Below are 144,179 nucleotides of genomic sequence, written 5' to 3'. Positions count from 1 at the left end.
TGAAATTTAAAAAAAAAAAAACAAAATTTGGAGAATTTTTATTTCTTAGTTTATTATTTATTTTATTTATTTTATTTTAATATTATATTTTCTCTATATTTGTGTTTATGTTATGCCTCATTTTAACAACATATTATCAGCATGAGCTCCTATCATTTCTCCCGCTAAAGATGGGAACTAAAAGTATGTTGGTTTTTCACTACTCGTTATAATTAATAAATATTATTTTCATGTTTAGTATATATTTCAAATATATTTTAAAGTGCACTTATCTAATGTGTTCTCGTGGCTAAATGAAACAACGAGTTATTGATTGAAAATCATGAATATCATCTACCACGCTAAATGATGATCATAAAACAAAGAGTCCACAAGAAAAAAAATGTGGGAACAAATTTTACATATCATATTAATAATATATTTCACTCATTGCTTTTTCGTGCGTGTGTGTTAACCCACGCGTCAAAGACTTGGTTGTGTGAGGGTTTGTTATGACGCTCAAGTTAACTTAGGACTTAATGAAGCAACCAAATACACAATTAATTCTGTGCGGTAAGTCATTTGTCATAATCACGGTAGGCGAAGTACTCACTATGTACCTCTTTATCGCGTACTTCTTAAGTCCCTGCGTAGTACAAGTTTTCATATTGTTTGTCCAAGTATAAGCGAAACAATAGGTTTATCTGGGTGATCCAAAGTCGAACACAGGGAGTTGTTATCAAAGCTTGATTCTAGGGTTTACTCATCATTTAGGCGGTATAACAGAAGTAGTCAAATAATGTATAAATAGATCAAAACTATCTACGTATGTTAACCTAGAGAATCTGTAAATGGGGATAGACGGATATGAAATGGAGATGTGAACTAACTTGCATGTTGGAAGGAGATGAAGAAAGGTCTACACATTATTAGGTGATTAAACAATGTGAGAGCATCGATGCGATATAACTGGCTTAACCAATTTATGATTAAGGTGAGCTTCTCTCGAAGTCTTTAGACGCCACACTTGCTTACCTTTCGTGATGCAAATGACTAAGCTTGATTAAGCAAGGTATATCTAGAAGAACTCACTTATAATACTTATAGAACTTTATGATTAAGGACAGCAACCTCTCGGCGCCTAATGTCCATATTTGTTCTCCTTTTGGGACACAAATGACGAAAGTTATCTCGCAATGTGGGGTTTGCCTCCAAACTCCTCATTGTCCGTGTTAGCCTTATCCTTGCTACTTGCCCTCTTGGGTAGTTGGCGATTGTCGTTGGCCAAGCGATGAACATAGCTCAACTAACGCGATAAGAATGACATGTTGGTCTTCTTATCAAAAGCTTATCACACCCCTAAACTTACTCAAAACACATCGACAAATGGAAAGTTAAGATATGATGGATTGAAAATGTCATACCCCACCCCGACCACCTGCTTGCTCATCCCAAGACGTGGCGTGATGTCAGTCAAAGTCGTTCACCTCCAGAATAACTCCGACTGACACTTGACTTGAAAACTTAAAACATTCAACAACAAAAGTCTTTAAACTTGAAATTCTTAAAACCTTAGTCTGACCCCAAATGAAATCTTTTGAAACATATCATGGAAAATGAACAAAACATGAAGATATGAATGTTTGAATAATCATAATACTATTTCAAAATAAAACAATGTATTTGCGTAACAAAACTAAGTTGGTTAGGTAGTAGTATGTTCAGTACGCGGAGATCAACAATTTGTACCTAGAAAGAGGGAAAACTTTTGGTTTTATAAAACATGCTTTTTAAAACAATTTATCTTTAAACTTGATCTTTTGCATAAATAAATTAATTTACTTGCTATACCATATGAAACACTAAGTGGACCCTCTGATGACCCCCATCTTGTTCACAAAGGTGGGCCCTCTAAAGTCCCTCATCTTGTTATATGATATTTACGAGGCAGAAACCAGGCATCAGTAGTGTCTCATCTCATTATAGCTATTTTGAGGTAGAAACCTACATATCATCATCTTGAGAGATGAAAAATCATATGTAGAACTCTAGTCTCATTAATCTGTTCCAGTTATGGGAACTAAGTATCGATATACACATATATACATGAACCTAATGATTTTGTATTGTGATGGATGTTTAGTCATACTTACTGTCAAATACATCAAATGGACTCAAGAAATACATAAAAGAAGAGCTTAGAAATTATCAAATAAATGAGTACAAGAAACATGAAAACCACCATAACATATACTCAAGTTCTATTAATTTCTTTAATCATTTCCTTCTTAAGAACTAATTTCTCATAAACAAACTAAGTGAAGCATTGTCTTACTCCTTAGATGCAAACCCTCTGATAGCCAATCCCTCACCACCGTTAGTCTTTACCAGCCTGAAAAACCTAAGGAAGAGAGAAAACATAGAAATATGGGAACAAAAAATTAGATATGAGAAAGTGATGTACTGAAAGGAGAAATTGAAGAAAATCATATTGATTATTATCAATAGTGACAATAACTTTATTTCTCATTAGATTTATCCATTTACAATGATGGATAAATCTTGGATGCACAAGAGTAGATTGTCTAAAGATTATGAGTTGGGTGTGGAAAACTTCATCAAATTTGGATTTTCTAATACAAGTAGCTCCTATATTCGTTGTCCTTGTTTGAAATGTGGGAATTGTGAAAAACATAGTAGAAAGGGTGTTAGAGATCACTTGTATGTTAATGGTATTGATGAAAGTTATAAAATTTGGTTTTGGCATGGGGAAGAACTTCCTAACTCATCCTTCTATGATGAATCTTCAAAGTTTGGCATCCATACATGTGAAGATCATCAGGATGTTGGAAGTGTAAAAGAAATGATTGAAGTTGCTCATGAGGAGTATTCAAAAGACCCAACTGGATTTGAGAAGTTGCTTATTGATGCTGAAAAACCATTGTACGAAGGATGCAAAAAGTACACAAAGTTGTCTACTCTAGTCAAATTGTATAATTTAAAAGTTAGGTATGGATGGAGTGATACTAGTTTTTCAGAATTACTTAAAACTTTGAAGGAAATTCTGCCTACTACCAATGAGCTCCCAAATTCATTGTATGAAGCAAAGAAAACATTAGGTGCATTAGGAATGGAATACGAAAAGATTCATGCATGCCCGAATAATTGTTGTCTCTATAGAAAAGAATTTGTTAATGCAATTGAATGTCCTGAATGTGGTCAATCAAGGTGGAAAAACGTCAAGGATACAAATGAAAGGAGAAAGCAAATTCCCTCTAAAGTGATATGGTACTTTCCAATCATTCCACGATTTAAAAGGCTATTCAGAAGCATTGAATGTGCTGAAAACTTGACTTGGCATTCTACTGAAAGAATTAATGATGGTAAGTTACGACATCCAGCAGACTCTCCAGCATGGAAGTTAGTAGACATGAAATGGCCAGACTTCGGTTCTGAACCCAGAAATCTTCGTTTAGCATTGTCAGCCGATGGAGTAAATCCTCATGGTGACATGAGTTCTAAATACAGTTGTTGGCCGGTAGTGATGATTATTTACAATCTTCCACCATGGTTGTGTATGAAAAGAAAGTACATGATGCTATCAATGCTAATTTCAGGACCAAAACAACCAGGGGATGACATAGGCATATACTTAGCACCACTAATTGAAGATTTAAAACTTTTATGGGAAAGTGGTGTTGAATGTTATGATGCTTATCGAGAAGAACCATTCAACTTAAGGTCAGTTTTGTTGTGGACAATCAATGATTTTCCTGCATATGGTAACCTTAGTGGATGTTGTGTGAAAGGGTATAAAGCATGTCCAATTTGTGGAGATAATACAAATTCTATAAGGTTAAAGTATGGGAAGAAAATGGCATACCTTGGACATCGTAGATTTTTGGCACGAAATCATCCGTATCGACGACAAAAGAAGTCATTCAATGGTAAAAAAGAACTTGATACAATTCCAGAGCCACTTTCTGGGGAGGATGTGTATTTAAAATTGAAAGATCTTGAATTTTCTAGAGGGAAGAAGAACCATAAGAAACGATTGATGAACAGAAGTGACAAAATTTGTTGGAATAGATTATCTTCTTTTTTTGAGTTGCCATACTGGAAGGATCTTCATGTTAGACATTGTTTAGATGTGATGCACATTGAAAAAAATGTTTGCATGAATATCTTAGGTACACTTCTTGATATTCCTGGGAAAAGTAAGGATGGATTGAATGCTAGACGCGATTTAGTTGATCTAAAACTTCGACCAGAGCTTGCCCCTATCAGTAGTGAAAAGAAAATATTCATTCCGCCCGCGTGTTATACTCTTACAAAGGATGAAAAACGATGTGTTTTGAAGACTTTGTCTGAAATAAAGGTTCCTGAAGGTTACTCTTCCAATATTAGAAACCTTGTGTCAATGACAGATTTAAAACTTAATAGTTTAAAATCTCATGATTGTCATGTGCTCATACAACAGTTGTTTCCCATTGCGATAAGATCAGTGCTACCGAAACATGTTCGTTATGCTATAACTAGGTTGTGCGTCTTTTTCAATTCTGTATGCAACAAGGTATTAGACGTACAACAACTAGACAAGTTGGAAGAAGATATTGTGGTAACATTGTGTTTGTTTGAAAAGTATTTTCCCCCTTCATTCTTCACAATCATGATTCATCTCACAGTACACATAGTTAGAGAAGTCAAACTTTGTGGCCCTATATATCTTCGATGGATGTATCCCTTTGAAAGATTCATGAAGGTCATTAAAAACTCTGTGAGGAATAGATATCGTCCAGAAGGTTGTATTGCTGAAAGTTATTTAATAGAAGAAGCTGTTGAATTTTGTACTGATTTCTTATCTGGAGTAGATCCCATTGGACTTGGGACTCGCAAGTCACAAGACCATTTAGATACTTCAAACATTGGTAGACCATTGTCCATGGGAGTTCCTTTCAAACCTCAACAAGAACTTCTACATCAAGCTCATCAATATGTTTTGGAAAATACAGTCGATGTCCAACCATATACAGAGTAAGTATTTTCTTGCTTTCTTGATTGTTTTATTCACTTTTATATACTTAATCTAACTATATTACAATGTTTGAATTGATGACTACAAAGAAAACATATGAAGGCTTTGCAACTACAATATCGGAATAAGTCTAGAAATCAAAAATGGCTTCAAGAGGAACATAATCGAACTTTTATACATTGGCTACGGGAAGAGGTATAGTGCTGAACATAGTAATTTAGTTACACATGTTATGTGTCCAATTTTAAATAAGAATTATCATGTTAGGTATCAACTGAGCTTGAAGTTGGAAATGTTGAAGTTTCAGATAACTTACGATGGATTGCTCATGACCCTCATCCTTTTGTTATTAGCTAGATATAGTGGTTATGCAATCAATGGATGTCGCTATCACACACAATCTTGTGATAAAGAACGAAGTGTACAAAACAGTGGAGTTAGCTTAGTTGCAAAAACAATGCAAGTGTCTAGTTCTAAAGATAAAAAAATCCGGTCATCGGAGATATGTCATTTTATGGAGTCATACAAGAGATATGGGAACTGAATTATAATACGTTTAATGTTCCTGTGTTTAAATGTGATTGGGTTCAAAACAATGGCGGTGTTCGGATTGATGAACTTGGCTATGTTTTAGTTGATTTGAATAGAGTAGGACACAAGTCAGACTCCTTCATACTAGCAAGTCAAGCAAAACAAGTTTTTTATGTTGAGGATCCAAGCGATGTTAGATGGTCAGTTGTGCTTACTCCACCACAAAGAGACTTTGAAGATAGATATAACAACGATGAACTTGGTGATACAATACTACAGTGTGAAGGAATACCCAATGGTATGCCAGATGTTGACTTAAAATAATGACTTGGATGACAACATCTTAACATACGTACGAGCAGATTGTGAAGGCACATGGATACCTACATAATATTATAAGGTTTAGTTTTACTATTCTCAAACTAATAGTACCATTCGTTTATTATGCTCATTCATCTCAATTAATTGATCAGTTTTTAATTTTGTTTAAAACTTGTATACTATGCTAATTGTTTCTTCATTTTGATTGGCAGCCTTTGATTCATACATCACATGGATAACTTTAGTGATGAAGAAGCTGGTGTTGAAAATGAAACCCCAAAGCAGATATGTAGACCACGAGGACCAACTATTATGTTCGATGTCACTCGCATTAGAAGTTTGGGAGAGAAGAAGGTGGTGATGTACAATGAAGACGGAGTACCCATTGGTGAGAATGGAGCAAAGTTGAAGTCTTTCATAGGATCTGCGACACATTATCATGTCCCGATCACATATTCATCGTGGAAAAGTGTGCCGGTAGAGCTGAAAGATAAAATATTCAGTACGGTTGAGGTATATATATAATTTCAATGTGCTTATATTGATAATGTTCATGATGTATACTTTATTAATCACTTTTAAATATTTAGGCCGCATTCGTCATTGATCCAAGATCTAGGAAAAATATTATCCAAACTGCTGGCATTTCGTTTCGTCAGTTTAAGTGTTGGCTAACAACAAAATATATTATGCCACATAAGGATGAACCACAACTCCTACAAGTTTCACCAGAAAAGTATTCATTCATTGATCAACATCATTGGGCAGAATTTGTAAAGTAGAGTTGGACATCTTTAAGGTATGCAATCGATCCTCTAATAAACTCAAATTCTTGAATTAGGAGAATCGTATTGAAAGTGAATGTTTTTCTTGAATTAGGAGAGAGCCTTAATAAAAATGCCTAAGGAAAGAGAGGTTGTCTGTGAGTCGACGTCAGCTTTGCCAATGGGAATGAAGTTGATTCTCAGATACGCTGAGAAGATAATGGAGAAAGATTCTAGTATCACTATTCCACTACCTGTTGGGATTTTTGGTGTTAGTCGAAAGACTTCTGTTCTCCGAGAGGACATCATTGATCTTTGTAACATGAATGAGGTCAAAACATTTACATTGGTGGCCTATATGACGTAAGTCAATTTCATTTCTTTAGATCTAATTTTATGTATCTTGTTTACAAGTTTATAATATTTTGTAGGTACTTGTATTCATCTGTTCTTGGTTCGAAGGAAAATATACAGTACGTCTTTGTAGATCCATCCCTCACCTCTGCCGGACACTCGCAAGAATCTCGAGTTCGAAACTTATGCAGTAGATTGATGGTCTCAAAGATTAACGAAATAGTTCTTGCTCCTTTTAATCCTGGGTAAGTCAAGTTATTTTATTACTTGCATTGCAAAAAACTAGTACTAATATTTTTTATAATTAGGGGTCATTGGGCACTGCTGGCCATAAATGCGTATGATGATAGAGTATTTTACCTCGACTCACTAAGGACCACATCGAAGTCAACTATAAGATACGTCACTGACACGTAAGTTAATCTAGTATTTCATTTAGTGTTGATTCTTATATGCATGTACACAATATTAAAATTATTTGTTCAATCTTGTCTTGTCAAAACAGAGCAATAGCGATGTTTCAGTCACAAAAGAAGATTAAAAAAAGTAGAAAACAAACGTTATGGCGAACAGTAAAGGCAAGTATCAACTTTTAAAGTCATTATATTTTTGTAGACTACTAGCAATTAGGATTACTTTGTTATTCAAATTTGTTGCTTTTATATAGTGTCCACTACAAGTCGGGAGTACTGAGTGTGGATACTACGTCATGAGGTATTTGAGAGAAATTGTGACTAGGGGAAGCATTGTCATATCCGATGCGGTATGTTATATATCAAACTATATTAATTTTGTGAGTTAATTGGTTTATTTGTATAGTCAGTTAATTCATTTAATTTATTTTGCATGTTTATATATAGATTGATACACGAAGATCATACTCACAGGCAGAACTAGACGAGGTGCGAGTTGAGTTAGCTGACTTTTTGGGTTCTTACATATGACTATGACTAATATTTTGTGATTCTGAAGTAGGAAGTTTTTTGTTGTGCCGCTTCTTTATGACCTTAAACTTTATGTATAGAAACTTTAGCCTATAATTCTTTTGAATTGTTCATATGGAGGAGGGGGGTGGGGGTTCATTCGTATATTCTAAAACGTCATGAACATAAGTATACTTGACGTTTATAAAACGTCAACGTTCACTATTCTTGACGTTTAATCAACCGTCAAGAACTTTGCCTTTCTTGACGCTGGCTTCAACAACGGTTTTAAAACTGTCAAGAGAGCCTTCTCTTGACAGTTTAAAAACGTCAAGAGAGCCTGTTTTTGTAGTAGTGATTTGAGTGAGGAATGAATGATGGATGTACAATAGGTAGCTGAAGTTTTTGACGTCGTGGTGGTGGCAATGGGTGGGGAAAAAGAGTTTCAACTAGTTTAGGGGTTTTAAAATAGATGGGCGGGGTTTCTAAATTTCTGAATTTAGGGCAAGTTATGAAAGTTGCTTCTAAGCCGTGATTATTTTGTCAGAAATATTTGCCTAGAAAAGTACTTTATAAAATTGTATTTTATTTTTTCAGTAAACATGTTTTGTTTTAAAAGTTGTCACTGACAAGGCTATATAGCTCATCTTTTCAATGTTTAATTCCCTCATAGAGAGATCGTGGTTCCGACACCCATTAAAAGTATCTGCATATTCTACTAGAAGTTCGATTAGAGTTTTGTACGACTCATTCCATGCATACATGACAATATGTAATTAAGCTAAGAGAGGACTTATGATGTTGTCTATAATAGACTAGTATAATAATTTGATATAAGTTTTGTAATAGTGTTGTCTGGTTAGGACTCTGAACTTCATTTTGATATAAGTCTATTGAGCAGGTTGTCCATTGGTTGGGTAAACCTCAGAATGTTTTGCAAATATTTAAATTATTGTTTTCAAGTTAGATTATTCTTTATGTTTTTTATGTCTAAGTTTAATTGAAAAGAGATGGATAAGAATTACAGGTTAAGCAGAGTTCACAGACATTATTAGAAGAAGAATCATGTTGGTCGACTTCACGCCACATCTCGGGCCGAAGGAGGAAATGTTGTGGGACAGTGTGTGACAATATGAGATCATAATCATTGATTGAGACTCAAGTATTAAATTTAAATTAAGATGAATGACATTCATATTAAAATTATAAGTTATGAAAGAAATGTATAAAAGATACATGTTATTAAATAAACGATATTCAAGAGAAATTATTGTGAGTGGTAAAACTTCTAAAAATACTTACAAAATATAGCAAAATTTAGATTCTATCAATAATAGACAACGAATGATAGAAGTCTATCGTTGTCTATTATTGATAGAAACGGATTTTTTTTTCTATTTTGTAAATATTTTGGCACATTATGATATATTTTAAAATTCCGTGATATTTAATATGAAGATTAATTGATTTAATATATAAAATAAATTTATAACTTTAAATTTAATAAAACTACTCAGTTAACTAAGTGATTGTTTAAATATTATTCAACCATTGTTTAGGGGTAACTAAATAACCACTTTAATTTTATTCATCGATCGTTTTCTAAAATATAAAAGAGAGTTTAGTTACTATAAAACGACATAATATGATTAATTAAGTAATTATTTAAATTTATATCTCATATACAAAATGCATATCTCACGTATACATTGTATGGTCATCTTTATTCATTCAGTTGTTAGGTCACGTGTTCATGTTTTTTATTAAATGTATCACTGATATCATGGTTGTCAAGTTGCCAAATTCCTGTGAACTTCAAATATTTCCTCTTTGATGATTCTGTAGAACTTGGAATGTTTGTACCTTCGTTAGAACTTATAATTCTTATTTGAAGATTTGACTTGTCATCGCTTACCCTTCTAATGGTTAGTCTAATCAGACTCTATGATATGTTGCTCTATCAAAGACTAGTTTACATGGGGTTGATCTGATTGAAGGGGTTCTTGTTCATGATTGTATTACTTGAATCCATCGTACCTCTAACGTCTCCTAATCCTCAACTTCAATATCGATCGATCATTAATTAGCATAGTGTTGACACAACACCTTCAATGTCATTCCCATCAACTCTTATTCAATTAACCATTAGCAATAAATCAAGCCTAATCCTCTCAGTCGTTCCTTCACATAGTTCTGCTCACCCTAATATGAGTACAAGTCTTGACACAACAATAGTTTACATGTAAGTGATTTCAAATAAGTAAATAGAGATTCAAAACAAAATGGTCGCTCATGTTAAACTATTTGATCGCTCATGTTAAACTACTTGATCGCTTACGATAATTTAAAAAATCATGTATACATTATCTAATTAAGCAACCACATACAAGACTATGCGATCATTTAATAATATATAGATGATCATTTAATCGAGTATATTCGATCGTCTTGATAATATGTAAGGGATCATGTATTGAATTCTAAACGTTTATATAGATAATATGTATCTAATCATTTATTAAATTATATATAGAGGCACTTGCAAAAATAGCAAAATAAGTTATAATAATTAAGTTCATAGCACACACATTTTATTATTTGCGAAAATGGCAAAAACGAAGCTCAGCCCACACATCAAGAGGTAAAATGTCACAAATGCCCTTGTTACTAATATACGTTTGATACACCTTATACACGTTGATACACCTAATACACCCCTTGATACACTTGATACTTCTTGATACATCTGATACATTTGATTGATACACTTGATGCACCTGATACTCTTTGATACACTCGATATCTTTTGATACACACCTAAAACATTACTAATATAAGTTTGATACACATGATATACCACAGATACATTTAGTATTATTCACTTAGAAATATGAACAAGTAAGTTTAAACAAGTCTCATTTAGACCAAATAAACTACTCTGAGATGGATACTGGGCGTCTAAAGAGAACCTCATCTCTGCCTAGTCTCTATGATGGCAAAACTTTCTCGTAGAGTTACTATAAATCTCTAAATATCTTTTAGGTATAAGCTTAAAACATGCTTTCAAATCACAAGCTTAAAAACTTTTTCTCTCAAATTGGAATAGCATGTTTCATAACAAATTCTTGCATCTAACAAATCTCTATACTTTGTAAATCTTGCATTGCTAAAAAAAAATCTCAAACTTAAATAATTTAGAACTCGCTTGAAATATTCATTAAATCTTATACTTAAATAATAAACATACCTAAAATAAACATTGATAGCTCTATCATTTTCTATAAATGATAGACATTGATAGAGTTCTATCTGCGCCTTACACTTGAAATTGAAATAGATACTTCAAACGGAAACAACATACAAAAAAAAATGAAAATCCAATGAAATATTGACACGCATGCATGATAGTAAGTGCAATGGATAAATGCTCTAATGTACTATGCCGTCTCTATTTTTTAACACTGAACCCTAAACCCCTAGGAACAGACCACCAAACCCAATTCATTCTATTTATTCTACTTATAATAAATAAATGACAAATAAACAAACTATATTTCACATTTCAAAATAATAATATACCTCACATTTATATTTCATTTTTTTATATATAGATCCATTTTGTAGTTGATCCAAATTAGATTTTAATTTACACAAATGTGTTTCGTATTAATTTATAAATCATACAACTTGTTGGATTAATTAAGTAAATATATATGAGAATAAAATATTATTAATTCACTTATTTATGAATATTATCTAATTTATAGTACTATACCTAGCTAATACATAATAATTTTTAGAAATATGAGTTGGGTTTATTAAATGGCCCACCCTATTTTAAAACACTTTCACTCTTATCTAATAAACTTTAAAATTCAAAATATAGGTACAATAAATATGTAAAAAAATGTTAATTTTAGAATTTGTGCTTTTTACTACCAAATTTTAAAAACCAGTTTTTCAAAATTTGAATTCAAATGTTCTACTAAATATATATATATATATATATTTACAAACAATTCCCAAACAAAAAGAAAAACATAGATTATCAAATAAACATGCAATGATTATTATAAAATTTTCATCAACTTGTTTATGTTTTACCATGGATATCAATACAAGGAGAGTCCTATTTTTATTACATCCTAAAAATTATACTAAATACATAAAAAAAAATGTTATTAATATAGATATAATATAAATAATTAGACATATCTACTAATAATTGTTTTCAAGAGTTGAATATATATATGGAATCCATATGTTAGGGTTGTTGTTATTATTATTAATAATTTTGAGAGTCGTTAGAATTGGGATGCATTGAGTCCCACAGCCGCCATTTAACAACCAAAGCGGCTTCCTGTGGACTACAGAATATATGTGTGTATATCAATTTAAATATAAATGCATGCATCTCTTTTTAGGTCATTATTGAAAAAGAAGAAAAGAAAATGTAACAGTAGACTTTATTATTACAAATTCATCCACATTCCTCTTTTTCTTTCTTGGCCTTCACACATTTTGAAGCTCTCATATATTACCAATTGTCTTCTTCTATATTAAATGCTCATTCTACCCTACATCTCCCCTCTCCTCACGAACAGTACTATACTATATATATATTACACTTTTTGCATTCCATTTTTCTTCTCCCAACATTTTCACCACTATGCTTTATCTTCAACATCCACAAAATCTTAGAATCTCAGTATTAATTTATGAGAAACTTAGAAATTAGGATAGGACACATTTTGGACACTAAGCATGTTTAGATATAAAATAATGCATGCCCAATATGCACTAATACATATGAAATAAGAGGACATAAAGACACCTCTTCTCAGATACTCAGCTTTTGTACATCTATTTTGTTAAATATATAATACTTCCCTTTAATAAAAACATCACTTTGAGATCTTGCATCAACTTTTTAAAGGCTATATTAGATAGTACTGAGTTTGCAAATATGTCTACTAAGTCATCCTTCAAACAAATTTATTGTGTAATGATATTGTCGTTTTCTTCAAGATCATGAATGTAGATAAATTTTGGCTATACATATTGTGTTATCTTTGTATAATATTATAGAATTTCATTTTCTTGAAAACAAGTCATGTGTCATTCAACAAATGTGTTGAATTGAGTTAGAAAAAATATTCCTACCATTATGGAATGTTTGGAAAGGAAAAATTGTACTGAAGTTTTAAAAGTTAAAAAAAGTACCCTTACAAATGAATACAATTCATTAGTACCATCTTACTTTTCTATTTCCCTTTTCTTCTCCCTCTCTTCTTTAATACCATCTTTTTTTTCCTTTCTCTTAACTGTTTGACATTTGCTTGTTTAAAAAATAATGAATAAATAAGTTTGTCTATTTCACTAATTACGGTATGCTAGATGTTTTACCAAAGTTGTGTGCTAGCAAATATGCTAACTAGTCAAATACATTTTTTGTATTTGTCTATTTATGGTATTTATCGTTTTGTGTGTATGTTTGGAGAAAAATTATGAGATTTTCTTGGAATGTTATGTTTTAACTTAAATTTTTATTTGGATGGCTGAAAAAATGGTATAAGAATTTAAGAACTATGACAAAAATCAGAGTATGTATATATGAATAAAAGAAGTTATCTCTACATATAGATATTAAAAGTGGCTCTTTGTAAACTCTAAAAAAAACTTCAAACTTATCACTATTGGATGATAAGAGCGTTCTTGAAATCCTTTTTTAATTCTTAATTTAGAAGTATTCTTGCAACAAGGTATTAACGGTTTTGTTTATATGCTACTAAGGGTGGTAGAAGTTTAAGAATATTTTTTAAAGTTAAAAGATATATTTGAAACAAAATTTTAACCGTTTTCATATATCTAAAACGTAACTAATGATAGGAGTATTTTTATATAATTTAACAAAATAAAAATAAATAAAAAAGTTTGCAGAAAGTTTTAAAGATTAATGTTTTAGTTGAAATGTATTTTTATCCTTCGAAAATGTTTTCAATAAAAAAAAACATAAGTTAGATTATTGAAAAGCAGATAAGTTGAAGAGTAGAAATTAAAAGAAAAACTATAGGTTTGTAAAAAGTTTGATTTGAATGACCAACATTAGATAGGTTATGACATAGATCTTTTTAAAAAAATTGAAATTATTATATATGTTCTTGAAATGAGGTTGAGAGATTGAACATCAAAATCTAACAAATAAATGACGTTGAAAAATGTACGATTAATTAAGAATTTTACAAATATTCCTACAAAAATCTAAAACAAAGTTGTGATAGAGTCATGCATGCATACATGTATATATATTAATATTATCATATTGGAATCAAAATTATTCGTATATTGTTGACCATTTTACGTGGGTGCAAAACCTTCAATTATCATATTTAAATCCTTCTCAATATGGTCTCGTAGCTGCAGTGAATTAATAAACAATTGGAACTAAATACATACGTGATAACCATAAAGATCACAATTCACAAATATAATTTAACAAAATGAAATTAATTTTCTCCACCCTTTCACTCACCAACAGCATTTCTATAGACTATATATATATATAACATACCTCACGACCATAACTACCAGCAAAAATGTCAACCAAAGTTTTTGTAAAATAATAATGAGGTATATCAAAAATATATTTATTTAAAATTTACTTACTTATGGTTAATGAAGCATATATAACTATTGTATCTATCTTTCCTATTTTCTTTACATTCTTTTGTATTTTTTATTTGCCAATTTTTGCAATAGCTAGCCATCCTAAGCATCAAGTGACAAAAACAAAAAAAAAAAATCATAATATAAAACATTAAAGGCTAAGCTGAGTAAAGTGAACTATGTTCACTCCTTATTTGGAATAACCCTTAATTTTAGTTTGGATTAAAATTACAATTTAAAAGAATTATTTGCTCAAAGTGTTAGAAAGTTCACATCACGTCCATTGTTTATCGTTAGCCAATCTTTGACTACTACCTCTGATGACTCAATCGACGATTTTTCGACAACTGTTGTCAACCAAACTTTAACCGCTGCTTATTAACCTTGAAAAATTTTAGTAAGAACTTTTTTTAGTAGGTATAAAACTTATGTAAACAAATACTTTTAAAAAATATATTTTAAAACACATATGTGTTTTATTTTTAAAACTTTTTATAAAAAATGTTTAAACAAAAATGAATATTTGAAAAATCTTTCTGTAGGCCACTTTAAATAGGGTTGTAGTTTAGTTATAATAATATTTTTAAAATACACTTTCTCAATTTTTTTTTCTTTTCCGGTTTTTGTAAATTATTATTAGAGAAATCATCATGGACAATAAAAAAAAGAAAAGAGAAACTATTTACTATTTTGGAGTTTTCTTCATTTTAGGGGATAATGCCATAAGATATACATAATTAACTATATATTTGTTTATATGCATAGAAATCCTTAATTTAGTTTACTAATAATTTCCATGTTCATGTTTTTCATTGGTGAATTTAACTTATTGGTAGATTAGATCTTTTAAACTTAAAATTTAGTATGCAGATAAAAGTTAAGATAATTGAAAATGGTAACTTTCCCATAATTAAATAAAATATGTTTAAAGCTAAATGGTGAAAAGAGTACTCACAATGTCCTTCGAATTAAGAGTAGGATGAAACAGAAAAGGCACACATCATAAAATATAAAATAACTTTGTGTGTGTGTGTGTGTATATATATATGAAAGGAAAAAGGGAAAAGGAAAAAAAATAATTTGAGTAGAGAAATATTGGGAGAGTAAGAGGAAGAGTCGGAGTGAAATGATTAGGTGGCGTTTTAAAGATGACTTTAGAGATTGGATTTTGGAAATGAAAAGTAGGAAAAAGATAAATAAGTCAAATCAACCGTCAATTAATTGAAAGCCACACATCACATATGTTTCCTTTTTTTTCTTTTTAAAACAACACACAATCATCGCATTCCAATTTCTAAATCTGTTCACTTTCCCAATATATATATATATCTATATCTTTTTTATACCTTACTAAAAACTTCTTTTCCCCCTAATTTCCTTTTCCTATTCTCATTCATTTTTTAATTCTTTTTAAATATAAAAATCTAAAATCAAAATATTTATAAAACATATCAAATCTATATCTATCATTATACTCGTAAATAATAGTTTATTTTAATCTATCGTAGGTATCTTGTAATATTATTGGAAGAAAAATTTGTAAAAAAAATATATTCCTATTTTATTATCGATTACATTCCCACGTTCATTAACTTTGAGTGTGAAAAGTCTCTTCATATACCAATTATTTGATTCAAGGATTTTGGCCCTTAAGGCATCCAAGTTATGTCCATATCTACGTGTGGAGAGGAGATATAAAATAGTGTATATATTTTTTACTAAAGTTTTCTTTGTCTTATGACTTTCCAAATTAGTATATACGCCCTAAGGTTTTCTTTGTTTTTTGACCTTCCATATTAGTATAAACGTTTTTAATTCATAATTTCTAATTTAATTGTATAATATTTTTTTAAATTTAATATAGGTATGTTCGTATCTCCATGCATCATCATCTATCGAACAGATAAGGCATGGAGAGGAGATAGTGGCAGATCCATAAATTTTATATAGGGGGCACCAGACACTATATAATAAGCATACTAAAAAATGTTTAAAAAATATCTTGAATGTTTCACTGATGCTCCAATAACATTCACTAAATTTATAGCAATACAGAAAAGTTTTCACATGTTTTTTTGTAATGTAAATATGTGATTAAAAACTTGCATAAAAAAAAGAAGGAATAATACATTTTTTCATGGAATATTGTTGAGAGTGTAGACGTTTGGATCACCGACTTTGTTACATTTTTTTAAATTTTTTTATTAGATAACAAATGAGAGTTAAAAAAGAAGTTTGAGTTTTATCTTAGATGAGTTTTTTCCACTTTTTAAAAAATTATCTTTCTTTTATGAATTCAAATTATTTTCCTTTTAGGAAACCATTGAAATTTAGGGAGAAATTTGATATTTGAGGAAAGAAAATTATTGATATTTGAGAAAAGAAAATTATTGATGTTTGAGACAAAAAAATTATTGATGTTTGGAATAAAATATATTTAAGAAATTTGATATTTGAGAAAAGAAAATTATTGATATTTGAAATAAAAACTATTTCATAAACATAATGGTAGTAGACAAGATTTAAACTCACAACAATGGATCGTGCAGGGGCACAACAACTACAACAGAACTAGAATTTAGACAAAATGAAACTAAATTTAATATATATTGTAATCTAACACTTCAAAATTAATATTAAAATACAAAAGCTGATAATATAAGAGAGCACGTGCCTCTGGCCCCTTAATAAATCCGTCCTTGAGAGGAGAGGTAAAATAATATATTATTAAAGTTTTCTTTGTCTTTTGATTTTCCAAATTAGTATAAACGTTTTTAATTCATAATTTCTAAATTAATTGTATAATCAATTTTTAATTAACTGTAATCGTGGTCATTAAAAATTCGTACTGATGTAATTTTGACCGTTTGATTTCTTCCACGATATTCTCATATTAATTTCTTAACCATTGGCTACCCACACCTATCACTGTATATATTAGTCTTCATCTTCTTCCTAAAACATAGAATATAGAAAACAATTCTCTCCATCTTACATTCTTTGTGTTTTGATATCAAGCAACACAGTGTTATTATTGAGTAATTGTGAATTTCAATTAGTTTTAGTGCAAAACCAATTGACGACCAAGATTGGTTTTATTCTGGGACGATGAGGCTACCATACTGTTTGCACAACGAAAGCGGAGCCACAAAATGTCTTAAAGAGAGCGTGTTCCGTGACTCAGTCGTATGTTAACTTGTTTTCTGTTTTGCAGCTTCTATTCCAATACTGATCTATTTTGGTGTTATGACACCATATAATTTGGCGAACGAACCGAGATGTGATTTGAAGATCGAAGTGCAACAACAGATATTTTACTACATTTATCAATATTTTTAGAATTTTTGTCATTTAAAATAGTTTTATATTATTAGTTATATTTATCGTAATAATTTCATTTCAACTTATCCTATTTATTAAAAAATTAAGAAAATATATAGTTTTATTTATTATAAATTTGTAAACATTTTTGAAAAAAATAGTACAAAATAAAAATAGTTACTTTTAAGTAAAAAAAAAACCAAAATAAAATAGATTGAAAGTATAAGGAATAAAGTTAAAAAAAAAAAAAAAGATCAAAATAAACATTTTCACAGTTTAAGAATAAAAAAGAAATAAAATCAAAAGATAGTGCGACCAAAATAGCAAAAGAAATTTGTGTAAATAAAACTAAAGTATTTTTTCCCCTTCTTCTTCTTGCTTTTATTATCATTAACATTATTATAGAAAACAAATTAAGGTAAATTGTTGAAATTAGTTATATATCAAATTAGCATAAATTTTATAATTTTAATTCTGAAGTTAAACATTTAACCTTTTTGTACCTGTATTTTAGTTTAAAAGAAAAAAACAAAGACAACTATTTCTAAATAATTGTATATATATATAGTCCAAAAAAAAGAAAACCTATGTCCAATTACCCATTTCAAAGGTTTGTCCGATTTCTCAAAATTAAAAACTATATCAATGATAGTAAGTATCACTAATAGTTGTCATCAATGATGACACTAATTGTGTTAATCAGTAATAGTTATCGTCACCTATAACTTCCAACTTGAAAAATGTGCTATCAGTTGTCATTATTGATAGGAATTTTTAGTAACACTTTCTATTAGTAATAGCTATTAAAAGTTAACTTTAAAATTTAATTTTTTTATTAATTAACTAGTCAACGTTTATTAATTTTACAAATATTTTATGGCTGGACTATATTTCTAACTTATTTATAAAAATATTCTGCTATTTAAGAGTGGTGTGAAAAATCACCATGGACCAAAAAACAAACTAATTTTTATGTGGGGTTGCCCACTTCTAATATTTTTGTCCAAACTCCTATACATCAACAATTATATATATCTTGTCAATCTCTAGAACCATCTAAATAAATTATAATTATAATTTAAATATTCATTTAAAAACAGTGCCAATGCATTTGTCACATGATAATTAATATTGAAACAATGGAATATAAATGTATTATATTTTCAATTTAAATTATACATACAAACCATCCAATTATAAGGTAGTTTGTTAAAGTGAAACTTAACATTGAAATATGTAAAAATTGAAGGTTCCATTTGTTTTTCATGGTTGTAGCGTTATAAAGAGGAAAAATAAAAAACAAGTGTTGATATTATTAATTAGATACACGTCGTATGAATCCTGGGGATGGCACCATATTGTTATTGATTGACAAATGATTGGGAAAACGACTCTTTGATAGCTACAAATACAAATGGGAATATCCCATCATTAAAATGCGCATATAACCAAACCTAATTTTATATCTGATTTCTAAAAGCCCTTTCATCAATAATTTTCCTCACTATATCCCTCTTAATTTAATAATACCTAAAACCTAATCTCATATATATTTATTCTCTTCCAATCGAATTCAACGTTAATAAAAGAAGTAAACAATAGTTACCTCCTTAATAAATATGAAATCAAATGTTTTAGATAGTTTATTCAAAGCAAAGTCATGAATTAGGTAAATGCTCTGCAATCTTTATCAATTGCCATTAGGTTCATGATTGAAACTTAGTTGTTAATTTGGATGGAATATCTTCAACAATTTTGAATAAAAGTAGTAATTGTTAGGGATGAATCACAAGATCAAACAAAAAGTGCTTGAGATGCAACAAGTGATTGATAAGTAGATCAATTCATCAATTAGAGGTGGACTTGGGTAATGGAGAATAATGGAATTAAGGAGTATATCTATATTCAAGGGGAGGAGGAGGAGATAAAGGGTATGACAAGTGGTCAAAACCAAGTGTGTGTTCTACAAAAATGATATGTTGTTTGTGCTGTACCTGCATGGCCTTTGCTCGATCTAAATTAAACCTTGATAAGATCCAAGCTTTTGTAAGTGGTAGAGAGTGGAGTGATAAAGGAGCTAGTCAAGGTATTCTGTCTTCCAAAAAAATTGTTAAAATGAGACAATTATCATCACATAATATGAGATCATTTAAGTTGTTACGAGAGTTTATATCTAAAATAGACAGTGTCATATCATTGTGTAGTGATAAGTGAAAGATGATTGTTCTTACCAAATTCTCTTATTGGTTAGCTAAAGATTGAAAGGACAAAAAAGATGGTCATGGATGTATATGTAAGTGAGATGTACTTGTTCGGTGATTAAAAAAAACAAAATAATTATAAAAACTTATACCAAATGATTATGGGAAAATTTTTAGTCCAAATCTTAACTAGTATTCAAATTTAAAAGTTGTTTTAGAAAAGGTAAAGAAGAGGATGGTTCAAAATTTGATCCCTCTTAGTCATAATCAAATGTGAGAATCTTGTGAAGATCACGATCGAAAGGAAATACAAAAATAATGATCATGTTTAGTCTATATAAACCTATACCCATCATAGGATGGATGCCTAGGAGTAATGGAAAGCCACATAGAAAGAAAAATCAACAATTCTCTAATATATAACTTGGAATGTTTCAAACTAGCATGGGCAATGATAATTAATCATATGTTTCCAACCCCACAAACATATTAAAATTTGAATTCTTCTCCTTTCCAGAAAATAATGGAATAAAAGAGGGATGTTTTAAAGTCACACTCTTCCACTAATTTTGAATTCTTTTAGTACTTATTATACAATTTATTTTTCAGAATTCAAAACATTTGATCTTAACTACTTTCCACCTAAATTGACTTTATCAATATTTATTGGATAATAGAAAGTTTGGATTATAAATTGTGTTCATTCTAATCTAAATAGATACATGTTAGTGTAGGTTGGTCTATCGTAATCTATCATATACAGATTTTGATATTTTATTTCATTTTACTATATTTAAAAATAACTTTAATATAATTATAATAAAAATGCTAAATGAAACCAAAATACACATGGCCAATATTAGCTATTTTAAAAAATACAAAAGAAAAAAACGAAATAATGAAGACACTGAGTAATGAATTAAAAGGTTAAATATCGTGAATCATAATTAATGATCTAAAAAAAACCTAATATAAGAAAATTACTTTAAAAATTCTTCTACTCACGCGTGTATATCACAAACATAAATTTAATATTCATTAGGAAAATTGGAATGTTTTTTTTATTAGTGTTGAGCAATAAATTTCGACCAATTAAATTATGTCACATTATCACACTAAAATTGTGATGATTATAATTTGATTAGATTTTAGGATAGTCAAATTTTCTCATATCCAACCTAATGCAAGTCCCGGATGAAAAATCGGGCCAAACAATGGGGTCCGAGCCTATCAAGCAAATGGGTTTAAGTCCAAGCCCAATAAGCAAATGGGCTTAAGTCCAAGCCAACAAGCAAATGGGTTCAAGTCCAAGCCCACCTAAAGCCTACGAAATTTCTTTATAAATAGAGACATTTGCCACTCATTTAAGGGGGCTTTTGGTTGAAAGAAGAATTGAAGCTCGGAAGTACTGACGTTCTGAAGAATTGAAAATTAAAATTTTTACAAGCTCTCAAGACGTGCAAGTTCGTATCAACAACTTCTGAAAGATTGAAAACTTGGAATATCAAACTTTCCTTGGATTCCATAAGATCGAAGCTCAAATTGACTTGCAACTACAACATCCTGAAGATCGAAAATCAAGAAGTTCTAAGTTTTAACTTGTATTCGAGAGAAAACATTGAAAAAGTAAATACTAGAAATTGTATTCGCATTATTCATCAATATATCAAAGTTCAATTTCACGAATTACATTTCTTCAAAATCTCGTGTGAACAGTTTAACACGTCCGGTGGGACAATATCTACCTTTCAACTCTTCTCTTTTGAAGAACATCTAAAGAAATCATGACATCCCAAGGCAACACTTTCAAAGCTCCAAGTGACATCGGCAAGCAGCCAAATACTCGTAGCCGCTCAAGGGAGACTCAATCATCTGAGAAAATGTCATCCTTCGAGGTCACAAAGAACATTTGGAAACAACTATCCAAGCAACCAAAAGGTGGAATTATAATCAAAGAAAATCCTGTGATTGACGAATGAATTTCCTCCTATAAACGCTCGAATGAGGAGATGCCTCATCTAAATATCATGTCGATTATGGTGATTGACGTGGATACAAGTGAAGACAAAATGGCTGACCTTGAAAAGAAAATCAACATGCTCATGAATGTTGTTGAAGAACAGGATAATGAGATTGCATCTCTCAAGAATCACATCGAACATCGTGATGCTACTGAATCAAGTCATACGCATGCTGTCAAAAATACTGACAAAGGGAAGGCAGTTATGAAAGAAAGTCAACTACAAAATGCGACCTCAACTGCATTGTTGTCTGTTCAGCAGCTGCAGGAGACCACCTAGTAGTTAGAGGTGAATTTTTGAGACATTTGACACCGTTCTAAATTGGATCCTTTCTTCGTAGGCTATAGCATTGACCATTTTTTCAACATTTTGGGACAAAAATAAAAATCGACTCTCATGCATATTTTTTTTGGCTTTTACGAGCATGTTTTTATGTTATTGTTCATTATTTGCTATTTTCAAAGGATTTATAAACTATTGTTTATGAAAGTTATTTAGAAAAACTATCACTCACTAGGCTTGTTTAGCTCACACTCTTCAAAATATTTTCCCACTTTTTTAGGTAGAGACCGTGTCCTCAAAGCCTGAACCGTTTTTATTTTTGTCTGCTAAAGGATTTTGTTTAAATATTGTATGTGTCCTATTGTTTTCAATCTGTGCTTAGTTAGTCTTTTATGGTATCAGACTTGAGTTTAGGAAGGTTAGTTTTGGATTATGTTTTGTGTAAATAAAGTTAAGTTATGTCTATATAAACTTCTATAAAGTTTGTTTATTGAAAAACGATTTACCTAGTTGTCATTAAGAATTTATGTGTTTAGCGTGCTTCCGCTAGTGTTTAAAATTAAGGATTTTAGTTTAAAGGTCAGTTGGTGTCGTTCAAGAAGTGAGTGATATCGGTTGATTTCACGCCACATCTCAGATCCAGTAAGAAGATACTCAGGGTGGGGTGTGACATAACAACTTTGAGTTAAAGGTGGGGTGCTAAATGATATTTTAGGACTTCCTACTAAGGATTCTCGTAAGCATCCTAGATCATAATTCATTGAAATTTGTGGAATGGTAAAAATTTTAGAGTTTCTAACGATGCTATTACACAAAGATTTTTTTTCCTTTTTCTTTGTACGATAGAGCTAAACATTGACTATGATAGAATCAATACATGGGATTGGCTAGCTAGCCCCAAACCTTCCTAACAAATATTTTTCACTTGTTAAGATATCCAAATTGTGGTCAAAGTTTGTTATCTTTTCACAACAACCGAGTAAGCAATTAATTGAAATGTGCGAGAGGTAAAAGATCTCCTTAGGTGGTTACCCACAATAGGAATACCCCATGTTTTTTTTTCTCCAAAATTGCTACAAAGCCTATCTAGGAGGACATTGCCAATACCAAGTAAAAGGGCCTTTGTGACTAAAGCAATAGAGTTGTATGAATTTCATGAGGCAAACTCTGTAAAAGCTTAATGAACTTAAATTTCTAACCGTTTGACCTAATTGACTGAGTACCTTATTTTAGTCACGTTATGATAAGGTTGGATACATTATCCTTGTAATACTATGAATATAACCTACTATATGTAAATGTTACAAACAATTTGATCCAAATCGTTCATGCAGAGACATGTAAATGGGTGCATCCTATAAAAAGATTTTGTATAAGACTGAACCAGTACACAGTACTAATTTCTCAACACAATCCCTCTTTGTAACACGCCATTGACTAAAGTGGATAATATTTCAAATGATAACTATGTGTAACTCTATCTTTAATTTTGAATAAGTTATGGACTCTAACTAAATATGTCTACCATTGTAAAGACTAATCAATTAGGGAGTTGAGAACGTACCTACATAACATAAAATTCATTTTTTCCTGCCTTTAGGAAATTAGATGAAATATTATTCTCTTATTGTTGATTTTTAGATCTTGAATAATGAGGCTCATCTCTTTCACTTACCTAAGAGAGATTTCCTTTATGGTTGGACTATAAATAGATTATTCATTAGAGGATCAATGATAGTAAATGAGTAAAAAGTAATTAGTTATAGGGGTAAATGGTAATTTGATCCAGCTATAATTACAAACACTTATGAACGAACGACTTACTTGTCACGATTTATTAATGCAGAAAGATTATATAGTCCAAAGAGTACAATTGTGGGTCTTTAGGGAGTATTCGTAGTTAATGAATACAATGTTGATTAAATATATGGTTGTACCATAAATAGATTGTTCAATAGAAGATGGGTGATACTTAAGAAGTAAGAGTTAATTATAAGGGTAAAACGGTAATTTGGTCCAATTGTAATTATGGACACTTGTGAATGATTCACTGACTTGAAACTTATTAGTGGACACAAATATTTTAGTGTGCCAAAAGTGTAGTTGTGAATCTTTAGTAGATAATGATAGTTAATGAATGTAATGTTGATTAATATAATTACATTTGTTAATTAATTAATCTCAAATCACTAGAATAGGCTCATTTGGTCTCGTGCCAGCTCACTTAGAGTAAAACAATAGGATCAAATATTTTTTAATGAATTTGAATCATCAGGGAATGCACATTAATTGTACTAAATACAATTAATATTATTATTATGTATATGTTGGTAGATTATAATATAAAGTTAAAATTTGAATGGTGTCGTGGAAAAACAATACTTGGAAGTTTTTTTTTTGGTACTCGTAAAAATGTATGTTTGTACTTAAATTTAAAAGTCTACTAAGTTATGATGCATACACATTTTGATAATCAATATACTGTAAAGATCAGTGAGTATAAACTTTTGGTTAATTAGGATGGTGAAGTTATGTTGTGTAAGGAATATATAAACTCAGAAGTATAGGTGAAATAGGATGTGAAAAGCTCATTTCCCATAAGAAATTGAACACTTTGTGTGGAGACCTTTTCAAGGTTGCATATTGACTTTATCTATATCATTGCTTTGCATTCAGTATGTTTGAAGCAGTGGGAAGCCTGGTGGCCTAATGTTATGGAGATGTGGTTTGATTTGGTAGCCCTAGTTTTGTCTAATGTTGAGCTTCTACGTTTGGATTGTGTTATTGGGTAGGAACTTAAGCTATAAACTCAATAATTTTGACATTGAAGATTGAGATTGGAATGGAGAAATAGAAAATAGAAAATAGAAAAAGAAAAAAGTATATTAGAGGTGGGTTGATGAGTTGGATGAAAGAGATTAGAAAAAGGGGATGAGGAAGGGGAACATAAAAAATGTGTTCACATGTGGTATGAAAGAGAGCACGTGATTGAAGAGGTGTGGTGACGTCACTTTCGGTGGACACGGAAAGATGGTAAGGCCATATTCCTCTGCGCAGATAATCACGGACACTTCCTTTTTTACTTTCACCACTTCTAAATTAAATCTTCTTCTCTCACACACCACCACCCACCTCTCTCCACCTCCTTCCTTTCTATTATTATTCCATGGTGGTCTAACAAGTTTTTAGTTTTCCATATTCTCAACCAATTAGACCTATCTGTGGGTCATCTTTCACTATGGTAAGTAATATGGGATGGATTGAAATGTGAAATAACAACAATAGAGGGACCTAAAATAAATAAATAAAATAATTTTGAATGGACAGAGAGGAAAAAAGGAGTTGATTGAAGTCTCGTATGAACCAGGAATCATTACAAAATTGCAATCCCAATGATTAGAGATGAAGATCCAAATCCAATCAATTCTTTTTTTTTTGACTCTCGGAACCTTTTTTTTCTTTAAACAAAAAAGAAATCATTAGAAAATCCAAACAAATTCAAATCTAAGAGGGAGACAAAAAGAAAAGACATTTATTTACCATTCATTATTCCCCACAATGCCCTCCCCCCATCACCTTAACAAATTCACATTCAAACCACAAAAAGTAAAATCTGATCCCAAAAGTACTTAAGTTCTCACTTTTCAGTCAATGTTTTTTCCCACTTTCCCACTCTTCACTCCCACACACAACTGTTCTTTTACCCTACTTTTTCATCACATAATTTCACCTTATCCTTTCCATTTTTTCTAATGTACTTTTCAAATCCTGTGAATAGATGAAAAGAAAACGTATGATTAGTTAGAAATAACCCTTCAAATTGAAACATGTCTTTAGATTTTGTTATTAATAAGAAAATTTAAGAAAAGGAAGAGAGGGAATAAAGAATTTAATCATCATTGGTCCATCTTGACTTTGAAATTTTCTCCGGTAATCACTCTGTTTAATCATTTGTTACCATTTTTATAAATTTTAAAAAATAAAAAAATAAACAAATTTCAATGAAAAATTGCATCAAATAACCATCAAATTTTTTATATTACAAATATGGCACAATCATAATCATACTGTTTTAACATGTGAAATAGAAAAAGAAAATTGTTAAAAATAAATAGCAAATTTAATAAAAATTGATAAGATATGACAAAAATCTAAAATTGTATTATTGGTAGGAGGGAGGGATGAAAGTGTATGTATTACTATATTTAATAAATTATAATGATTATTTTGTTGAATGTATTTATTTGATGTTATCGAGGCGTTTTGTTTGAACATTGAAAGGAGTTATTATCTTTTGGGCGCGTGATGTGTAATAAGCATTTATGTCATTTGTTGGGCATTCATTTTTGGGGTTGCTATCTTTATCGAAATGTGCATATAGAATGAAGATGATGACAGATAAGGATCTTTGACTAATCAACAAACCCAACTTCTCTTTCCTCTTCTCTTTTACTTATTATTATATCCATTAAATTTTACTTTCACAAATCAATTCAACCATGTTACTATGTAAATTAAATATTTGTTATTTTAGACCCTTTTATCCTACAAATAATTAGGTTGTTTTTTATTTATAATAAATCAATAAAATATTTACACTATATACAATAAAATTGAAAAACTTATTAAACTGAATATCCAAATTTAAACGATCGTTTTTCAAATATAAACGATTGTGCACCAAAACATTACGAAAAAATAGATTTAGATTCCTAAATTTGAATCATAAAATCTAAGCGATCGTGTATAAAAAAATCTTTTAAAATTGGGTAGACAAATCTAAACGATAAAATCTAAATTATCATGTCGAAAAGAATAGCTAGATTTAAACGATCGTTTCTCATATATATCACGCGTTAGATGTCAAGTGGAACATTTTTTGTATTTTCCACTATGTGGACTTGTGAATTTTTCCTTTTTCGAAATTGTTTTATATCGTGTAAATTTTTTGTCGTTTTGTTATATTTTTTAAAAGATCCCAAATAATTATATACATCAAATATTATCTTTTTGCAAATATTATTAAACTATACGTTCTTGTAATCTCGATTTTAGTTTATGTTAAAAAAAAAAAAATTGTCAATTTTGGAGTTACCTTAGTTAACGTGGAATTGTTTAAAAATGTATGGTAGATGCAATTCATATCTTTCATTTATAAAGCTCCTTTTATGGAGATACAAAATTGGTCATAAAATAAAACATATAACTCATAATTTGGGTTTTTTTTTAAATATAACAAACTGGTAAAATATTTACACTGTATAGAATAATTTTGTAAATGAAAAAAACTCACAGATCTACAATGAAAAATATAAAAAATGCTTCTGCCGACACGTGATTTTTTATTCGTGATTCTTCTTCTAAACAATCATGATTCGCGATCTTGTACGAAATGATTCACGATCGTGTAGGTAGTATCAACACGATCATGTAGCTTTTTTTTAACGATGAGAAAAATGCTTCAGATCTAAACGATCGTGTTGACCACGCAAAATGATCGTGTTGATTATGGTAAACGATCGTCTAGATCCTATTCACACGATCGTGTAGTTCTTTTGAAACAATAGAAAAAAGGCTTCAAATCTAAACGATCGTATTGAACATGCTAAATGATCGTGTTGACTATGGTAAGCGATCGTTTGGATCATATTCACACGATCATGTAGTTCTTTTTAAATGATGAAAAAAAGGCATCAAATCTAAGTGATTTTGTTGATCATGCTACACGATTGTGTTGATTATGGTAAGCGATCATTTAGAGATCATATTCACATAATCATGTAGTTTTTTTTTAACGATGGAAAAAAGACTTCAAATTTAAGTGATTGTGTTTACTATCGTAAGCGCCATTTAAATCATATCCACACAATCGTGTAGTTCTTTTTAAACAATGAGAAAAGAACTTCAAATCTAAACGAACGTGTTGATCATGCTAAATGATCATATTGACTATGGTAAACGATCATTTAGATCATATCTACATACTCGTGTAGTTATTTTTAAACAATGCGAAAATGGCTTCAAATCTAAACAAATTGTGTTGACAATGTTAAACGATCGTGTTGATCATGTTGATTAGGTAAGCGATTGTTTATGTCATATCAAACGATCTTGATGTTCTGGAAGAGGAGTTGGAAGAAAGAAATAGAAGATGAAGAAAGAAAGAAAAAAAAAAGATGAATAAAAATAAAATGAAAGAAAATCTGAAAGAAAAGCTAAAGAAATCTAGAAGAGAAAATAAATAAACCACAAAGAATAAGAAGAAAAAGAAGTGATGAATTATTTGAAATATCAAGAGCAAATCTGGGATGTATGAAAATATTTCATTGGTTTCATGGGCTTTTCGTTTTTGTTACACGAGCTGTAAAAATTTTGGTATTTTGTTACATTTATGAAATTAACCTCATAACTTTTTATTAAAATATATTTGAAGAATAAAAAAACAGAAAGTTTGAACTTTTATTTTTATTTGGCTTCTAAGTTTTTTTTTTTTAAATTTACATAAATAGAAGAAAATGGGAAGTATTTACATCCTATAGCAAAAAAAAAAAAAAAATACTTTGGGCTTAGGTTAAAATTTTAGTTATCCATTTTGGGTTTGGATTAAAATTTTGCTACAACTCGTAAATAGTTTAACAATTATTATATTTTATTATATTTTTAAAAATAGCAAAATAAATTAAAATATTTACAAGCTATAACAAAATTTTGAATTCTATCATTGATAGTCTTCTATCTTTATAACATATCAATGACTATCAGTAATAAAATGTAGATTGTAAATATTTTGTAAAATCTACTATTTTTTAAAATTTCCCGTTAAAAATTCTATCTTTTTTCAACATTGTAAGTTTAAAAGATAGTTAAATTGATTGTTGAAAAAAATAAAAATGTCATTAAATTAAATTAGAAATTTCTACCCATCTAACCTAAATAAATATACTTATTTATTTACACAATTGTAATCTAATGGGCTCTATATATATATTATTTTACACTAAAACATGGCCTAATTTACTTTTTCAGCTCTTCCTGTTGATATACATTCAAATACGTACATATACGTATACATATACACATATATTGCTTGTATTTATACCAGCACTATCTTCTAAAATCAGGAAAACATTAATTTTAAACGAAAAAGGTAATTTTACAAAGATAATATAAAATAACAATAAGCTTTAAAAAAAATCTAAAAGAAAAAAATTTTAAATTTTTTTATTGTAATTAAATTAAAAGTGTATTTTAAACACTTATAAAAACTTCTTAAAATAAAAACACAACTTTCTGTTAGACTACTCTCATTTAAAGAAAGTATTTTTATTAAAACTTTTCAAGTTTGAGTGGTGGCTACTAGTGGTTGGTTGACTTCAATTGTCAGGGTTAGTTGTTGGAAGTTCGTCATTCTAATTAGTGAAAGTGGTGGATTGAAAATTGATCAACGATGGTAACCAAAAGCGGTGTACGAAAGTCGGTCAACGAATGTTTCAACCTTTGAAACAAATTAAACATTAAGTGGAAAAATAATAATTGAGGTTATTTAAAATTCTAATCTTAATCCTCAACTAAATCTAAACGTAACTCAAAACAAGAAGTGGACCATTCATATGTGAATTTTTAATTCTTTTAAAAAATATAATGATCATACATTTCAATTGAAATTCAATCTATTTGATACCAATCTGTCTTCATTGATACGATTCATTTATCATCCTCTCATCTCCATTCTTTTTCGTACTTATTTAATATTTTTTTTAAAAGAATAAAAATTTTATTTAGGTGATTTTGAGTATATTTTAAATGAAATGATTAAAAGATACTTTTGAGTTTTACCATAGCAATCATTTAGCCTATAGACCAAGATTTAGTTTATTTACTTCTAATTTCATAACAATGTGACCCTTAAACTTTACTAGCTACAATATAAACTTATTACTTTAAAATTTATAACAATTTAATTTTTAATAAAAAAAATTCATTTTAATTATATAATGTAAAAACTTTAATTAACTGAATCTCTAATTAGTTTATTAATTTATTTATGTATAAAATTTCATTAAATATTAATACTAATTTGTACGATAAAGACTAAGTTGTTACAAATTTTAACATACAATTGTAGCATTAAATTTTCATCGATATGTTCATATTTCTGTTGACATTTTCACATTTCCATGGGTTTGATATCAACATGGGGTGAATCAATATTTTTATTATACTGTAGAAAAATTTTTGAAACACAAAAAATAAGCATTAAAATGCCACTATGATAAATTTAATACAAATTAGTTCAGTTGCATAAATGACATTTAAGTCAAAAGTAACAGAATCTATAACACAAATATAAGAGAATTGCACAAGTAGCACAAAATTGCTAAAAGACTAAAATACCCACACCGAACACAAAAGCTAATAACTCCTATAAATTGCTATCGCTGGTAGTTGCTATTAATGAACTTGCTTGCAAAGCTTGCTTGTCATAAAAAAAATATTTGAATTTAATTCATGCTTTAAAGTTTACCTAGATAATAAATTCATGCTTAACTTAAACTTTTATATACATCTTATGCTTGAAATCTTAGTAACCAAATAAATCATGTTTTTTTTTTTTTTGCTGAACTCAGGCTAAGTATCAAGAATTTCAATAAAAGATGCTTAATTCTTAAATTTGGAAATCATGCTTTTAAAATTAGCTCAAAATAAACTTTGGAAACACTTTGTCACTCAAGACTCTTGGCTACCTGTCTTTAGGCTTGTCGACTTGCTCAACTTTTTCTTGTTCTAAAATTAGGAAATCAGTGCTTAATTAACCCTTGAACTTAGTTTATATACAAAAGTATCTTAGAAACTCCAAAAATATCAACTTGTGTCAAGGAACATATTAGAAACGGGCTAGGTTGGCATGGACTCCCAATATGGACTCATGGACGCATGGATCCCCCTAACTAACCTCTCATATGTTCTCTCGTGGACACAATCCTGCATGGTCAGGTGACCTAACTCATGCACACATTGCCTTAGCTACATGCCCTTATGCTGGCTACTGCTCATGCGCACACACTCAACCACAACATATAGTGCCTGAACGCCAATCTATGCGTGTACACACGCAACTCCTGCATGCCTTGTTTGTCTACGCACTCAACTTGAGTTTGAATGCATGCCCAAGCACTTGCTTGCTTGCCCTTCCCTTGCAATTGGTTGCTTATTCGAAAATTTTCATATTTCACTTATAGCTTAAATAATTTAAAATCCCTAAGTCAAAGCGAGCAACTTCCTACTACAAAATTGTTTCAAAATCTCTTAACTATCTAACCTAGACAATTCAGTTTCAAACTTCTTGTAAGTCTCAAAATACATCTAAATTTTCAAGCTTTGCTTGGATTGCTCCAAAACCTGCCTCACTTGAACTTCCTTCAACTTTTCAACCTCTTTCCCAAATTATCTCTTTACAATAGTCCACACTCTTGGAATAACTCAAATATCTTTCATTTGACACCATAAACTTGATTTTTGCACAAGACAATTAGAAGAACCTTTTCACATAAACAACCTTATTTATAATAAGGTCAATTGCGCATGTGCTAAGTCCAACCATCTCCTACATACTTAACGACCCACTAAATGCATGTTAACCTTAATCTGTCACATGTCCTTTACTAAACCAATTTAGGAGAACTTAACTCAACGCATGGCTTGCTCCAACACTAGACTCACTTGATCACATACACCACTCAACACCTAGCTTAACACATTGCTTGAAGTTGGCCGCCGACCACTCACACCAACCTCAACACATGGCTCAAAGCATTGGTGCCTAACCTTGCATTAGCTTCACTTTGGTTGCGTATCTAGTATCAATGCCTAACCTCCTTCTGGGACACATGATGGCTTTCCTTGGCTCAAGGCCAAGCTCTCGAACTCTATGGTTTAGACTTTCCTATAAAGCTTGAGTGCATACTCATAAGCACCAAGGCAATCCAATATTTAGAAAATTTTCCTTTTTTCTATCTCAACTTTATACACTACAACAAAAACTATCTACTACGATAGTTCTTTACATCACAAAATGGAAGAGAGAAAAAAATTATCACAAAAGGTAAAAATAAGCGTTTTGGCGGGAAAAGATGAAATTTTTTGGGTAACACTTTTCGCGACAATTATTTGATGTAATAGAAGATACATAAAATACTTTCTTTAATTTTAATAAATTAAAATTAAAATTAAATGAAAATTAAGGTTAATTAAGCTTTTTCCTCAAATAAAAAACCCTCACTCACGTGAAGAAGGCCATCTCCGGACGACGCCCGATCCTGTCACCGCCATTGCCCCTCGTGCTCGTCTCTTCACTCCAGCGCTGTCGCAACCTCATCTACTAGACGATAAAACCTCCTTTGTAGCAACCTGTTCAATATGTGCTCGTCCTCTTCAATCTGCTGCAATCTCTTCAACGCTCAAACCGTGGTCACCTCCTCTGTCGATAAGTCATCTGTTCCTTTTCTATTTCTCTCACTCTCTGTGAAGTTGTTCAATCTGCAAGTAAGTATAATTAAGTACTAGTAAGATAGTTAAAAAAATATGAAGTTTGTACAAGCATAAGTTCAAAATAAAGTTTAAATAGAAGACTACACAAATATAATTTTTAGAATGCTTTCAGTAAAGAAAAGTAAAACAAGATATTATGAAAAGTAAGAGATTTCAGTTATTTCCAAGTTGAAATCTAAGCAAATGGTTAACTGAAGTTTAAAATTTAATGAAAATAAGAGTAAGTATAGCAAGAGATCAGTTAAAGTATGAGTAAGTGGAGCTAAAACATTTCTTGAATGGAGTTAATGTATGTCTATTGGTAATATTGGAGAAACCTTGTTATAAGTATGATTTGAATCAATATCCTGGACATACATAGGTTAGTTTAAAACCATTTGGGGGAGTGTTAGAAACTAAAGTTAAGTTGAGCATTGCGGAATAGCTGCTATGTGAGCATATATTTACTCCGTTGCTAGTGTTGACTCTACTCTACCAACAAAGGGTCTCATGAGCCCATAGAATCATCACATTGCTAGCATTGAGTTTACTATATAGCAATAAAGAATTATTAAGTACATAAGTGTATTTCATTGCTAGCTTCAAGTGTACTCTATAGCAATGGGGTGGTCAGGAGACATACTATGTGTAACTCCTTGGTTTGAAATTCAAGGAGCTACCAAAATAGGGACAATTGCAAAAAGGGGTGGTTTAAATAAAAAATGGAAAAAATGGGTGTTTTTAAAATTATTTAGGTAAAATTGGTGTATTTTTTGGCATTTTGTGAACTGGATCCCACTATCGATAAATTATTATTATTATTATTATTATTATTTAATTATAAAAAAGTAGTGGAATGAAATATTTAAGTAGGGAGGTAAATGGTAACCAAAAAAAGTATAAAGATATAAACATATAAATCGTCGAAACATTAACAAAAGTTTCAATAAAGGACAAACTTTTTTAAACCAAGTCTGATTATATGAAATAGGGAGACAAGAAAGAAACAGAGAAATACGCATACTACAATTGTTTCAAGAATGAGGTTGTACTACAAATGAAATGACACTATGCGTTATGCAACTGCCATACGGTGAACATCGACGAAGCAAGTGCATCTCATCATTGAGTCCATTCGTTTGAGGCCTCAATGTATGTTATGTTGTCATCAATAGTAGTTGCGTGTGTCGAGTCACCCTCATCTTCGTCATCCGGTATGTCGGTGTTCGTCATCTTTCAATTTATTCAATTATGAAGGAGACAGCAAGCCATAATAGTCCGACTTTGGACTTCAACTGAATAGTATGATTTTCCATGTAGTATTACCCAACGTCCCTTCAATAGGCCTAACGCTCTTTCAATTACATTTCATGCATAAGAATGTTTCATGTTGAAGAACTCTTTCAGTGTTGTTGGAGCATTACTGATACCACGCCACTCCTATAAATGATAACGTTGCCCCCTATACAGCCCTAGAAAACCCTCCACATTTGGGTATCCCGTGTCACACAGGTAGTAAAACCCTGGAGGTATGAGGTTCTATTATGTTAAGGTGTTAACCCAAGAAAGAATGAACAAATTCCAAATTGTTTTAACGAGGGTTAGTTGGAACATATATCTCACCCTTTGGAACCTTCAGACCGTTAGGTCAGGAAATAGCATCTTGTAGGATACGCGAGTCCGCTGTAGATCCTTCCCAGCCAGCTAAGACGAAAATGAAATCATTCTTTGTATCGCATACGTCGAGGACATTCAATGCCACTTTTCCCTTTCTTGTTCGATACCTTGGTCTATCCGTTACAGACACGTTAACTTTGATGTACGTGCCATCTAATGCCCCCAGGCAATGCTGCAACAAATATCGAACGATGTTTTCTACGTTCGACCAGATCCAATATATAAATTAAGAAGAAACGATAAGTTGTTTAGCCCTAACCTCGAAAGATTGCCACCTCAAGTCTGTGTATGTGTTCGTTATAGGTTGTGGCGTATCCAATAACTCCTCATGCAAACGAAGGACAGCCATTGAGACGCGGTTGAAATGTCAGGAGACTATCTCACCGGACGTTATGAATTCCCTTTGGACCTCTCGAGTCTTCACATCGTGCCAGGACATTTCTTTTTTCTTTTTCTTTTTTGGTTAACTAGAAGAGTCCATCGATAATAGGTTCCTATCATTTATAGACTTGGAGAAAGTTGAATTTTCATAGAAAGTAAGAATAATATGTATATCATTGTTGTTATTTTAGTGTACTTGTTAATTAGTGTCTACCTATGTTTCTAACATCGATAGACTTGAAAAATGAATTGTATTTATTTTTATAATTAAGTAAAGATATATTTTCATTATTGTTTTTCTAGTATTGATGATTTAAGTCCATGGATGATAGATTTGTGAAGAAAGATAGTTCATTATTGTTTATTTTGTGTGGATTAGAGTCTATCAATGTTAAGTTTTAACACTAAATAAACTTAAAAGAAAAGTTAAGTTTATTTTTCAAGAAAATGTATAGATTTCTATTAGTTGTGTTTTTGTTTTATTTGTTTTCCATAAAAACACTCTTATTGTTGGGTAATGTTTCGTGAAATTGACTATAAATATATTTATATGAACAAGCGATGGAATTCGACGTTGATGAATTTATTTTAGCGATAATCAAAGAAAGGTGTTATTGAGAAATTATTAGTGAAATTGAATATTATAATCTTGCATCTAATAAACTAAGGTCTTAAGGCTATCTTGAGTAAACATGAATTTCATGTAGAAACATGTACATGGATCAAGTTCGAGTATATAGCCTAACTGGTCCATAGTATATGAATAAGGTTTTATGCCTTATTCTGGGGACACTATCAATGCAACTCACTTTGTAGTTAGTACAAACGATGTGATCCCCAATCGTTCATGTAGAGACATGAAAGTTGAGGCATATTATGTAAAGAGTTTACATAAGACAAAACCATGAAATAGTCACATTTATTTTATAACATCATTCTACTGTATAAATTTTTCTCAATTTATCATAGCCTTTTAGGTTGAATGTAGCCAAAATGCAGGATAATGTGTCAAAACATGTAGCTTCTATCGCAAAGTTATAAATATAAGAGAATATAACTTACATAAGTTTCATGCTTGTTTTACCCTACATTTTAGTGCTTTATCGCATGATTATAAGAAAAAGAAGACATGGTGAATCGGTGTGTAAAAGTTCTGCGATACGAAGCTTGTCTGGCGATTAAACATCCCTTGGCATATTATGTAAAGAGTTTACATAAGACAAAACCATGAAATAGTCACATTTATTTTATAACATCATTCTACTGTATAAATTTTTCTCAATTTATCATAGCCTTTTAGGTTGAATGTAGCCAAAATGCAGGATAATGTGTCAAAACATGTAGCTTCTATCACAAAGTTATAAATATAAGAGAATATAACTTACATAAGTTTCATGCTTGTTTTACCCTACATTTTAGTGCTTTATCGCATGATTATAAGAAAAAGAAGACATGGTGAATCGGTGTGTAAAAGTTCTGCGATACGAAGCTTGTCTGGCGATTAAACATCCCTTGGCAAGGAACCATATCATCATATGATGAAGAATCACTAGCAGACAAGAATGGTAGTTGAAGTTGATATGACTTGACATGAATGCAATCGGCGCTGACATATATGATCAGAAGAATAAAAGCTTCTCGCCTAAAGTAGTCTATATAAGCCTCCTTTCCTACATGTAAACTTGACTAGTTTGAATGAACCAAAACCTATAGAGCTCCATGAGAGCCGACGGAAAGGACTAGCATTTTCGCCTTTTGTAAAACTTTTTGCCACCTGCATTCTCTAAAGACCTTCGAGTTCTCCATATCTCTCATCATCCCTTTTGGCGAGTTTTAAGTAAGTTATCTTTCCCACTCTTTTACATTTCACTTAATCCATAGTTTCCTATCCCAGTGGCCAAGAAAAGTACCATTTCTCAAAATCTTAAAGAGTATCTCACCTTTAAGGCCAACAAATCTCATGATGAGACTGAACAAATCCATTTCAATGGCTCTATGTCGAAACAAGTCCAACTCAACCTCTTGACCTAAGATGATGAAGGAACAAGCAACCTGGACTACATTTTGACATACGGGGTTGGGAGAGAAGAATAAGAAAAAGATGTATTAAAGCCATTGATAATCCATGAAGTAAAGGTAAAGTTGCATGAATTTGAATTACATGATTTGTTAACAATGGTTCAAGAAATAAAGAAGAACTAGAAAGAACGTGAGAAGATGGAAAAAGAAGAAAAAGAGAAGGAATAGAAAGGGAGAAGAGAAGGAAAAGAATGAAAAATAAAGGAAGGAATAAGAGGAAGGCGAGAAGAGAGAGAGAGAAGCAAAAGAAAAAGAGGAGGAAGAGGAAAGGTAAAGGCACGAGGAAATAGAGAAGCAAGGGAGGAAAGATCAAGAAATAACCTCCTCACCTATTGCCCCAACTAAATTTAAGAGGTATCTTAATTCAATAATTCAATTTTAACTCTTAATTGAATAATTCAATTTTAACTCTTAATTGAATAATTCAATTTTAACTTCAAACCTTAAGATAATTCCCAAATAATTTAAGATGAATAAAAGCTCCATAAAAATTTGGGATGTTATATTTTTTTCAATAATTAAATTTCAATATATAATTATCAATTTTCCTTTTAAATAAGGAACACTTGAAAAAATGGCAAAACAAGTTATAATAATTAAGTCCATAGCACACATACTTTATTATTTGTGAAATTGACAAAAACAAAGCCCAATCTACACATTAAGAGATAAAATGTCATAAATGCCCTTGTTTCTTAACCTCGACTCGGTTAAAATACCGGTTTATCCCGAAACTACATCTTGTTCCTTAAGTCCCACTAATCCACTATTGAACAATTGATTTTAGGTCCAACCTACAAATTGAATCTCTTTTGTGCCAATCAAAGGTGAGGTCCCCTAGTCCTTAAGGGAACAACCTATCTACCAACCTTAAAATAAGTAGGAGTGGGCACTCTATGTCCCTAGTTATTCATCCAGTCTTACCCCTGAAATGAGAGGTTTGTTGGACTAGCGCCGTTGAGCTGCCCTCACCTATGCAGATCTAAGGATAATTTTGTGTGAACAGAAGTTCATAGTTAACTTAATTACCTAGGTGATTAATAATCAAAATAGTCAGTTTTATACCATCAAGAGTATTATAACTTAAAAGTGACTATTTCATGGTTCTAGTTTTATGTAAACTCTTTACATAGAATGTCTCCACTTCCATGTCTCTACATGAATGATTTATGATCACATCATTTGTACTAACTACAAAGCGGGTCACATCCATAGTGTCCCTAGAATAAGGTTTCCAACCTTATTCATACATTATAGACCATTTGGGCTACATACTCGAACTTGATCCACATTTATGTCTATACATAAAGTTCAAGTCTACCACTAGATAGCCTCGGGACCTTTAGTTTATTGGATTCAAGATTATAGTATTTTTATTTTCACTAATAAGTCCTCAACAACCACTTTATTAGATATAATATAATTTAAACTACAAACTACGAGTTTTAGGACAAATTTCAACATTTAAGAATGTAGGCCTTAGGCCACTGTACAATATAAACATTACACATTACAATGAAATACAAAAAATGGAAAGTAAATAGATGAAATATGTTACAAGTTAAGGGGAAGAAAATGGTGGATCTTTCTCTAGTTTTCTCTCTAATAAGCTTTCACTTACAAGATTGATAAGAGAAGAAGATGAACTTTTACAAAGAACAGAAATGCTAGTCCTTTTCACCTACTCTAATAGAGCTCTCTGGGTTTTAACCCATTTAGGTTAGACTATGTTACTTGGTGTAGAAGGAGGCTTTATATACACTACTTTCGTCGGAAAACTTTTATTTTTCTGATCATGTCAGCATCGATTGTAGCCTTATCAAGTCATATCAACTCCAACTACCATTCTTGTTTACTGGTGAATCTTCCTCGCATGTTAAATTGGCTCGCCTAGGGATTTTAACCGCCAGACATGGATCCTATCGCATAGCCTTTGCATGCATGCGCTCCTCTGTGATTCACTGCCTCTTCTTTTCTTTACAATTATGCGATAAAACACTAAAAATAGGGTAAAATGGACGTGGAGACTTATGTAAGTTGTATTATCTTATATTTATAAATTTGCAATAGAAGCTACACGTTTTGGCACATTATCGTGCGTTTTGGCTTCATTGTTCTACCTCAAATGCCACAATAACATGTATTTCTACAAGTTATCAGGTATGAGCAAAGACAAAAAAAAGTTGGACACTTTAATGCATTTCCAAGATGAAAAATTATAAGGGATTATTAGTACCACATGCCACATTCTGTAGAAGGTACTCATATTCCCAAATGAACAAACCGATATGAAGCTAATCCCAAATGAACACTCCATGAATCTGAAGCGAAATTAGGGATTCCAACCTTTTGCATCAGTTGGGTGTCTTAAAACATTATGAGTTTCAACTCGCTTATCTTTATGCCATCTTATGTCAAAAACCCCTTCTTGCAATACAAACAATCACTTTATTCTCGGTATTAATGGAAAGTAGCGCAATACCTTATGCATAATTTTTTTCCTTTGTGATCATTAACTTTGTACCGAGACTCACCATAAATTGGCAATGTTTCAAATCTCCAAATTCCTTCCAATACCATACACAATCGTACTTAAAATGCATGAATAGACTCATACCCTAAGCTTAAGTCACACAATTTTCGTTTATCTTCGTAAAATGAAGTAGGTATAGTGGTACCTACTGGAAACACTACTTTTAGCCGTTCTAGTAACTTGTCAAAGAATTTGTTACTCCAATTATTGAGAACTTTGATATGCATCAACTTACCTAAAAAGTTCAAGGAGGAAATTTTTGAACAACCAGAGTATAGTTCATTATATGCTTCATTCATTAAATCCTCAAATAAGTTTGTTGTATCTCGTTAATCACAATTAAAAGACATTTCATTCTCCAAACCTTCTTTAGTTGCTTCTTCATTTTCATATCGGAACTTATAAATCATTAAGAAGATCCAACATTTCATTTTCTTAAAAAAGGTTGCTAGTTCCTTCATCATTATGCTGCAAATGAGTTATGTTGTAACTCTTTCTAAACAATTTAGACAAGTTGACTGACCCTCCATGATACATCCAATTCATATAGGTGGGAGATATTCCAATTTTTAATAGATGTCACTTTACACCCAAATTGAATTCATACAATTCTTGGATGGACATCTTGTTCGTCTGAAATTATCAACATGAAACTTTACAACCTTTAACAATTAGAACACTCCCTCTCTATACTCAACCGACAATTTATTTCTAATTTTAACAAAATCTTTGTTCATCATTAAAGACCTAAAAGATGAATAGATTTGATTATTGAATGATAGCACAAATAGATTTGATTACTCAATTTTTTTTTTACAAAAGGCATAAACAACAACAATCACTTGGATCCCCATTATGCATAATAGTTACACCAAATCAAAAGTGGAATTAAAAAAAACATAATAATGTAAGACACGTGGCTTTTAGAACACAATCGTCATATCTATAGCTTATATATAGAATATTATCTATCAATTATCTTTCCCCATTTGATATCAATTAATTGACTAAATTAACACAAAAAGTTAGAGATTCAAGTATCTATTGAACTTTTAGAAGATAATAACTTGTTCGGTTATGTATTTGTGGTTAATTAAATTTCTAAATTCAATGAGTTATATCACCATCCAACAAAAAACATCTAACTTTAGGCCAAAGCAAAATCAATCAAAATATACTTTTTAACCTTTAAATTTTGTTGAAGGTAAGAAACACTATAAGAAGTAAGATGTATTTTTTTTTCTTAAGTTAAACCAAAATAAATAGGGAAAAATCACAAACAACAAAATCTAGTTATCGAAAGACCGCGATGGCGGCGACATAGGAGGACCAGGGCGGAGCTGACACAAACAGCAGTGGCACAGGCAACAGTACTGGAACGGGGGACGATGTCTCCGTTCTCCTTGCTTCGTCTCCTCTCCTTCCTTCTCTTCTAGATATGTATTTTACAGATGTGGAAGAAGGTTTTTAAAGAGAGTTCCCAAGAACTCTTAACAACTTACTAAACTTGTTGCAAATTTGTCGTCTCTTCCGCTGCGTACATGCACATCGTCGAGAGATACAACCTCTGAATTTAAAATTCACCATATCCGCCAATATGTTGTAAAAGTGGTACCAGGAGATTCTCGACGACTTTCGATGCCTCGCGACAACGTAAGATGACTATCGAAGGTTTCTGCAAATCACTTGATGCATACCAACAAGATGTCGGGAGATACCCCTCAAATTTCAAGTTTTCCTCTTAGATGTCGATGCATTAATTATGCATCGGAAGATAGGGTCTCCCGATGAGTCGGGAGATCCAAAATTTTTTGTAGTGAATGACCCCATTTTTTTATAGATATTAAATAACCTTTTGAATGCTAAAGTCAAATATGTGTGGAATTACCAAAACACACACGTAGAAAAGCAAGCCCAATGTCGCCCTCTCTCGTCTTGCCCATCTCACTCAGTCTCTCTTACTCTTGAACATTCGGTATCACTCTTGTTCAATTTCATTGGTGTCTCTCTCATCTCATTAGACTCCTTGGTGTCATTCAGTCTAGCCTTCTCTACTTGATGTTGCTTCGAGAAGAAGCCAAAGAAATGCGCTAGAGAAGAAGACGATGACATTGCAAAGGTTAGATGTCGAAGAAAAAGAAAACCGTGGGGAGATGAGAAAAAATATGTATCACATCGGGCGGGAAATAAAAAAAAAACAAACCTAAATCAATATTGAAGGTAATGGTATAATATAACATGGCAGATGGAGCAGTGAACATTTTTTTTTATATAAATTTAGATCCTTTTCAATTTTGGAACTTTAAACCCAACTTTTTCATTTTTTTTTTCCAGACCCTCACTCCGCACTGTGTTTACAGAATTCATGGAGGATTTGCACAGTGCTCTAAACGACCGTGGGTTAACAGTTACTATTCTGCCGGAGAAGGGCCGGAGCCTCTTTACCACCAGGAATTTCCGCCCGGGTCATTCTCTTTCTTCTTTATTCGTTGTTTCTATTGGTTATCTTATTTGTCCTTTGAAATCCTGACCACTTTAAAGCTGCCATTTTTGTTACTGCTCATGCTAACGAGCTTATACTGGGGTCAACTTCGGTTGTCTACTTGCTTAAGGCTGCAAGATAGATTTGAACTTTTTGCTGTAGGTGTATGATGGTCAACACTGGGCAGCAAAATTGAACGATAAAGATAATCGGAGGCTTCTATTTCCTAGTTAAGAAATTGGGTCTGTGAAAGGTCGCTTGGAAGGTGGTTTAGTATAAAGCATTGTAGTTATATGCCATAGCTTGGTTGTTTATTGTTTTTTATCAAGAATCAAGCTTTTCATTTGAACTACAATGTTCAAAAGATGCAAACTCCAAAAGAGGAAGTTCTTGAAGTGTACATGCATCTCAATTTATACAAATATCCTTGAAGAAATAATCAATAATGAATCTAGAGATAGATTAACGTCGAAACTCCAGTAAAATTATGCTGTATATTGCAATCTCATTCTACAAATACACTTTGAAGTATGTGAGATATTGTTAGTATCTACTGATGGAACTGTTAATGTAAACAAAAGTTCATACGAATTATCATGTTTATTGTTTCAGGAGAAGAAATAATTAGCCAAGAACCTTATGTATGCGTTCCCAACAACTCACCTGTCGAGTCCAGATGTGACAGATGTTTTGCATCAATAAACCTTAAGAAGTGCTCAGCTTGCAAAGTCGCATGGTATTGCAGTAGTGTGTGTCAGGTATATAAGACAGATGAAGTCTTTTTTGTTCCTTTTCCACAATTTTATGCACCATTGAATTTAACTAACTGTAAAACTTGAGCTAAAGATCAACCATTACTTGTGACTTGTTTGTATGTTAGGATTTTGCAAGCAACTAGACCACAATTTGAGATCTTCTGAGCAAACTTTAGGACATGTAACTTTTGTTTGATGTATTCATATTCATTCTGATCAAATCCCCAATTGTTTCAAAAAGAAGAAGAAGAAGAATATATTATGTCGATACTTTTGATACAATTAACATTATGTTCTGTCAATACTGGTGGTAGAATGTCATTTATATTTTAGAACTTCAAGATTCTTCCTTCTACTTTTTTGTAGTGACTAGCAGATGGGTTGTATTAATGTCTTGTTATCTAATAACACCCTAGCATTTTTAAACAATGGGATTTGATGACCTTGTGTTTCAATGACTTTCAGAAGTCAGAGTGGAAGTTGCATCGTCTTGAATGTGATGCTCTTGCAAGGCTTGACAAAGATAGGCATAAATCTGTTACTCCATCTATAAGGTTGATGATCAAACTCTTTATTCGAAGAAAATTGCAAAGTGAAAAGGTAAAATTTTTCCCTCCATTTTTAATCAACACCTGTTTTTACAGCATTCCCAATGTTTAGCATATGTAAATACTCTCAACTTCAGGCTTTCCATGTTAAGACTTGTTCTTGAAAAAATAATGCAGCAGGAAACTAAATGGGAAAGGTGGTTTGGCCTTGAAATTTTGCTGTTGAAGCAGAACAATCAATTATTCTCCTCTGGATTTTTTTGGCTGTAGAGTGTAGATAAGGATAGCTAATAAGAAACAAAAACTATTAATGGGCAAATGATAGTCTGTTCCTTCGATTCTCTATTAACCATAAGGATTTTGAACCATACGTTCCAACTTTTCATGTAACCATCCCATATTCCCCTGTACTGTGAGCCGATAAACATTTGGAGCCAACCAGAGCATTAAGTCTGTGGGGAGAGGAATAAAGGCTTTACTAGAACATCAATCATCCTCCTAAAATCTCACTTTTGATACACCATCTCTTAAATTTTGATTATGGGAAAATGATTGAACAGCAATAAGTTTGTTTTGATATTGGTTGGAGTAGCTATATGGGACCGCAATATGCCCTTACATTTACAAGGAATTTTGTATTACTTTTTTGTCTTTGTGAAGATTTATTTGAACACTGCTATGTCCATTTGATCAAGCTTCAAACACCATCATAAGATAGTAGTGGTGTAAAGCAGCTACCATTCCTGTTCAATTATGTCTATTTGATGTGGATACTCATGTTAATATGCCTGGTTGTAGGCAGGCAAATCATGTTGGTTATGATGTTGCAATTCTAATATTATTTGTACTTATCTTTATCTTATCATTTTTAATTTTTTCTTCATAAGTCTTTCTTTGTAAAATCATATCGACATATAAGTTTACAAATAAGAAATATTTAAGTATGATGTGGAACTTCCATGTCTTGTTCAATAAATTGTTTAAAATTTTAATTTCATACTTCTAGATATTTATATTGTTCTTAATAATTTGCAGCGTGAACATATCATTATTTTATTGTCAGGTCATACCTATGGCTGCAACAGACAATTATAAATTGGTGGAGGAACTAATAGATCGTATCCTCATTTAATGAAGTTCTCTATCTAAATTATGCGTTGTCATATTAACTATGGCATTCAGCTTGGTAATTTTGTTTTGTCCAACCATTTTTCCGATCAGACATGTCTGGCATCGATGAAAAACAGCTGGTGTTGTATGCTCAGATGGGAACTCTTGTGAATTTTATTCTGCAGTGGCCAGGAATGAACGTAAAAGAGATAGCAGTGAACTTTTCCAAGGTTCTACTTTTAACATTTATATTTCTACTTATTTGTTATATTGTAGCTTACTTTTGCTGAGGAACTCTAAAATTCTTAATTTAAAAAACCTTGTGTATCGCCATTCTGATTATGAATTGGACTGTCTAACAATAAATTTCATTTGGCAATGGCCATCTTTAGCTGGATGAAGATCACACTAGCCTTAATTTTATCTTGGCTAGTTTGCACTTTAGATGGGAAATTGTTAGTATCCAAACACCTATTTTTGCGTAAATTTATTGAGGCTATCTTTCAAACTTTGGTTTTTCCAGATAGTGTAGTTCCTCTGCTGCTATTATTTGAGAAGTTTGCCTAAAGTAGGATATTATGCTCAGTCTTATTTACTGTAATCACAAGGTTTGGTTAGATCAGTTTTGCATAAATTTTTCTGAAGTTAAACCCCATGTTTTTTTATGCAGCTTGCATGTAATGCACATACCATATGTGACAGTGAACTTAGACCATTGGGGACTGGACTATATCCTGTAATCTCTATTATAAATCATAGGTAACTCCTTACAAAACATATTCTATATTTACATTCATAACTTCATCATATATATATATATATATTTTATAAGAAACATCATCATAATGATCAACTAAGTTACTACATGGTTTTGGTGCTATAGCTGCTTGCCCAATGCTGTTTTGGTATTTGAGGGAAGAACTGCTGTGGTTCGTGCTGTGCAACATATACCAGCGGGTGCTGAGGTAACCATTATGTCTATATTCACTATTTTCTTCCTAGTTCTCTAGGTACTAGTGATGTGCTTTCTCTTTTCGTACATCATTTCTGCTGCTGTAACTCTATTATATAATTCTTTGGTCTGTGTTGTTTTATGATTTATGTTCTCCAGTTCCCTGTCTAATTATATCTATCTGTTGAAATTTTATTAGGTGTCGATAAGTTATATTGAAACTGCTGGAAGCACTATGACTCGGCAGAAGACTCTTAAAGAAAACTACTTATTCACTTGCACATGCTCTCGATGTGTTAAAGTTGTAACTGATAATTGCATCTTTCAGATGTATTTCATCCTTGATTTGAAACACAATGTTTGACCGGTATGATTAGAGTTGTTATTGATTTGATCATTTTCCCCCTTGAAAAATTTAAGGCTCAAGAAGATGAAATCAAAGAAAGTGCAATTTTGGAGGGCTACAGGTGCAGAAATGACCAATGTGATGGCTTCCTGCTCCGTAACTCAGGTATGCGATATTTCACTATTAGACCAGTAACTGAGGATGTGCTATTACTTCAATGTTTGTTTTATTTTTTCGTGCAGATGACACTGGATTCACATGCCAGCAATGTGGACTTGTTCGCAGTAAGGAGGATATAAAAAATATTGCTAGTAAAATAAAATCAATATCAGATGAAGCTTCTACTTCTCTGTCTTCCCAAAGTATCCTTTTGTGTTTGACTATAAATCATTAATGGTAGTTGGGTTTTGGTCACTCATCAAATATTTTCAAACTCACAAGTCAGGGGATTGTTATATAATATCTAATTAGTGAAAAAAGAGACATTTTAAAACTATTATTCAAAATTGATGGACTAAAATAGTCCAATTGAAACCATAGGGTCAAAGTGCACTTATTCCTTAAAATTAGGAACTAAAAAGTTACTTTTCTCTAATAACGTTTATGACACGTTATATTCTATTTGTCATCTGCTTTGATCTTTAACCAAATTCAGGTTATGCAGAAGCTTTATTTATGTATGAAAAAGTTGAGAAACTCCAAAGGATATTATGCCATCCTTATTCCATCAGTTTGATGCAAACTCGAGAAAAGCTTCTCAAGGTAGGCTAAGAATTCTTTTCACTTTCTTTTTGTTAATTACCGTTCCTTACATGTCTTCGTAATTATTTATGTATCATATGCCAAATCTATTTGTTCAGCCAACCTTCAAAATCCAAGTCCAATTTTGCTATCGTTTGGTGCATACTCAATCTGATGTAAATGCTATTACTTAGACAGCATGCGCAAGACTGAAAATAGAATTTAAGATAGGGGATTCTTGATGTTGAGTTTGTCCTTAAGCTCTATCTTTGCTATTTTGTTAATTTATGTTTTAATAATGCTCCAGAAAGCTTTTTTTCTTTAATTGTTATTATATTGAGGAAATATTGCAAAAACCACTTATAACTTTCATTTTGTTCAAGCACTCCCTAAACTTACGGGCAATCAATCCCTTGGTATCAAAAAATGTACAAATCTCCTGAACTATGAACGTTGTACCAATTGAGCTTTTGAATTATAGGATTCTTACCATCATAAATTTTAGCGTAAAAAGATTGGGTTGAACTATGACAACTTTCGGAGTGTTTTTTACAAGATAAGAGCTATAGGGTTTTAGTCTCCTTGTATTCTAGCCGTCACATCACCGTTCGTCTGCCTCTGTTGATTCGTCGACGAAGGCAGAGCCATACCCATCAGTAATCAATACACATCATGTCTCCAAGTAGTTCGCTCTGCCTCCTAGATCAAAATCCTCGTCTCTGATTCTGCCGCCGCCGCCACTACTCCTTCCGCCGCCACTACCGCCACCACTGCTCCTTCCATCCACACAGTTCGTCGCATTCTTGACCCAGATCCGCTCTCCATTCGTCCTCACTTAGATCTACTTGTGCGCACATTGCAAGCACCGATTTGTTCGTGCATCTCTGTTCGTGTCTTCGACTTCCAGATCCGTGTTTTATTTCATCTTTCGCCTTCGAACCATACTGTTTCAGATCAGACCGACCCGCCGCCGCCGCCCTTTACTCGTACCAGACAATCTCTTTCTGTTGAAGACTCCCGATCCTGAAGAGGGTGAATCTTTGTTCAGATCCATGATCCACCGCTCCGCTCCACTCACAGCTGACGACGCACAGGTTCGGCTTTGTCCGCTCTCCCATCTTCTCTTTTTGCGAAGAACGCCGCAAAGCTCCCTATCTACTCAACCTTTCAGCTCTCTTCAGTTTTCGTTCTGTTCACCCAGATTTCCTGTTCAGTTTGATTCTGACTTGCTTTAGTTTAGTTTGTTCGGTTCCATTCTGATGATGGAACGCTCCTGCCCAATTCAGACCACGTTTTCGTCCTGATTTGATTCTACTTTGCTTCAGTTTTGCTCTTTCATTTTGCCCCCGGAGTTCTTGTTTCGTTCTTCCTAGGTTCTGTTATAGATCTCTATACGAGGATCTATGTTTCTATCCCAGAAGTTCTTCGTTTCGCTCTTCGTGGGTTTGGCCTAGAAGTTCTTTGTGTGTTTGTTCTTCGGGTTTTTTATTATATTCTAGATCTATTGGTTCTTTTCTTAGTTCTTAGCACACTCAAGTTTTTGATTTCAACTTGAGTTTGAGGGAGGGTGTTAATATAATTAGATTATTCTTAGGTGATATTATTTGATATTATTTCCTTAAGTGTATTTCTCTATGGTTATATATAGGCTTGTATCTCTACTAAATAATCAATGAAATATAGTTTAATTCCATAAAATCAACAGCTCATGTAGCCAATATTTCACCATGCCTCTTAATGTTTTATGTTGAATGATATAGTATTAAAAAAATTTCCACTCATTTGCGTAAGGTTTTAGGTCTAAGGTAATTTAAGATGGTATTAGGACAAGTGATACTGAAGGTCATATATTCGAACCTCTGCAATTTAATTTCTTTTTCAATTAATATTGACTCACTTCTTGGGTCTTCTACGTAGAAACCCACAAGTGAGGGGAGTATTAAGTGATATAAAATTAAGTTTACCATCACCCATCAGCTTAAGCTTTTGGGTCAGTGATTTAAAATTTTAATATATTTCTGCTGTTATCTATCATTTATAATCATAATAAACAGTTAACTGTTTTCAGCTTCTCTGAGATATGTTACATTATTTTGCGATCAAATGTCTAATGTCTCTTGCAGATTTCGATGGAGCTAGAAAATTGGACAAAAGCTCTAACATACTGCAAATTGACAATTTCAGTCTATCAGAGTATGCCTCTTTATTATTCTTCTAGTAAATTAATTGTTATGGGATAAAAAATGGATAATCTGCTTGATACAACTGCAAGCATGGTTTTTACACCAGAAAACTGCAAATTTTACTTTTTTTGTTTTGAAGTTATGATTTCAATAGAGATGTTACATATTAAGAGCAAGGTGCAAAATCCAGACTTGTTGATAAATGCAGAAACAAGTGGAAAAATTATTACCTACGCTCAAAGTGTCAATCTACCATCTCTTTGGCCAAAGTCCAAAAGGTGGCGATCCTATATAACAAGATTTACTTGGGAAGTGGATTTGCCAGATGTTTAGGTCAAGTACTGTGATTACCTAGATTGTTAAAAGAACTTTTGAATTTCTCCAGATCTAATTTTATGGAGCTAGGCAGTTGTTAGAAGTAATTAGGGTGCAATGCGAACTTGCTTGAACACCTCTGATTGTGGAAAAGTGTAAAGCATGAAGTTAAGATTGCTTTCTATGGAACAACTATCTGTTAAAATTCTAAACCTGAAACTCAGAAAGATCTCAACAAAGGGCCAAAGAGCGATAGTACTCTGAAACAGTAAATTAATAAAATGATCTAAGGTTCACAAACAAACAAGGAATACAAAATAACAAGTAATATAGGCAACCAGATGATAGGAATAGTAAAAGAAAAATTCAGCTCCTTCGAGAATAGCCAGCAGCTTCTCCTAAAAGCCTATAACAGCTTTCACCAAAATCCAGACCTTGTTTTCCTACCCAAAACATTTCTTATTTATATCCATGCCTCCAGTGGGTCCTCAGGTGTTTCTTACCCTCTCTCCCCAACTCTCCCTTGGCATATTCTGCCAGTTTCCCTTTTTACCCCTTTTTTGTATGTGTATGAAGGATTGGGGATCTAACATTACCGCACGTCTCAAAATGTACCTTGTCCTTAAGGTGGAAGGAGGAAAATTGTTGATTCTTCAAGTACATTGATTCCCAAGTCTTTTCACTGTTCGGAACACCCTTCTGCTTGCCCCGCCCTTTGTTTACTGCTAACTCCTTACTCCATCTTACCCTCAAAACTGTTTTGGGCCTCAACCCTAATTCTAATTCTTCGGTTACTGCTGGAGGTATGTGTTAAAGTCGTTGATTCTGTCCCAATTTTAGCTTCAATTGTGACACCTGGAACACAACGTGGATGCTTGCTTTCAGTGGTAACATGAGGATAAGCTACTTCCCCTATCTTTTCTGTAAAATATGGCCCATAGAACTTTGGTGTTAGTTTTTCACTTCTCTTTCTTGCTAAGGATAGTTGCTTGTAAGGTATCAGCTTTAAATACCCTTCTTCTCCTTGGAAATTCAACTCCCTCTAGTGCAAATCTGTCTGCTTCTTCATCTTATTTTGTGCGAAGATGGTACCTAATCTGAACCTTGAAGCATCGGTTTCAATCACAAAGGGTAGTGCGACATTGGGTAAAGCCAATACTTTGGTAAGAAGGGGGGTTGCAATGTCTGCATACTTCTTGACTAACCTCCCATAATATCCTATTGTAATCTAGAATTCAGAGAAGTATCCGTCTTATTATTTTTGAGTCAAAGCGATGTTACATATTTATATAGAGAATAAACTAAACCCTAGAGACTATGTAAAATTACAATAAAGGACATATGAGATATATATAAATATATATATATATATATCATAACACCTATCAGTCCCAATAATCCTCTCAATTCTAATACGTTCTTGGGTGGCAGCCACTTTACCCTTGTTCTGATCTTCTCCCCATCGATTTCCACCCTTTTCTGCAAGATCCATTGTTCCAAGTGTTGTCTTCGAAGTGGCCAATAACACACTTCTTTAGGTTGGTGTCAGTTTATTGTCTTTTAGTATGTTAAATCCTACCCCCAAGTGTCTCTCGTGTTCTATAATATCTGGGCTGTAGATTAATATTTCATAAAAAAGGACAAGCACGAATCGATGTAGGAATGACAGGAACACTTGGTTCATCAGGGATTGGAGTGTAGCTGTTGTATTAGTGAGCCCAAACGACATCACTAAGGACTCATAGTGTCCTATAAGTTGTTTTCTCGACATCTACCATTCTCATTCTAATCTGGTGATACCCAGATGGGAGATCCAGATTGGAGAAGATTGCTGCCCCATGTAATTCGTTGAGTAACTCTTTTGTCACGGGAATGGGGAGCTTATATGACACATTGACTTGATTTCACTTGCGGTAGTCTACACAAAAGCACCACCTCCTATCCTTCTTCTTAAATCTTAACCAAAAGCACTGAACTTGAGTAAGGGTTTCTACTTGGCCTAAAAATTTCTGCTTGCCACCTTTCGGTTACCAATTTCTCACTCTCCTCTTCCTGAATGTGCCCATACTTATAGGGTCTCATGTTGGTGGGTTTTTTCCATTCCCACATGAGAATTAGCCTTCTAGGTGTGTCAAAGATATTATCATATTGCTTCAGAAAAGCTTGTATCATAGGTAGCCATACCTCGTCCCCTCCTTCTCGGCTCTTGTTTTTAGTCTTCTCTTCTTCCTCAACCTCCAAATTTTGGAACTCAATTCAGAACCCCTGTTCTTCTTCCTCCCATGATTTCGTCAACTTTTTCAACGAACACTCAACCTTGGTCAGATCCCCCCTAATCATAATGTGCCGATCCCTCTTCATAATTGCAAGGGACTTTGATGCGTGTATCCCCCATCAATCCCGTCGAGTACAACCATGGTATTCCTACTACTACATCCCTCTTTCCCAGGTTGATGGTTAAGGAATTTACCTGGATGGTTAACTTGGGGAGTTTCAGTTCGATTTTTCTGCAGATTCCTTTTCTTTCAACGGTCATAAAAACTCCAATACTACTCCAAATTCCATACCTCTGGTGATGGGTAGTTTGAGTTCCTCCACAATCTTCTGATGTATGCCATTGCGAGTCGCCCCACAATTAACCATTCCCCTCCGTTTAATCGTTTCCATTTTTTCGATTTTGTGGATGGCCCACAAAACGAGTTTCATTTCATCATCGACCTCCATCGCCTTCAGCTCTACAGTTCCGTTTGCCCCTGCATCGATCTCAAATTCCGCTTCAAAATTCTCTTCCTCATTCATGAAAAATATCATCGACTCCCTATTTTCTCACATTACACCCATGGACATGTGACCATTTTTCGTTGCACCATAAACACAACCTCCTATCTTGTCGTGATCAAAGCTTGTAATCAAATAAATGCTTGACTGTAGGTTCCTTTTTGTGTAATTCCCTTGCATGGGTATGATTATTTGCCGTGCCTTGATTTCTCTCCCTTTTACCCTGTTTCTTTCCCTGAAATTCTGATGGGTTTTGGAGGATCGGGCTTCTTTCTTACCCGGTCATGGGCACCCCATTCACTAAGGGCCAATTTTAGGTCAACCTTTCGGTCATTCATTAGCTTGGTCTCCCTCATATCATCTTCCAAAGTTCCCGGATAACGGCTCACAAATTCCACCTGCAACTCCGGTTCCCGCCCGTTTTGTGTAACCCTAACTGAATATGCCAAGGGAGAGCTGACAAGAGAGGGAAAGAAACACTTGAGGGCCCACTAGAGTCTTGGATATAAATAATGGATGTTTTGGGTATGGAAACTAGGTCTGAATTTTGGGGTGAAAGCTGTTATAGGCTTTTAGGAGAAGTTGCCGGCTATTCTCAGAAGAGCTGGAATCTTTCTTTCTTTTACTACCATTTTTGTCATCTGGTTATTTAGGTTACTTGTTATTTTGATATTCTTATCTTGTCTGGAACCTTGGATCATTTTATTAATATATTATAGCAAAGTATTGTCTCTATTTGGTCTTTTGTTGAGATCTTACTAAGTTTCAGGTTTAAAATCTTAACACTAACACTACCATTTTCTTTGTATGCATGAATGAAAAATTCTAGGATAAGGATTCATAAGAGAAGATATAGCAAACTTTGATGAACTAGCATATTTGATTTGGTTGTTGTCAAGGATTATTTTATTGTTTGTATTACCTTATTTTTCTTCTTTAAAATTGCCTTCGCTTCAAACAAGTTCTGGCTTCAAAGATGATATGATATATAGAAAAAGTTTCAGGGGTTACGGTAGTTCTACTAAGATGGACATTATTAAGAAAAGGGGAAACAATTTCAACTTCTGAAGGATTTTCATTAATCTTTGTAAACCTGCTGGATCATTAGGTTCATGCTGCTTTTCAAGATTCATTTTCCCTATTGATCCCTGGCAAATTTGTTCATTTCAACAAGTCATTTTGTTGTTATCTTGCATGCGTGTTACAGTACTTTTGACTTGGTTGACTGTGTTTGATCTTATGTTAAGGATCCGCAGTTTTAATAGTTTATATAATTGTTTCAATGAATTTTTTTCTCTGATGACAGAACTATACCCTGGGATCCATCCGTTGCTTGGATTGCAGTTCTACACTTGTGGGAAATTGGAATGGTTGGTAGTGCACCAAGATGTATCATTTATTACGAGTCCTTCCCTTTTTTACCCCACAAAACACTCTTATTTTATTTTTCTAAAGCTCAAAAAACTGTATGATTACTTTGCTTCTGATGCCATTCTCTAACCGAGAATAACATCAGAAATTGGAGTTCTTTTACTGAAAATGGTGGAAGAGCTCGTCTCTGTTGCTAAATTCAGATTGGCTGCTTTTCAAGAACTGGGAAATAGTTGTATCGACTTAATCAAATATGTGATGGCATTCAATTTGACAGGTTACTTGGGCACACAGAGGATGCTATAAAATCTTATACAAAGGCATTTGATATTCTGCGAATTACTCATGGAACTAATTCAAGTTTCATGAAGGAACTGCTGCTAAAGTTGGAGGAAGCTCGTGCTGAAGCTTCTTATAAACTCTCATCTACTGATGATGAGTAGATCCACTGTTCACTTCTAACTTCTAAGGAGTAAGTTCAGAACCATGCTTCACACAAAGCCCTTCTTGGCTCCATCTCTGTACTTAATATGAGCTCAATCGTTTACGACTTGGCTGTATATGGTGAATTGTAACAACCATGGTTCAGTGGTGAAATTAGAAATGGTTTGTTTTTCATTCAAAACTACATTATTTTTGTTAAGGGGCCATTGCAAAAATGTCAAAGTGCTTTGGTAAAATTAAGCCTATTTCATGTTTTATGATTTTGCAAAAAATGACAATCATTGTCAGTACAATTGAAATACTTTGATGACCCAAATGCCCCTTCCTATTAAAAATGTGATTGTATTTGGTTTTCCTCTAATTACCAATTATAACAATTTTTATCTTATTACTGTTCAATTGTTATCTAATTGCCAATGATGATAATTGTCGTTTGATGTTGATTGTAATATCGTTAATGATATCGGTTATTATCTGATAATTATTAGATGTTAATTGTCAATGACTTTGACGTTTATATGATTGTTGGACTAATATCCAAATGTAGTTGTCAATGGATATTGATTGTTATCTAATGAGTACCCAATTTTGATTGTCACCGATGTTGATGTCGTTTGACAACTATTTTATATTAATTATTAATCCACGCTCATGATGCATCCATTCATGAAGAAACACAAACAATTAGCCATTTATTCCAAAAATCTCCTCCATAAATGATAAGTTGACAAATTAAGACAGGGTGTGGAAGAAAATAAATGTTCGATATTTTCTAATGGAGAATCTGAATTAGGATAAGTAGTATAAACTTTGAACTTTCTCTAGTAAACATCAATTGAGTTTACTTGGTTAATCAGTGAACATGATGTCTTGAGTTGTTAACCATTCTAAAGTAAACTAAAACAATAGATATCACACAGTTTCTCATTTTAACAAAGTTTGTTCTCGTGATTGTATTTGGTTTGGCCTTAAACACCGCATGGTCTCATGAGTGTTTTAGAGAATTTGCATTAAAATTCTCACAGAAGCGGCCCCTTCACACTCACATAAATGATTCATGTACAAACTTGCTTCTAATTTGAGTATAAGAAGTAAAATATGGCTAAGTGTTTTGAATTTTGTTTTTTGATTAAGAGGAGGCGTTTTGAAATAAAGCTTCAGGATAAGAAGTTGGCATTTGAATCTATCCGCGAAAAGGATTAAGTGACAAAATTTTATATGGTTAAGTATAAGTTTTGCGATTAAAAAATTAGTTTGCAAGGAAGTTTTGAGAAAAGAAGGAATTATGGTAGGACCTATAAGTCTAAACGCTCACAAGAGAAAAGAGTCTTCGCAAGAAAGTCGGGTAGTCCATGAGAAGAGTTACTCGTTAAGACTTTCAAAAGTTATGTTAAGCATTTAAAACTATTTGCGAAATGGAATTAGGCAAGAAGAAAGGCTTGACGAGAAAATGTTAAATCTGATTTGACAGGAGTTAACGTGTAAGATTAAGAATTTAAGCATGACTAAGATAAATATTAATTTTACACGTGTGAAGTTTTAAGTAAGAGCTGGCAATTTGACAAGGATTTGAGGATGACTAATTCAGGTTAAAGAGTAGTATAAATAAAGAATTTGAGTCACTAAGTAAGGGAGATTTTTGGGAAATTTCGAAGTGTTGAAGTGCTGTTATTTTGTTTCAGCGAGAAAGAAGAAGAAGAGATTCGGTTCTAAGGCTAAGTAATTGTGAGTGTTTTGCAGTATTTATGAATGTATTTCTTAAATGCATTTATGATAAAAAAATTGTTATGGTTTGTCTTAAGGATTTGAAAGATGAGTTCAAATGAGAGTGTTTCAAAAGAGATTTTCATGAAAAGCTTACATGATTTCAAACATGTTTTTGTAATGTTTAAAGCTTGATTTGGTGACTATGATATTAATTAAGAAATGGTGTTCAAATCATTAGTTGTTTCTTTTGCAAGAACTAACTGTTATGTGCACATAAGGTTAAAGGAAGCCATGTAGAAAAGGTCTACATGGTGGAGTGAAGCCGGCTAATGTAGAAAAAGACAACATTGTGTTAGGCGGCCTGAGCAACAAGAATGAATTTGTATGTTCTCGGATGTTGTTGATAAAGCAGTCTAAACATGAGGTAATGAGACCAAGTGTATAAAACGATTCAGAATCCTTGACAAAAGGAGTGATTGTGACTAATGTGTGTCTATGCAAGGTGATGCTTTATGTGAAATGTTATGTTTACAATATCTGATATGTTCTGTTTAAAACGAATGTTATGGTTTTGCAAAATGATTTATGGAAAGGTATTGAGAAAAGGATTTCATAAAATCTCACTAAGTCTTTTAAACTTATATTCTAAAATTTTATCTTCCAGGATTTGGCATTAAGGTCGAGTAAAAAGAGGGGAAGAAAAGGGCCTACCAAGCGAGAAGCTGCCTAAGATTTAGTTTAAGATGTTTATATACTATGTACGAAACGTCTGTTGTTAAATAAGTTTAAGTTTTAGTTATATTGCTTGTGTTCACCTTTATCGCCTAAAACATGTTATTTAAAGTATTTTGCGTTTAAACAAGGTAAAGGATTTAAGATGAGTGTCTTTGGCGTTTAGACATTAATTTTGGTCCAGGTGTTGTAATTGTGTGTTCATATACTGAACGCATGTTGTTGAATAATAAAAGTTTAAGTTGACTTCTGTTGCGTTATGTTTATCGTTAGGTAGTTTAAAAGAGTTAATTTTGAGCTAGATGATAATAAGACCATACTAGCACTACCTCATTTCGTAAAATGGGTTAAAGATTTAAGTGCAGTGCTCATTATGTTATCTAAAGATCGGTTTGTCCGTTGAACCTAAACGATCTTGGGATCTAGTCAACTAGGTTGGATTGTCTCTTTGAGTAACTTCATATTGTAGGCTTTAATCTCATTCTTTTTTATGAACTTTCAACCACCTTCCTAGTTAGACCTTTAGTAAGTAGATATGCAATATTATATTTTGACCTCACAAATTAAAGTCGATTGCGATAATTCTACTAGAGAGTAGTTGTCTAATTGTATTATGTCTTCGTCATATATGTCGAGACTTAACATTATTATACATAATATTCTATGTCTTTCCAATAGTTGCCTGGCTATCACTATGTATACAAATTATTGCAGGCACTGCCGTATTAGACAAGTTGAGAATATCTTCCAAAAAATTTCAAGTCATTATGCTTCTTCTCCAGTAAATTCATATTCCATTGTAAATCTTGCAATACATGTTTGTTTGGAAGATTTTCAAGATACACCCCACCTCCAAGGGTTTCTTTCGTGTATGTGTGTCTATATATACATAATTTTCATAAAGTTTTTGCCAAATCCACCACTATAATAATTTTATAGTGTGTTATATCTAGTTCACTCTAAGTGTGATTGTTGCATACATATTTTCCATATATTTTTTATGCCTCATATGAAAGCAACTTTGCTTTGTTGTCTTCTCCTTCAACATTGCAATAGCATGAATTTCCAATAGTTGCTCAAAGCCAAAGAAAAACCTTTCTTATGGCCATCAGTATTGAAATTATTGTCATTAAATTTCTAATATAAACCTCCCTGATTTCCACCAATAATATGTTGTACAACAATTTTAAATTGTTGATGAAATTTATGTGAAATTAATCACCAAATATATATTTGTGAAACAAAGTAAATAACTTTATCGAACAGGTTCTCATAAAATAAATTTAAATAAAGCAAACAAATAAAACGAGAGACATTATTCCAGTAGGCTTGGAATGTAAAATGTCATTAGAACATTAAGGCTTAATACCCAATATGCATACACAATATACAAAAATAAGCCAATAATGACATAAATAATACAATAATACTCGTGACTTATTATCAAATACACACTTGTATTAATACAAAACTAGGGCAGAACATCAAACAATAATCCATTGTACATATGCTTAATGGTGAAATTGGCCAAAATTATACAAGTGGCAAAAAAAGTTATTAAAATCTTGCCAAAGAGAAAATCTCGAATGTCATTTGTCCAAGAGTTTTATAGACTAATTAAAGTATATAAAACCCGTTAAAATTTAGAATTACTTGAGACACTTCATACAAATATTAGTTGAATGAAAACTTAATAATTTCATGATTTTTTCATAAAGAACACATTTGTGGAATAATAATATTCATATATTCATTTGTTGTTGGATCATTCGATCATGGGATCATGTCAATTCTATTTTAGAATTTCATATATGAATATTTCCTCAATTTCTTAATTTTAGTAATTCGAAGCCTCACAGAAGATAAATTTCTATTATAATTCATAGATTATAAAATTTTCTTAAAATTGTTGTCGATATTATCATCCCAACAAAACAGAAAATCATATATGTGTTTTAGATCTGACTCCAACGAATTCATGTTGTCTAAGACAAATTTACTCACCCTAATACTTTGAGTTTTGAGAGTAATTGTCTCCCAAGATAGAACAAATCACTTTTCTTCTAAGAGTAGTACCCCGTCTAGAAGATCAACAAACGAAACTTTATGGATCTACAAAACGTCAAGATTTTGAGAATGGAGAGACATTCTTTTTTAAAAAGACAAAGGCTTGTGGAAAATATGTTCTCTTCAACCAAAAACAAAAGGATTTTATTTATAGACTTATTCGCGATCACTCAAAAAGTCACGTCTCTTTCTATAATTTAGTTATTAGTATTTTTCATGAAGTGATGGATCCACTCATGATAATGCACTCATTCCTAAATAAACACCGACAATTAACCATTTATTTCAACAATTTTAATATCGATAATAAGTGCAGTACAGTATATTTATGATAAATAAATAAAATAAATTTCAATTATGAAAGCTTTGGTATGGAAGTTGTTAATATTGTTGATCATCTTTAAAGTTGGAGCATGTTGTTGTATGTGTGTGTAATTTTTATCTCCATCAGGGTGCCTCACATGTCAAGGGCATTTTAAGCCTCTGCTCACATGTTTTTCCATTGTTCTCTTTTGCTCCGTTTTTGACATATTGTCTTCAGAAGACTTTGGTTGGTTGTTGGCATGCTCGCATCTTTACATCTCTTCTGGTGGAGCATCATTTTCATGGAACAAAGAAGACAATTTGGTTAGCCATTTTATGAGCTTTCTTTTGGACTTTATGGGGAGAACACAATGATAATCATCTTTTTAGGACTCTTTTTCGCCATTCGATACATTCTTGGTTTGCTTATTCTTTTTACAACTTTATATATTGGTGCAAAACTAGAAGCTCTTTACTCACTTTAAAAATTTCTTTTATACTCTCCCTATAGGCCGCCTTGGAGCTTCCTTTTATTTCATTCATTCAAAGACACGTTTCCTATTTAAATGAAAAAATGGTTTGAATATGCTACTGTTCAACCTGTATATACAAAGTTTGAAGGGATTTTCGAAGTATCTGATAAAGTTTAAATTAAAGTCTGTAGCATTGAAATGAAAAGATTCCTTCAATTCGGGTCTTATGTCCTAAACTCGAGGTTCGTACTCTGTAACCAAATTGGTTTATTCAATAAATAAAGTATTTTTCATTTAGACGTTTATACTCGCATAAATCAATCCAATGAACTAAGATTTATGGTTATTTAGTGTAAACTTGAAAAACATATGGTTAGTGTTAGGGACAGTAGACCTCTGATATCTTCACAATAATAATAATATTACTTTCATTATTGTCCTTTTGGTTTCACCCAAAAAGGTCTCATATACACCATTAGAGATAGTTGTCGATCACTCACTTATTAATGTGAGACTTTGATCGCATTCTAATAGAAATCAAAGTAGTTGTGTTCTAGTGGTTCAACCATGAACAGACAATACTTTGAACTTGACTATATATTATTCGACAATTGAGGATTTTTACTAACGAGACATGACTCTGATATCAGTTTGTTACGGACAACAAACCTTCAATTATCGATCTCCACGTGATATGGTATTGTCTGTGTCTTGTACAAGAACAACAATTTGTGTTGCAATTTAAAGAACTAGAAAAGATTTTGAAGAGATATCTTCAAATGTAATCTTCACTTTCATTTGAGATTCGATCTCTTTACCTCCAACTTCAATTTTGTAGTCAAACCAAGTATAAACAATTTTTTTATATGACAAATCAAACAAATTTATGTACGTAAACACTTATAAAAAGATCTAATCAAACAGGTAAATGTTTAAATTTTAAACTCAAACATTTTTTTTCATAGATAATCCAAACAAATCTTTAAAAAAGAAAGAGTAACTAGGGTTATTTAACTATAAAGGCTCCGTCCATAGTCACCAACATGTATTCCAAAACATATTCTTTTTCATGGTATAAAAAACGTTTTTTTTTTCCGTTAACAAAAATAATAATAATGAATCATTTGTTTTTGCATACATTTTAGATTTTAGGGAATGAACATTTGAATTATTACATTTGTTTTGCGTTGTAGTATTGTAAGATACCCAAATATCTTAATTTAGGAATATCTTAGGAAGTACATCTTAAACAGTTTTTAGATACTCTTAAAAAAAACAGTGGATTTTATAGATTTTCATATGGAGGGCTTCCCCATTTTACTTTTGTGCAATTTTTTTTTGTCTTATATGTATACTACCTTACTTCCATGATACAATTAAAATAAATGTTATCAAAATGTATCACTCTCCTTTTTTGGGGTTATATTATATTGTTGTTTTTTAGCAAGATATTCAAATTTTAATTCATATTTATTTTATAAAAAAACTTAAATTATTATTATTATTTTGTTGAAAAAAATAACATATAGTTATAATATAAATTTTATTTAATTTTTAAAAAATCAATTGATAAAAACATGCATGTTATACAAGTTTAAGTTGTTTTAAATTAATAAATAGCTGTAGAGCAAACATTATACAAATTGAAACATTTTGAGTAGAAATCCAAGTTATCAAATATTATTGGATATAGAGATATTCTTAAAAAAACATGGTTCTTGAAAGATATCTATAATTTTAAATATTTATAATTCTTGACTTCTAAAGATTTTGGTTATCTATGTTTAAAAAAAATACAAAATCACTGCCAATTTCAATGTTATTTGTCTATTTTGGTTTTGTGCTCGAGTTGGCAAAAATATAGACTTTAGGATACAACATCATTGTACTCATTAACTTTAGAAAAAAATCTTCTCTATTGATTAACAACTAATTTAGAAAATTTAAACTATGTTAGTTCACTTAATTTTTTTTTCTTGAGAAGTAATTCACTCATAATACATTGTAGTTTAAGTTGATTCACTTAATTACTACATTATAGTTTTTAAAGCAAACTTATAGTACAGTAGTCATAGATGCAATGCAAATCTATGCTAATCGTAGTTGTCAAGCATGGACCCACATTCCAAATTCTTTTATTAACTACAAAATGTTTTGATTTAAAGTTAATAAAAATATCAACAAATTATGATCATCTTCAATCAATTTCATCATATAAACTACAAAATTTTTACTAGTTTTGGTTGTCATAAAAAATAAAAATATCTTCTAGTTTTGGGTTAGATATGCATATCTCACTTTACTAAGATGGTTTTGAATTCTTTAAGATCTCAGTATGAAAGCAGCTGAAACGAACCAGATAATATTTTTTTCTTTCAAAAATAGATTACATTTTCATGCTTGACATATGTAAGTTCATTATGATTTTATCATAGGTGGTTTTGTAAACATATAAAACAAAATCATCACTAGAATCAAGAATCAAGAACAAGGCAAAAGTTGAAAGGAATCACCCTCAATTTTAGAACACAGATGATCAGTCTTCTACGTAAACATTATACAAATATATGGAATTCTGTTGCACTAACAGTTGGGATTTGCCTAATGCATGGTTTCTCTATGTGTTGAATCGATCTGGGAAGAAACTTAGCAAATGCTCAAACAAAACTACAAACAAATTTACAATCTCAAAGCCCAGAACACAGTTATTGCATATATATTGTACACTTTTGGCAAACAATACAGGTGTTGAAATTGATCATCCAGCTTCGAATAGAAAAATTAGATGCTCTAACGCGCCCAACTTGGAGAGGGAAAAGCCAGGATCTACCACGGAGTAGCCTCATTCATATTCTATCAATCATCATTCATCAGCTACGCGAAAGTCAAATCCAGAATTTTCATGCTGAAGAAAACTTGAAATCAATCATTCAATGAATGAGAAACAAAATTAGGACTTTCAATTTTCATCTTTCTGCGTAGCCAGACTTTTGTGGAGCAGAAAATAGTCCTTTGACGTTTGGGAAAACAGCTCACATTGACTGTCTTTAGAAGTTATTAATAGAGATGTCATCGGCTGGACAGAGTTGAGGAGCAGTTGTTGAAGCTTAGGAAGCAGATGTGACGAAGCTTCGTGGTCATTTTCACAAGATTCGACAATAAGTTGCAGAAATTTGGAACTCTGGCCTTGAGATAAGGATAGGTGTGGGGACACTGGCGGTACAAGAAAAGGATGTTGAAGTAACTCGGGAATTCTCCACCTCTCATTGCGGTCCCATGCGAGGCACTTCTTCATAAGATCTAGAAGCCAATGGTTGCTAACGGGTTCATATTTAATCTCATGATTTGGATCTGTAATGACTTTGAACTTGGCCCAGAATGTCTTATACTCAGAGAAGGGTGTCCTTCCGTAAACCATTTGATAAAGAATGCAGCCAAGGGACCAAATATCAGATGGTCGACCACACTTGATGGTGTTTCCATTTGCATCTTTCTCATTGCACATAAATGCCTCGGGTGACATGTAACTCAATGTGCCTACCTGTTATACGGAAAAAATTCAAAATCCAAAGAGAATGAGTATGTAGTGTTTTGCTGTAACCATATTTTATTTATCTAATCAATACTGATGGACGCAACAAAAATTGATACAACTAAAAATGTTAACGAGTTAGTTACATCAGACAGCCATGTATAAACAAAAGCAGGGGAGGGCATCAAACGATATTCACCTGTGAATCTCTTTGGATGTTGGTTGTATCACTCATTATGGCTTTTGCAATTCCAAAGTCAATTAGTTTTAAGGAGCCTTTGACAAGAAGAAAATTTGCTGGCTTCAAATCAGAGTGGACAATGCGTTCTTCGTGTATGGTGTTTACAGCTTGAAGAATTTGCTGCCATGTATAAAAACATTTTCAATGAAATAATTAATCTACAAGGAGAACACATAAATGTTGTAAATGATGGAAACTAATGCAGCCTTGTCAAGTGGCAAAAAAATATGCAGCAGTAATAATTTCTCCAAAACGAGGTTACATAGAGCTACAACAAGGATTCTATAATAAACAAAATTTAAAACTACAACATACGGTAAGCGCTTAGTCATAATGAATTCAAATTATTAAGCTTTACAACCTCCCATGCTTGATTTGAAAATATGGCTTGTCTGAGGAGGTATAGGGAATAATAAGCCGAGCAAAAGAACATGGATGATTCAACCTCTATCACAGCATGACGTGCCAATCCTTTTTATTTCCCCCACTAATATTAACTGTACATTTATGAAATTTATTGAGCTTCAAAATATATTTTATTTTATTTTCCAAAGGAAAAAATAATGTTACTCCCATTCTGAGTACAGTAGTAAAACAATTTTCTGAAAAATGGGTACTAATATGGCTCAACGGATGTGATACATCATGAAGAAGGTGCAAATTAACTGCCAAATGGAAACCATTATCTAGGAAGAAAAACTGTTCGTAAATGCCGTGGGGAAAGAAAAATAATAACGAACATTAATACATGTGCAATTATTGCTTTCCTATATCCAAAAGAGGAAGAGGGAATCACCTGCCAGTAGAATCGAAGCCAATTTTCATCTATTATTTGATCAGTGCCATCAATTTCCTTCCATTTCTGTGAGAGCATGTGAGCCAAATCAATTTCACCATATTCTAGCACCATGTATATATATCCGTCATCCTTAACCCTAGCATCTTTATTATTCGTGGAGCCATTCAGCACTTCCTGAAGTAAAGTCCTATCTGTTACCTAATAAAAGATAGATTCTTAGGTAATGGTGACTCAATAAACATGAATGACTGATAAATATGTCATAATTGAGACAGAAATTGATCAAACATCGATTTCATTTGAAGACATTTTGGTTAGTTTTCTAGTTTTTATGGATCAAGGGTTTAATAATGATTTCTTTTTGTTTCTAGTCTAGTTTACCAAAAAAAGTTGTTAAATGAATGTCATTTTTTAAAAACTAAGAACGACAATTTTTTGCCCCATTTAGTTTTAGGTTTTTTCTTTTTGAAAATTAAGCCTACAAACACCCCTACCACCTCTAAGGAGGCATTTGGACACCCGTAATGTAATAGATTTGTAATGTCATATAATCCAAAATTTGTGTTTTGATTGAGCGTTTTGGACTCAATCTGTAATACAAAACTCATTATGTTCCTATAGTTTTTAACCTAACCCTTTTCTCCACCGTTTTCATATTTCAAGATCCTATTTCCATTCTACTCTCAATTCCTCATGCATACCAACACCCCTCAGCCCTCTGTTTTTGTCTCCAATTGTGTGGCCATTGTCATTGGAAAAACCAAAGAAGACAAGCTTCCACTATATAGGCAAGTGAGTTACTTTCACTTTCATCCTCAAATACCAACACCCCTTAGATTCTTAGTAATTCTTATTGCATTCTATCTCCCCAAACAACTCCTAAAATTTCTTATTTTGTTAACTACTTTTTACCATGTTTTCAAAAACCAAACCGAACTTTGAAAACTAAAAAATGTAGATTAGAATTTGGCTAAAAATTTCAACTCTTGTACTTAAGAAACATGCAAACAATGGTAAAAAAAATGTGAGAAAACAGATTTAGTTTTCAAAAACATAAAACAAAAAGGTTACAAGCTAAGCCGATAGTCTCTAAAGTTTGATACACTTTGGAGAAGATCCCATGGTTACGGCCATTAGCATACATACCCTAGCACAAGGGGCTCAGAAAACGAAAATGATAAATGACTGAACTTAGCCATATTCTTCATTTCAGTACTTTTGCTCTCTTCAACACGTCCCTCTACTCAACTTAGTAACCTTCTCTGAACATACAGAAGATTCCAATCCAAATGGGGCCTTCAAAATTCTGTTTTTGTTTTCAAGTTTAACCAAGATTTCACAAGTGTTGTTGAAACTTGAAAACTAAACAAGAAAAGGTTTTAGCAAACACATCTAGTTTTTAAAAATTTAAAACTACAAACGAAAATATTCAGAGGTACTTTCACTATTAGATGCTACAAGGGGAAAAAAAAAATAAAGTGTCTTCTATGGTTCTACTCATGGATTGAAAGATTGAGCATCCACTGAGATAGTAAAACGATCAATATTCAAACATCGAAAACTAAGAGATGTAAAAGTGAATGCAAAGACATGCATAAAGATATCAAGATGAAGATACATACCTCATAGTCTACAAGTTGTATAATGTTGTTCTTCCCTTTCAACTTATTTAAATACACAATCTCCTGACAGAACCCATAAGCAGTGGCATAGTCACGACCTTTAAGTTTAATTTTTTTAAGTGCATATATCGTGCAATCTGATGAGATAACTTTGTGAACCTCACTGCTTCCTCCACTGCCTATCTTGCCAAGTCTTTGATACAGTTTTCCATTAACCTTAAAAAACATGTCTGGGTCATAATTCCTTTTACGATTTGTTGAAGCACTCTTCCCACTTGCCACTTTGTCTAGTTTATCTGAACCAGAGGGGTTCAAATTCACATCAGAAACTGACTTTTTGGGTACTTGGGCCTTCGATTTTGTATCAATGGCATTACCGATTGCACATTTTCCTTCATATGACTTATCAACGTGCTGCAAAGAGTGTTTGGAAATATCACTTTCTCCTCCTAACTGTTCCCTATACTCCTTAGAGATGTCATAATGACTTATCACTTTTTCAGTATTAGCAGTAAGGCCCGGAGCATGTATGGCATCATTGCCCTTCCCATTCTTGACCTCATCACTAGTATCCCTTAAAGAAAGCCCTGATGTTGGCAACACGCTTCTTTTAGCTTCACATTGAATGTTCGCATTAAACTCGCTCAGAGGTTCGGTAGAAATTTTACCACCACTTTCATGATGCAAATGAGAGCAATAAGTTGTTGAATTAAGCATAGCCACTGAACTTGAGTGAACAGACGTGGTGGTTGGACAAGGTGGACCAAATGAAGGTTGACTAATTGGTTGATTCAAAAAATCTTCAAATCGCTTGAGTTGATCTTCCACAGCGGGTGTTCTTTGTGCCATCATTGAAATCCCACCATTGCTTTTCATATCAGACTCTGTGTTTGGAAAACTTCCATGTTTAGATTCATCATGATTGATTACACTAGATGCTTCTCCTAGGTTGCCGGCTGTCCAGTCCATCTCTGTCAACAACGCAAGTGAACCCATATGAGATTATAAGTTTTCCAATCCACTGGCCATTAGATCATGGGCCCCTACAAGTGGAAATTAAATGACATGCATTGCCAAACTTGGTACAAAACAAGTGAACTATTACAACATAAGAGCCTAATTCAAAAAGGCTAGAAATTTTCACAAGAGTGCTTGTTGAATATTATTGAAGTGAGGGTAGGATATCTGAACAAGAAAATACAAGGCCGCCAGTATTTACCCTGAGATATCTTGTTGGTTTTAATAGAAAACCGAACCATTTTCTGAACATCAACTTGCTGGGATCCTGTATTTAAAGCGGATGATGTGCTCCTTGATTGGCAACCAGCACCACGTACAAGTTCATCTCTTTGGATATCAGGTGCGTAACTTCCATCAAAACTTTTGGTCATCAGGCCTGAAATGGAAGGTCGTGTTATTGATTCATCTTGAGTTTCTCCAATAATAGTCATTGTGCTCTTGGTCTGTTCAATCAAATCCTTCACTACATGATCTTGACTCAATGAAATTTCAGTTTCAGGCTCCTTATCACTTTCTGCAAGCCTGGCCTCTGAACGAGGGTTCCTTGACACCCCTCTTTGAGGAACTAGCAAGCGCCTGGGTCTTATACTATTCGATTGCGTCACACCTGAAATTTCTTATAATGTGATTGAGACAAAAGTAATTTGGATCGACTAACAGCCATTAAACTAAAATCATTGCCTGAGATCTAATACAAAATTTCTTGAAGCTACACAGATTCAAATTCTTCCTTAGTAGTTGATGCATGTTCTTAAATCTAAGAGAAACAAGGCATTCCTGGCTAATTCCCTAAAGCAATCCCGAAACTGAATAGTAGAATAGATGATTTTTCGAGCTTCCTTACAATATTTGGGAAATAGCTGTTTCCCCCTAACAGAAGCAAATAATAATAGAAGAAGAAATTATTCTTACAGTAGCACCAAATTAAGAGAACATAGCCCAATTATCACATATTGAAACAGACGAAATTATTATTAAACACAGAAATAGTTACCGAGTGGTCGATGGCGCTTGAAGGCGGCCTGAACATGTCGAAGGAAGCCGGGCGATGAGGAGGAGGAAGAAGAGGATGTAGTTTCGGGGTTAGTCTGACGGGTGAGTTTCTTGTCAAATTCGAACTGGGCCGGAAGGTTAGCCTCCCTGTCCATGGTCGGCACTGAACGGCATTTCTGGATGGGAAAAAGAGAGGAACGATGAGGGAAGTGTTCTAATAACAGATAATTTGGGTCCGAACCATCTGAATCCATAGGCTGGAGTGATTTAGAGAAGGGAAATCAGTGGAAGTCGCCATTGTTGTTTGCGAAGAACTGTGAGAGAGCAAGAGTGAGAGGGAAAAAGTGAGTTTTAAAAGGATCGCTTTGTATGGAGTTCAAACATCTCCACAGGCGGAGCGTTTTTGAAATCGTATTCAAATTGTAGTGGGTTTTTTTATTACGCCCATCTTCTTCCTGACTTTAATCATACTTGGGCTTCTCTAAGCTTTAGTGGGCTTTTTGTAACTCCCACAACAATAGCAACTTCTTAGGTTGAATATAGGGTAGGGCTAAACTAGTATACCATGTTACAAAATTCATTCAATTTTTTAATCTTTTTATAAATATTCTGGATGAACTAATAATTTACACAAATATATAACCCAACAAAATAGAAAAAGGAAAAAGAAGGTGGATTCTAACTAATTTGCATTTATTAGATATCATTAATATGGTAAATAATTAATTAATTTTATTATATTAATATTATAATAAAAATTGTCTCTTAAATATTTTTGTTTGGGTGATTTTGTTCAAAAATTGTTCCGTCGGCCCCTGATCCGCGTAGACCAAGGGCGAACACTCATCGTTTACGGCATGGACTACCAGGGTATCTAATCCCGTTCGCTCCCCATGCTTTCGCACCCCAGCGTCGGTAGGAACCCAGAGAGCTGCCTTCGCTTTTGGCCTTCCTTCGTAGATCTCCGGATTTCACCCCTACACACGAAATTCCACTCTCCTCTGTCTCACTCAAGTGATCTCTCTCCGTACATTCTTTATTTTGTTTTGCATTATTTTTCATATATTTCACGTAATTATAGTATACGATGTATATTTTATAAATGGAAAGTTCTTATATCAATTTTTTATGTATTTTATTTAAATATTCATATCTTGCATGGTAAATAATACGTTATGTTTTATGGAAGTTGTTCATGTTTATATGAACATGAATGAGAAAAATTTATGATTAGTATATGTAATATATGCATTAGTTGTTCTCTTTGTATATGTAACGTTGAGAAAAACTGAATATATTTATAATGTAAGACAGGATTTGGGGAGATTTTATCTAAAAACACAATATTTAGCCTATTTTGTTGAAAAAAAATAGAACAATAAATTCTTTTAAAATCATTTTTTCGTATAATTAAAAAGGATGAAAGAGAATAAGACCATCATGTAGGACACAATGATCTCAACAAACGAAACTTTAAGTACCGAAAAAGAGGTACTCCCTTTAGAAAAAAAAAATATTTTAAATGTAGGATCATAGTAACAAGGAACACTAACTGAAGATGATACAAAACAGGGAAAAACAAATCAATGAAGAGATTGACTATGACTTAAAAATTCAAATTTAAAAAATAAATCAATAAATTAAGTTCTAATATGAAAATTAATTTTAATTTCTAAATTATTAAGGGTTGAGATTCAACAATTAAGGTTATTTTGAAATAAAAACAAGAATTGAGATTTAGCCGATAAAAAATAATAATATGGTTATTTTGAAAAAATAGAAATGAATAAAGTTGTTAAAATCTTCAACATAATTGTTAAATCGTGAGATATTGAGAAAATGTTATGATAATGGTTGAATACATTATTTTAAACACAATGTTATGTTTTTAGAATAAGTTAATTTGAATTTAATAAGAAACATCCATAAACAAATTAGTGTGTTTTAACTGAATAAAAAAAAACATGAATAAAGAAGATTGAAGAAGTATTTTACATTTAAACAATCACTATTACTTAAAATTAACAAAGGTAAACACACAAAAACATTATGATTCAATAAATACTTCTTACATAAAATTCATAAATATTCCAAACGAAAAACACTCATATGCATGAATGAATTGAAGCAACAAGAGCCATAAAATAATATTTAAATATGTCATCATCATTTACTTCTTATGTTGTATATGTACCTATCAAAAAGTTAAATAAAAAAGTAACCATAGATCAATAAACAGATGATAGAGTGTATAAATATGATTTAATAACACTATAATTATAATGTAAAACCTATCTGGATTATTTTCAATCAACACATTAGAGAATGTAGTCAGCAAAGTATATGATGACTTAGGAAACCCACACATAAATAGACGACATGAAGTCAAAGCTCACAGGATCTCCAAGCTTTATCATAACTAACATGATCAACCCCATTTTTCTTTTCCATAAAGCTTATTACGTCTAACGAACAACATGAAGTCATGGAATATAATTCATATAGAATAATGTCTTCATATACACTTATAATCCACAAAGTCGTCTGTCTATGAGAATTCTTTACAACGTTCAATAACAAATTTATGAACATTGTTAAACTTCCAAACAATTCATAAAGAACTCTTCTTATAAATAGACGATCTAAGAAACCATTGACAAGAAGTGTCTTTGAAAGAAAGTTTAAAAGAAGTTTGATTGGAGTAGGTAGTCCTAAACTCAAAATTATGATGAATAACAAACAAATAAAATAGCTTTCTTTAAGGCATCTAATTTGTTGTTGAAAATTGAACCTTCGTTTATTTATGTAGAAGTTTACAACACACAAATCTAAATCTACTAAGTCAACGACATTAGATATGTAATTGGAACTTCTTGATGAGGAACCCGAAATAGGAAAATTTGATGAACAAGATGGGACATGGTCGACAACAACAGAAACATCATCAAAGGAGGAATTAGAAAGAAAGGACAACAACTACAACACATCTTTGTTGTATTCGACAATAGTAATAATATTAGGATTGCTGCAACCATCATGATACAATGTAATTCGAGAAATTAAATATTCAAAAGAGGAAAAAAAGTTTAGATTGAAAGATGTGTTCAAATGACCATACACTTTAATCAAATGGAAGTTATGATAACAATTGTTTTCATCTCATCTATCATTATATTGGACAGAACTCATAAAAGTTTGTTCATGAGAATATATTGTTGAGTTGACGGGATGAAGACAAATTGGCTATGAGTTAAAAATTCAAATTTTAAACATAAATTAAGATCTAATATAAAAAACTAATTTTAATTTTTAGGAAAATTGTCAAAAAAATGGCAAAATGAACAAACTATTTACATTTTTTTATGGCAAAATCAAATATAATGAGTTTTTGTCATTTAGTGGTTTTTTTTTGCCATAGAGTAAATAATTTGTATTTTTAAATTGAATAAATATGTTAAAATTGAATAAATATTTCAACCAAATTGTTAAGTCTTGAGATATTAGGAAGAGGTTATGACAGGGATGCTATATCTCTAACTTATCGAAATTAAATACAAACTCTTAAATGCATAACACATATGAATTACACTAGAGAGACTTATGATAAAAGCACAATACAATCATCAAATGTGCGTACTTTGGTATTTTATAAAATAGCATGCAAGTGTCACACATGCATTTTTTCTAAAAAAAAACTGTTTTTTCATTTTTCAAAATGACCTCTAAACACATTGTTATATATTTTATTATCCCATTTTAGAGTAAGTAGCAATTTTATGATTAATAATTAAGTATATAGCAACATTTTTAAAAAATTGCAAATATAGTTGATATATTCTAAATTATGGTCTATCATTGATAGATCAATATTTTCAACATGATCTACTAGTGATAGATCAATATCTTTAACATGATCTACTAGTGATAGATCAATATTTTTAACATGATCTATCAATGATAGACTTTGATATATCTTGTCACATTTGCAAATTTTTTAAAATGTTGTTATATATACAAATATTTTGAATCTAATTAATATATTTGTAATTTTTTTCTTTTGAGAGTTTGGTTTCGAAAAATAATCTTTAGAAATATGGAAAGAAAAATACTTAGGATGCGTCCACCAAATTGTATTGAAAATTGGTGTAACCGTTAGAATTCGATTGATGAATCAATTGTAATGTTGAATCACAAACATAATTGAATTGATTTTATTCGCGTTTACTTAAGATTAGGAATTTTGTCAAGTTTTTTATTGTCATTGTCACCTCTATCTCTACCTATGAGAGTTAAACGGTAACATTAATAGAAAAGATGTCAAAGTTTATCTTTTTTATTTACATAGGTGAGGGCAACTTAACAATGTTGTCTAAATAAGCCTCTCACTTTAGAGGTAAGATCAGGTGGATAATTAGGGACAGAAGGTGCAAGATAGAATTCACTCTTATCCGTTTTATGGTTAGTAGATAGGTTGTCCTCTTAAGAACTGAATCCATGTTTTGAACAAGGGCCCCACCCTCTCATTGGCCCCAGAGAGATTTTGATTTATAGGTTGAATCTAAAACCAATTGTTCAATAGTGGATCAATGGAACTTAAAGAGCAAGATGTAATTTCAGGGATAAAAAAGTATTTTTACTCAGTCGAGGTTACAAACAACTTGTGAAGTACTAACTTACTAATCATAGTTATATCAGATGGACACAAATATATCTATACTGAAGGGAGCACAAATACGAGATTTTAGTGTAATGTCCAGTTAGTTACAAATGTTGATTAGCTCGGTCTAAAATGACTTAGTTAGTTAATCTCAAATCGTTGGAGCTCATGATCTATAGGTCTATTAGATTCCCCTACTATCTCATATTGAATTAACTTAGAACAATATGTTGGATTAGCTCAAAAAGTTTGAATTAGGTAAAAAAAAGAGAAGTCGACAAATATATATGATATAGTCGTCGGTTATCAGTTGGAGATAAAGCTTTACGTTTAAATGTGATTTAAATATTAAAAATATGAATGTGGATTCATATTTGGAAGCTTGAAAATGTTGAAAATAATCAAAGTTGAAGAAAAGTATAAATGTTGACATTTAACTTTGACCAGCTTTAAGTTCAAACGTGATTTGAATTTCAGAAAAATGAATATGGATTAATGTTTGGGAGGTCGAAGCTAGTTAAGATGAGCAACATGGTAAGAAGTCAAAATATTGACTTTTGACTTGAAGAAGTTATTGTCTTTGACTTGAATGGTCAGATGACCATATTGCCTTTTGACTAAAGGCAATCCAACATTTTGTTAAATAATCATACTAAGACTTAGTGGGATAACTGGTTACATAAAATGTAAACACCTAGCCTACTAAATTCTATTAATGGTTAATGAAATGTTAGGTGTTGGGATTTGATGCATTAATTACATTCATTTTTGCATGTAATTAGACTATATATTAGCAACATTTCAAATGAAAAAAGACTTATTGGTAACTTTTGTAATTTTGACTTACAAAAATAAACCTAAAACCAATTTCTCTCTAAACTACCTCTCAACCCTAAATCACACCTTCAATTTCCATCTCTCTCTCAATTCTTTCACTTATTGGGTCTCCCAATCAAATTTTAAGTTCGAAGAATAACGATACAACACTAGTGGTGGTATTGGGTTCACGTTCGTGAGAAGATTGCGAAGATCAAGAAACTTCAAAGGCATGACTTTCTATTAACCATAATTTCGTCACTTAATTATGAATGATAGTGATGCATGTTAATTTCTAAATGGTTTACATGGATTTAGGGTAAAATTCCTAAAATTGATATGTGATTCCATGTCCATGTGTTCCATCATGTTGTACGCTATTGAGCTCCTCAATTTTCCAACATGGTTGATTATTTTTAAATTTTAATTTTCTCTATTTTAAATTACTTTAATCTCATATCATGATTAAAACATTTTGTAGAACTATTGTGAATTTTTTTTTCATTAAAAAAACAATGCCATTTAACAATAGTTGCAAGGTTAGATTTTATATTTGTAAGCAACTTAACCATACAATTGTTAAAATAAAATTTAAAAGTTGTTATAAAGAAGGAAAAGAATGTGTTAAGACAAAGTTATTATAATTTTAATCATATGCATGAAAATTGTGTATGCTTATATATGCTTTGCTTGCAAGTGAGGAATATAATGAATAATAACTGATTTTTGTAAACATTTAGGGTTGCAATATGATGCGGAATGTGTAGACATAAAATTGCTCCAAAGCTCTTTTTGGACATGGAAGCTTCACCTTACTTTGTGGGGCTTTTATAACAAGGAAACACATTCTTCTTATTTTGAATTGAAATTTTGTAAAGTGCACTATTTATCAAATATATATACATATACATATATCGCAAAGTGCACCCCTTTTTCTAACGGACATATGCTATTTTTTAAGCCTATTGTCAACATTCACTCCATTGATCAAATTTTTTGTCCATCTTTTTTCATAGTTTTGAAGGTTTCAACTTCTCCTAAACAAATAACAATAACAATAAATAAATATGTAAATAAAAGAAAAGGTTCATTTTGGTCCATAAATTTTGGATTTAAATTTCAAAATGTTACATATTTTACTCCGTCCGGTAACTATTTGATTTTTCTTTTTGTTTCTTTTAAAAAGCTTGTAAACGCTACATTCCTCTAAATTTGTTCTTTTGTTATCTATCAGGGTTTAAAAAACCACACCAACATTTAAAAATTAAAAAGAAAGTAACTTTGTAAAACTTTTTAAAATTTTCAATTTTGTGAAAAGTTCAATTATTGAACTGAAAGATGGAAGTTAGAAGAAAATAAGCATAATTTTTACAAATAAAAAATAAAATAGTTAACAATCGATCAGTTAGTTCTTTGAGTTTCATTTTATTTAGTTCCTATTTTTTAAAATTCACACTTTTAACTTCAATTTTTTTAATTAAATACACATTTTTCATCTTTAGTGTTAATAGCTATTAATTAATTTAAGATAATTACAATCAATTAAGTTTTATCACATTTCATTCTTATTAAAACTAAAATTAAAAAATTTCACTCCACATCTATTTTAAATCAACTAATAGATTTAATGAAAATCAAGAATAAAAAAGGTAAAATCTCAACAACCAATACAAAACTAAAACAAAATTCAAATCTTAAAAAATGGTTTGGGTAACATTTTTAAAATTATGGATAAAATTAAACCAAATTTAGAACATAGAACTTAGACATTTTAAAACTTAAAGGCCAAAACCCTACAAAACAAAACTATATTTAACAAAAAATTAATTTCTAACCTACAATCCAAGAACTTACTTAATTATTTGATCAATTCAATTATGTTTAGGTTGACAAATTAAGTATATTCTTAAATCAATAGTTGACTAATAGGTTTGATAACTAAACTAGCTTGCTATTTATGTTATTTTCCACTTTAAATGATTTCTACATTTCTGTAACTCTCTTGCCCCTTGGTTCTTACATTTTATATAGCAATTGACCGTACATCATTAAGGGTAAATGCTGATGGTGATGCTGATGCTGCCAATTAGTTTCCCAAGAAGTACTTAAACAGAAAACACTACTTGATTCACAAGCTGTGTTTAAAAGAGGCAACTACTTTCCCTTTTTTTTTTCTCTCTTTTTCAAGTATAAGATTTGAATTTCATTTACCTTCTTCAAACTTCAAACAATACATTACATAAATTGAAAGATATAAAAAAGGAATTCAATGTGTTGCTTATTAAACATTATTGTACAATAAGTAAGAGATACCCAATAATGGCATGATACCCAATAATGGCATATGTTAAATGGTCAACTAAGTATCTTCTGTCTACTGCAAAATCACACACATTCTCGTTAATTATATAATATATATATAAAGTTAAATTAACTTAAAAATCTGTGCACCCGTAACAGAAATTTCAAAGTTTGATTAAAGGTAAACTTCAAATTTATATTTGGTAGAACAATTCAAATTTTAAAACGTATGTCTAAACTAAAGATGAAATAAACAAAAAAAAGAAAAAGAAAAAAATCTCAAAATTAAGGATAAAATATAAAAATAAAAAAGAGGTTTTTATATAGCTTTAAGAAACAAAAAATGGAAGACATAGTAAGAAGAAGAGTAGTGTATTCAAATTCAAATAAGAACTGAGGGTTAATGAAGTTTGAATGGATAAAGAGTAAGTGTAAAGAAGAAGGGAAGAGAGACAGACAGCTTTATTCCATAAGGAAGGGTGCCGTGTTGATTTTGAGGCAAAGGGAATCAAGAGGGAAGAGCAGCTTTTAGTGTAAGCAGCTTTCATTATGGTGTAATTATAATTAGTGTTTACCCTTAATTTTAGGGGCACTTTGCTTAGTCAGACCAAAAGTAATTTAATAAGTCTTCATTGGGGTTAGGATCCTCAACCCACCTCCTTCTTTCCTCTCCATAATTTGGTGCTGGGTTTGGGAACCACAATTTTCACTACTTTTATATATGTATCTATATAAACTTCCTCAGATGATTATTTATTTACACGAAACTGAATGTAGTTTTGAACTAAAAAGAGTTAAGCATGGGGGACCTTGGGCTTCTAAAATCAATGCCATTGCCACATATTGAGAGGAAAAAAAAAAGAATCTTAGAACTTAAAAAAACAATTTAGAAAAAGAAAAAAATGTCTTGTTCAGAGCAATAAATTTAGGGGTCAAAATTAATACTTTATGGAGAATTTCTTTATTATATAAAAAAACACATATCCAAAAGTCACACGAGTCCCCATATCCATAGTCCCTAAGCCAAAGGAGGTCCTATCAAGCTTCATCCTCAGCTTCATACTTTATTCCTCCTTTTGAGATCCTGAAAGAAGAAACCAAATACCATTTCATTTACTATTCGACCTTTTACTTTCTTTCAGATCTTCAGTGAAGAAATGACATCCGCCATGGCCAAACCCAAAACTCAGAGAAAGCTCAGCAGACATACCCATGAAAACCAGAAACCAAATCCACACAAGGCAGAGAAGCCGCCGTCTTGGGCAGTTGTGAGAGGCATATTAAGTTGCAAGTACCTGCAGCCTCAGCAACAACAACATCAATTACCACGCAAAGAGAAACAGGAGCAAGCAACAGAAGAAAATGTCAAGAACTGTAAGAAAATGAGGTGTTCAGGTTCACTCTGTAGCAACACCAAGGTAACACACAGGCTTGAAGCAGCTGCATCCCCTGAAGTTCACAAGAAAAGGGCATTAACTTCAATGGGTTCAAGAAACAATGAATCTTCAAGTTCGAATAGATCCACTAAAGCTCTTCTTTTGAATGAACAAACAACTGGTGTTCTATCAGCCACATCTTCATCTTTATCTGCATCATCTTCTTCTTCAAATTCCTCTAATGGGGCATCTTTCAGGGGAATGCCTTTCAGAAGGTTTTACGGCTGTTATGAATGTAAAATGGTGATTGACCCTGTTATTGGGATGACTAGAGACCCTTCTCTTAGAGCGACTATTTGCCCTTGTCCTCAATGTGGTGAGATTTTCATGAAACCTGAAACTTTGGAGCTTCACCAGACTGTTAGACATGCCGGTACTTATCCCAGCTCCTTTTTCCGCAACTTTAATGTATCATTAATTTAAAGCCTATCTAAGCTTATTTTGTTGTTGCCTAATTTTGTTTTAGTATCTGAGCTTGGTCCTGAAGACACAAGCAAGAACATAGTGGAAATCATATTCCAGTCGAGTTGGCTGAAAAAGCAAACCCCAATTTGCAAAATTGAAAGGATTCTCAAAGTCCAGAACACTCCAAAAACCATCTCGAAATTCGAGGAATACAGGGACTCCATAAAAGCCAAAGCCACCAAACTTCCAAAGAAGTACCCACGTTGTATAGCAGACGGTAACGAACTCCTAAGGTTCCACTGCACCACCTTGAACTGTTCATTGGGTTTCAATGGCTCTTCCAACCTCTGCAGTTCAATCCCACAATGCAATGTTTGTAGCATAATAAAAAATGGGTTCAAGATGGCGGCAGAGGCAACCGGTGGGGACGCTGGAAAGGGAATTCTAACTACTGCTACGAGTGGAAAGGCTCATGACAGTGTCGGAGTATCATCAGACGGCGGCAACAACAAAAGAGCTATGCTGGTTTGCCGGGTAATAGCTGGGAGGGTGAAGAAGAGTTCAGAAGGCAGCATGGAAGATTACGACTCATTGGCCGGAGCAGCAGGCATGTATTCCAATTTGGATGAGTTGTATGTGTTCAGTCCCAAGGCAATATTGCCTTGTTTTGTTGTTATTTATGGAGGTTTTTGACTTTTAGCTACCATTAACGGCTTTTTGTTGGGCAAGAGTTTGTTTGGTTGCCTCTGGAAAGATGTTGAATTTTAATGGAATTGTATTGTGTTTCTTGTAAATTGGCATTTGGCGCTGTTTTGGGGGGTGGGTACTGATGGTGTCTTGGAGACGGAGATATCAACCACACAACCCAATGGAGGCATTAATTGCACATCGTGCACATTCAAATTGTACTTATAATGTGGACACATTTGCCTTACTTCTACACTGAGAAGTGAGGGATAATTATTCCCCTATAAATTTAACGACTTCAGGCAATAATTTTAAACAATAATGCATTTTCCTAAGAAATCACTTTTTTAAGGAAGTAGTGTGAATAAATGTTGTGAGGTTTTCTCTAAAGATCAAATAAAAAACAATTAATCTCTTCGGCCCCATATATGAATCACAGAAATAGTTAGACTTTTTTATTTGGAGAAGAAGGAAAATAGCTTTCAACTCCCTAAAGTTCCAAGGCTTTAATTTCACCGTGGGTCACTAATGAAAGGCAATTAAATTTTCTCGGTTGGCATTTATCTGAAATAAGCCATGTGCTTCGCTAGGATTCCTAGATACGCTAATTTATTTGACTACATTGCTCATACCCGCCAAACTTTTGGAAATTTCTAGGAGTTGGATATTGAAGTTTCAAGCTAAGGATAGCCTCGGTTAGAAAAACTTAAATAAAACCCCATTTTCTTTCAGATGAAGGTTAGAAAATCAAGAGTTGTACAAAACCAAGCAAGAGTAAAAGAACCCTTGAAAAGAAGCGGTCAAGTCTATGTAAGTTTAGCGGCTACTTCAGCAATGCATGTCCCTACCTTCATGGCAGTTTTCTTTTCTTCTATTTCCTTTTTGCTGTTATAATTTATTTCTAGTCATTGGTAACAGTAAAAATAAAAATATAAGAAATAAAGGGCAGCAATACCTCACGACTCACGCGAGGCCTGAAAAAGGTGGAGCAGAAGCAGTGTTAACATGGACTAGTGACTGGCTAGTAAGACAGGCAGTGGATTATATGATTGCAAAAGGAAAGCCGTAGGAATGCTTTCTTTTCAGACAGCAATCTGCCACCAACTCTTCTGCCGGAGACATGGCCTCCAAGAGGGATCAGTTGTTGGTGTCATCTTATGAAAGCAAAATATTTCTACAAATGTGCAATAGCATTCAAAATACCAAGTCCAGATCGAAACAGAAGCCCATCTGTGTCATAGTGAAGAGAGCAAAAAACAAAAAACAAAAAAAACATGGGTCTTAGTTATAGTTATACAAAAGGTAGAGAATTAGGAGCTTACGGAGTGCTGTGGGTGCAGGTAGCCCTTCTGTGATCTTGTCGGGGCCCCAGCAATCATGTTGTTCATTTTTGGAAACCCCATTTTGTTCCGCTTGACTAAGTGTGTGGTTAAACTGACTTCGTTTTATTTCTGAAGCTGCTTCTGGACTTACAACCACGAGAAAATACTGGAATTTACTAACGATCTCCCAACAACGGCATAGATATAAAGAAATCCATTTTGATTTAAACCCGTACAGAAGAATGAGATTTAGATTTAGTGTTTAGTTTTCGAAAAAAGTATTTAGTAAATCAGTTCAGACCCACCCGAATGCTCAATCAAATTGCCACGAAAGGGAATGGATGAAGATTGGTGCAACTTCTTGGTTTATCTTTTGTTCTTGTAAATCATGTCTGCGGTCATTAACAGATTCCATTAGTGGACTGCAAGACAAATTACTCAACAGTTGATAACTAAAAAGAAGCTTACAAAGATAAGTTAATTTTGCCATAAAAAGTGGAAAACTTGCCCAACGAATTTAATAGTTAAACCATTTCCACTTTCCAGAGAACTACAGCGTCTGAAATAGGATTTCAAGGGTCAAGGACCATTATAACGTACGGACGTTACCGTCAATCTACACCATTGGACCAAAATGTCATAATTAGTCCTTTAGGCATCTTCACTTTTGTTGATGAAAATTTTATTAGAAAGAAAAAATGTAAATATTATTATTTTATCACCAAAATGTCATAATTAGTCCTTAAGGCATCTTTACTTTTGTCCATGAAAAATATATTTAGAAAGAAAATAAAAATATTATTACTTTCTTATAAAAATGAGATTCACAAGTTATTATGATTAGTAGATGGAAGACTTTGTAAATACTCTTAACTTGAACACGCTTGTGTGTGGACTCTAAGAGCTGCTAATGTTTCAGTGGAAGATAAAGAGATAGATAAATGAAAGTTTGTTGGTATCTTCAGGCAGGCATCTCCATCTGGTCGGAAAGCAGAACTCTCACTATTATCCAAAGACAAAGGCTCCAGATGAGTTGACGAGATCTGTCCACACAAGGTGAATAATAATATAATATTCTTTTAGTAAACATTTATTAAATGTGTTAAAGATATTTATTCCATTAACATTTTTTTTTATTAATTTCTTGTCTCAAGTCTTTTATAAATTTTGCATCATTCCTTGCCCAAGTTTTCTTCTTCTTTCTGCTTTATAACAGTGTATTAAGCCTTCACCTTCGTTCATTTCGGATATCGGAAAATACATCATTCTCCCTCTATTTCTTTCCTTCTTCTCAAGTGTTTTCCAAGCAAAAATTATCCGAATGATGTTGGTATTTTGATCCATACCGCAATAATTTCGATCGAGTTGGTCCCTTTATCCTAGGGGATGGTGTGACAATTATAAGAGCTATTTTCATTTCAAACAAAGTTGTGAAACATTTTAAAGAAAGCATGCTCCACGACTCAGTCACTTTCACAAGCTTTTGTTTCGCAAAATTTTGACCGCATACCGTAGTTGTTCAAACTTCCAAGCGTCTTACTCTTAGGCAATGACGTCTAGGAGTCCCAATCCTACGCAACGAGATCCATGATATGAGTTCTTGGCCGGATACTGACATGAACTGTCGAGGCATCAAATTATTGATTAAATTGTATTTAACAATTTTGATGTAATTTTAGTATGTTTCAGTTTTATCCTTTTTAACAACATTCAAATATAGTTAATTTGGCTTTTTACAAATGTAGCTATTTAAAATTGCCTTTAGGTTGTTTAAAGGAGATTTTGATAATTGATGTTTGGGTTTTTTTCTATCAATAGAAATTCTCTAAGAATATTCAAGTAAGTTTAATTTGATCACCTTACTAATGGAGAGTTTGAACTAGGAGTGAGGAAAACTGCTCTCCTTATCTCTTGGTCTTCGATCAAAGAGTAATCCACTCCTTATCAAATTGCTTTGAAGTTTTAGAATTTGATACCATGGTTCACTAATTGGGTTCCTAATTTTCAAATCCTAGGATTTTCATATCACATACCTTAGGTATGTCAAACTTTCCACTTCTAGGCGTTCAACCTCTACTATCAAGCGTAAGTTCAATGCATCTGGCTAGACAATATTAACTTTTAGAAATACAAGTGTGACCTTTTATTAGTTAAAACAATGAAGTCAAAACACGAGATAAATGAACAAAACATATAACTTTTAGTGCAAAATTGCAATATCAAGAAAATGCACCTTACATAAGTTTGTTTAACTATGCTGTCAAGTATTTTTTTTTTCCATGCAGGTGACATAAAGGATAAATGAAGCGAGGACTGCGCACATTAACTCAACGAGAAGAAGCAGACTAACAACATAACATAACACGAGATGATTCGCTAGATGACAAGAGTGGTAGTTAGGGCTAATGTGACAAGAAACAACTACTTTCTGCTTTGACATTTGCAGACAAGGACAATTCTGCAAAGTAGGCAAAGACGTATGTGCATCATGAGCAGCCTAAAGTATGCCTATAAAAGAAGCCCAACTCCACCATGAAGAAACACGATACAGAGGAGGTCATCCCTTAAGGAGGTAAGGACAATTTGTAGTACTAGTTCTTCCTCCATCCTTTCTCTAATCAGTATCTAAGTGAGAACTTATAGAGAAATTAAAAAGAGAGAAGTTTCTTTCCCATTTCTCTTAACTTGTAAAAGAGCCAAGAAATGCAAGACAATGCATTCTACGACTCGACACATATATTTTCTTTCCATGTTTGTACTTTTTGATGTATTGTAGGAATGTTCTTCATTTTATAGTCGAAAGTGTTATGATATATATATACATATGTCCTTTATTGTAATTTTACATAGTCTCTAGGGTTTAGTTTATTCTCTATATAAATATGTAACATTGCTTTGACTCAAATAATAAGACAGATACTTTTCTGAATTCTAAATTACATGGTATCAGAGCCATTAGGGTTTCGAATGGCCATTAGCTTCCTCCTCCATTAGGTTTGAGTTTGGGTTACCTTCCGGTGACCATTTGTCGACACCGCCCATACCATAAGAAGCACCACCGCCGTCCGCCCAAGTCTGTCTTCGCCGATCGTCGAAAAACACCACGCGTAATCGTCACGCGCCGCCGGAATCATCGTCGCCTTCACCCACGCACCGGCGCGTGAGAGCGCGTGAGAAGTCCGATTTGTCTTCCGTCTTCTGGGCTTGTCTCAAACCATTGTTTCCTGCCAGTCTGTACCATTGGGTCTATCAAATAACATTCGGGTTTGACGAAAACTGAAGGTTACACGATTGGTTTTGTGTCTTTTTCCAATTTTGCAGCTGTTTGGATTGATTTTCTCTTTGTTCGAGTGGACTACAATCAACGTGTGACTTCAATATGGCCGACATAAAAAATTTGGTAGTCTCCAACGTTATTCCCTTGGCCTCTAAGATCACAGAACATAAGTTAAATGGATCCAATTATTATGATTGGCGTCGGACAATTTTATTTTATTTGAGAAGTACTGATATGGATGATCATATGACTGAAGATCCCCCAAAAGATGCAAAGCAGAAGAAGGATTGGCTTCGTGATGATGCTCGTTTATATCTTCAGATCAAGAATTCAATTGAGAGTGAGATAATTGGATTAGTTGATCACTGTGAGTCTGTTAAAGAACTTCTGGAATTTTTGGATTTTCTATATTCAGGTAAAGAGCAAGTGCATAGAATGTTTGAAGTTTGTATGCAATTTTTTCGTGCGGAACAGAAAGATGAGTCTGTCACCAGCTACTTTATGCGGCTTAAGAAGATCATTGCCGAGCTTGGCTTGTTGTTACCTTTTAGTCCTGATGTTAAAGTTCAACAAGTTCAACGAGAGAAGATGGCTGTTATGATTTTCCTGAATGGACTCTTACCTGAATTTGGAATGGCAAAGACACAGATTCTCTCTGACTCCAAGATTCCATCATTAGATGATGCCTTCACTCGAGTCCTTCGCATTGAAAGCTCTCCGACTAGTGTGTCTATTCCTCAACCCAGTAGTGCTCTCTTTAGCAAGAACAATAACCCTCGGGCACCTCAGAGGAATAGTACTGATCATCGAAAACCAGAGTCTGTAGAGATTGTTTGTAACTACTGTCGTAAGCCAGGCCATATGAAACGTGATTGTCGAGAAATTGCTATATAAGAATAGTCAACGATCTCAACATGCTCAGATAGCCTCCACATGTGATATACCAGAGGCGTCAGTTACTATTTCTGCAGATGAGTTTGCTAAGTTTCAGAATTACCAAGAGTCATTACAAGCGTCATCTTCCTCTACTCCGATTGCATCCACTGTTGCCCCAGGTAATATAAAGTGTCTTCTTACATCATCTACCAAATGGGTCATAGACTCTGGTGCCACAGCTCATATGACAGGTAATTCTCACCTATTTTCTAGACCGTTGTCCCCTGCCCCTTTCCATCGGTTACATTGGCCGATGGCTCCACATCTTCTGTTCTTGGCTCTGGCACTATTCACCTTACCCCATCCTTTTCTCTCTCTTCTGTGTTACATTTGCCTAACTTATCCTTTAATTTAATTTCTACTAGTCAACTTACTCATGACCTAAATTGTGTTGTCATGTTCTTTTCTGGTTATTGCTTGTTTCAGGATCGTGTGACGAAGAAGATTATTGGTAGAGGATATGAGTCAGGAGGCCTTTATCTCTTTGATCATCAAGTATCGCAAGCTGTGGCGTGTCCTGTCGTTCCCTCTCCTTTTGAAGTCCATTGTCGTTTAGGTCATCCATCTTTGTTCGTGTTGAAGAAACTTTATCCAGAATTTAGGTCTTTGTCCTCTTTAAATTGTGATTCGTGTCAATTTGCGAAATTTCATCGTCTTAGTTCGAGTCCTCGAGTCGATAAACGAGCAATTGCTCCATTTGAGTTAGTTCATTCTGATATTTGGGGTCCGTGTCCAGTTGTATCTCAAACAGGCTTTCGTTATTTTGTTACTTTTGTTGACGATCATTCTCGTCTAACTTGGTTATATTTAATGAAAAATCGTTCTGAGTTATTATCTCATTTTTGTGCCTTTCATACTGAAATAAAAAAACCAATTTAATGTCTCTATCAAAACTTTGCGTACTGATAATGCGGGTGAATATTTTTCTCATTCTCTTGGCTCTTACTTGTGTGAAAATGGCATTATTCATCAATCTTCCTGTGCTGACACTCCATCTCAAAATGGTGTTGCAGAGCGGAAAAATAGGCATTTACTTGAAACTGCCCGTGCTTTATCGTTTCAAATGCATGTTTCAAAAATCTTTTGGGTTGATGCTGTCTCTACAGCTTGTTTTTTGATTAATAGAATGCCTTCCTCTGTTCTTAATGGTGAGATTCCCTATCGTGTTCTTTTTCCTACCAAGCATTTGTTTCCTATTGCTCCAAAGATATTTGGTTGTGTCTATTTTGTTCGTGACGTTCGTCCTCATCATACTAAGTTAGATCCCAAATCCTTGAAGTGTATCTTCTTGGGTTATTCACGTGTTCAAAAGGGTTATCATTGTTATTGTCCTACCCTTAAAAGGTATCTGGTTTCGCCTGATGTTATTTTTTTTTTAGGATACACCATTTACTTCATCACCATTGAGTTCGTGTCAGGGGGAGGATGACAATCTTTTTATATATGAGGTTACCTCTCCCACACCATCCTTGTCTACTGATGTGCCTCCTTCCCGCCCGTTGATTTCTCAAGTCTACTCCCGACGACCTCCACCACAACCTTCAGACTCATGTCCTCCATCAATGCTTCCTTCATCATGTGATCCAGCGCCAAGTGATGATCTTCCCATTGCTCTTCGCAAAGGTAAACGCAAGTGTACTTACCCCGTTTCTTCCTTTATTTCCTATCACCAGTTATCTCCCTCCACATATGCGTTTATTACGTCTCTTGAGTCCACATCTATTCCTAACTCTGTTCATGAAGCTTTGTCTCATCCTGGCTGGCAAAATGCAATGATTGAGGAGACGACTGCTTTAGATGATAATGGTACTTGGGATTTGGTATCTCGTCTTGCAAGAAAGAAGGCCATTGGTTGTAAAGGGGTGTTCGTTTAAAGGCTCGCCTTTGTTGCCAAAGGTTATGCTCAAATCTATGGTACTGATTATTCAGATACATTCTCTCTGGTTGCCAAGTTAACTTCCATTCGTCTATTTCTTTCCATGGTTGCTACCAATAAATGGTCGTTGCATCAACTTGACATTAAGAATGCTTTTCTTCACGGTGATCTTCAAGAGGAAGTTTATATGGAACAACCACCAGGGTTTGTTGCTCAGGGGGAGAGTGATAAAGTATGTCGCCTTCGAAAATCTCTGTATGGTTTGAAACAGAGTCCTCGTGCGTGGTTTGGTAAGTTTAGTCAAGCCCTTGTATGCTTTGGTATGAAGAAGAGTACATCTGATCATTCAGTTTTCTATCGCCGATCTGAGAAGGGTATAGTTCTACTAGTTGTATATGTTGATGATATTGTTATTACTGGAAATGATGCATTGGGTATTTCGTCTCTCAAAACTTTCCTTCAGGGTCAGTTTTATACAAAAGATTTGGGCCAATTGAAATATTTTTTGGGCATTGAAGTGATGAGAAGCAAGAAAGGTATTTATTTGTCTCAACGAAAATATGTACTTGATTTGTTGTCTGAAACAGGAAAATTAGGCGCCAAACCAAGTGGCACTCCAATGATGCCAAATCAGCAACTTGTTAAAGAAGGAGAATTATGTAAAGATCCTGAGAGATATAGGAGATTAGTTGGGAAGTTGAACTACTTAACAGTGACTCGACCAGACATTGCATATTCTGTAAGTGTTGTAAGTCAATTCATGTCTTCCCCTACAGTGGATCATTGGGCTGCAGTAGAGCAGATTTTGTGTTATCTAAAAGCTGCTCCTGGACGTGGGATCCTATACAAAGATCATGGACATACGAGAGTTGAATGTTTTTCTGATGCTGATTGGGCGGGGTCTCGTGAGGATAGGAGATCGACTTCTGGATATTGTGTTTTTGTAGGTGGAAACTTAGTTTCATGGAAGAGTAAGAAACAAAATGTTGTTTCTCGTTCGAGTGCTGAGTCAGAATATAGAGCTATGGCACAATCTGTGTGTGAAATAGTATGGATTCACCAACTATTATCTGAGATAGGCTTCAGTATTACCGTGCCAGCTAAATTATGGTGTGATAATCAAGCTGCACTTCATATTGCATCTAATCCAGTATTTCATGAACGAACTAAACATATTGAGGTGGATTGTCACTTCATTCGTGAGAAAATCCAAGATGGGTTGGTGTCCACAGGATATGTGAAGACCGGAGAACAATTGGGAGATATTCTAACTAAAGCTTTAAATGGAACAAGGATAAGCTATCTGTGCAACAAGCTGGGCATGATCGACATATTTGCTCCAGCTTGAGGGGAGTGTTATGATATATATATATACATATGTCCTTTATTGTAATTTTACATAGTCTCTAGGGTTTAGTTTATTCTCTATATAAATATGTAACATTGCTTTGACTCAAATAATAAGACAAATACTTTTCTGAATTCTAAATTACAGAAAGGTCTACATTATCAATACAATGCAATTTTATCCACTGTCTCTCTTTCCTTTCTTTACTATTCACCATGTTGATGTGTTTTAAGTAGTTTAAGTTTATGTTATGTACTTAATAAGGATTCTTTAGTTATAAGTTTCATCATGCTTAGTTGAGCTAAACTCAATCGCTTGGCTACGGCTGGTTGTCAACTGCTCTAGAGAGCAAGTAGCAAGAATACAGCTAAACATGCGTAGAAAAGAGTTTGAAAACAATCATCACTTTGGTATTTTGACTTCAATTATTTATGTCCCAAAAAGAGAACAAGTGTGGTGTTTAGACGTCGAAAGGTTGCTCGCCTTAAAATAGAGAGTCAAATATGATGCTTATAAGTAAGGAAGCCTAGATATATATTGTTTGGTTAATCATTACCATTTGTGTCCTGAAAGAAGAACATGGTGTGATGTTTAAGCACCAAGAGGTTGGTCGCCTTTAATATAAGATGGTCAAGTGATCTATATCACATTAAGGGCATGCCACATAACTTAGATAGCTCAAAATACTAAGACTTTCCTTCCTCCCTCTTAATGCAAGTTAGTTCGCATTTCATCATCATCCCATTCCATTTCCCTCTACATGAGAATACGTTGTGTAAATAAGTAGATTATTATAGTTTTATACTTTATACTGTATAGAATTTATACCATCAGGTTGAGAAGTAACCGTTATAACCAAGCTTTAATAGAAATTTCCTGTGTTCGACCCTGACTTACCCAGGAAACCTTTCGTTTACTCTTGGGTGGACAAGCATGAGAAAAACTTGTACTAAATGTTATTCATGCATGAAGCAACACATAGGTAAGTGATGCATCTTCTTTTGCACAATACTAGCCTCGCCCATATTAGTCACATTAGTATAACCCAACATAATATATATTTATGATTGAGTTTTGTGTAGACGAAAGAATTGAAGCTGCAAAACAAATCTCAAACAGCCATCTAGTACTTGCACCAACAACTTTACGTCAGTTAAATATTCCTACTCCATCCTGGCCATAGTCATTCATTACCAATTCCAACATAATTATACATATTGGAGGACGCCATTAAAGACTCGACAGGAAACTTTAGCTTGCCACTGTGTAACAAGTTAACGTATTAACGTATTATGACTACAAGTCTAGTAGAAGTTGAAAATAAATTATAAAATTTTGTCTAGATTCTAGAAAACCTTTTTTTATATATAATTAAAAAAATTTAAACATGTCTATCTTCCCGTTTCTTGAATTAACAATTCTCTCCAAGGCAATAAAAAATAACAGTAGACACATGTCCATTTACCTGTGGGACTGAGGTCCCTAGGGCCTCGTCCCGAATAGGGTGGGGTATCCCTAATTGAACCGCAAGGGAGCGAGGAGAACTTTCGCCCCATTCACTAATTACATTCTTCATTTTAACTTTATTTAATTAGACTTTCCTAAATAGTTTTAATTAGTTTATTTTAAAATGCTTCAATAATTAGTTTTTTCTAATGTTCATCCTATTTAATGTATATAACTTTTTTATTTCAATACTTTATTATCTATATGGTAATATTTAGGTTAGAGGAGTTAAACTTGTAATATTTAAATTTTATCAATTTTGAGAATAAAAATATAACTTTAAAAATGAATAAATTTTAAAACTATTTAACGGAAGTTTTTTTCTTGTGAGAAATTTGATCCTCGCAAATTCTCCGTGGAGAAACTTGGTCAATTCTTGAGGACGGGGATTAAAATAGGGAGCGGGAATGGGACGAGAAAGCCTTTCCCGTCCTGCAGACATTTCTAACTAGACTCAATAGGTCCTTGAACGAAAAGACAATTAAAAGGAGATGCTTAATAAAACACAACAATGCCTAAACATCTTTGCCCCTTTTATTCTGTACAATGAATGACATGAAATGACAAGAAAAAGGACCCAATAACACTTTGAACTATAATGGGAAAAACAGGGAATGTTTCCAGTACTGAGGTAGTAATTAGTATGAAAAGATATTTTTTTTATTTTTCTTGTACGAATAGAATCATTTAAGAATAGTATGGAGTCTTATGAAATAAAATACTACATCTATGATAACATATCAAATATTGAAGGGAAGGAGTATGCACTATAATGATACTAGAAGTTTTCCTAAAACCAGTCCACACACTTGATCATTCAAGTTTAACAACAGATCAAACATTGGAACCGTAAAAAAATTCATGGAGAAAGACATAATATACAATTTTTAGAAAAAAGAAAAAAATCAAGAGAGGGCAGAGGTAAAATATTATTTTATTTATTTATTTATCTTGAAACAAAGTTCAAACTGCAAGTTTATATCACGAAGACAATCACTACGTGGGTCACCTTAAATCCTACGTCAGAATTGTCACCTTAAATTCACGAAGACTACATTACCCGGAATTGTCACCTTAAATCCTACGTCCAAAAAGACCATCACTTTTGTGGGTCACTTACCTTCGGAAAATAGAAGCAAATAAGTAATTGACAAGAAACTTACAGTATAAACCTACGTCAGGTTGAGTGCAGAGTTAGAAATGAAAAGATAAGGTCATTGCCGTACCTTGAACTTATGGGATCTCTTTGAACTTTGATTCCAAGAGCAATTTCTCTCCGTTTCATGGGCAGACTTGTTGACAAAATCAATATCATGAGATGACCCTCATTTCACTGAGGTGTAATCCTATTAATCAAAACAAGATTTTTTTTTCAACTTGAAACCTCAATCCAGCTCAACCCGGCTTTTTTTATACCAAACTTTTTTGAAGCTTCCCTCGCTTTGCTCAGGGTATGCCACATCCCCAATGATGCATAAGCATTTGAAAGTGTCACGTATGTTGAAGGGTCATTTGGTGTGGCTTCAAGAAGGCCATCAGCAACGCGGTTAATAAGCTTGGTATCATTGCGAGTTCCACATGCCCCAAGCAAAGTGCGCCATGTGGTCTGATTTGGCTCAAATGGCATATTTGCTATCAATTTTTCAGCTTCTTCAGGAAGCCCCACGGAAGCAAGAAGATCAACCATGCAACAATAATGCTCTAAATGAGGTTCTAGTCCATATACAGATTTCATAGAATTAAATATGCTTCGTGCCTCTTCAACCAAACCAGCATATCGACATGCAGAAAGAACCCCTAGAAAGGTGATTTCGTTTGGAGTTATCCCTGATCGAATCATCTCATGAAAAAACCTGACCGCTTCGGCCGCCTTTCCATTTTGTCCACATCCAACAATGATACCAGTCCAACTAACTATGTCTTTTTCTTGTTCACAACAAAACAACGTTAATGCATCCTCAATTTCACCACATTTTGAATACATATCAAGAAGGGATGTGATTGTGAACCCCTCCATTTCATACCCACTTTTGACACACAACGCATGGACCTGCTTTCCACTTCTAAGGGATGCTAAATTGGAGCAGACTTTCAAAATGGTTGAAATAACAAAATGATCTATTTCATTAACCAACTCGAGCATACCTTTGAACATTGAGAAAGCTAACCAGTTCAATCCAATTTGAGCACATCCCATGATCAAACCCGACCAAGCTATGATATCTTTCCTCGGAAGCCTATGGAATATTGCTAATGCATCGTCGATGTTCGCTAGTTTTGCATAAAGATCCACAAGAATGCTTCCAACAACATAATCCAACTCATAACCACAGGTGACAATCAAACCATGTAGTTGAAGGCCAACCCTCCGACTTAATAAGTTGATGCAGACCTTTAAAGCACCACCAAAGGTGTAAGAGTCCAGTAACGCACCCGAGCAATGGATTTCTGAAAGCAAATTCAAGGCGGCTTGGTCACAATTGTTGATAACATATCCTGAGAGCATCGAGTTCCACAATGCCAGGTTATCAGAAATGGAAGCGTTGAAAGAAGAGTGTTGGTCAAATAACTTGACTGCTTCGATCAGGTCATTGCAATTAGAATACATATCAATCAGGGCAGACAGAGTGAAACAACTAGATTCATAACCCAACTTGGTGACATAGCTATGAACTTGTTTCCCGATGAATAATAGCCCATGCAGCGCACTGATCTTTAAGGCACATGGAAATGTGAAATCATCAAGCTTGATACACCTTTTGTGCATCATGGACACAAATTCCAATGCGCGTTGACTCCCATTGTCTGCAAAACCAGCGATCATACTGTTCCAAGATACAACATTTGGGTGCGGCATACAATGGAAAAGTTTTTCAGCCTCCACCATCAAACCAGCCTTACTATAGCCAGAAACAATAATGTTCCAAGTAGTTGTGGTGGCCCGTGAAATATTATGAAAAACTTCCACGGCATCATTCAAGCTTCCACATTTCACAAACATATCCATGAGAGAATTCATCAAAATAGTATCCGCCTGCAATTTATCTTCATATATTCTTTCTTGAATTAATTTACCCAAACCCAAATCACCCACAAACCCGCATGCCTTCAGAACCGCGGAGTACATGTACCCATTGGGTGTCTCTGATTTCGGCATATCATTATACAGTCGGATTGCCTCATAAGGTCTTCCACCATCAGTAAATGCAGAAACCATGGTCGTCCAAGTAACAATATTCCTGTCAGTCATTTCATCAAACACCTTCTCTGCATCTCGTACATTAAAAAACTCGGCATACATGGAAATCAAATTGTTGGCAAGAAACACATCGTTCAAGCCCCCAAATTTTCTCAAATAAGCATGAATGGCATTACCTCGTTTGAAAGCTCTAACTGTTGCGCAGTGGCGCAAGTCCTTAGCTATGATGTTGACATACATGAGTAAGAAAAACGAAGGAATCAAACCATTCTTCTTCTGCAGTTGTGTTCGAACATCTTAATGGGAGAATGAAAGTGGGAATCTAGGAAATTTGTATACGGAGATATTTTTTAATGTAGCTCCTACTTTGTTATTGTGGTGTGCCCTTGATGCCCATGTATCAAAGTTTGATACCTTAATGTATCAAAGTTTGTTGGATGCAGTGCACAAGAAAATATTTTGAGGGTGTTCGAAGTTCTAACATAACATGGACAAGAAACAGAAGTTAATCTGAAATTGGCAGGAAGATGAAACTGAATTTGTTAACGGTAGAGTCAGGTTTGAAATGGCTTCTCAAAGTTGCCTCTGCTCGACTTCAGCTTCAACTTTAAGCTCTCGTTCAAAATTCCAAGTCTTCTGGAATTGAAAAAAGCTCAATTCACAATTGAACTATTTTTTTCAAATGCATTGTTCAATTATAAAATTTGTGTGCGGTTCCACATATCCATCTCGATAGAAATGTGGGATTTTATGGAACTTTTTTTTTAAAAAATAATCTGAACTTTAACACTTAAATAAAAAATAGCATTAAAACTATTTAAAGAAAAGGTATATTTTATTTTTCTTCTAATTTTTAATTAAATAGGTTATTAAAAATATATTAAATAAATCAAATAATAATAATAATAATTAATAGAAGTTATAGCTTACTCCAAACAAAGAAAATAATAATAACAAGGGAAATTAAAAAAAAAGAAGACAAAAATAGCAAAATAAATTAAAATATTTATATGGTATAGCAAAATTTTGAATTCTATTATTGATAGTCTTCCATCACTATAATACTCAACGACTATTAGTGATAGAATTTACTATAGTTTGTACGTATTTTGTAAAATTTACTGTTTTTAAAAATTCCACTATAAAAAAGAGTAGATTTTACAAAATATTTACAACAAATAGCAAATTCTATCACGAAAATTGAGATATTTAATATATATATAAATAAGGAGCATTTTTAAAAATAGTAAAAAATATTAAAATATTTACCAGCTATAGCAAAATTTTGGATTATATTACTGATAGTCTTTTAAATTTTTTTCTATAAATAATAAGAAAAAAAAAAGAATATGTGGAAACCATGAATAATATATATAAATAAATAAAAGAGTGGGACCAACTTAACGGGACAAAATCATCGATATCTAGCTCAATCTTATTTTCACGACCCAACTTTAGAATCAACTCCTTCACACAAAACACTTTTCAATAGGATGACTAATGATTCGATGATACTTATAGTATTTCGGATCATCAACTTTTTTCGCTTGTTTCGGTCATTTGCATTATGGCAGTGGAATAATTTGCTTTTCTAGTAGTTGCCTAACATGTCTGCAACATCAGAGTCATGAAATAGATAAACTTTTTCCTACATTTCTCTAAGAGTTGAGCGTCACTTTTCGTTGTCATCATGTTTTCTTTCAATTTTTGTTTCTTTCCTTTAAGAGAAAGATTTCAAATGAGAGATTTCAAAGGAGTTGCATGAACAACCATAGACTCATTTATGACACTATTTGCTATTTTTTAGCATCATCAATTTGATTCTTATCACTTTTCATTTTTGGAATCAAAAAATCTCTTGCTTCTTTGTTGACAATACTTAGTTCCATATCATGGACACAAGTCGTCAACTCTTCAAACGTGTGTGTGGTTTTATCCCCTACAAAATATAGAGAAGTTTCCAATGCATGTCTTGGATGCACATCTCAACTGTAGACATTTCTGTGAGCTTGTCTTTGCAATTCAGGCTTAGAGCTCTCCATCGGTTTATGTAGTCGATAACTAGCTCCCTCTTTCACTGTTTGATGTTTTGTCAACTCCATCATGTTGATGATACGTCGGGTTCTGTACAAGCGATTGAGAAAGTCCCCCTTAAATTGCTCCCAACTATCAATGGATTCATGTTCCAGGTCAATGTACCAGTTGAAGGTGTTTCCTTTGAGAGTTTAGATAAACTGTTTTACCAACAAATCTCATCGCGCACCAGCAGTTTCACATGTTTCAATGAAGTGAGCAATGTGTTGTTTTGGGTTGCATTTTCCATCAAACTGTTGGAACTTGGGTGGTTGGTATCCATTCGACCTTCTAAGACAGATGATCCTCTTCGTATATGGTTTGGAATACAAAGAGAGAGTTTGAGCAAGTCCACCATATTGAGTTTTGATGGAGTTTGCAATCATCTCCTGCAACTGCTGCTGCAACTGTTGAACATATAGTGATGCAATTGAAGTCTTTTGTGGTTAACTTTCTTGCATAATTGCCTTTCCTTTGTTAGTATCCTTGACGGTATGTGTGTGACTTGATTTAGCAGTGTCACAACTCTCTATGTGATTCTTTGGAGATTCAATCTCATAGTCCCTTTGTTCAAGCGCTTTCATGAGCATGTTAACTTTCTTTCAAGCTCTGCTATCTTGTCTTCACTTGTATCCACGCCAGTCACCATAACTGACATTATATTTGGATGAGACATCTCCTCGTTTGGGCGTTCAGAGGATGAGTTGTGTTCGTCAATCACAAGATTTTTTTTTATTACAATTCCACCTTTTGGTGGCTTGGACATTTGCTCCCAATATTTTTTGTGATCTCAAAGGATGTTATATCCCCAGATGATTGAACTTTTCTTAAGCGGCTGCGAGTATTTTGTTGTGTGCCGATGTCGCTTAGAGTTTTGGAAGTATTGCCTTGAGATGTCATGATTTCTTTAAATGTTCTTCAAAAGAGAAAGAGATGAAAGGTAGAGAGATCCCACCAGACATACCAAATTGTTCACAGAGATCTCGAATAAATGTAATTTGTTGAATTAACTTTGTATATTGATTTGTATAGTGGATACAGTCTCTAATATTTACTCATTTGATGTTTTTTCTCGAATTGATGCTTTCTCTCGAATACAAGTTGAAACTTAGAAATTCTTGGTCTTTGATCTTATGGAATCCAAGAAAAGTTTAATAAATAATACATAAGATTAATAGATCTTATGGATTGTTGGTCCCATTTGCCAGTTGGATTCAAGCTTAGACCCATTTACTCGACGGACTTGGACCTATTATTTATTTGGTCCAGTTTTTACATTGGGGACTTAAATTGGGTTGGATATAAGAAAAACTTGACTACCCAAGCTCGTGATGATGTGGCAGAATTAAATTAGTGGAAATTTCTTGCTCAGTTACAATTAAGTCTATGTTTTCAAATTAATAATTATGATTGAATGTTTTGAAATTTTTTTTAAAAAAAACTCATCTTATCTTTCATATCTTTCTCTCTCCTCTCACTTCTCTCCTCCACCTTCATCTCCATCTCTTTTCAGGTAATATAGAATTCAATAATAATAAATAAATAAAGCACACATTTTCCCCTTTCATAACGCTCTTTCTCTCTCTCTTAACTCTATAAATAAACACTCTTTTTCTCTAAAGCCCTTTGCCTCTCTTTCATGAAGTTGCCACGTCATTTCCTCCACTCCATCCAACCACCTCCATTTCACTCCAGCCCCTTCTTCCGTTATTTCTAATTTCCCCAATTCCTTCCACTTCATTCTTTAATTCTGGGTGATTTGTATAATAAAAGTCAAGGCAAACTAAAGAATCAGGGAGATGAAACGGGAAGTTATGAGATTAGAAAGAGGGTGTATACATTGTGAGAGATACGAACTTCAGCATATTGTTAAAGATAAGTGATATATAGACAATGTTTAAGAATCCAAGTAATTCCACGACACATGCCATTGTCAGAAAGTTCAAGAACATCGAACTCATGCACATCAATTATTATTTCCAGAAGTCAAAAAACTAATTTGAAATCGAATGTAATGTTGTGAAATTAATGAAAAAAACTACGACATAGCTTTCTTGTAATGTTGTAAAAGAAAAAAAAAATGTGTGATTTTTAATTGATGTGTGTTACCAAAGAAGAGAAAGATGCAGATGGAGATGGAGAGGAAGAGCCGGAGAGGGAAGGTGGAGGAGAGAAGTGAGAATATTTATCTTTTTTAATTTTAAAACATTCCATCATAAATTATTAATTTAAAAACAAAGGTCTAATTGCAAACTATAAAGACATAATTGATCGGTTTATGCAATTTTCCCTAGTAAAAAACATTGGGGGATTTCAACAACCAGTTGGAACGCAACCCTTTTTCCACAACCAAATTGAAAGGCTTGCAAAATCTGAACTCGCCTGGCTAGCACCTAATAATCTCAAATATCAGCACCAAAAACTCTCTAGTCGAATCAGCGGTGGATAGAGAAAGAGGCTTAGATCTAGGTCTTCAAGGAGCCCACCAGCCGAAAAAGCGGGGTTTAATGGCCTAAAAACTGATCTCCTAACCTGACTTTGAAACTAAACTTTGTTCCCAACTAAGTACCTCTGTTCAAGTACATAATGATTAAAAAGAGTCCCGAAATAAGGAGGCTCATTTATTTAATTAAGCAGACAGTTTCTAGTCAGTTAGAATAATGTGATAAACAAGTATAAATTCTCTCAGCTTGATGATTGCAAATTAAGCCAGTTGACTAAGACGAGTAGACAAAGGGATTGTAGTTTACATTCGCAAAGATCAGGCAGCTCCAACCCTATCACGAGGAATGAGGCGTAGTTCAGAGCCATGCTTGAGGAAGACATTGCCTGCAAAAAGCACATCCAACCATAAATTTCAACTCCAAATAATGGAATATTTTTTCCTCAACCTTCACTGACTTGCGAAATGTATCTCATGCAGAAGTTGTAGACTGTTTAGTAAAAGGAATGCGCATACATAAATAAATAGCAATATCAATGAATAGGCTAAAATTTTGAACTAAACACATAAAACGTATCTAATCTGGGAAGAAATCAGATTTTGATTTTCAAAGGGTACTTGACATTTTGATAGGCCTAGCCCAATAATTTTATTTATCAAAATAAACAAGAGAAGATTTGAGAGATTCCCTCCTTTCCCAAGAAATATTCATAGAGTTCAAATAACCAATTCAGTATAAAGAATGCCATGCTCACTCAACGAACACTACTCCTTAGGACTTGCTAGGCTATAACTAACTCTGGAATATCGTGGCCCCATAATGAAAACTCCCCTCAGCACTATTTACGTTCCCCCTTCTTCCTAGTTCCTAGTGCTACGTGAATATTAATAATTGGGGTAATTGGGGGCCTGTAACATTTCAGATGGGAGTTAGAAAACAATGTCAACAGTTCTGTCTCAGTTTCAGTGAAGCGGTGGTGAGTTTGGTTCATACTATCACAGAAATTCCAAACCGTCACACTATCACAGACAAATTCCAACCTGTCACCAGTTACAGAATACCATCCATCCATCGATCAACACAGAACTTGAGTTTTTACCAAGTTCAGCATACGCTTCTATAGTTAAGATGCTTAAATAACATGCAAATTTAGCAGAAAAGAAGTACGGACACAACAAATTGTAAAGGATTAAGGCCATGAATCAGCTTACCTGCACTTTGTTGAGGATTTATTCCAACGCCATCTACAAGGCACATGACAATGTTAGGCCTAGACGTCACATAAAATGAGAGGCTAAATGACTGAAATGAGATGTATATCAGCATATCTAAAAGTACATGTACGATTCAAATCTGAGGACAAATCTATTGTGCATGAGGATCCATAAAGCATCTCTCACCTAACAATGTCATTTCTGTTAAAATATTAAGGAGCCATTTGAGGGGAGGATTATACAAGACCATAATAACCATCTCTAACAACAGTAAATACTATTTAAAAATATCCAACAATATTTCAAAACCCTCCATTGGCTTCCGATTTTACTATTTAACATTCTATCATTTTTTTATTATTTGCTACAGTGTTTACTATTTTTTTCTCAAACTAAAATAATCTTACACCACAAACACATACTATCATAATTCAAACTAAAATAATCTAAACCCCAAGTACAAACTACTATAACTCAATTTATTATGACTATAATAACTTGCTCCTTACCCCAAACACCCCCTAAAATAACTAGTGACAACAGTGAATACTACCCATATCTCATAGTTCACAAATTCTAAACACAATCAGTGTTTTTTAAACCTCAAGGTGCAATAAAGCGCAACAGCCTTTTGGTGCTTATGCACAAGGCACAAAAAAAAAGGCGTTTTGCGAGGAACACTATATATTAAAGTACTACATAAAGATGAGAAAGCATAGTTGAAGTGGAAATACTAAAAACAAGACCCCTAAACACAAAAAAAATTGCATTTAGGCTTATTAGATTTGATTTTTTTAGTTAATAAAGTAAAAGCTCTAATTATTATTATTCTTAAGAATAATAAAATCCCCAAGACCCAGGACTTTAAACCTTATGGCGTCAAACAGGGGCATGCTTGAGGTGCACCTTATTTTGTAAACCTTGCCTTTTCAAGTAAGGCACCAAACCCGCGCTTTGAGCCTAGGTGCATACTTGGGAGGGATTTTTAGAACACTAAGCACAATCTTTGACCCTTCCCTACTATACCAGTGAAATCATGAAAAAAGCTGTAGTTAATTGGCTCAAGCATTCAGCAGTCGCAAATTATCTTAGTTCAGAGGGGTCGATTTTTCTTCATCTGGGAAGAAAACTCTAGGAACTCTTTTGTTTCCATATTAGTAAGTGTAATAGAAACTAACATGAAGAGAATTCTCTCTGACATAAAAACCGAAAACAATCACAAGCATGTCTCATTACATGATCAAAGATTTGAGGACGCAATGTATGTAGGCAAGTTCAACTAACATCAAGGATGAAATGTAGTATAATAACAACAATTGTCCCAAAACAACATGGTAGTTTTTAACTTTTTATGATGATATTCAATTTTTCTCATAATAAACTGCTGACAATCTTCTTGATAATCGAATATTTACACCAATCAAATACAATGGCTACTATTATATATCTTTGTTAGAATTAGTGGGCTTTGGCGCAAGGAAAGATTTACCCTAATTTTTTTTCCATTTTTATCATAAGCTTGTTGTCTGTTTATTTTCCCCTTCGTATCTTTTGTTTATATGAGATAATAATAAGAAAGACATATCGTGGTTTTATCCCGGTACTCGAGTTTCCACGTAACTTGGTATCTATTTTCTTTTACTGCTTTCAATAATCTTAAATACAAAAGATTTAATATTGGAAAATTGGACCATGGATTTCATAGAAGGGTTACCCAAATGGGGAGGTTATGATTCCACTATGGTGGTGGTAGACTGAATGAGTAAATTCAGCCATTTTATTGTCCTTAAACATCCATTCACAGCCAAGCAAGGTGCGGATGTCTATAGGGTGGTAAGTAAGCATGGGATCCCAAAGTCTGTAATCTTCTATTGTGACAAAATTTTCTTAAGCAGTTTTTAGAAGGAATTATTTTCAGCAATGGGTACTTTGTTAAAAAGGAGCACAGCATATCATCCACAAACCGACAGCCAAACAGAGAGGGTGAATCGATGCTTGGAAACGTACTTAAGGTGTTTTTGCAATGAGCAACCGACGAAATGGAGTAAGAGTATACCATGGGCAGTGTTGTGGTATAATACTACATTTCATGCTTCATCTAAAATGACTCCTTTCCAGGTGGTTTATGGTAGACCTCCACCTCCTCTAATTTCTTATGGTACCCCAAAAACAACAAATGATAGTGCAGAACAATTACTCATAGATCAGGATATGACCATTAATGCATTGAAAGATAATCTTGTGGTGGTGCAGAACCAGATGAAAAAACAGGCCGACTTACATCACAGGGAATGGAACTTTCAAGTGGGTGATAAGGTGCACCTGAAACTGAGACCATATCTGCAACGTTCATTGACTAGAAAAAATTGTGAAAAGCTATCGCCAAAGTTTTATGGTCCTTACCACATCATTGAAAAAAAAGAAGTGGCTTATCGCTTAGAACTACCACCGGAAGCTCTACTAATTCACAATGTTTTCCATGTGTCTCAATTGAAAATGAAGTTGGGACAGACTCAGCAAATTCAGCACTTACCTCCAGCCTTAACAAAAGAATTTGAGTTACAATTGAGGCCAGAAATTGTACTGGAAGTATGGTGGAATAGAGAAATTGGGGACAATGAATGGTTAGTGAAATGGAAGAAGTTAGCAGACAGAGGCCACCTGGGAGTCATCGTATCTCATGAATCAACAGTTCTTTTTCCCACCTTGAGGACAAGGTGCACTTCAAACCGGCTACCCTCCAATTCTGCATACTTATAAAAGGAGGGGCAAAAAAGAAATGTACCTGAGGCTGCTTCGGAAGAGACCAATTGAGAGGATGGGAATTTCTGTGGGTCCTGTTGGCTGTTAGTATAAATAAAGAATGTTTTGGGGATTGATATTTTAAGTTCTATTTTGGTAAAAGTTGTTGTGAGCTTGTAGGGAGAGGACATCCTCCTTGAAGGAGCTGGTCATTTCTTTATTTGTTGGTTCTTGCTTTCCATTTGTGTTCTTCTTTAGACTCTATTTTGGCTTGTTGAACTGGTGATATCATTGCAATATATATTGAACAGAGTACTGTCTCTGTTCTTGCCACTATTTTAGCACTGTTGAGATCTTTCTGAGTTTCAGGTTAAGGAGTTTTAACAGTTAGCTTATCGATTGCATTGTCGGTGGGTGCTTCTATTCATCAAGTGTTTCATGCTTCTCAGCTTACAAAGCTTTAGGACTGTAAAAGGTTGTACAGCCTACCTAGCCTATATTTTCAAAGTTGTTTCAGTGGGTGACTGTACAAGAGGTGTTTGGCTATAGTAAAAATCCAGATAGAAGGGGTTACCAAAACATGATGCAACTTGGGAAGCTATTGATAATTTTCAGCAACAATTTCCTACTTTTCACCTGAGGGCAAGGTTGTTTTGGAGGGGGGACGTAATGTCACGCTTCCAATTTTGTATCAACGTCAACAGAGGAGTAAGGGTAGAATGGGAAAGACAATTGTAAAAGGGGAACCACGGGGAATGAGTGGAGAGGAGAGTATAAAGGCATTGTGAAAAAGGGAAGGGAGTTAGTTAGAGTTTGGAGTAACCTTCTCGACTGTGAGGGGTTTAGGGAGAGTCGATTGTATTGCTTCTTTCAAAAGGTCGATGCCTTTCACAACCCAACTTATCATAAAAAACAAAGCGCAACACAAGCAATTTTAAAGTTGATAGGGAAGGCTTCGCATTAAATACTAGTTACTTTCTTGGTCAGAGGAAAAAGAATTGTGCTCCAAAACTAACACTGGCCTAATCTTCAATCATCCAATTACTAGTACTCGTTCCTAAGAAAAAGAAAATAAGAATTTACGCATCGTGCGTTGAAGGCACGCCTACCATCTTTTAAGGAAATCAACGCGAATTCTCATTTCTAAAACCACAGGTATCGGTGAACGGCAGATCCAAATAAATATCAAGCATGCAGATTCCAATCACAATCGAATCAAAACAGAGGCAATCAGTTACCATTAGTGATGATGGCGCTGGTTTGCGGGGGCACCTTAAATTCTTCAGCGGCAAATTTGAGGACAGCGGTGAAGGGGGCGGCCTCTGGAACACTAAACCTGAGAGACAAACAAATTGAAAAACGATGAGATTGGGTCTTAGTAGTAATGGGGACGGAAAGGGAAAAACCCTAGAAGCCCAAAAAAAAAGAAAAAAGGAATTAAGATTACAAACACTTTGAAAGGGAGCTTCGGGTCTGAGGTGAGAGTGACTTTGAAGGAGACCTTTCCGCCACCAGCACCCGCCATTTTCGAGCTCTGTGATGTGGTGAAGATTGAACGTCGTTGATTTTTGGAGGAGATTCTTGTATCAATTTTATAGATACGGCTTACGAATTTTGAAACTGCCAGAAACAGGTCCAATTTTGGGGGAAAAAATATGTTTTAAACATAAGGCTAAATTCCCAAACAGCCTTCAACTTTGGATATTCGGTACTTTTCTATTGTAAATATAATTACGGGTAGTTTTCAAATATGCCAACAAAATGAAACTATTTATAAATTACGCTAAAATTAGCTTCTTTTTTTATATACAGGAAAATTACAAAAATATTTGAAAAAAGAAGGTTTTTTTTTTTCATATTATAAATATATTTAATATGACAAATAATTATTGATATCACATGATTATCTAATAAGTGACAAGTGTAATCTAGAATTAAGAGAAGTATTTGTCTTAATATATTCGAGTCAAAGCAATGTTACATATTTATATAGAGAATAAACTAAACCCTAGAGACTATATGTAAAATTATAATAAAGAACATACGAGATATATATAAATATATATATCATAACAACAAGTATCAGAGGATTATCGATTTTTAAATTTACTACTTTTGCAATTTAAAAAATGTAATGACATGGTTCCTATTATCATAATTTTTTTTTTCTATTTATGATTATTTCCGTATAATTATCTCATTTATATCTCTATTATATTAAATATATATCTAAGTGAAGAAATTTTTCATTCTCATTTTGCCTTTAATATTTTCTATTTTGTCACCCTTTTGATGCACCAAGCAACATTTCATATGTCGATATTCTTTTATAAAATTGCATCACTTCATGCATACATGCTCTTTCACAACATAACTACCAAAATTTTCAAATAATAAATACAAACTTTTTTACTTTTCTTCTTCATCTCTCCATTTGTAAAATGTTTATGAAAGATTTTAAAAATGAAGTTTTTATTTTCCATTTGAAGATGTCTCGATCCTCTTTTGTGTCTCTTTTTGTTCTCCATATGAAGAGGGTTTCAATCCTCTTTTGTGTCTTTGTTGTATAGTTTCAATTGTCACCAATAAGTAATGTATTCTCTGCAGACATTATTGTGTTCTTTGGATCAAGGCAAGTTTGTTTTTTAAAGAAAGAGAACAAAAAGGATAATTGTTGTGCTAAATTTCCTTTAGATTTTATTGGCTAGTGGGATACCATGGTTATAAATACAAATTGTTTAAATAAATATATTTTACTAAATATATGGTTGTGTATCTAAGAAATATATTATGTTTGGTTAGATAGTTTTCCAAAATGCATCTCCTAACAGAAAAAAAAAATTAGAAAAGAATAACTCATGGACACTTATTTTTTTGCATATTGCAAATATGACAAATAATTAGATATATCATAAGGTTGTCTTAAATTTACTATTTTTGCAATTTAAAAAATATAGTGACACGAGTCCTATTATCACAAAATTATGTGCTATTTTTACAAACGCCCCTTATTGTTATTTGGTCAACTAACAAAGGTTTATTACCCTTTTAACATTTTTAACATTTTCTTCCACTAATGAAATAGAAGATTTTTATAATTTTAATTCATGGTGTTGCCTTGAGATCGATGATTGATATCAAAAAAAAATTTATCATTAACTTTTTTATTCAAATAGATAAAAAAGGATTTGTGATGTTTATAAAAGTTTGAAAGTAGCAAATAAATTGTTATTGAGGTTGGTTGGGCTTATTTTATTAAAGGTGAGTTTAATTTCATTAATATCTATTAATAAATATAAGGATAATATTTATTAATAAAGATAATAGTTAGCTTTGTAAATTTGGTTGTTACATTTGTTAATAAATGTATGGCTAACATTTATTAATAAAGATATTCCGTTCGTTAATAAAGATAATATGTTGGTTGGAGTTTTTCTTTATATTCTCAAGTTGGTTATTAAATTGATGGAGTTGGTTGTTTTTTTGTTACAATATTTTTAATTAATAAATGTTAGCTTATGGTCGTGTGATAGTGTTGTGGTTGTAGGCAGAAGTGTTGCAAATGTGCAACAAAGTTATGTGTTAAGAGAAAAATGTTTTCTTGAAAGAACATTTGCAGTGATATATTCAAATTTGTGGAAGTTTCGGTGTGCTCCTTCAAGAACCTATGGGTTACGATATTGCATATTGAAGATAAGAGATTAACAAGCAATTCTAGATTGTTTGATGAAAACATTGCAAGTGGTCATTGATTAAGGGGGAGTAATCCTATTAATGTTACGATAATTGTTTTTACACAATTCTTAGTTCTGATATTTGTGAGTCAATCCATGGTCAACACGTTGATTCATGTTTAGAGTGTTTTGTACTCGTCAGAACATCGTAATGGTCAACTACTACACAAGCAATATAATCTCTTATCATGGGTCTAAAGCCCTCAAAATGTAGATGTTGTGTCATCAAACTAGGTTATCAAAGTATGATGTGTTCTTTGTGCTTCTAAGTTTATGTTTTTTCACAAATTTTTTTCTTAATAAATAATGGAAAGAAAACAAATTCATCCCTAAAATATATATATATATATATATATATGTTAGAAATTAGAATTACAAGATATTTAAAGTTAAAAAGGTTGCTAACTGTTCTAATTCAAAATTCTTATTTGAAAATTTTATTTTATTCTTTGAGATATACTATAATATCAAAACTTGGATGAACAAGTATTAATAAGACAGTAATTTGTTCTTTAAAGAAATTACTACAATAAATTATGAGTTGTTTTTTTCGGTGAGACGAACAAACAAAATGATCGTGATAGTTCTAATTATAAACTTAGTTAGTTGTAAAAATTAAATATTTAATCATTTTAAAAGTTAGACAAGATAAATTGTTAAAATAGTTTGTTTATCAAATTTGTTAATTCATGATAGTATAGGTCAAATTTTTCTTAAAGATAAATTTTAGTATGTACTTTATTATGTATTTATTTCTAATTGAAAATTCACCAACAAAAGTTACGTTTTGAAAAAATTTAGCCACATGCATCGCACATGTTATATAACTAGTATATTATAAATGTGTAGATATTCATAACCTACATATATTACCAATTGTCATATAACTCTCATTTAATTTCATGTTGTAACATTCATCCCAGTTAATTGTATAGTGTAACATATACCATGACATGCCCGGTAAATAGAGGTATATGGTAGGGGTGTAAGAATACGGATTGAACCCGAATAACTCAGACTACCCAACCCATATTATAAGGGTTGGGTTGGATTAGATTAAAATATGGGTTGAGTTGGGTCAAAAAAATTTGATCTTTTCGAGTTGGGTTGGGTCTCGGGTTGGACGGTTGAGAAATTCAATTCAACCCAACCCAACCCAACCCGAATTAATATAGTATATATAAAATAATAAAATAATAATAATAATAATAATATATTATTTAATAAAAAAAACATTTCTTATTCTTTTAGTTTTAGGTTATTACGAATTTACGCGTCCCTCTCCCTCAGACCCTCCCTTCCTTCCGTCGTTCTCTGCGTCTCCCTTTCCCTCGCAGCTTGCGGAACACCTTTCGCCTCTTCCTCTCCCTCTGCAACCGCCGACATCTCCTTCTTCGTTTGATCTCTCTGCCATCTCCTTCTTTGTCTGATCTCTACGGCATCTCCTTCATCATCTGATTTATCCGTCTCAAATCTGTCTTCTCCTGCATCTTCTTCTTGCGTCTCCTCCTCCGTTTCAAATCCGAGACACATCTATTTGTCCAAAATCGAGACGCATCTCAAATTTCAATCCCTTCGATCTATCTTACTCTCAGTTTGTCTATCTTCAACCGACATCAACTGCCTCTCAAATTTCTTTGATTTTGCACTGTTTAAGCCAAGGTAATTTCTTATGATTTTCTTGCATCTCGAACAAACTAAGAGAAAATAAATCTTTATTCACACATTTGCATCAGTACTTAACAATGTCTGCATGAATTCTTAAATATCCTCTTTATTTATCTTCACAATTTCACATGCTTTCGTATCTGTATAATGGACACAATATTTTTAGGTTGACAGACATATTTATTTTTTCACAATTTCACCATAGTATGTTGACAGTACATATTTATTTTTTGAGTTTGTTGAGACAGTAGCATAAATATTGAAATAGCACAAGTATTGAAGGTTAACACTAGCGTAATTCTATTTTGAATTTGTTGAGACAGTAGCATAAATATTGAAATATTGACAGTAGCATTATTCTATTGAGCTTGTGATTTCGTTGTGGTTGTCTTGGTGTAACTTTGTTGTGGGTGATTGGGTGATCTAACCTTAGTTTTTTATATGTTTAGAACATTTTACAAGTAATGGACAACATAGTGAAACTAGCCCTAGCCCTAGTCCTAGTCCTGCCCCTTCCACTAATAATGATGTGAGTTCAAATAAACCAGCACTACCCGATAAGAAGAGAGCTAGAGTCACTAAGAAGACAACTTTCACTGTATGGGATCACTTCAAAAAGTTGGAAGAGAATAGTTCTAGGTGCACATGCAATTATTGTCATAAAGAATATTGTTATGATACTACCTCATGTGGAACTAGCACATTATGGAAGCACTTAAAAAATCAATGTAAGAAGTACCCATATAAGGAAGTAGAAACATGACAAACTATTTTGACTCTTCAACCTTCCACTGATGGAAAAAGTGGTAGTAATTTTGTGACTACTATTTTTAGTCAACAATTATGTAGAGAAACATGTGCTAAGATGATAATTGTTGATGAGTTGCCATTCAAGTTTATCGAGAATTATGGATTTATACATTTTTGTAGAGTGACTTGTTCTAAGTTTGACCCTTCTTCAAGAGTAACAATTCTCAAAGGGTATGTTTGACAACTGACACATGGACTTCTTTGCAAAATGTTAACTACATGGTACTCACTGCACACTTCATTGATTTAGATTGGGTTTTGCATAAAATGATTTTAAACTTTTCTCAAGTTACTAACCACAAGGATGATACTATTGGAAAGCTTATTGAGAGTTGTTTATTGGAATGGAGGATTGATAAAGTCTTTTCTATAAATGTTGATAATGCAAGTTCGAATGAAGGAGCAATTTCGTATATTAAGAAAAGACTTAGAAGTTGGAAAACCTTAATCTTGGAAGATGAACTGTTACACATGAGGAGTTGTGCCCACATAATTAATTTGATTGTAAATGAAGGATTGAGAGAAATGCATGATTCCATTGCTCGTGTTTGTAATCTTGTACGTTACGTTAGATCATCCCTTAAAAGATTGACAAAGTTTAAAACTTGTGTGGAGCAAGAGAAAATTGATTGAAAAGCTCTTGTTTGTTTAGATGTTCCAACAAGATGGAATTCTACTTATCTTATGCTTGAGCATGCACTTAAATTTGAAAAAGCTTTTCAAATATTAGAGGAATAAGAGTTGGATTATCAAGACTATTTTTCAGAATATGAACATGGGAAGAAGAGGAATGAGCCACCAACTAATTCTGATTGGAAAAATGTTGAAGTGTTTGTCATGTTTTTGAAGATGTTCTACAATGTCACTATAAGATTAATGTCACTAATAAGATTAGTGGTTCTATATATATGACTGCCAATTCTTTTTTTCATGAGATGTGGGGGATTAATGATCTTTTAATTGGTTAGAGCAGTGAATATAATTATATTTTACATAATATGACTATAAATATGAAGTCAAAGTATGACAAGTATTGTGGTTCAATTGAGAAAATTAACAAGCTTGTATTTCTAGTTGTGGTGCTTGATCCTCGATATAAATTGGACTACGTTAACTTTTGATTTGAAAGTATACATGATGATGTTATGGTTAAAGCTCTTGTAAGATTGAAGCTTATTTGATGCGATTGTACAATTTTTACAAATCACAAGTTGATGACTCTGTCTTTCGCAATGATTTGCGTGGTCAAGATGTTGTTTGTGAACAAGTAGAATCAAGTGATAATTTGAGACTATTGAGTTCGAGAGCTACAGTGGAAACTGACGCGTGTTGTAGAGTATTATCACGCTACAAGAGAAAAAGACAAGTACAAAATACTTTAGAATTGAGGAATGATGTTGATCGGTATTTATCTGACCCTTGTGAGGAGTTAAATGATCAGTTTGATGTTCTAACTTGGTGGAAATTGAATGGGGCTAAATACCGAATTCTATCAAAAATTGCTCTAGATAGTTTTGTCGTTCTGGTGTCTACTGCGGCTTCTAAATCTGCATTCAGTACTGGAGGAAGGATTTTGGATTCTTTTAGGAGTTCTTTATCACCTAAAACAGTGGAAGCTTTGATTTGTACACAAAACTGGATTTGTGGCAAAACAACCTTATTGGATCTTTGTCCATAGCCCGAAGGAATGAAAATTTGTGAAAAAATTGAGAACGGTAAGTCTCTAACTTTCTTTTATTTTTACTGAAAATTTTATACTTAAATAGTTATACGACACTTTATAATTTTAATTTGTTTTTTTTAGATAGTATCAAGTCTTCCATCACGTCACAAACATGATATATGGGTTGGGAATTTTCATGGTAAGTTACTAAGTTGGATATTGTATTTTTGTCATTTTATTTATTTTATATATTTTAAACTACTTACTTTGTGTGCTTTTTAAATTTTTAAGACAAATTTGAATGCTTGTAATGCTTGAATGGACTTCAAATTTATATTTAGTTGTATCTTGAACTTTATTATTCATTTAGTATTAAAAATGAACTTCATGAACATTTATGGGTAATTTTTGGATTTATGTATTTTAAGAACTTCGAATTTATTTGTGTTTGTAACTATGAATTTATTTGTGTTTGCAATTTTGAATTTATTTGTGTTTGTATTGAACTATTATATCTTGGTCCCATTGATTTTTGTATTTTATATTATGTGTATAATACATATCTGTTGAGTATATATGTGATGAATGAATCAGGGACTTTTTATTCGTGATATCTAAATGGAATTGAAATCCAATTCACTAGAAATGAACGAAATGATGATAACATTCCTGATGATGAGGTAGTTGGTGAATTTGAAGTGTTCGGGCAGAGAGTACGACCACTAGGGGCGCTAACTTTACAAACTCTATCATCAAAAGAAAAATAGGTTGCACATTGGTACATCCTCAATAGTTGTAAAGAAATAATGAGCTACTGCAAGTATAAATTTCAAACTTCATATTTCTCTCACTATTTAGTGGCAATGGAAGTAGACAATAATTTCTACGGTGTTTTAGATGAAGTGTTGGACTTTCAATATCTGCTGAGATGACGTGTTTGGTTATTCAGGTTTGACACAAGTAACAACAAAAGTCATAGGACACGCTTGGAGTTACAATACAAATCAATCAACACATCGCATTTTTTGTTTGTGGAGGAACCAACCATTCTTGCGATTCAGACACAACAAGATTTTTACCTTGAGTACCCAAAAAATGGTATCAGTTGGAAAGTTCTTCATGTGGTCCAAAATAAACATATATAAATGGAAGATGTTGAGAATGAACAGTTGGATGTACTGAAAATTGTTGTTGGACATTATATGAATGAACACAGTGAGGAGCACACTATGTGACGCTAAACCTACAGTGGTGGAAAGATCAATTGTTTGATATCTTGTTGACGACTTCATAAATGATGATGATGAAAAATTATCTCCTCAAAACTATGAGATACTAGAGAGATATTCATTAAATATGATTTAAATAAAATATTAACCGATTAATTAGTTGGTTTGAATTTTTTATTAATTTAATATTTTTAAATTTCTCCTACTCTCTCAAGGAAAGAGAGTAATAAATATGCAAAAGAAAAACAGTTGTCCTTATTTAAGACATAACCAATGTTTTTGCTCTCTACAAAAGTAGATTTCTCTTTAAAACTTTTTCCATCCCAATTGGTTCCTACAAACCAATCTCATTAGAAAGGATAGGAAGGTCTTCCACGGGTGGTGTCCCAATTTAAAATTTTAGTGGATTCAGAGGCGTCAAAATAAGTAAATTTTTCTTTCTCTAATCTATAATTAGAAAATATGCTTAGCCTTTAAGTTATAATAAGAAAATTAGTTTTTGTATTATTTTGCCAATGTATTGGTATTTTGGGATTTCCAAATTAAATTGATCAAGAGTGGTTCTGTAACATCTTTTGCTGCCAAGAGCTTTTATCCCTTCATACAGGTACTATGGCATCGTTCCTAAACGATTTCTACGAGCCAAATGATTTGTTCCAAGAGTTGGACATATCCCCTCACATGGGATCGTCCTCGGTGGGTGACACTTTATGTTAGTCTCGTTACTATGACATTTTATAAATTTATTACATGAGTTCACACTAATATTATTTTTTTCTTTAGATGGATCTGAACCCACTCGTAGAACACGTGAATTGTAAGACTCGTAGTTAAGATAAGAAGTCAAATTTGACTAAGTGTCCTGAAAAAGGCGTTTGGGTGATCTATGTGAGAAGAGGTTGGTTAGACTGCGAGAAAGGTTATGCGACTAGATTTTTGAAGTTGTGTTTTATGCGAATAAGTTGTTTTGTGAGATGAAAAACTAGGAAAGAAGATGTCAAATCTGATTTCTATTCAGATGATTCCTAAAGAGAGATTATGTGGGAAGAAGAAGGAGAGAAACCTTAGAAGTTTAAGCAGCTAAGTAGAGTGAGTGTTTTCTTTAAAATGTTTATGTTAAAAGTTTTCCTTATAAATTCTTATTTGATTTGAGTTAATGATTTCGATTTAGATGTTTCCTAAAAAGAGATTCATACAAAAAGCTTATATGTTTTAAAGTATGTATTATGTGTTTCAAAGCATGACTTGTATAGAAGATGGGGTATACGGGCTAACTATTATGTACACATAAAGAGTCAAGGGCACCATGGGGTGTACGGGGTTACATCGTGAATTGAGGCGGGATAATGTATAGAAGATGCACATTGCGTCTCAACCTAAGGAACAAGGAGAATCAATATATTCTCAAATGTTGTAGTTACAATAGTCTAAACGCAAAGTTACATGACCTAGTGTAGAGAATGATTCGAGATCCTTGGCAAAAGAAATGTTGATAACTAATGTGTGTTTATGTGAGATGATGCATTTATGTGAAATGTTATGTTATATGAAAAGATGATGAATTTATGTGGTTTGATATGTTTGGCGAAATAATGTTTACAAAAAGGTATTTCGCGAAAAGGTTTCCTTAAAACCTCATTGAATCTTGTAGACTTACCTTTTTAAATTCTATGTTCAAGGAATTAGGTGTTAAGGCCAAGTAGAGAAGAAGTGAAGGGCTCGCTAGGCTAGAGGAGATGTCAGGCGTTTTACTTTCTAAGCTTAAGAATTGTACTTTTGTAATTTGTATTAAATGTTGCAGAACGCCTTATTTTAAAGTTAATAAAAGTTTTGGTTTGGTTTACTTCTCTTGTGTTAAGTTGTTTCATCGCCTAAAGTATGACTACAGTTTAAAAGTTACAGAAAAGAAGCGAGACGATTAAACAAAGCTTAAGGACCTCAAGATTGAGTGTTTTGGCGTTTAACATGTCTAGATACTCAAGTCATGTCGTATCTGGCAAGACAAGCTAGTAGGTCTACCGGGTGGGGTGCGACATGAGCACTCCCGAAACATAGAGTTGAAGAAATACGTCTAGAGAAATAAAAGGATTTCAATCTCCATCACAGTAGAAGTGGAGAAGAGCCAATCTCTCCACATGATGTTTAGTTCAACAACACCATTGGTGTTTTTGTGAGAGATACATTTCTAGTATACTGCCTTAAGTGGACTAATGTTCCATTGGAGTATATCAGGATTGTTAAGGGCACTTTACATGTAAGTTTATTAATTACTTTACATCATACCCTACATATACATAAACCTAATCCATATGTTCTTTTCTTTGTAGCGTTATTTCGTGCTTTATTTCATAGATCATGCACTTAATAGATTCATTGAGTATCAAATATTGACACGTCTTTCAAAGAATACAAAGGAACTTGCACATGCATTTTAAGAAATATGGCTGTTGAGCAAGAAATTGCGATCAATTAAATTCTACCACGTCATCACACAAAAATTGTGATATTCACAATTTAATTGAGTTTGGGTAGTCAAGTTTTCTCATATCCAACACAATTCAAGCCCCTAATGTAAAAATTAGACCAAAGAAATAATAGGTCCAAGCCCGCCGAGTAAATGGGCCCAAGCCCAATAGACAAATGGGCTCAAGCTCAAGTCTATCAAGTAAATGGGCCCAAGCCCAAGACCATCTAAAACCTATGTAAATTCTCTATAAATACAGACCTTCTCATTCATTTTAGGAATCTTTGGTTGAAGGTAGAATTGAAGCTCTAAAGAACTAAAGCTTTGAAGAATTGAAGACTCAAACTTCTAAAAGCTCTCAAGACATGCAAGTTTTCATCAACCTCGAGATTAACATCTTCTGAAAGATTGAAGACTTGATAGTTTAACTTTTTTTGGATTCCAGAAGATCGAAGCTCAAATTGACTTGCAACTACAACATTCTAAAGACCGAAGACCAAAGACCAAGAAGTTATAAATTTAACTTGTATTAGAGAAAAAGCATCAAATAAGTAAATATTAGAGACTGTATTCACTATATAAATCAATATACAAAGTTCAATTCCACGAATTATATTTCTTCAGAAATCTCGTGTGAATAGTTTAGCACACCTAATGGGATGATTTTCCCTTGCCTATCATGGAAATCATGGTAGACACAACTGCAGGGCATGAAACTTTATCTTTCATGGATGGGTCATCAAGATATAATCAGATTCAAATGACTCTTAAGGATGAAAAGAAAACAACTTTTCAAACTCCAAAAGGTATATACTATTATAAGGTAATGTCTTTTGAATTAAAAATTGTTGGTGCCACTTACCAGTGTGCCATGCAAAGGATCTTTGATGATATGCTACATAAACATGTTGAATGTTATGTTGACGATCTTGTAGTGAAATTCATGAAGAAATGTGACCACCTAAAAGACCTGAAGCTTGTCCTTGATTGCCTAAGAAAATATCAACTTAGAATGAACCCTCTTAAGTGTGCATTCGACATGACCTTATAAAAGTTTAAGAGATTTATTGTGAGGCACCGAGAAATTAAAGTTGATCACTCCAAAATTGATGGTATCCAGAAGATGTCGAGTCAAAAGAACCTGCACGAGTTGAGAAGATTGCAAGGTTGTTTGGCTTACATCAGAAGATTTATATCTAATCTTACGGGTTGATGTCAACCATTCTAGAGATTGATGAGGAAGGATGCAGTCTTTGATTGCGATCAATCATGTCAAAATGCATTCGATAACATAAAGAAATATTTGCTCAACCATCTGGTTTTAAGTGCACATGCAGCTGGAAAGCCATTGATATTGTATATTGTAGCTCAAGAAGGTTCGCTCAGAGCATTACTTGCACAAGAAAATTCTAAGGTAAGGAATGTGCACTCTACTATCTAAGTAAAACTTTGATCAGAACTGAATTGAATTATTCTCCAATTGAAAAAATGTGCAATAGATAAGCTAAGACATTATATGCAAACTTTCACTATACATTTGGTAGCCAAAGTCGACCCTGTTAAATATATTTTATTAAGGTCGGTCATCTTAGGACGTCGCGCTAAATGGACAATTATACTTCAACAATATGATATTGTATATATCATCCAAAAAGCAGTAAAGGGCCAAGCATTAGCAGATTTCCTAGCTGATCATCTAATTCCATCAAGTTGGGAATTATGTGAAAATTTACCTGATGAAGAAGTCCTGTTTGTCGAAAGCATAAAAACTTGGACCATGTTCTTTGATGGTGCAACACGAAGAAGTGGAGCTAGTGTTGGCATTGTCTTCATCTCTTTGGAAAAACATATGTTGCCAAATAGCTTCACACTCGGTGAATTATGTTCAAATAATGTTGCTGAGTACCAAGCCTTCATCATTGACCTACAAATGACTTTATAATTTAGCATAAAACACATAGTAGTATTCGATGATTTGAAGCTAATTATAAATCAGCTCTCCTATTAGTACGAGGTCACATCAACATTTGAAGTCCTACTTCATTTATGCTAAAAGATTGATGGAAAATTCGACGACATAATACTAGAACATATACCGAGATAAGAAAATGAGAGAGTTGATGCACTTGCAAATTTGGCCACAACTTTAACAGTCTCAGAAGATGTGCCAATAAACATTTTTCTTAGCCAAAAGTGGATTGTTTCATCGATTAAAAGCCAATACGAAGAAACTGATAACGCATATAAGTACTCGTCATTATAACTTCTTTTATTATAACATGTCAACTGATCTCATATACTTGATATCTATAAATTGTCAAGTATACTTTTACTTGACGCTTAAAAACTGTAAAAAAACTCTTATTCTTGATGTTGAATTACTTGACGCATTGAAAAACATCAAGTAAACAAATACTTGACAGATAAAAAGCATCAAGTAAACCGATTTTTGTAGTAGTGAGCTAACGTTAGAAATGCATTTGAAGTTTATCAGGGTGGAATTTCTTTTAGATTTAAAACTTTTTTAAGTATATGCATTTTTGTAGACATGATATGATATCACTGGAGTGAAGTAGATATTACCTCAGACATCTTGTTAGAAAAGAACTGTCATTTGTACAAGGGAGGAAGAATAATTTATTTTTCTTGAAGTACACTACAAATTTGAATGTGTTAACTACGTTTTATTTTACAAAAATATTGAAAGAATGATTGTTTAACCTTTGAGATGAATTTAGTATCGGATGCAGAAAATTGTTTAAACTCTTCCTTTGTTATAACAAAGCTTGGTCTGAACCTAAATAATTGCAGTTGCTCAATTGTTTTTCAAAATTGTACCTAACCAGAAGGTTTCAACTCTTGGGTAATTTTGTTGAACATTGATTATTGTTATTTCAATTTCATAATTTTTAGTTTGTACTTACATGCCATGTTTTTGTATTTAGAAAAATATGAAATTAGCTTAGAAGGTTTTTCTTTTAATTATTAAAATTGAGTTTGGCAGTGGCTATTAACAATAAAGTTGTTAGACCGTTATTTTATGTTGTATTAGTTAATCAGTTTGTTGTATTAGTTTTATTAGTTAATCTGTTAGACAGTTATTATTTACTAGCAAACATCTATAAATACCAAACTTGGTTGATGTAAATAATTTAATACAAAAATAAAAGAATTTACTGTAGTTAGTAAGTTTTCTCCCAAGTTCTGCTTCCTCTGTTATGGTATCAGAGCAATTTCCACAAAGAAGAGTTGCAAAACAAAACCCGAACGTCCTTTACCCTCGTCCGCAAAGAAGAGTTGCAGAACAAAACCCGAATGTCCTTTACACTTGTGCAGTCTACAGCGAAGACGACACCTGAGATCTCAATGTTTGACAACTCCAACCATTCAGTTCCGATTACCTCTTCTGATCTTGATGCCCAATTAAATTTCTTTATGCTTCATCATTCCATCACTCCGACCACCAACCTTATTTCTACATCACTGGCAGGATCAAATAACTTCTCATCATGGAGTAGAGCAATCGTATTGGCCTTATCTGGAAAGAACAAAGTTGGGTTCATCACCGGCCTAATCAAGAAATCTTCAGAAGGTAATCTATTATCCGCTTGGAAATGCAACATTGATGTGATAGCTTGTTGGATTATCAACTCCATTTCGAAAGAGATACCAACAAGCCTAGTTTATAATGGAAACATAAAGGAGATGTGGGATGAATTGAAAGAAAGTTACAAACAGCCCAATGTACCTCACATATACCAATTACAAAAGAACCTAGTAACCACTGCACAAGGGAGTTTATCAGTTGAAATATACTATGCAAAAATTACCACCATATGGTAGGAACTTGTGGAATATCGTCCTATGGATGAATGCACCTGTGAAGGATCAAAGAAAATGATTGATTTCTTGAATGCATAATTCATAATGACCTTTCTCATGGGTTTAAATGAATCCTATTCGTAGAGTAGAGCCCAAATTTTGTTGATTGATCATTTATCTCCCATAAATAGAGTCTTTTCCCTCATCATCCAAGAAAAAAAAACAAAGATCCATTGGGAGCATCACATTGATGGATAACTCTGAAAGAAGATTTTCTTTTGATAAATCAAAGAAGAAAGACACAAGACCTATATGCTCCAACTGTGGCTATAAATGACACATTCCTGAAAAATGCTACAAGTTACATGGTTACCCACTTGGACATAGACTTGCCAACAGCAATAATTCTGTCCATCAAAGGCAGAACAACACAATCTAAGATGGAAATGAGAAAATGACAGAAGTTTCTAAGAGCAATTAATCTGCCTTTTTTGCTAGTCTCAACAGTGATCAATATACACGACTTCTGGGCATGCTTCAAACTCATCTCAACACACCTCAAAATGGTGAGAATTTGAAAAATGAGATTACACACATAGCAGGTATTTACCTCTCTCACTCAATAATCCCTTAACATGGATCATTGACTCTGGGGCTTCCTCACATATTTGCCATGACAAGTTTATGTTTACAAATCTCTATAGCGCCCAGAATATGTTTGTTAGCTTGCCCACTAAGACTCGTCTAAAGGTTAAGCATATAGAAGATGTTTTCATATCGAATGATCTAGTCCTAAAAGATGTACTTTATATTCCTAACTTCAAGTACAACCTACTGTCAGTAAGTACTCTCCTTAAAGATGACAAATTTGCCCTATTATTTGCTGATTCTAATTGTCTTATTCAGGAAAAGTGGCTTTCGAAAATGATTGACTCTACCTACTCAGAATGAAGAATGAAAGAGTTAATTGCATTCAGCATACTACACTAATGTGTAAAGTCTCGACCTTTATGTGGCATAAACAAATGGGACATCCCTTTATCAGTAGAATAAAGAAGTTAGCTAAGATGATAGAAATTTCTGACTTTCCAAATTGTAAAGAAGTCTGCCATGTTTGTCCCTTAGCTAAACAAAGACGTTTATCTTTCCCTACATTGAATAATATTGTTGAAAATGCATTTGATCTTATACATTGTGATATATGGGGTCTCTTTAAAACTCCAACACATGCTGGTCATTCATATTTTGCCACCACTGTAGACGATAAATCTAGATACACTTGGTTATACCTTTTAAAACATAAGAATGATATTCTACAAGTTATTACTAGATTTTTCAAGTTAATTGAAATCCAATTTTAAAAAGTCATTAATGTCTTTTGATCTGACAATGCTCCAGAGTTGAATTTCATGGATCTTTTTGCCAAAACTGGAACAACTCATCAATTCTTGTGTGCTTACACTCCTCAGCAAAATTCAGTAGTGGAAAGAAAACATCAACACCTTCTTAACGTGGCAAGAGCATTGATGTTCCAATAAAGGATCCTTTTTTCTTTTGGAGAGTGTTGGCTTTTTGACCCTTAATCTCAAATTAATTTATTTTAATTATTCAATTAATTTATGTTTTGATGATAACAAATCTGATTTTTTTATTGACAATTTTATTAATTTGTATAGATCATATCGTAGAGCTTGGAAAAATGATTCTAACGCCTTTTGAATCACCCAAATCGAAGTTCAAATGAAGAAAATATTGCTAAAAGAAGCTTAACGGAAAAATACATGAGATGGTGACGTGGCGACCAAGCGTTCAATTTGAACCAATTAGAGAAAGCCACTTGGAGCAATGAAGGAGTAACAAATGTGGCTTTTTATTATGTTTTATTGGCTTTTACAAAGAAAATGACTTTAATATTATTATTTTTCCTTGTGTCTAAGGGCTAGTTTTTTTAAAAGATGGTGAAGTTGCTTTATTGGTTTCTTTTTAAACAAAATATTTTGAAAAGACATATTATTATATTATTATTTGTATTGTGTCTAACGGCTAATTAAGTTTAAATCTCAACCATTCATTTTTCTTTTACTTATATCTAATGACCAAAAATGATTTTGAATTTATCTTTCCTCTCTTTTTAAATACTTCACTTTTCCCAAATTTTAAAAGACAAGAGCATTAAATCTTTACAATCCTCAAGCAAAAAGCCAACATTGTTATTCTCTCTAAAGTTTCCAATTTTTGTTCTTTTCATCTTATTCTTGAGAGCTTCTTATTGTATTATGAGGATTAAATTTGTGAGCTTCAAATTGTATACTCACTCTTTTAGAGAGTTTTCTTTTGTGTGATCTAAAAACTTCAACATATTGTAACGGTTGGATCCTAACCCGTGGAAATGATCGGGTTTACTCTTGAACCCGAAAAAGGAGCAAGAATCGGTTCGACTCAAATCCGTGGAAAGAGTCCAAAGAAGATTTTCAACCAAAATCCCAAGAGGTGCTTGGGAAAGTGGATATAGGTTGAGTTTAACCGAACCACTATAGAATTAACCACTATAGAATTACGGTGTCTTCTTCTCTAACTCTTTTCTAATTATTTTTTAATTTAATTTTAGTTACATATTCTTGAGTTTGATTGCATACTTCCGTTCATATATTTTTATCAATCTTGTTATTTAACAAAGTTTACAAAGTTCTTTATTTAAATTTTAAAAGTATCTAATTAGTTGATTTTACTTTTTATTTGTCAAAAAGTTTATTTAAACCCTATTCACCCCCTCTAGGGTTGCCATACCGATCCAACAATTGGTATCAGAGCAAGGTTGCTCATCTTGAAATTTTAATTTCTTGATAAACTTTATTGTTAGAGCATTATGGCAAACCTATTGGCAAATGGTATTGTTGAAGGTCAATCTACTTCTAGACCTCCTTATTTTGATGGTTCAAATTATGCATATTGGAAAGCTAGAATGAAAATTTATTTGCAATCTATTGACTATAATTTGTGGTTAATTGTTGCTAAAGGTCCTTATGTACCCATGAAAAATGTTGATAATGTTGATACGCCTAAATTAGAAGAAGAGTATGATGAAAATGAAATGAAAAAGTGTTCTTTTAATGCTAAGGCTATTAATTGTTTGTATTGTGCCTTGAGTAAAGATGAATTTAATAGAATATCCATGTGTTCTTCCGCTCAAGAAATTTGGAATACTCTTGAAATTACTCATGAAGGAACAAATCAAGTTAAAGAGTCTAAAATTAGCATGTTTGTTCATAATTATGAATTGTTTAAGATGGATGCTAATGAGACTATCATCGATATGTTTACTAGATTTACTAACATCATAAATGCTTTGAAGGGTCTTGGTAAAGTTTATACAACTTCCGAAAATGTTAGAAAAATTCTAAGGTCTCTACCTAAGACTTGGGAAGCTAAGGTAACGGCGATTCAAGAAGCAAAGGATCTCACCAAACTTCCACTAGAGGAGCTTATTGGCTCACTCATGACTCATGAGATCATCATGAAGGAGCACTTGGAGGATGAGTCCAAAAAGAAGAAGAGCATTGCATTAAAGACTATCTCCTTGGAAGTTGATCCCGAAGATGAGGATGGCCTTGATGAAGATGACATTGCTTATTTCTCACGTAAGTACAAAAATTTCATAAAAAGAAAGAAATATTTCAAGAAACACCTATCAACCAAAAAAGAGTCAAAAGGTGAGAAAAGCAAAAATGATGAGGTGATTTGTTATGAATGCAAAAGATCGGGTCATATAAGAACGGATTGTCCTCTCCTCAAATCATCTAAGAAATCCAAGAAGAAGGCAATGAAGGCTACATGGGATGATAGTAGTGAAAGTGAAAGTGAAGTTGAAGAAATTTAAGTTCTTTATTTAAATTTAAAAAGTATCTAATTAGTTGATTTTACTTTTTATTTGTCAAAAAGTTTATTTAAACCCTATTCACCCCCCTCTAGGGTTGCCATACCGATCCAACAGAGAGAACGTGTTCTAAGTGTTGCATACTTGATCAACATAACACCTATGGTATTGCTATCAAATAGCACTCCCTTTGCTACTCTGTTCAAGAAAGAAGCAGATTACAACATCATCCAGACCTTCAGGTGTCTTGTCTATGCCTCTACTTCCTCAGTAAACAGATCTAAGTTTGATCATAGAGCACAACCTTGTGTTTTATGGGGTTTCCATCAGGCATAAAAGTGTACAAATTATATGACATAGCCAAAAGAAAGTTTTTCATATCTAGGGATGTCCTATTCTTTGAAGAATTATTTTCCTTTCATTCTATCAAAGAAAAGGACATTCTCATCTTCTATGACTTACTTGAGCAATTCTTCATACCATGCCCTCTATTTGATTGCCTAGAAAAGGAAGATATTACTAATGCAACTATTGATGCAAGACCTACGACAGAGGATACCCCTGAAGACAACCACGATGTTGATGATGAAAATCCATATGTCAGTAACTCAGAACAAACCAGTAACACTGACCAAGCACCAATTCCCATCATGACCAGAAAATCCTCTCGACTAAACCACCCATCATCTTACTTAAAAGACTTTCATTGCAACCTTACCTCCCAAAACTCAACTACCTTTCTCCTTAACCAATACCTCTCCTATAATGCTTATTTCTAACACCATAAGAACTATCTATTCAATGTTACCTTCATCTATGAACCCACATATTATCACCAAGTTGTGAAACATCAGACTTGGAGAAAAGCTATGGCTAAAAAAAATGAAGCTATGGAAAGAACTAACACATGGACAATTGTATCCCTTCCAAAGGATCATCACACCATTGGTAGCAAATGGGTGTACAAAGTAAAGTGATAGATACAAGGCAAGACTTGTAGCAAAGGGCTATAACCAACAAGAGGGAATCGATTTTTTGGATACCCTTTCACCAGTGACGAAAATAAGCACTGTAAAGATATTCTTAGCTCTTGCCACATCCTATAATTGGTCCATTAGACAAATGGACAAAAATAATGTCTTCCTTAATGGAGACTTATTTGAAGAAGTGCACATGACCCTACCATTGGGTCATCAAACCTCTCAAGTACCAGACAAAGGAGAGAAATTGGCTTGCAAACTAAATAAGTTCATTTACGGTTTTAAACAAGCATCAAGGCAATGGTTCTTAAAATTTGCATCAACAATATCCCACATGGTTTCATCCAATCCAAGGCTGATTACTCCTTATTTACTAAGGGGAATGGAAACACCTTTGTAGCATTATTAGTATATGTTGATGACATATTACTAACAGGACCATCTCCTTCAGCTATCAACTCAGTCAAAGATACTCTGAAGGCACACTTCAAATTAAAGGACATATGGCAAGCAAGATACTTCTTGGGTCTAGAGTTATCAAGGTCTCAACGAGGACTTATGCTCTCCCAAAGAAAGTATTGTCTTCAAATCCTAGAAGTTACTGGTCTTCTTGATTCTAAATCAGTTGTAGCACCTATGGATCCTAATCTGAAGCTATGTAAATCTGAAGGAGAATGACTAACTAAGGAAGACGCCACTTGCTATTGAAGATTGATTGGCAGACTGATATACTTACAAATATCCAGACCTGATATTTGCTTTTCTGTCCACTGCTTAAGCCAATTTTTGCACAAGCCTAGTAAACATCACCTAGACGCTGCTCATCACCTATTGAAGTATCTCAAGGGTTCCCCAGGACAAGGTATTCTAATAAAACCTATTGATTCGTTTCACCTAAAAGCTTTTGTTGATGTTGATTGGGGATCATGCCTTGACACTAGAAGATCAGTCACAGAGTTCTGTATCTTCTTAGAGGATTCCATTATCTCCTGGAAATATAAGAAACAAGCAACCGTCTCAAGGTCCTCTGCAGAAGCAGAATATAGGGCCTTAGCATCAGTCACCAGTGAGCTAGTATGGATCACACAACTCCTTACTGATCTTAAAGTAAAGACCTTGATGCCAGCCACTGCTTTTTGTGATCATCAAGCAGCCATTGCTATTGCTTCTAATTCGACATTTCATAAACGGACAAAACACATAGAAATTGATTGTCATTTTGTTCGAGACAAAATAGTTGAAGGGTTTCTAAAGGTTTTACCTATCAAGATTAGCCTACAACTAGCTTATATGTTCACTAAAGCGCTACCTTCATCTACCTTGAACATACATATATCCAAGTTGGGAATGATAGACATTCATCGTTCAACTTGAGGAAGAGTATTAATAATAAAGTTGTTAGACTGTTATTTTCTGTTGTATTAGTTGTATTAGTTAATCAGTTTGTTGTATTAGTTGTATTAGTTAATCAGTCTGTTGTATTAGTTGTATTAGTTAATCAATTTGTTGTATTAGTTGTATTAGTTAATGAGTATGTTGTATTAGTTGTATTAGTTAATCAGTCTGTTGTATTAGTTAATTTGTTAGACAATTATTAGTTACTACCAAGCATCTATAAATGTCAAGCTTGGTTGATGTAAATAATTTAATACAGAAATAAAAGAATTTACTACAGTTAATAAGTTTTCTCCAAAGTTCTGCTTCCTTTGTTAGTGGCCACCATGGCATGAATGACACTTTTGTTTTAATTTTTAAAATTATTTCTATTCTTGGTTTAATTTTAGGTTTACTATTGATGATTAGAAAATCTGAGTCCCTATTGCACAATTCTTTGATGAAAATATGGTGTGGCACTCAAATTTCCATCTCTACAGGCTATGCAAGCTAGTAAAGATGGAAGCCCGACCCATTTATTGTTATTTGCTTATATATGGAGGCATCCATGTCGTTTGATATGATTATTTGTGATGGAAGTATTCTTGATTTAATAATGATTATTTGAAAATAGTATTGATAGGCTTTTCGTTACCAAAATTGATATTGTTGTTGTAGTTTTGTAAGATTGTTGCTGGGCAGAGGTATATCAAAAATATTGAATGAGTGCCAAGTAACTGAGATGTTAAGAGCGACATGACAAAGACCCAAGGATAGTGCAAAAATTATAAGGAAGGTAAAGTATGGTTTTTGTCCATTTGTCGTTGTTAACTTTCTGCTTTTGTAAGTTTGATATATACTTTATATATATATATATATTCATTTAGCATATGGTTGAAAAAATCGATTACTCTCAAAATAAAATTTTCAACGATTTTGGCATTAATGTTGGAGGTTATGCGATGTGGGTGCTCGTGTTGTATCGTACTACAAACTTTTAGAAGATGAATTATTGTTTTTTTTTCTTTCTAAAACTTGCTAAATTTTATGACAGATTCTTGTTTCAAGAATTTTATTTGGTAAAACTTTCTATGAAACTTCAGGAAGTATTTAACACTTGAAAAGACGTAATTATTGAGGGTTAGAACATAATTTAATGTTTTAGAGTCTTATAGTTAGTAATTTTATTTATTTTTGTATTTTGAGAGTAGTTTGTGGAGAGACATGAATAGTCATATTATTTGTATAATATTATTGTAAATTATGTACAAATATGACTTATTGTTGTAGAATGAAACTATTTTTTATTAAAAAAATTATTTTGTTAATGACTATGTCTTTGAATGAATGTAATAAAGAAAATAGAAAATGAGAAATGTAAAAAGTGTCAACTATACTATTTTACTTGACATTTAAAAAGAATTAAATGTTGTCTTATTTGACATGTAAAAATCGTTAAGTATACTATATTACTTGACACGTAAAATGCGTTAAGTATGATATCTTAGTTGACATAAAAATAACGTTAGAAAATATAATATTTAATGGTTTTTTAGTGTAGAGTAATGAGACTATATTGATAGTCGATTACTTGACACTTTTTAAATCGTACAAAATTTAGGACCAAAATAATATTTAAACATATTGTTTTTGGGTATAACTTTACATACAAAAAACGAGGAAAGAATTGAGAAGCTAATGAAGTTTCAATTAAATGTTATTAAAGTTAAATGATATATATGAAGTAGGAATATAATTGAAAATATTACATAGCCTCGACTCCACAACCTAATTTCGTCACTTTGTGTGACTTGAAGAAAAATAAAATAAAATAATTACAAACACAAAATAAATAATTTTTTTTTTAAAAAAAGGAATGGATGCATAAGTTAAATATGTGAAAAATATGGAGCCTCAAATTTGAAAAATAAGCCATGAATTGATGAGAAATACAAAAGCGGCCATTGGAAGTGCCCAGCGTTCTGGGACGAAGGATTTCAAGGTGTTTGAACCACTGCAAACCAGCTTGTGGTTATGGTAAGTGCAAACCGGCTGATTCCTGGAACGGTATAAACCATAAATTAAATTAAGTAATTACCATTATTAAGAGGAGATTTACTGTAAAATTTATTTTAAAAACTTAAATATAACAAAAATTTTAGACTTTATGATATCAAGGAGAAGGGGCATGGGTGGCAAGTATTTTTCTTATTACAAAAACAATTTAATTAATGAAGGTTGGAAAGGAGAATAGAGATCACCTGTTGGAGCAGAAGGTGATGACATAATCAGCAGCAGAGCAAGTGAAAATACTTGTTGGATCATCATAAGCATAACTATAAGCCGTGGGACAAGCGTCCTTAAACTTCTTCGAATAAAACGTTGGGCGGCAAGTCATCGGATTCCCATAAACTCCTCTGCAACAATACTCATCCTTATCAAACACATCACATGCGCTCCGGCATGCCACCACTTTTCCCTTCGATTTCACTGCCAATTCCTTAGGGCATTCCGGTCTCAGATCCTTATCGCACCCCGCCACCCCGCATTTCCCAGTCCCGTTTATCGGCCTTACCGCCATCGGCAAATTGAACCCGTCCACCAAACTCACGTCGTAGAAATCCAGCGCTGCCAGAGTGAACTCCGCCAGCGATGCCGGTGTCTTTCCTGATCCCGAGCATTTTAGGGAATTTCCACAGGCTCCGGTCTGGCATTCTCCGGTCCCGTTCTCGTCGAAAGTGCAACCGGTTCGGCCCCATATTCTACCTGACCATCCCACCGGCGCGTTGAAAACGATGGATTGCCCGCGTTTAAGAGCAAAACCGCCGCCATTGAAATTCTCTCCCGGGAATATTCCCGGCCAGATTGTTTCTTTGCAGTTGTTTATTATCGTGAAAACACGGGCACTCTCCGATATTCGCCCTCCTGCCGTTTTCACAAAATACGAATTTTATTTTAATTATTCAAAATAAATTGTTTTGCTTTAAATTAATATATAATTACTAGTTTTATGTTTTAGTTGTAAATATATAATTAGATGAGAATGCTTGATTGGGACTTAGATGACACTTTATTTTACTTTCATTTTTTTCCACGTAAACAAAATTGGATGTATATATGTTGCAGCTCATTATTGTCCTAAATTGATATATGTCCATTTCTTTTTATTATTTCAATCCTCTATCTTTAAAAACTTATAGTATAAATATTAGACCTTATTTCCACTTAGTTTAAATATTCTAATTAGTCAAAAATGTTGTTAATAATATTAAAAGGAAATTCACGTGGGCTATTTTAGATAATGCAAATATGCAACACATGCATTCTAGAAGCTTTTTTTTTTTTTTAAAGTATGCCTTTTTATTATTATTATTTCAATGTAACATTGAAAATTAGATAATTCGACGATAACAAGATTGATGAAAATTGGAAATCTTCAAAACATATGCAATTAGGTTTGAATTTAATAACATTTAAAGAGTTAAAAGTTTAGTGTGAATTGATGAAAATTTAATGAATAAGGAGAAAGTTAAAAGGAAGCAGAAAGATAAAGGCGAATTTAGCATGAAATGATGTTTAAATTAATAGAAAAGAGAGGAAAAAAGTTACCTGAAGAAAAAATGATTAGAACGAAGAAAAAAAGAGAAATTGGAGGCATATTGGGGGGGGGGGGGGGGGGGGGGGGGGGGCGGGGGGGGGGGGGGGGGGGGGGTGTATATATGGAGAGCTAAACTTTTTTCTTCTTCTTTTAAATTTCCTTCTTTTTGATATGATGATGCAAGAATGTTGAAAAGCATATTTATACGAAACCAAAATGGAATACGTGTGGAGAAAAGGATAACTTGGAGCCCTAAAATTTGCCCATTGCCCTATGGTTTAAACAAACCATAAATAATTAATTATATGAATTACTAATTTTTTCTTTTTTTCTTTTTTTTTTTTTTTTGCTTCCTTTTGGAGATTCCTTTCCTGACCCTTTGCATCAAGTTTATCCACAGGTTCCATCCTTCCTTCCAATGAATCTCTAAATCCTAAAAGACCACAATGTAGAAAACCCCAATATCTCACACTTCTTCATTTTTCCAAACAAGCTCAACATAAAGAAGCTACCTCCCTCAACTATTTTCTTTTTGGAGCTTCTACATAAAGCAACTTCTAGCATTACCCACGTACTATTCAACCCTTCCACTCACACATTATTTTATTTCTCTGGAAAATAATTCCTCCCCCTCGCTCATCTCCCCATTAACGCTTCTTCCCCATTCTCTCTCCATTAGTGTGTTTAAACCTTTTTTAAAAAAATCATCCTCTCATCTTTCTCATTTCCTCCTCTTTTCCCTTCCGCCTCCGCCTCCAATTCTCTCAAAACTCTCTCATCTTTCTGGCCAAGATCCGGTTGATGCTTTGGTAACAAGAAACTAATCATAATTTTCCAATATAATGGCTGAAGTTGTTGGAAAATGTACCAAAATGCATTCTCCGATGCCATTTTGTTTATAAAAAAAAGTGGTTGGAAAAACTACGTCCGAAAAGAAACTTTTGACGTCGTACTACTCTTGAGCGTTGGCAGTACCTCTCCCAAGTCCAACGAGCATGGTAAGGCATTGGGAGATCATAACGCCCCACAACGAATAAACGGTCTTCGAGAGTTAGAGACCACTCCTAATAGGCATCTAAAGGTCAATCAGGAGTTCACAGTTATCTCTCTACGTTGGACATCGTTGGAAGTGCCTACATTTTTTACGGCATCGTCGAGAATAGTTTTTTCTTGTCTTTTTGTAACTATTATTTTTATTTTTCTTTATTATCACCTAAGTCGTTTCTTTTTCAATTTTTTTATCTAAAATTCAAAAGAGTATTGTCAAACCTACGGATACATATTAAATAACAGAATTGAAACATAAAAGTCGATGTGATCTAACAAAATTAGAATATATTTTGTAACGAAAATTATAAAAGAATTTATACAATGGCCTACAAAGTGCTTTTGAATTAATAAATACATAAAAAAGGTCGTAATCTCCAAACGTCATATTCGAACAACTCCTTGCGACAATCACATAAAGTAAAACACATTTTTACAAAATTTAAAAAGTCCAAAATTCTAAGAAAAAAGTTCCATATAACCATATTCAACCTTCTAAAATAAGTTAAAGTTAAGCACAAGTAGTTAAAGCAAAATTATTCATCCCTAAACAACAAGTTAAAGCAAACACCCTTCACTCTTTGACAAGTAAACAAGCAAAAAAATGCACAAAACTTAACCATCAACGCAAATAGTAAAACAAAACCATTTGCCCGTAAACATGTTAATCAAACAACACACAACTCTCAACAAAACACATTAACCATACAATCCACCACTCAATACAACAAAATTAAGAAAAAATTGCCACCCCTAAACAACATATTAAGCAAACAATGTGACCCACCCCTCCATAAAACATATTAATCATACAACTCACCTATCAACCCACCCCTCAACACAACAAATGAAGAGAAGTTATATATACTTTTATCATATATTCAAAGGTTTATTTCAACATAAACCATGAATTTGCTAAAGAAATCAACAACCGTGTGCCGAGAAACCAATTGTGTTTTAGTATATACCAAATATATTTATCTTTATATTTCATATATTTATTAAAAAATTCCAAATAAATAATTAAATATATCACATAAAATAAAAAATCAACATAAGAAACGAAATAAAAAATAAAAAACGTATTAGATTTCATTTTCTCTCTAAATGAAAGTGAAAAAATTATATAAATGCATTTCCTCTCCTCAATTGAAAATTGGTAAAAACCATATTAAATGCATTTTCTCTCTTCACAACAAATGAATGGAGTCCATTATTGAAAGAAGTTATGCATATATATACCTACACATATATAAAGGTATATATGGAATGAGGTTTATTTACCTTGGTTATAACTTGAAATATTCAAAATTTATTTGAGGATTAGTTTTAATTTAAATTAAATATAACATATTTAATTTAGTTATTAAATAATTTGAGAATTAATTAATAGTTTAATTTAATTTATGTAAATTAATATAAAACTATAAGATTGGAGAGATATTCATTAAATAAGATTTAAATAAAATATTAGTTAAATATAACTTAATTAATTATTAACTAATTGATTAATGGTTAATTAATTAGTAGATTTAAAATTTATATTAATTTGATGATTTTTAAATTAATAGAATCACATGATTCCCTCCTACCCACTTTTATACTCTAAGAAGGAAAACGAGATATAAATATCTAAAAGAAAATAGTTTTCTTTAATCAATTAATCAAGAAAAATAAAAAGTAAATGTTTTGCTCTCTCTATAAACATTTTTCTCATTCCAATTGGTTCCCACAAACAAATCTCATCCTAGAGGATAAGAAAGTCTATGACAGGTGGTGTTCCAATTTGGAGATTTACTTTGTAGATTCACAAACATAAACAAGCAAGTTTTTACTTCTCTAATCTATAATTGAAAAGCATGCTTAGCATTTAAGTCTTAATAAGAAAACTAGTTTCTTAATTATTTTTGTCAATGTACTAGTATCTTGAGATTCCCAAATTAATTTGAGAAATTGTCTTATAAAATCTTCATCTATCATGAGCTTTTATTCCTTCATAATAAAAAGAACAATTAGTAATGCCGTTCAAATTGTTCAAAAAGATGACATTAAAAGAAGAAAAAAAAACTATCCTTATCTTCTAAAACCTCAGTTGGCGGACGTAAAAAAAAAGAATTTCAAATCTACAAATGACATAAAAGTACAATTAGATATATATCATAGAAGAGAAATTTAAATTAAATAACAATCTCAAATTCAATAAACACCCCTTCCCTAATCTCAAATTCAATAAACAACCCCCCAATTCAATATAACCCCATAAATTTCAACACATTTAAATTATTTATCATTCTCAAATTCAATAATATTCAACGTCAATCTTAAATCCTAAAATCAATTCAAATTTAATACTAAAACCTAAAAATAATTCAAAATTTTGAGATTAAGTTCAAATTCATACATTACATACATACATTTTTCTAATACATAACATACATTGGAATCTAAATCCTAAGAACATACATTATATCATATCAATACATTAATTTTTCTAATTTCAAAACAAGAAAGAAAAAAACAATTACAAACCTTGTTTGAGAGCGGTGGTGGTGGGCGATGAGAGAGGACGATTTGGGCGGCAGAGAACTCCGATGGGGATGACGACGAACGACGACAATGGATGGCGGACAGTAGGCAGTGTCTCTCTCTCTTTCTCTCTCAGCCCCCTATCTCTTTTCCTTTCGTTGTGTGTTATGTGAACACAGAAAAAATTGTGTCAGGCTTTCCTGATGTATTTAAAAACGTCAAGAAATACAACCATCCTCGATGTTATAATGTGAAACGACATGGATATTGTAAACCTTTCTCGACATTCCACTAATGGGGTTGGAGAAAATTAAACATTAAATTTTATTATTCAATTTTCTTTGACGTGGTCAACGTAGAAGTCAAAGATGTTGGAACCAACTCCGACTTTTCCGCAAACTCGTGGGGAAAGGTTGAACAATTAAATAATTATTTTAACTTCCTCCGACGTTATCTCCATTATGTCGAGAAAAGTTGACCAATTAAATAATTATTTCCACTTTACCCAACTTATCTCTTCAAAGTGTTGGGGAAAGTTGAACACTTAAATAATTATTTTTCTCTTCGCTAACGTTTTTTCATTGGCGTCACAAAACGCTTGTTGATAAATATAAAAAATTTCAAATGGCATATTGTTGTCTTGACGTTTAAATGTAGACGTCAGGAATGCTCCTGTCAATTGATGGTTGCAAAGAAACGTTAGGAATGGTAGGTCATTTCTTTTACACTATGTCTTTCGATGTCCTTTGTAGCATCGAGAGTCCTCTGATTTCTTGTAGTGTAAATATAAATACAAAACGAAAGGTAATAATGTCCAAAATTAACACAAAAAAGAAAACTTTGAAAAAAAATTCAAATTTAAAGACATTTATGAAATATAAGGAAAATCCTTTTATTACGTATTGACTTTTGCTTCCAACGTAATATTGTTGGTTTGAAAACTTATTTTTTAATTGTCAGTATTTTTTCCTGTAGTTGCTTTGTCTGTCAGACATACATCTTCATTGGTTATTTTTTAGTTATCCAACATAAGAAAATTATCCATGTTTCTTCATTAAACAAAATCATTACAACGAGGAAAAAAAAACCAAATCTTAGAATATATACATACATACATGTGTGTGTGTATATATATATAAAATGAGAGATAAATAACAACATTAACTCACTACAAGGAATCAGAGGAATCTTGATGTAGAAAACAGCGTTGAAAAAATTGGTGTCAACCTTGACCAACCAATTTCAATGCAACGATGCTTGCGTTGGCTTCGGGGATGTTCTCTGACGTTGTGAAAAATTCATGCTGAGGAAGTGAAAACAATTATTTAATACGTCAACTTTCCTCGATGTGTGGAAGATACATGTCGGAAAAAATTGAAGCAATTATTTAATGCTTTCACTTTCCCCGATGTGTGTCTGAGACACGTTTGAGAAAATGGAACACAATTATTAAATACGTCAACATTCTCCAACGTGTGACAGAGGCACGTCGAAATTAGGTCCCCTATGACCGAAGTCACGTTGACCACACTGGGGAAAATGATCTAATAAATTTGAAATGTTATCTTTTCATGACGCTAATAGTGGATCGTTGGGGAAGGGTTTAAGGGTCCCCAACGTGTGCATGTACGATGTTAGGGAAGGGTTGTTTTACCAACATTTTTTAGAACGTCGGGGATTCTCTAATCTATTTGGTGTGTTCGTGAACACAATAACAGAACACTTAGAAAGAAAAGAAGAGAGGGCCGAGAGAGAGAGAGAGTGATAAGAAACCCCTGAGCAATGAATCTAAGAACCATGTTAAAGAACAAGACTCAAAGAACACAACCTCAACAGCCCCAAAACCAATTTGATTTCAACCTCTAAGAAAGACTAGATTCAAGTTACTTAGATGATCTAAGAAACCAAGAATCGAACAAAGTTTTGGAACTCTCATCAACCCTCGATTTTCGAAGCACTCCACAAGCAAGATAGATCAATCCTCACTTGAATGCTCCAAATATTCGTGCATTCTATCACAAGAACATATAAGAATAAAATTTTACATTCTAGAATTTTCATATTTCATTCATCCAAATTCTTCTTTTTTAAAATGTGAAATTACAACCCTATTTATACTAATTAAAATATGAAATGAAAGGTCACAAAATTTAATTTCATGCCCTTTCAACTATCATACATAATTCCTTAAACATTTAATATTATGATTTTTGGGTTGCCAAAATAACACTTCAACTTCCAATCATTTGATGCACCTTTTGCCGATGTTGTTCCTGGCATCACAATTGTTCTAGTTTCACGTAGTGAAGCAAGGGGAGAATTTCCAAGTTGGGGTGAGCTGTGATGAGATTGTGAGACTATAGGCTAGTGAAAGTCCCAAGAAAACTCACATGATGTTAGTTGAGAGTAACTCTCAGATCTTGGCAGGGGAAAGAATCTCAGGTCTCAAAGCCAAATTGTTGTGATAAGATTATTTTAGCATATGGCGTTGTAGTGCTCGCTATGGAAAGCCTGAAAAGTATGATGATGAGACGCTGGTGGAGTGTAACTTTCAGGTCTAAGATTGTGAAGTTGGTGAGACATTGTTGGATGTCCCAGGTAACTTGTGTGACATTGGCGATAGTTAATCCCAAGTCTAAGCGATGGGATATTCCTAGGTTTTAGTATGAGCTTGTTATGAGATGATTTTAGTGTATTGCGTTGTAACGCTCACTGTGTGGTTTGTTGAACTATTGTGGTTACACATTGTGTGTTAACTATTTGATGCAACAAACCTATTATGTTATGACTTGATGTTTATTGATTTATGGATTCTATGTGATTTCTCAAAATATTTTCTTAAAACCTGTTGCTCATTAAGTCTGTTTGACTTACGTTATAAGTGTTTTCCCTCCCTAGGTTGTTAGGTGTTTAGGCCATGCGAAGGTTGGTTCTAAGGCTGTGCAGTTGTTGAACTATTGTGGTTACACGTTGTGCGTTAACTGTTTGATGCAACAAACATATTCTGTTATGACTTGATGCTTATTGATTTATGGATTCTATGTGATTTCCCAAAAGGTTTTCTTAAAACATGTCGCTCACTAAGTCCGTTTGATTTATGTTTTAAGTGTTTTCCCTCCTTAGGTTGTCAAGCATTAAGGTCACCCAAAGGTTGGTTCTGAGGCTGTGTAGTAAAGTTAAGGAGGGAAGACAAAGTATTTCTGTAGTCTAACGTGTCGTGCTAGCCATGACATCTCATCATGTGCTCAAGGAGTCGATTGGTAAGGTTGTTGCTCCTTAACGCTCAAACCTCACCTATGCAAGGAAGAGAGGCGTGAGAATTTTGAGAAGCTGAGGCAAAGAAATGAAGCCCTAAAGATTATCTTCTAGCTCAAGGCAGTGAGGTAATCGTGGTAAGAAAGAGAAAGAGAAGCTTCACACCTCTAAGCACTAGCCTCAGAGGAGCAATTGAAGCGATGAAGGAAGAAAATGAGACTTTGGAGGATGTCCTTAGGTTGGATGTTGATGACTCGAGGAAAAAGAGTTGAGATTGGAGTCTTATACTGCAGAACACCTCGACGAAAAGAGTGGCACCTTGTTGGAAAGAAGAAGGACGTGAGAAGATCGGAGTTAGTTTATTTTATGCAAAACAAAGTGTAATTTGTAATTTGTACTTATGTAAGCATTAAGTTAAATAAAGGAGTTTAAGTTTTTCTGCTGTGTTAATTTCTTGAGTTGTTTCCACTGTAAAGGAGGTGGAGGTCTCTAAGGCTCAAGTGGAAGAGCTTCACGAAGAGACAAGAGAAAGAGTTGTCCTGCTTACTAGGCATTTAATGTGTTATCTCGCAAGAGGTATTCGTTGAATGTCTAGGTGGCAAACCCTCCATTTGGTCCTGAGGTGATATTTAGGACAGGACGTGAGAATATGAGACTAAAATCAGTGAGATTGAGAGATGATTGGAGTTTAGACATGAAGGGTGTCATCAGAAATTTTGAAGGTAAAATGGAAATACGGAAAAAATTAAAATTAAAATTAAATTATTTTGTTATATCTGCATATTCTAAAAAACTCAAGCTACATTTTTTATTTTCCTAAATAGTTTTACCAACCATTATAATTTTTCTAAAATTAGTATGAATATGATTTATATTATAATTATGGGTGAGGTGAGAGTTTTGCATTCTAACGTAATTGTAATGTATATAATATGATTAATTAGTTGATATTTAATTAGTTTATTAATTTATTAATTATATAGTTTTTTTTTTTTTTAATTTTAATAACTCTATTACTGGAAAGTGGAAAGTTATTCACATAAGTTGTAAGTCAATAACTCCCCCAACCCTTCCAAGTAATAAATAAATAAAGAGTATTGATTTTTAGTGACATAAATATACGGCACAAACACAAGAGCAAAAGCCTCTCTTTTGTTCATGGTAATATTTAACTTTAAATCCATAGATTCTACGAATTCGAAAATGAATCACACTTGTAATTTAACCAACAAAATTTAACTATGTGATCACTAGTCATTCAAAACTTCAAAAAGTTTTTGAATATATATCACTTTAGGTGGATGAAAATAAAAGTACTAAATTTGAAGCCAAATGACTTCCTTTTAACAAAAACTACAGTAGGAAAAAAAAAGGTTGATATATTAGAAAAATGTTTATAGTTTTGTAGGGTTAGTGATTAGGTTGGCCATTATCATCAACATCATCACCATTAAAGTTGGCCTTTTTAATATTTTGGAAGAAATAATGACCAAACCAAGCTGTATATAAATATTCTCAAAACTCCAATATACCCATCATTCATATGTCACTCTCCAGGAATCCAATGGAAAGCAATTTGTCTTCCAAACACCTTTTTTTTTCTAAAGTATGAAAATTAAATTTGAACTCTTAGCCATATTAATTGGAATCAACCAAGACCAAAAACGACAAAAAAAAAAAAAAAGTTTGCATAAATTTAAATATACAAGTTCCATTTATCTATATTTATGTTAAATATTTTTATCTATCTTCTCATTCACCAATTAAAATATTAAAATGTGTATAGCCAAGCTAGAGTTCTAGCTTTTATAAATCATATTTCAATTTTTTTTTACATCTGGTTCGGGATGAACCAACAACCTCCAACGTTAACATATATGGATAACAATTGAACTAGGTTTTTATTGATTTTTTCTCCTTTTATTAATACTGTGAGAAACTATGATAGATATGTATGAATATGAATTCAAAATGCAATTCATACTATCACAAAGAAACCCATATTTAACATATTTATTTTTATTGAATTTATGAGTTCAAAAATGTTAAAACAAAATCCAATTATAATGGGTAGCGGTTTTAGGGTTGATAATCTTGTATAACAATTTTTTTAAAAAATTACAAATATAGCAAAATTTATATGTGATAGACCTCTATTACGTACTAATGAACTCTTATGGTCTATTAGTGATAGATTATGACAGATTTTACTATATATGCTAATAATTTAAATTTAATTGTTATATTTGTAACTGCCCTAAAAAGGTTGAAAATCTTACATTGAAAAAATTAAAAAAACTCACACTTTTTTTAAAATAGATGAACTGTTTCTATCATTATCAATTGATACGAAACCTTATGGATATGGTATCAAAATCCATTAAATTTCAATAAAAGATTATGATTTAATCTAAGATTGCTAAATTCAAAAGACACACCACGTCCGATGGACATGTTGAAAATTCAACATCATACTCTTCCATAAACAAATTGTTTGGAAGTCCCCCACATATGATTCAACTGCAGAATAAGGATTACGGGGAAATGGAATCCCATTTCACATTATAGATAACCGTGTAAATAACAAATCCCAAAAATATTAAGATTTATAGTAAAACTATCGACAACATTTTTCTTGTTTTTACTTTTGTATACCTGATTATGCTACAGATTTCTTTTCTTACTTTTTTATACCCGGTTATACCCCTTATACAAGATAATTCATTTTTGTAATACAATGTATTTGGAAACAACATTCAACTTTAGTAAATTTTAACTAAATATGTTATTTTCTTGTGAGTAAGATTGCACCAACCTCCCCTACAAATATGAGGTAATTTATACCAAATTTTTTTATTTAAATCAATTAATTAATAATTTATTTGTATAATTCATTATAGATATGTTTAATAACAAATTGAATTCATAATTTAGATCATCCCCTAAAATCGTCAATTTGAATTTAGATTTTATAGCATCCCATAAAATCGTCAATTTGAATTCAAATCTTACGTCATATCCCTAAAATAATGGCAATATACATTCAACATTTTCGGATTCTTTATCTTCCAAAATATTTATAAAAATGTTATTAAATAATATATAATACATATTTTTAATAACAATTTGAATTTAAAATTTTTATCATCCCTAAAATGATGTCAATTATGATTATCCACTTATTTTTGTTGATCTTTATTTTAAAAATTATTTTCTTGTGCCAATTTTATAGAATAGCTATTTTGAGAAGTTATGTGTTCTTTGATAACTTTAATATTCACGTTTATTTTTATTAGACGTTTTCTTTTTTCACGTTTATTCACGTAATTCTGATAAATGAATTTCAATCTATTTTCATAATTGATTGCATCATATACAACCAAATTGACAAATAGAGTATAATTATAGACTAAATCTCTAAGTTATCAAACTTCAAAGTATCATACTTCATACTGCGTAACACTCTAAACATAATATAAATACACTATAATTCTGATAAACGAGTTTCAGTCTATTCCAAAATGAATTGCATCATATACACCAGAATTCACAAATATAGTGTAATTACTCATATATCATTTAAATGGCAGTACTATATAGCTCACCTTTTTCTTGTTTCATCAATGGTTTGCCTTTCCATCTTCTATCTTCTTTTGCCTTTTTTTTCTTGCTATATTATAAAAAAGAAATTTATTGTGAAAATCCATATAAATGTAACAATTATTAAATGTTAAATACTCTTTTTTCTCTTTTTATTATCTATTCATCCTTCATTTTGCTATAAATCTTAATCTCGAAAATATTAAGATTTATAGCAAAATGACTTTTTTATATCTGGTTATACCATTTTATATAGAACAATTCACTTCTTACAGATATAGTGACACGAATATAGTGTATTTGTAAACAACATTCAACTTTGGTAAATCTTAACTAAATATGATATTTTATTGTTGGAGAAGATTGCACCGATTCTTAAAAATATGATTGTAATTTCTACCAGATTTTCGGATTCTTAAGATTTAAATCAATTAGTTAACAATTTACTTTTATAATTCACAATAAATGTGTTTATTTTTGTAACTCATAATAGATATGTTTATTTCTGTAATTCATAATAGATATGTTTAATTTCTACCAATTTTTTGGATTTTTAGGATTTAAATCAATTTGAATTCAAATCTTATGTCATATTCCTAAAATAATGACAAAGATAAATTCTTAATAACATTTTGAATTTAAAATTTTGTTATAATTTAAAAATTATTCCAAAATGTTATAAAAAATTTATTAAATAATAAATAATACATATTTTCGTTTCTCTACACCTAATGAAGAAAAAAATAAAAAGAAAGAAGAAATGTGAAGAAGAAAAGAAAAAATCATTATACAAATTACTTTTCTGTTTCAGACATTTCAAAATAGCATAGATCACAACAATGAAATATTTTCAAAAATTAAATGATTTCAAGTTATAATTGTTGTGCATGCCAAAATGAAGAACTATAATTGTGTTTTTAAAAAGATTTCCTTAAGAATCATAGTGCAAAGGAACAAAAGAAGAAATGTGAAGAAAAAAATCTACTGAAGAAGCTCGAATGTATGAAAAACTTGAAGAACTCACCAATTTGAGTGGAACGTATGAATAATGAAAAAGATTTTGAATGAGACGAACCCTTTCTGCAAATGATTGAAGATTGTCAGGCAGACGAAGTTAGGACATATGAAGAATTTGAAGGTTTTGAAGTCGTTCTGCAAGAACCCTTCTCGGTGGAACAAACATGGAAGATAGGTAACGGAAGATGTTGGAGATGCAATTAGAAGACCTTCCAAATTTTTCTAGGGTTTCAAAAGGTTAAATTAATGGAAAGTTTTCAATACTTGCACGATTTGAAGGAGATTTGAAACGGTTGCAGAGCTTAGGTGGAGCTTCGATGGTGATATGTGTTACTTTTTAGATTTTTGGGGGGAAATTAGATTTTCCGTAGCTTTTAATTATGTGTGAGGTGTTTTATTTAATTATAGGGTATTTGGGGTTTATTGAACAATTGTACTTAGAATTCAAGTTTTTCACTTAGGTAGGAACATCTAAGATGTTGCTCCAGCTTTTTCTTTCTTCAGATTTTTCTGTTTTGCTATTTTATCTATTTAAAAATAATTTTGCCATTTATCCAAAGTGAACCTTCAATTTTGTCATTCTCATTGTCAGCCCTTTCATATTACTAATACTTCTCGGATCCAAAAGCTTCCTATATTGCCCAAGCGATAACATCCCACAAGTATGGAACTCAATTTATTTTACAATAGAAGAATTGTTGTACTGTCATATCGATAAATACACACATCCATAAATTCAAAGTTACAAACATCCATAAAAGTTCAACATTCCAAACATAATTCATAAATATTAAATAAATATATTCTTTTTTCGGGTTGGATTGAGTTGAACCAAAATTTTTAACCCCCAACTTGTAACCCAACCTGAAACTTAACCCAACAAAAATGTAACGATCCAACTCTTTATACTAAGCTAAGGTATAAAATAAATAAAAACTTTTTTATTTAAAATAAAAGAAATACTAAATTTTAAGGAAAACGCTTCAAATATTCATAAAAACTAAATTACTAGTTCTAACTCTATTTAAAATATAAAAAAAAAATATCATAAGAGCAATTGTGAAATAAAATATTGTAAATCAAATATTGAAAAATATAAGTGCGAAAAAAACCATAAACTTTTTCACTTCTTGTCATTCCCCATTTTTCCTCTTCTATGCTTTGCTTGAAAATTTTAAATATAGAAAGAGTGAACATAAACATATATATATATATATATATATATATATATATATATATATATATATAATTAACCATAATCCTTAAACAATAATAACTCAAACCATTCAACCTAAAATCAAATCTTTAACAACTCCAAAATACATATAATTAATTAAATATTCTTTCAAAACATTCAATTAATTCTTATTTTTTTAAAAAATCGAATTAACCCTCAACAAAAAATCTCAAAAGACACTAGAATAATTTCCCCCTAATCATCTTAAACTAAGATAATTAATTTTAAAAATTACCTTAAATTTTTGGGTTTTACAAAAAAAACTAAAATTTTCAATCTAATCCAATTCAATCCATATAATATGGGTTGAACTCGGTTATTCGAATTAGTTTTAAACTCCTTTTCCGTTTCTATAATGATTTAATTTCTTCCATTTACTGTGAAAATTTATGAACACTATGCTCATCTTTTCTAAAACATTGGGGACGAAATTATTGTTAGAAACATTTAGAGAAATAATCTAACCTCGCTCCATTATTTCACAATTGTTTTAATTTTTTTTTTTTTTTTATGTAAATAAGATTTAGCCCATTTTTAATTAAGACGAACTTATTAATATAGTACTACATTTAGTATTATATTAAAACTGATATATGAACTATTAATTATATCATTTTTTATTTTTTATTCAATTTATTTAACTGTATTTATTAATGATCTTAAATAACTATGAAGCATATGACATACAATTACGCTGATTGTAAATTATTGAATTTAACTAACAAATATATCTTCAATCTCCCGGGCACCTCATTTTTTTTAGACAGTGAATTTCTTGTTCTTTCTTTTGCCTATCAAACTCATTTTCTTTTATTTTATACCTATGTTTTCTTAATTCATTTTTATTATGGATTTTTAGGCTTTTCAATTCATTTTCTATTACATTACCAATCATAACTTGAAAATGTATCTCTTCACTCTCTCCATGTTCCATTTCGTCTCACTCGTCTAATTTTTCTTTCTTCTACTAATTAAATGAATTAAACCCATTTTATTGTGTCGTTCATCTTCTTCATTCTTTTTCAGTCAGTTTGTACTTTTTTTTTTTCATTCGGTATGTTTTTGTCTATTTTATAATATAGGTATATACGGACACGTTGTTTTAGAATATTTACTTTTGTTTTTCTGTTTTTTCAATTTATTTTCTGCTATATATCAATATTATTTTTTTAAAGTAAAAATTATGTTTTATAAATCAATCATGTATATTATTCATAATTTTTTTTTGTTGAGTTGTAGCGAAATATATTACATTCATGGGACAATATCATTTTAAAATTACATATACAATATACGTTAATATATGAAAAACTCAATATATACGGAATGTAAAAACATACAAATGAAAAAGGAAAAAAAAAAACATGTTAAAAACCATATAACAATAACAATAAAAATGAAAATAAATGAAATTTATATGGAGAAAAAATAAACAAAATATTTATCATAAAAAAATAAATATATACTATCTCACATTAATTAAATTGAATCTCATACCATTAAAAATTATTTATATATTATCTCACATTAGATGCTTTCAACTAAAGTGAAACATAAATATCAAAAGATCAAATTTGAAATTAAATAAAGAATCTGTTTTGTTTTTCTGTAAAATTGAGATTAAAAAAAAAAGGTTTATTAAAGCTTATTAGACAATTTAGCTTATAAATATATATTTATTTTTGTTAATTTAAAGAAGCACTTAATATAATAATTAAGGATAGGAAAAAGAGTGGGGCCCATTTAACCCAAGCTTATAAAGGGAAAGATAGGCAATGGGACCCACGTGGAAATTTTAGTAGTATGAAAGCCAGTTGTCACACGTGTGTTACTAATCATATTTACCACTAACCTCACCCTTAATGCCATCATTATCTCCATCTTCCACTCTCCCATTTAGGCCTTTCTTTTTTGATACCACTAAAGCTATATATTTGGTCAATCAATTTTCCTACATTTATTTTTTGCTTTTTTTTTTAATGCTTGGTTTTCTAAACTTGAAAAGAAAACTACAATTTACTGAATTCAAAAAGGCTTCTATCATTATTATTGCACCTACTGCTTACTTTACTATCCATATTATTATAAGAAAATAATTAATCAGTTTTTTTTTTTACCTCTCAACATGCTATGTCTGTTGTATTGAAATTTACTATAAAGTTTCAATTTGTCAAATTATACTTAAATTTTTAAATAATTTTACCAAATTGGCAAACTTGAACAAACTTCAGCTCTAATGTTGTCTTTATACTAAAATGTTATCGCTTTTGTACTAAACTTCATTCATTAAATTTACTAGAAGATTTAAATTGCAATTATTTTCAAAGTTCACACTTTATCTAAATTTGAGGTCCAATTCAATAAAAGAAAGCTTAAAATAGAAACAGATCAATTTAACAAATTCAAAAGTACACATGAATTGTTGTATATTTATATATAATTTAATTCACAAGCAATTATGTCATATCGACATTTCGAAATACTATGTGATTCAACTTTTCAAAATTCACAATTTAGTATTGCAACACACAGTTTTTAGATAATGAATCCCAATCTCCTTAAATTTGGTTGTAACATTTGGACTATAAATATATACACATCTGTTTTCTCTTGGCTTTTGTTATAAAATAAAAGGAAAACAAAAAAAAAAAAAAAGAAAAAAGAAAAAAGAAAAAGAGAGAAAAAGTGAGAGAGAAATAATGAGGATAGTGGGCCAACCCGCTCGTGCAGTGCATGCTAGGCCTGGCCCATAAACTCTGCTTTTGAAGCCCACATGTGGAACCTCTTTTTTAAAACCTTTATTTTCATTTACCTATCTCTAAAAGTTAAAATAAAATAAAATAAAATAAAATAGGAATTTCAATTGATTGAAACAGTTCCATAATACCCATTACCCACCACCGAAAGCTACAAGAAGAAGGCAGCCTACTTTCAAAATTATTTAACTCGTCACTGTTTTAAGTTTTTAGGCAATAATATCTCTCTCATATATTTCTAACTCTTCATTTCATCCCATTATATATAAAAAAAAAACTCTCTTTTCAAACTTACTACTACCAGTACTAATAATTAAAAACAGTTAACTAACATTAATCTTAGTAATGTATTGAAGTGCAAAAACAGAGTGTGTCTCTCCCTCCTGTCTATTTAAAGATTCCAAATCCAACCATTGCTTCCTCCCACCTTACCCATACGCCATGGCTTCCGAGAAAGTTGAAACTGTAATTGCCGGAAATTATGTTGAAATGGAGAGAGAAGAAGGAGATTCTTCAAAACCCACTAAGGGCAAACTCTCTACCCTCTTCTGGCATGGCGGTTCTGTTTATGATGCATGGTTTAGTTGTGCTTCTAATCAGGCAAAAATTCTTCTCCCTCATTTTCCATTTTCCATTTTCATTTCGTACCCATTTTGTTATTATTATTTTTCTTTTTTGGTCTCTGATGTGTTTTCTGATTCTGGGTTCGTTTCATTTCCTTGGTTTTTTACAGGTTGCTCAAGTGCTTCTTACACTTCCATATTCATTTTCACAACTGGGGATGCTTTCTGGGATTCTCTTCCAACTCTTCTATGGTCTAATGGGAAGTTGGACTGCGTATCTTATTAGTGTTCTTTACGTTGAATACAGAACTAGAAAGGAAAGAGAGAAGGTTGATTTCAGAAACCATGTCATTCAGGTAATTAATTTCTTGATCACATATACTCATTTCCCCAAAACGCCTCTTGATTATTTCCCTTCTTTCTGCAGTGGTTTGAAGTTCTTGATGGGTTGCTGGGGAAACACTGGAGAAATGCTGGCTTGTTTTTCAACTGTACTTTTCTCCTTTTTGGATCTGTGATTCAACTGATAGCTTGTGCGAGGTATTCTCAAGTTTAAGTTGTTTAATAATGACAAAGAGGAAAGAATTAACCCTGAATTTGCCATTAGTAGGAAGAAGGTTCAATAATTGTTTGTGCGGGTTTTTTCACATGATATGATTTTGATGGGTTTGGTTTTGCAGTAACATATATTACATAAACGACAATTTGGACAAGAGAACTTGGACTTATATCTTTGGCGCTTGCTGTGCTACCACTGTCTTCATACCTTCTTTCCACAATTACAGAATTTGGTCCTTCCTTGGCCTCATGATGACAACCTATACTGCTTGGTATATGACCGTTGCTTCCCTTATCCACGGACAGGTACTATAGTAAAATTCAATTAATACACTTTACTTTCATTACTTTAATATTTTACAATTGCAATTTCTTTTCTCATGCCTTCCTGCTTGCTTCTAAAACAATCCAAACAAAGCTTAATTTATTTATTGAAAACGTAATCGAATGGTAATCCGAAAAGTGGGTCCCATTTTTATTGTTTGTTAGTCTAACGTTTCTCTAACTATAATGAAAGATGGATCTCACGACTAAATCTATAATCAACAACTGCAATTCGATTGTAAAGATTAGGGTGATCAATTTGATTGTCTATGAAAATCATTTAAGACTTTGTTTTCGGGATACTTTTCAACAATTTTCTAATTTTTACCACCAATTATTATTATCATCATAGATACTACTACTATATAGTATGGGAATTGTAAATTTGTCACACTTATTATTATCGACCTTAAAGAGTAAAATTAGCTATAAGAAAACAAAGATATCAAACCATACAACCTTAATCGTCCTCAAATTATGTTTCCAAAATTCTAAGTGCACTTCCAATTGATAGATTATGATTACACTAATTTTAATTACATATTAATAAACATGACTCTAATTGTTTTTTACTATAGAAGATCTGAATTTAATCCAAATAAGGTTTTACCTGATTTGGGTTTCATGGAAATAGAAAGAAGAAGAAGAATGTTTGAATCAACAGAGGTTGGTAATCCCTTTTTTCTTTTTTTTTGTGTGTGTGTGAAGGCCGAGGGAGTGAAGCACTCAGGACCTGCTAAAATGGTTCTGTACTTCACTGGGGCTACCAACATTCTTTACACCTTTGGAGGACATGCTGTAACAGTGTAAGAATTTAAAAGATAATTTTAGAGTTGGAAACAGAAGACATTTTACCAAATCTCTATTCAATTTTTATTTTGTTGTTGATGTAGGGAGATTATGCATGCCATGTGGAAGCCACAGAAATTCAAGCTTATTTACTTGATGGCAACTCTCTATGTTCTTACATTGACTTTGCCATCAGCTTCTGCTGTTTACTGGGCTTTTGGGGATGACCTCTTGACCCATTCAAATGCTTTTGCTTTGCTTCCTAGAAATGGCTTCAGAGACACTGCTGTCATCCTCATGCTCATCCACCAGGTGACATTATATATAACAAAATATATCGAACCTCATTTTGAATCAGATTCGTTGAGAATTGAGATTGTGTCTTTTTGCAATGTAACACTTAGGCGTGTTGATTGTTGATTCTACAGTTTATAACATTTGGGTTTGCCTGCACACCTCTCTACTTTGTCTGGGAGAAATTCATAGGGGTGCATGAGACGAATAGCTTGATCAAGAGAGCTCTCGCCCGACTACCTGTAGTGATACCGATATGGTTTTTGGCAATCATTTTCCCCTTCTTTGGACCGATCAACTCGACAGTCGGATCCCTTCTTGTCAGCTTCACCGTCTACATAATACCTGCTTTAGCTCACATGGTCACATTTGCTTCACCATCAGCCAGAGAGGTTCGTAACCAACTTTTGACCCAATTCACAATTCAGTGTCTCAACCTTTTAACCTCCTGTTTTTTTCTGTGTTGAATAATGCAGAATGCAGTGGAAAGAGCTCCATCATTGTTGGGAGGTTGGGCAGGGCTGTACTCAGTGAACATATTTGTGGTGGGATGGGTTTTGGTTGTGGGATTTGGATTTGGAGGTTGGGCAAGCATGCTTAACTTCATACATCAAGTTGACACTTTTGGGTTATTCACTAAGTGCTACCAATGCCCTCCTCATAAGCATTGAGTTTAACAACTCAAAGACACAACAGATCAAATCACTCGAATTTAAAACAAAGACAGGGACTGAGAGACTGAGATAAAAAGTAACATAAATATGTTTGTGTGTAAAGAGATTGGCAATCCCTTTTTTTCTTTTTTAATCTTTTTTCTTTTCCTTCTTTACCTTTTCCATGTATTGGTGGTGATGGGTTTTAAGAGAAGGTGCGATGGCAATGTTGGCCACCCCTATACAGACCCCCAGTTGAGTTTGTAACTGGTGAGTCCTCCTCTAGCTTTTCTTTCTTTCTTTTCTTATATTAAGAAATCTGTCAAGTCTTTCTCTTTATGAATGAGATTATTCTATTCAACATTATATTTTGGTTGGTTATACAAAGAAATTCTTATCATATATTTGAATTTAAGAAAACCTCCGACTCTTGATTAATGACACTATTAACATCAATTTGTGAGAGATTTGTAAGGTATATGTTAGAGAGAGTTTGTTGTTGTGTGTTTGTTCTTTGCATTAAGGACATATGGAAAAGGTTATTAATTCGTCTCGAAAATGAGAATTCAACCACATACTCGTTGTCCTAACTATCTGTCCTAACACTACCAATTATTGTATTTGCCATACCTAAAAGAAGAAGCAAAGAAAGTTTTTGAGACCCAATCAGTAACCAAAATCTCTGATAGGATGCAGCTGTGATTGAGTTAGCAAAGCTTTTTTCTTTCTTTCTAAATCATCAACCCTCTCTTATCAAATACAATGGTATGGAATTTTCCAAGTTGACTTATATTAACGTGTACCAATTTACTTTTGGTGTCACCAGATAATCTTTCTACAATTTTTAAATTTTCTATTTAATTGTTCTATGCCTCTTTAAATTGTTAAACATATTTTTGAATTTTTTAAATTGACAAGAAAATTGAATATTTTGTATAGATTTTAAGAATGTATCAAAACATATTAAACAATATAAGGATTGAATTACATCAATTT

At 32.6% G+C, this 144,179-nt stretch overlaps 8 protein-coding genes and 2 long non-coding RNA genes across 18 annotated transcripts; 6 read left to right on the top strand and 4 right to left on the bottom strand.

Moving 5' to 3' along the window:
* The first annotated feature begins 6,758 nt into the window (after positions 1-6,758).
* Positions 6,759-7,274, top strand: LOC116403760. The gene is made up of 2 exons (XM_031885309.1): positions 6,759-6,993; positions 7,062-7,274. Exons 1-2 carry the CDS (start codon positions 6,764-6,766, stop codon positions 7,231-7,233), a joined length of 402 nt encoding a protein of 133 aa, XP_031741169.1. The 5' UTR covers positions 6,759-6,763; the 3' UTR covers positions 7,234-7,274.
* Positions 7,275-41,516: 34,242 nt separating this feature from the next.
* On the top strand, positions 41,517-54,019 carry LOC101220194 (histone-lysine N-methyltransferase ASHR1). The gene is made up of 15 exons (XM_011656875.2): positions 41,517-41,815; positions 41,930-42,060; positions 42,690-42,835; positions 43,298-43,432; positions 44,444-44,498; positions 44,602-44,720; positions 45,161-45,249; positions 45,374-45,455; positions 45,642-45,743; positions 45,863-45,953; positions 46,031-46,150; positions 46,444-46,550; positions 48,653-48,722; positions 53,112-53,175; positions 53,454-54,019. The coding sequence occupies exons 2-15, from the start codon at positions 41,961-41,963 to the stop codon at positions 53,617-53,619; spliced, it is 1,446 nt and encodes a 481-aa protein (XP_011655177.1). The 5' UTR covers positions 41,517-41,815; positions 41,930-41,960; the 3' UTR covers positions 53,620-54,019.
* A 7,378-nt stretch (positions 54,020-61,397) lies between these two features.
* LOC101214794 (serine/threonine-protein kinase MPS1) lies at positions 61,398-67,519 on the bottom strand. 2 transcript variants are annotated; one of them, XM_004140335.3, is made up of 6 exons: positions 67,111-67,519; positions 66,316-66,723; positions 65,097-66,067; positions 63,472-63,672; positions 62,634-62,795; positions 61,398-62,443 (listed from the first exon to the last, which is right to left on the bottom strand). In XM_004140335.3, the coding sequence occupies exons 1-6, from the start codon at positions 67,361-67,363 to the stop codon at positions 61,862-61,864; spliced, it is 2,577 nt and encodes an 858-aa protein (XP_004140383.2). In that variant the 5' UTR covers positions 67,364-67,519; the 3' UTR covers positions 61,398-61,861. The 2 variants fall into 2 exon arrangements, with proteins under 2 accessions (XP_004140383.2, XP_031741975.1); XM_031886115.1 differs by having other exon boundaries at positions 66,316-66,492.
* An 8,317-nt stretch (positions 67,520-75,836) lies between these two features.
* On the top strand, positions 75,837-77,524 carry LOC101220433. The gene is made up of 2 exons (XM_004140282.3): positions 75,837-76,692; positions 76,786-77,524. The coding sequence occupies exons 1-2, from the start codon at positions 76,041-76,043 to the stop codon at positions 77,415-77,417; spliced, it is 1,284 nt and encodes a 427-aa protein (XP_004140330.1). The 5' UTR covers positions 75,837-76,040; the 3' UTR covers positions 77,418-77,524.
* On the bottom strand, positions 77,419-91,634 carry LOC101215031 (pentatricopeptide repeat-containing protein At4g08210). 5 transcript variants are annotated; one of them, XM_031885459.1, is made up of 3 exons: positions 88,903-91,634; positions 79,039-79,125; positions 77,419-78,879 (listed from the first exon to the last, which is right to left on the bottom strand). In XM_031885459.1, the coding sequence occupies exon 1, from the start codon at positions 91,113-91,115 to the stop codon at positions 89,049-89,051; it is 2,067 nt and encodes a 688-aa protein (XP_031741319.1). In that variant the 5' UTR covers positions 91,116-91,634; the 3' UTR covers positions 77,419-78,879; positions 79,039-79,125; positions 88,903-89,048. The 5 variants fall into 5 exon arrangements, with proteins under 5 accessions (XP_031741319.1, XP_031741320.1, XP_031741318.1 ...); XM_031885460.1 differs by having other exon boundaries at positions 77,419-78,874; XM_031885458.1 differs by having other exon boundaries at positions 77,419-79,125.
* A 3,847-nt stretch (positions 91,635-95,481) lies between these two features.
* LOC101220671 (ubiquitin-fold modifier 1) lies at positions 95,482-101,012 on the bottom strand. The gene is made up of 4 exons (XM_004140283.3): positions 100,800-101,012; positions 100,587-100,684; positions 96,604-96,636; positions 95,482-95,777 (listed from the first exon to the last, which is right to left on the bottom strand). The coding sequence occupies exons 1-4, from the start codon at positions 100,871-100,873 to the stop codon at positions 95,710-95,712; spliced, it is 273 nt and encodes a 90-aa protein (XP_004140331.1). The 5' UTR covers positions 100,874-101,012; the 3' UTR covers positions 95,482-95,709.
* Positions 101,013-104,345: 3,333 nt separating this feature from the next.
* On the top strand, positions 104,346-108,611 carry LOC105435498. Of its 4 annotated transcripts, XR_004216817.1 has the most exons (4): positions 104,346-104,744; positions 106,635-107,275; positions 107,365-107,422; positions 107,818-108,611. It is a non-coding gene; the product is annotated as an uncharacterized LOC105435498 (long non-coding RNA). The 4 variants fall into 4 exon arrangements; XR_004216818.1 differs by having other exon boundaries at positions 104,346-107,275; positions 107,369-107,422; XR_969536.2 differs by having other exon boundaries at positions 104,346-107,275; positions 107,867-108,611.
* Positions 108,612-108,888: 277 nt separating this feature from the next.
* Positions 108,889-109,622, top strand: LOC116403890. Its single transcript, XR_004216819.1, has 2 exons — positions 108,889-109,148; positions 109,236-109,622. It is a non-coding gene; the product is annotated as an uncharacterized LOC116403890 (long non-coding RNA).
* A 13,031-nt stretch (positions 109,623-122,653) lies between these two features.
* On the bottom strand, positions 122,654-124,629 carry LOC101215275 (pathogenesis-related thaumatin-like protein 3.5). The gene is made up of 3 exons (XM_031885159.1): positions 124,576-124,629; positions 123,228-123,891; positions 122,654-123,025 (listed from the first exon to the last, which is right to left on the bottom strand). Exons 1-3 carry the CDS (start codon positions 124,622-124,624, stop codon positions 122,881-122,883), a joined length of 858 nt encoding a protein of 285 aa, XP_031741019.1. The 5' UTR covers positions 124,625-124,629; the 3' UTR covers positions 122,654-122,880.
* Positions 124,630-140,282: 15,653 nt separating this feature from the next.
* LOC101215516 (auxin transporter-like protein 3) lies at positions 140,283-143,549 on the top strand. Its single transcript, XM_004140338.3, has 8 exons — positions 140,283-140,602; positions 140,736-140,921; positions 140,993-141,105; positions 141,246-141,429; positions 142,156-142,253; positions 142,341-142,548; positions 142,665-142,922; positions 143,007-143,549. The coding sequence occupies exons 1-8, from the start codon at positions 140,444-140,446 to the stop codon at positions 143,199-143,201; spliced, it is 1,401 nt and encodes a 466-aa protein (XP_004140386.1). The 5' UTR covers positions 140,283-140,443; the 3' UTR covers positions 143,202-143,549.
* Positions 143,550-144,179: the final 630 nt, after the last annotated feature.

This window comes from Cucumis sativus, chromosome 5 (genome assembly GCF_000004075.3).
Source record: "Cucumis sativus cultivar 9930 chromosome 5, Cucumber_9930_V3, whole genome shotgun sequence".
Taxonomy (NCBI): Eukaryota; Viridiplantae; Streptophyta; class Magnoliopsida; order Cucurbitales; family Cucurbitaceae; genus Cucumis; species Cucumis sativus.
This window is presented reverse-complemented; position numbering and strand designations above follow the sequence as displayed.

Coding starts and splice junctions, on each gene's coding strand:
- LOC116403760 (XM_031885309.1), top strand. CDS start 6,764: ATGCCTAAGGAAAGAGAGGTTGTCTGTGAGTCGACGTCAGCTTTGCCA. Junction 6,994..7,061: donor ACATTGGTGGCCTATATGAC/GTAAGTCAATTT, acceptor AATATTTTGTAG/GTACTTGTATTCATCTGTTC.
- LOC101220194 (XM_011656875.2), top strand. CDS start 41,961: ATGGAGGATTTGCACAGTGCTCTAAACGACCGTGGGTTAACAGTTACT. Junction 46,151..46,443: donor TACTTCTCTGTCTTCCCAAA/GTATCCTTTTGT, acceptor AACCAAATTCAG/GTTATGCAGAAGCTTTATTT. Junction 48,723..53,111: donor GACAATTTCAGTCTATCAGA/GTATGCCTCTTT, acceptor CTCTGATGACAG/AACTATACCCTGGGATCCAT.
- LOC101214794 (XM_004140335.3), bottom strand. CDS start 67,363: ATGGATTCAGATGGTTCGGACCCAAATTATCTGTTATTAGAACACTTC. Junction 66,724..67,110: donor CAAGCGCCATCGACCACTCG/GTAACTATTTCT, acceptor AAGAAATTTCAG/GTGTGACGCAATCGAATAGT. Junction 62,444..62,633: donor ACATCCAAAGAGATTCACAG/GTGAATATCGTT, acceptor TCCGTATAACAG/GTAGGCACATTGAGTTACAT.
- LOC101220433 (XM_004140282.3), top strand. CDS start 76,041: ATGACATCCGCCATGGCCAAACCCAAAACTCAGAGAAAGCTCAGCAGA. Junction 76,693..76,785: donor CCAGACTGTTAGACATGCCG/GTACTTATCCCA, acceptor ATTTTGTTTTAG/TATCTGAGCTTGGTCCTGAA.
- LOC101215031 (XM_031885458.1), bottom strand. CDS start 91,115: ATGTATGTCAACATCATAGCTAAGGACTTGCGCCACTGCGCAACAGTT.
- LOC101220671 (XM_004140283.3), bottom strand. CDS start 100,873: ATGGCGGGTGCTGGTGGCGGAAAGGTCTCCTTCAAAGTCACTCTCACC. Junction 96,637..100,586: donor CAGCGCCATCATCACTAATG/GTAACTGATTGC, acceptor TGTGCCTTGTAG/ATGGCGTTGGAATAAATCCT. Junction 95,778..96,603: donor AAATCCTCAACAAAGTGCAG/GTAAGCTGATTC, acceptor TGCTTTTTGCAG/GCAATGTCTTCCTCAAGCAT.
- LOC101215275 (XM_031885159.1), bottom strand. CDS start 124,624: ATGCCTCCAATTTCTCTTTTTTTCTTCGTTCTAATCATTTTTTCTTCA. Junction 123,892..124,575: donor TCTAATCATTTTTTCTTCAG/GTAACTTTTTTC, acceptor TGAAAACGGCAG/GAGGGCGAATATCGGAGAGT. Junction 123,026..123,227: donor ATCACCTTCTGCTCCAACAG/GTGATCTCTATT, acceptor ATACCGTTCCAG/GAATCAGCCGGTTTGCACTT.
- LOC101215516 (XM_004140338.3), top strand. CDS start 140,444: ATGGCTTCCGAGAAAGTTGAAACTGTAATTGCCGGAAATTATGTTGAA. Junction 140,603..140,735: donor TTAGTTGTGCTTCTAATCAG/GCAAAAATTCTT, acceptor GGTTTTTTACAG/GTTGCTCAAGTGCTTCTTAC. Junction 141,430..142,155: donor CTTCCCTTATCCACGGACAG/GTACTATAGTAA, acceptor GTGTGTGTGAAG/GCCGAGGGAGTGAAGCACTC.